Here is a 107,989-nt window from a genome sequence, read left to right on the forward strand (position 1 = left end):
AAAAGTAAGTATCATTAAATGTACATGAAAAACAGAATGTATCATAAAAACAAACTAGAAACAAGGTCAAGGTCAGATCAATCTTGTCAGACGAATATGCATATTTTACAGATATTCTGTTCACCTGATAAACTTGGTCAATTGTTGACGGTATCTAAGATAGGGGACTACTCGCGTTACCTTGACATTGAATAGGAAGCAATGAATTAAGGTCACGGTCATATTTTTCTCTTTGACGAAGATTTAAACTTTGGAAGTATTCTGTATATAAAATGTATGTGTCCTATCATAAAAACAAATGAACGAGAGTAAAAAGCTGATGATAAAATCAGCGCCTGAACAAGTAAAGTGGGATAAAACACAATGGAGTATGATAAATAGAATTGTAAGAAAACAAGTCATTTATATACAAGATAAATGTATCAAGGATCTTCTGAAATACAAATTTTGCAACTAGTACCTTGTACAAATGTATAAAGGTTATCTTTTGAAAATTGTTTTTTGGAATTGCGCCACAAAACGTTAAAAATTGACATCGTATACTAAGTTTAGAGCCTGTTTCGGTCCATTCCTTTACACAACTCCGGATTTTAATTACTTATCTGCTGTGCAAAGTTACATTTCAGTGAATGTTAAAGATAAATAAATACAAAAAAAAACCACAGTTTACTTGACGTAACGAAAAGGTTTTTTGTGGTAAATATTTTGTATACATTCGTATATTTTAAAACATGACAACCCACACAAATCTCACTGTAGCAGGTTAATCGGTGTTTTATATATATGTTATGATTTGCTTGGGTGGTTTTTAAAAAAATCTGTAGAATAAAGTAAATGTTACGTCCTGTTAAAGTCATACATGTACATAATATCATTGATGAGAAATATGAAATGAATTTGATTTATTTAAAGGTTAGTGATTTTTATTATCAATTTTATATTTTATGTCAAAAAATGCGAAAAAGATTAAATGATGGTCTATGGACAATTAAACGGCTGTGTACATTGTAAAATTGAACTGTTACATGTAAGACAGGTTATACGGTATATATTGTTTTTTTATGAATATGTATGAACACCTTGAGGTCAGCCCAATAAGTAAGACCATCCCCCAAAAAGAAAGGATATTGAGTGAAAATGGAAAAACAGCATTTAAGTCAACAATACGAAAAGGGTTAAATGATGGTCTTTAGCCAACTAAACGAAGGCATAAATTACTTTAATTTTGGACTAGTACATGTAACAACAGTTATACGGTATACATTTGTGTTTGATGAATAATTTTGAACACCTTGCAGTAAATCCCAAAATGAGAAAGGATGTGAAGATAAACAAAAAAAAATAATATCATCAACGTCATATGCATGCTAAATTAACTTTGGGAAACTGTGTGACATAAGCGTTTAAAATGCCTTATGTGTTCAAGAACAGGAAGAGGATTAAGTAAGCGCTTAAATCATACCAGCTATTGTTACATATATTATACCAGTTAAAAAATGAGACAAATATAAACAAGATCTCCCAAGTAAAAAAATAAGGGGGAAAATTGCTGTGTTTAAGAACTATGTACATGTAAAACACACACCATTATATACATGTACATACATGTAGGACAGCATTTGCTTTAAGAAGCTATCTTGTATTCTGGTCAATACGTCCGTCTGTTAATTTTCGTTGGTTTTTCCCGTATCACGTTAAATATAAAAAAGAAGATGTGGTATGATTGCCAATGAGACAACTATCCACAAAATACCAAAATGACACAGACATTAACAACTATAGGTCACCGTACGGCCTTCAACAATGAACAAAGCCTATACCACATAGTCAGCTATAAAGGCCCCGATAAGACAATGTAAAACAATTCAAACGAGAAAACTAACGGCCTTATTTATGTAAAAAAAAATGAACGAAAATCAAATATGTAACACATAAACAAACGACAACCACTGAATTACAGGCTCCTGACTTGGGACAGGAACATATATAAATAATATGGCGGGGTTAAACATGTTAGCGGGATCCCAACCCTCCCTCTAACCTGAGACAGTGGTATACATGTAACAGTACAACATAAGAACTATAAAAATCAGTTGAAAAAGGCTTAACTCATCAAGTTCATTCGATAGAAATTACGACGTAATGGTAAAATTAACTTGAGTAAAACCCATATCGCATAATCAGCGAAGTTCATTTTCTTTTCCAGAAGGTAAAATACTTTTATATACGTATTTGTTATAAATTGCAACTTTATATATCTTCACGTATAAATATATTAATCGAGGTTTTTAAAGGTGTTACAGTAATGTTTTCTCAAGCTCATTTGTATGCATATATACCTTTACGATTTCCAACAAAGATTTTAATATGTAACATTGATGTGATAATGTCACTTGACATTTAAAGGTTCTAGTTAGTGTAAATTTACTGTTCATATGAAATTAGTCCAAAATATTTTAATTCGTGTTACGGTTATATTATACGAAAGGATGTTTTATAATTTTATACTAATATAATGTGCATGTTGGGAATTTTGTCAAATTATTCATTAAATTTGTAGCTTGACTAAGAGAATACAATCTCGTAGATAATATAAATATTTAAAAAATCGTTCAAATTTGCTGTTGCTACTTTATGGAACAGCCTTACAAACCATTTCAGGACTGAAATAGTTTTTCATCATTTTAAAAGTAATTTTTAGTCCTATAACGGACTGGAATGTCGCTGTCGCTGTTCTGCTTGCAGATCATTCTTGAGCTGCTTTTATTTTATGTTGCTTTTGGTTGCTTTGGTCTAGCATGTTTTACTTTAATCTAAAATTGTTGCATATTTGTATTGCATGTTATGTATATGAGTTTCAACTTTGTATTACAGGTTGTTTTGAATGTCAAATTGGATTGTTTTTATGTTGTTTTATATATGTTTTTATATTGATCTATATTCGGTCAAAAGCTCCTTAGAGCTTGTGTTGTATATTTGTATAGTATGCCGAATCAAAATAAAGTTTTCTGATCTTATCTTATCTTATCTTATATACACCCGTTCATCAATGAATTATGTTTTGAGGTACTGTTGATCAATCAAACTGTGCATGTATTGGTTGATTTTACGTCCACTGGGAAATATTATAAATTCACAATAAATAATAGGTAAACTCTTCTTCACTTTTTGTGAGACAGGAATATGCTTTACCGACTTTAATTAAATGTTAACACACGGAAGAGTATTAGATTAGTATGTTTGTATATATTTTGGCGACAGTTCAAGCAGTTTTTATTTTGTTGTTGAATTTTGAAATTCATAGCTCATTGGTATTCTGTACTGATCGCCCATTTTTTTTTTTTTTTTGGAATAATTTTTTACCCTTTGACGTATTGAGTAATAACCTAGACTTATGTTGGTGCCTAGAGATATGGAGATAATTGCAGGTACATTTGTCCATACTTATGTCTCATGACTTAGTAAACAGATCAAATTATTATATCATTTTTTGTTATCAATATTTGTCATGAACATTTATAAGAATGAGGCAGTGAAAAAGTTACAGTGCGTATTGCTGTGTGCCTTTTTCACATTGACTAAAAGTAAAGGGGGCGGTTTGAGATCTTACAAAACATGGTTAACCCCGCCGCACGTTTTGCACCTGTCCAAAGTCAGTAACCTTTGGCATTTGTTGCATGGTCTTTTGTGTCTTTCTTAATTTATTCATTTACTAGAATACAACCGCGAAATCGCGGGCATATACAGCTGGTAAACAGTTGTAGGATGAATTTTTGTAATAGATATTATGTCTGGAGAATTTTATATAAGTTATCAAAAGCCCTCTCCCTTTTTTCCAAAGACCGTTATTTGTTTCCTTCAGTCTGTTAAATTCAATTATTTTCGTTTTTCTGGCCTTATTCCACAATTATTCTTCCCCTTTGGTACAGTGCATTTTTTGGTAAAAGTCAAATTAAATTAAAAATTTGCACCGCTTCAAACATGAAATAAATGAAACTGGTTGTAGACCATTATTATTCTAATAAAACATACATCTAGGGCAATCCATCCGTGCTTTTTCTTTTGAGAGCCCTATTAACATGCCAATGGTAGGATTTGAATCTTGTATAAATGCAATCTAATCAAAATATAATCTCTGATTACGTTATACTGGTAGTTACATATGAGTATAACGTAATCAGAGATCAATATTTTAATTAGATTGTTATAAATGACTAAGGTGATCGGAGGGGCCCTGATCCGGAATCCTGGGCTTAAAAACTTTAAATTTCGAGGTGCGTATTTTAACGAAATTCATATCCCGACATCCCAAAATTTGAAAAAAATATTCCCGGATCCCGTAAGGATCAATCCCGAAATCCCGAGCTTAAAAACACCCGATCCCGACGTCCCGAAAAAGTCCTACCTCCCTCTAATCTTTATCCTACATTCATTTTGGCCAAATCACTACTTTTACTTTCAACAATAAGTGTTTATGCCCCATTTATGGGCATAATGTTTTCTAGTCTGTGCGTCCGTTCGTTCGTTTGTCCGTCCGTCTGTCCCACTTCAGGTTAAAGTTTTTGTCGAGGTAGTTTTTGATGAAGTTGAAGTCCAAACAACTCGAAACTTAATTAGTAAATATGTTTCATATGATATGATTTTTCTAATTTTAATGCCAAATTAGAGATTTTACCCCATTTCACGGTCCACTGAACATAGAAAATGATAGTGCCGTTGTGGCATCCGTATACTATGAAAATCCGCATTCTTGTTTCCACATGTTTTACTTATTTCAATATATATGCAACTGGTATGACCCCTTAGATAGTAAATATTTCAAAGAAAACAGTAGACAAAATACAAACAGTCTCTATATATTATAGTGATATAGTCGTAGTTTACATGACGTGGATAAACGCGAAAAATAATTGTCTCTAAGGAGATATAATAGTTGTGGTTCTTGCGATCTAAAAACCATGATATGGAGAACGCTCTGATTGGCTTATTTATTTTTCATTTTTGTAATCTGTCATACGATTGGTTATTCTTGTTGGCTTGTTTAAAACCGGAGGTCTTATCTATGACTAAAATTCAGTCTGATGACGGAAACAATATCCGGACACCTATTTTATCGTTTTTCTCCCAAATTAACTCAATCTGAATAATCATAAGAATGGATGACAAATGCGACTATGCATGTTACTGTTAGAACACAGAGATATGATGATTAATTTATTGTGGAAGGAAGAGAAGCGACACACAAAATAAGGTCTTCTCGTTTAATAGTATAGATATGTTTCGAAGTTTAGTGAGACGTCCATTTTCACTGAACAAGTATATATTTTTAATAGAGCCCACCTCCACGTGCAGGATTTCTCGCTGTGGGGAACACCGATTAGTAGACTTCGGCTGTATTCTGCCCTTTGGTCGGGTTGTTCTATCTTTCACTCGTTCTCCGTTTCCATTCTCAATTTGATTGATAATTAAACCAAATGCCCTCTAATTGTATGATGAAAATATCTACATGTTGATGTAATTACTATTCTAACTTACACATACTTTTAAACTATAGAGAAATATATAAAAGTACATAATAGTCATGACTGTTACAATAACAAACTCCGCATGCGACTATAAGTCGTGTGATACGGCAAACATTATACATGGAGTTATTTTATGACAAAATGAAAATACATAATTGTTTTATCTAACTAGCAATCATTATGATAACCCGTTCTGGATACAGAAATTTTGAAAACTTGGGACTGGGAACCACAAAGAAGTGACCGTTTGGAATAAGACATGTAAATTGTATATGCATTAACTATATCTGCAGCCCAATAAGGGGGTCCTTGTTCCATACCCCTCTAAATCCGTCTCTTATTATCAAAACCACGCCAAAAGGATGACGTTATTCTAATGATAAAATGTGTTCGGTTGATAACATGGAGTGGAAGCATGTTAGGGGAGTTCTGGTAAATGTTTTACTGCTAACTAACTTGTTTTAACTATTGGTTAGGATAATAAAGAAGCCGACTAGATTAAATTTGTAGACTATGTGATGCAATTTTATAGATATCAGAAGAGGTGATATGAGTGACAAAATTATACAACTCTCCATCCAAGTCACAATTTGTAAAAGTAAACCATTATAGGTCAAAGTACGGTCTTCAAAACGGAGCTTTGGCGTATGCTTTTATTTTGAGTTGTTGACTTCTTTGCTTTCCTTTTACAAAATTATTATTCGGGTAGGAACAAAAAAATAAAACGAACTTAATTGAAGCATTTTAAAATTTTAAGAAGTCTGTGTGGGATGTTTGAATGTTGCCATTTTATGCATTTTGAATTGTTCACTTCATAGCTTGAATTTCAGGTTTGAACAGATCTTTATCGAGTGGGAAGAATAAATTAAAAGAATTTAAAGCTAAATTAAATGTTCAAATTTTAAATATTCTACGTGGGACATTTAAGATCGGATACATATTTTAGCGTTATGTCCATTTCAAGAGCAATATGATCATTTCACAATTCGTTTTAAAATAGTTACATTGAATGAATACCCAAATTAGAGCACCAATTTTCATTAAAATATCAAGAATCATCTTTTAACTTCAGGTTTAACGAAAGGCTTTAAACATGTCACTGTTATGAATTTTAATGTCATTTTCTCTTCATCACCACAATCCACTATCCTTGTTAGATATATTTACAGATTCCTTTGTTACATTTTATGTAGTTTAAAGTAAAAACGAAGTATATATCCGTGTTACACCCATAAATAAATTCAGTCATTATATTGTTTACTGCTTATTTTAAATATATTTGATTCATTCTTGTTGTGTTGATTTATTTAAAGTTTTAATAGTAACAATGTTACAAATCTCCCCTTGTAACATGTGTAATAAGACTCCTTGTTTACAGACACATAATTTTCACATGTTTTTTTTACTTAAGTGTTTTCTTATGTTTACAATATTTATATACTCTGACTTCCTGATTTGTATACCCCTCTGATTTACACTTTGTACTGTATACAGTTTGCGTTCAAATATTTTTTATCATACAGATTAATATGTTTGATACTTTGAAAGGTTTATTATCTTTAAACATGTTTAATTAATGTCATTAAAAAGATAATACACCATACTATTTTGTTGTAAATTTCAAATGTGAGTGAACCTAGCTCGCATTTATGAAATTAGATTGTCTGGCGCTTACTATTTTGAACTAGTACTTTATATCTTTATGTCACGATTCTATCAGTCAAGTTCTATAACTGTGTCAGATTTTATCAATATTTGTCTTGCTGTTTAGGAAGATTTTCGCTAAGGAGACACAGACAGACAGACAGACAGATGTTTTAAAGATAAAACAAGTACTAATTGTTGAAACGATTATGGTGATATGATTTACGTTTGAACTTCCAGTGGCAAATATCACATGCATATTATGATGACTACAGTCATAGGACAATAGTGAGTTCCCACTCCTAAAATGTCCTTTCATTTCAACTAAAATCTAAATTTTCCCCAAGTACCATTAGATGTAGAAATGTTTAAAGTTTTATTGTATATTTGGCCTTGATATTGTGTATGCTTATTTTAATTATCTGACAAGGTGAACACAAAGAAAGGTATTTGTTGAAAAATTTGCTGTGTATTGTAACCAAATCAAAATCGTAAAAAATTTCCATTTGTGTTCAACCCATTAAATACTGAAAACAAACCTCATAAATATTATGGCCAAATAAACAATAAAACTCCAGACTTTTCTTCATCTCATGGCTTCTATTTAATAAAAATCGCTTATTTAGTTTATTTGGTAATTATTTTTATTGAAAAATATCGATTGTAGTTGAAATGAAATGGGAACTCACTTTTGTCATATGACTGTAGTTAATGTAACATGATAATATAAACGTTTCTCCTTACGAGATCGCCCTAAACATACATGAAATATTTGCCACTGGACGTTTAGCAACCGACAATCAATCAACCTGTGCGAGAAGACAGGATTCACTGGATTTTTAAGTTCTCCCATGCAAATGATTTTTACAGTTCGCGTATCACCCTAATTAGAAGTCAATTTATTTGATCACATCCGTAGTGGAAGTAATAAGTTGTCTGTAAAAATTAACCGACCGTGCACGTAGGTGACACCCAGGGCCGGGTAGTTAAGGTCAAAACTATCCACATAGTAGATTAAAATAACAACGGAGTTTAATAGATATTAACCATTATTATTCCACTGCATGTTGAAATAGGAATTTTTCTTCAGTGAACAAATCTTCATATCTCCCTCAGGCACGGGAAAATAAATGATTAGTATCTATAACTGCGAAGTGTACAACTAATCATATTTCAATTTTTTAAAATAAATATTTAAAAGATGTTGAAAAGAAATATTCCATAAGTAAATATAATTATTTAGACAGTAATAGTCAAATAACGATAAGTTCAACACTTCCTTGTTTTACACTGACCAGGAACTGATAGATATACAATGGAAAGTAAGACATACATCAGTGAACTTTGATACGACGCAAATTATTTCTCAGCGGATTTCAACTACTGTTGTTAGAGAATAAGGAATAATTACTCAACTTTCTGAAGCTTCAAAGTTCAAACCCGTTTGAGTGAGGTTCGTATTGATTAATCTTCAGTTACATATTAAGGCAGCAACCATTTGATTTTCTGGGGGGGAGGGGGCTATGGGTTTTTTTTCTGGACAAGTCGAAAACAATTTTTTCTTTCAATTTTAGCATTACATATAGTGGCAGCTGAGGGTAATACAAACAATTTTTTTTTTCTCAGAATCAAAAACAAATTATTTTTTTCTCCATAAAAAACCATAGCCCCCCCCCCCCCCCCCCCCCAGAAAATCAAATGGTTGCTGCCTAAGCATGCCTTTGTGTTGTTTGTTGTTTGTTGTGTGTTTTTATTTTGGACATGGTGTTATACGCATTTTTGTGACTTGTCGGTATTTTGCGACTTTTTAGAGACACTTGACTGTTGTTATGTTTTGAGTTTCAGTGAACATAAAATAATATGTATTTCTGGAGAATCAATTCTTCCATTAGGTGTTATTGGCTTTGAACTGGTTGTTAGTAACTGCGAGTACTCGTCTATGTGTATTTGTTAGATGCATTTCTGTTTCTATCATCTGATGACTTAAGCTTTTTTCAACTGTATACTTTATTTTTATGTTGTACTGTTACACCATTTTCCCAGGTTAGGACGAAGGTTTGGTGCCTATAAAATAGTTTTACCCCGCCAAGTTTTGCATGTGCTTGTCCAAAGCCAGGAGCCTATAATAGTTCAGTGGTTGTGGTTTGTTGCTACGTGGAATGGGTTTTGCTCATTGTTGAAGGTTATGAGGTGACATATAGTTGTTAATGTCTGTCTCATTTGGTCTATTGTGTAGAGTTGTCTAATTGGCAATCATACCACATCTTCTTATATATATATATATATAAAATTGAGAAAGGAAATGGGGAATGTGTCAAAGCGACACCAACCCGACCATAATGCAGACAACAGCCGAAGGCCACCAATGGGTCTTCAATGTAGCGAGAATTCCCGCACCCGTAGGTGTCCTTCGGCTGGCCCCTAAAATATGTAAACTAGTACAGTGATAATGGACGCCAAACTAAACTCCGAATTATACACAAGAAACTAAAATTAAAAATCATACAAGACTAACAAAGGCCAGAGGCTCCTGACTTGGGACAGGCGCAAAATTGCGGCGGGGTTAAACATGTTTATGAGATCTCAACCCTCCCCTTATACCTCTAACCAATGTAGAAAAGTAAACGCATAACAATATATATATTTAAACGTAAAAAATGCCATTTGTCATTTGCCATTCGCCATTATTTTTTAAATTATAATTTATAGAAAACGAATTGTTTTGTACCAAGGCTTTTACAGTATTTTAAACAGTCATTTAAAGATACGTGTGCATAAAGTGTACAACAAAACTCGTAAGGTGTCAAATACTTTAGGAAGAAAATGGATGCATGTCAAGTAATCGGTGCAATGTGGGTAGTGTTACGTGTTGCTAAACGTTGTGAAAACGTTAACCGTGCATACATTTTTGGAATTAAGCGATTCTGCACTTCATACAAAACGTACTTAGGTCAACGCTTTTACACCCAAATGAAGTTACAAAAAAGCATGAAATTGTTAAATAAAAATAGAAGTCAATTTCAAATTCATTGAACGTTCCATAGCCAGTGTTGTCACGAAATGTAGACATTCATTATTTTTTTTAATATTTACATTATGGTTGCACTATAGTTTTTGTTAACGTATAGAAAGTATATCAACAACTAGATGGTACAAAATAAATAGAATTTAAAATTGAAAATGTCTATGATTTGAATTTAAAAGAGGCGTTATTAGTGTTGTACATTCACCAAAGACTTATGAAGAACGTTTCATTATTATTTGTAAGCTCTTTATAATGCGATTGGGTATTCCTTTAAATACGGTTAGACTTCCTTACATACTATTTCATTACAATCGAAAATTCAGTTCACTATTTGTCATCTTTTAAATATTGTTGATATATAATAATTATGAGGGTCAAGATGGGGTCTTCCGTTTCTTTACTGTCTAATTTATTTGGACGTTTTTTCACGATTTTTTTTTATTTACGGTGGCACCCAACACATTGACTAAAACAAATTTGGCTCGTTTAATTTTTACAAAATTTTGACAAAATATTAACTTTGACCCTTTGACAAAAATGTAATCATTTAATAAAAATTGAACCAAACACAAATTTCATTGGATATATTATATAGAACTTTGTCAAACACTACTTTTGATTATAGAGAAGCATAATATTTATAAAACCAATAGACCGTAATTAAAACGTTCAGCTGGTGTTAGAGAGTTATCTCCCTGAAGTGATATGTACCACCTTAATTTGTCAATTATTCTCTATTCTTTTTATTATAGCACCACAAAATGAATTCTCGATGCTGGATTAATTTTTTGCCTATTTGTCAATATTCTTTATTATTTCTGTCCTTAATACTGCACATTTGACAATTATTCGCTACTCTGTAAACCCCACTCAGACCCTCGTGTAAATGAAACGGTCTAAGTGATACATTCGTTAGATTATGATTTCGTTTTTGGAAATTCTATGCACGTAAAATGTAAGTAATTTATAATACTTTGGAAAATTTTACAATTAAAAGTAAATGTAAACTGTATCTACAATTTATACTTTGATGTAAAAAAAAAAAGGAACCAATAAATAATCGGCAATAAATAAAATCGAACGATATGTTATATCCGTAGATATTAGTTTTGTCTTAAATACAATTCTGTGAAACTAATTTCAAAAAAGTTTCACCATAGTGATAAAAATGCATTGTACAATGTACGCACAATTTCTACTTTGAGGGACAAATAGAAAATAACACTTGCCATTTGTTAAATCGAATGATTCACGTGTATATTTCAGAGAATATTCTAGATATTTGTAATGTTATACTTTTTGTCTCGGTCGATTCATATCTTTTAACTGTAAGTACTTTTTGTAATTCAACAAAAGGAAATATATACATGATAACTGGAAAAAAAAATCCTTTTAAGCGAAATCTGTAGTTAAATCTTAACAAAATTACCTTTCACAAATTTGCATTTTTGTACCTTGCAAGATCATTAAAATCATCTCCTGTTAGAAAACAAAATTCATAATCGAAATCATAAATCAAAAGTATGAATATTAAAAACCACATTTTATCCCAGTTGATGTTCTTTAAATAATTAATAACCCCGTCGCATCTGTATGTCCGAATACTGCAATGTAGTGGTTGTCGTTTGAAGCTGTGTTACACATTTGTTTTTCGTTTATTATTTTGTACATTATAGATTAGATCGTAAGTTTTTCTCGTTTTACATTCGTCATTTCAGGGCCTTTTTTTGCCCACTATGCTGTATGGGCTATGCTTGTTGATGAAGGCAGTACGGTGACCTATAGGTGTTAGTTGGTCTCTTGTGGAGAGTAGTCTCATTTGCAATCATACCACATCTTCTTTTTATGTATATATTAACCTGTTGTAGAAACATAATGCATTCATTTCGTTGTATTTCAGAAACTCCACTGAACACTCAGCATTGCACTATTTGACTAGTGTTCAGTTTTTTACATGACCAAAGCAAACCGATATTTAAAAAAAAAAAAATCATAATGATTTTTTTGGTTCTACTGACGTGCATTATTGGAATAAACTCTCGGGTAGATGCTGAAGACAACATAGATGGCAACAAGTTGGCTCAGGAACTTAGAAAGATAAAAGAAGACATTGGCGTCAATCATATGCAGGTAATTTATATAGGTGGCAATAAGTTGGCACAGGAACGTAGAAAGATTAAGGGGCACGAAAACTTAGAAAGATAAAGAAAGATATTTGCGCCAATTATATGCAGGTAATTTATATAGGTGGCAATAAGTTGGCTCATGAACTTCGAAAGACTAAGGAAGATATTGGCGTCAATCATATGCAGGTAATTTATATAGGTGGCAATAAGTTGGCACAGGAACTTAGAAAGATTAAGGAAGCTATTGGAGTCAATTATATGAAGGTAATTTATATAGGTGGCAGTAAGTTGGCACAGGAACTTAGAAAGATTAAGGAAGCTATTGGAGTAAATTATATGCAGGTAATTTATATAGGTGGCAATAAGTTGGCAAAGGAACTTAGAAAGATTAAGGAAGCTATTGGAGTCAATTATATGCAGGTAATTTATATAGGTGGCAATAAGTTGGCACAAGAACTTAGAAAAATGTTGGTGCTAATTGTATGCAGGTAATCTGCATAGGTGGCATGCACAAGGTTAGCACAGGATCTTAGAAAGATAAAGCAAATTATCTTTTTATGCAGGTAATATATATTTGCATAGTGACTATAGCATACAATTTTAAATATGTTTTCTTCCTGTTAAGTTAACGTAAAATAAATAAAAAAACTGTCAAAATGTAACACTCTAAAAGTCAATTCAGAAATAACAAATATATGTATATTAAATCTGTAACAAGATACTGTTTTTTTTTTGTAAAGTTGTTTTAATTTGCAAACTAAATATGCTGGTGTTAGTTTACGTTAAATTATCACAAGTTTGTGAAGTGTAGGAAAAGTTTAGTTTAAACATATTTATTTATAGTGGATTGGGAAACAAGTTTTGCAACTTATATTAATCCCTTTCCACTTTGCGAAAGTGAGGCCCACAGTTGTTAACACGAACTTATGTTTCAAATAAAAGTAAATACGATTGCACTTTATATAAAAAAAAATATGTTCGAAGCGCTTTTTTGTATTTACTTTTATCGGGATGACTGAAGAAAAAAGCTAACGAAAAGCAAAGTCGCGATATACATATGTATACAAATAGTTGTGTTCATGTCACATGATAATTTTGTCACGATTATCAAAGTATTATTTAAGCTGTATAAAAACCCAACAAATATATCTACATGTGTGGCTTATACTTTTGTCTACAAACTACCCATCAGTTACACCCGAATGAAAAAGGAATTAAAAAGGTATAATAAAGAATCACAATTTGATTGTTTTTATTTTTTATTTCAGGAACAGTTCAATAATTTCCCCTATGAGATTAAGTCGGATACAGGGAACCAGTTGTTAGAAAGGGTAAGATTCGTTTTTTGTTTGTTTAATGTCCAGTGGCAAACATTTCACTCAATTTTAGGAATCGAAAATCAATACTTTAACAATAAGTAAGTACTGCATTGTAGGTTGACCGAAATAAATAGACCGGCGCTGAAAAAAAATAGTCTTCTCGAAAGGGATAGAACATTTGTCTTGCAATTTTCCACCTTCTGCGCTATCACACCGTTGGTGTAATACATTGTAGTTATGATTTTTATTGGACATGACTACACATAAATATATACATCCGACACCGCCAAACAGAAATAGGCAATAATTTTAACAGCCTTACGAGAAACCCTTGAGGATCATATTCACATACCTAATAAACCTTCAAGGGGTAGGAATAATCAGATCATTTAACAAAGTTATGCAGTGCAGTACAAACACAATTAAAAACGACCATGGTAAACCATATTGGAAAACAATATTTATCTAGACGAGCAATATATATGCTTGTGTGATGTACAATACTTAAACTTGAGAATTCGTTTCTTATCAATCCATAGTGCATAATTTGTTAATACGAACTACCAATGATGCATGTGATTCAAAAAGTAATAAGAAAAAAATACCAACCGCCGACGAAAATTCAAATTGGAAAGTCTCTAGTCAAAATTAATGATAAAATCAAAATCCCAGGCGCATCAAATGAATGAATAACAACTGTCATTTTCCTGACTTGGTACTTGCATTTATTATGTAAAAAAATGTGGATTAAACCAGGTTTATAGCTAGATCACTAACTCTTGTTAAATACCAAAAAGGATACAGAATCCTGCTAAGAATTTAGCAGTTTAGTAATCAGTACGTAATCAATTGATTACTTAAAAGTTGTTTCCCACTCAAACTTGTCAATATAAACTGTATCCTATAAAAGAGGGACGAAAGATACCAAAAGGGACAGTCAAACTCATAAATCTAAAACAAACTGACAACGCCATGGCTACAAATGAAAAAGACAAACAAACAACAGCACACACGACACAACATAGAAAACTAAAGAATAAACAACACGAACCCCACCAAAAAACTAGGGGTGATCTCAGGTGCTCCGGAAGGGTAAGCAGATCCTGCTCCACATGCGGCACCCGTCGTGTTGCTTATGTGATAACAAATCCGGTAAATAGTCTAATTCGGTAGGTCACATTTATGAAAGGGAAGGGGATTGTAGTTACGACGTAAGGAACATATCCGATATCATTTGTGAAACGGTTATTCCATAACGGTCAACCAACTCGTGATGGCGTCCGTAAAATTTACGAAGGGATGATTTCAACTTCACCATTTGGAACTCTTGGTTTAATAGCTTACGTGTGAGCAACTCTCTATCAAGAAAATCATGATAGGAAATGCAAGCACGGGAATATCGTATCAATTGGGAGATATATACCCCGTATGCAGGTGCTGCTGGAATGTTGCTACTTAGAAATGGAAAGTTCACAATTGGAAAGCTGAAATCATCTTTTTTGTCGTAAAGTTTTGTTTTCAACCGACCCTCATTGTCAATTTCTAGATGTAAGTCAAGATATGAGGCCGACTTAACTGTATATGTAGTATCCTTTATCTCTAGCTCGATTGGATAGATGCGTTCCACATAGTCACCAAATTTTGAATTATTTAGTGAAAGAACATCATCTATATAGCGAAAAATAGAGTTAAAGGATATTGCTAACTTCTTATCTTTCTTCCCAAGAAGTTCCTGCATGAAGTCAGCCTCATAATAATAAAGAAACAAGTCGGCAAGTAGAGGGGCACAATTCGATCCCATTGGAATGCCGACAGTCTGTTGAAAAACACGTCCTCCGAACGTAACAAATATGTTGCCAATCAAGAAATCAAGCATCTTGATAATATCAGTTTCAGAGAATTTTTTTGTTTGAATCAAAGTGATCCTTTACAAAGTAGGATTTATCCCTCCCTAAGACAAGATACTTGTATCTACGTTGCATTTTTAATTCTTTTTGTTTCATTTACTATTTTTATACATGTAGATTCAACTAAGTTTAGACACGTCACTAAATGACTTGAATCGAGTCATAAACGATGTATATACCAAAATTGTAACTGTGCATTCAAGTAACCCAGATTCTACGTCAACAAGTTTTGATCGATGCTGCGATTTACAGGATAGTGCCTTGACCTACTTACCAGAGTTTCAATCAAAAGTAAGTTATTTTTCATAATCCGTTCCTTACAAAACCCCAGGAACCCTTGTACATGTATACACATTTTAAAACATAATTTTATGGTGACTCCCATTACTGTAGGAAGAAAATACCAACAGGTACTACGTATTATCAGAGCGCGATAAACTGATTTTTGAAACATTGATTTCAATCTGTTTCCTCGATTTTATTGATTAAATTGGACGATTTAGATTTTGAATTATTCTATAGACAACTCTCTATTGTAAAAAATCATATGCTAACCTCTAGATTTTTTTGGTTTTTGTCATTGAGTTGCTGCCTCATACTTGTATACTAAGAATTTAAATTGTATCATACTCACCTCTCGATAAATTCACACAGATTCAAAATGAAGTATTGTATCTATTCTTTTATTTTTACATCTAAACTCAAATGAACATTTTTATCAATGAAATTTAGTTCAGCACAAGAAAACCTATGCCTTATGGACGGCCTCAATCATATCAGACAAAGACAAAAAAGTTAAATAAATAAATTTATCATTGATACTAGACGAGCGTTTTATCTGCAACAGACTCACTAATGATGAAATGGAAATCAAAAAGTATAAAGGTCAAATAAATTACAAAGTTGAAGAGTAACAAATTTGTATAAAATATGTATATTATATTTTTTTTTATCAATTGGTTTTCTATTACCATTTTTAGGTTGACCTGAATAAAGCATGTGTTACGACATCACCTATAGCTGTAAACAATTTAAAATACCCGACAGAACAAATCGGTGCAACAATGAAAACCAACTATGAGTACAACAAAAACGTTTTATGGCAGCACTACAGCACAACAGAAGGCGTGTCTGTCATCTACCCAGCCACAAAGTGGCACAATTGTCAGAACTTTGATCCTAGATTTAAGTAAGACAAATTGTAGAAAATTAATGTTTATGTTTGCGTAAGCATATAGTTGTAGGTGCATTAATGTGTTTTCATTTGTAATATCAAAGTATTGTTAACATGTCAATATAAAAGAGGGACGAAAGATACCAAAGGGACAGTCAAACTCATAAATCTAAAACAAACTGACAACGCCATACGTCATTATAAAGTAGAACTAAAGAGAACCGAAAAATTCAAAAGGATATTATAACTCATAAGTTGAAAGCAAAGTGGTAATTCATGGCCAAAGAATACACATTGTCAACATAGAAAAATAAAGACTGAGCGACACAAACCATACAAAAAACCGAGGTGGTCTAATGTGGTCCGGAATGGTATGCCGTTTATTCTCCATATGTTGCACTCAAGACGAGATTTTACATAATCTTCCAAATCTGTCAATTTGTTTTATTCTAATAAAACCTTCCGTGCACATATATATATATATGTACTAACTTTGTCTGGAGACCACGGGATCGCATTAATTCAATATTTTATGCGCTTAATTTACACGCGGAACCGTCTTAAATTACTAGACGTCTATATATAATTATTTTATACACGCATGCATAGTTAAATTGACTGCCAAAGAGACACTCCTCCGGGTGCGGGAATTTCTCGCTACATTGAAGACCTGTTGGTGACCTTCTGTTGTTGTTTTTTTCTATGGTCGGGTTGTTGTCTCTTTGGCACATTCCCCATTTCCATTCTCAATTTTACTAATAATTAAAGAAACATTGATCATGCTTGAGCGGCATGATGAAGTTAACGAAAATAACATTATAAAGGTCGTATGCATCCAAAGATTACCCGGATTAACCTTCACTCGGAACATTCAAACACAACAACAACAAAAGGGTGCTCTATGGTCACAATAATAAACCATCAGCAGCGGTATCGACCCATAGAAGAAATACCACTATACCAAAGACAGTTTACTTATCTAATTCTTGTTGTACAGTTTAAATGTTTCTGTGTAATAAAAACCTTTTATTGTCATTTTCTGCTCGTCGTCGTGTACATTGTCATCTACCTTTAGTCGTTTTATTATCCCTCAGTTGTCTTTTTATGTTTCCACCCTAAGTGTGACTGGGAAAAAGTCACGTTGACCTTCTCCCAACCAGAAATAAAACCTCGTTATAATATGGCGTGTGTTTCGTAAGTACGCAGCCACGTCCAGTCAGAATGGAGACGTTAAATACAATGTAATTTTTAGTTTAGAGAGAGTGCTACGCGCTCTTTACGATAAGAACCCATGCATAACTTTTTGAGGGAACAAACCTATTATTAAGTGTACATTTCCTCTCTTTCTCAACATGCATGAAATGAAATGTCAAAAGATTTTAAGCAACCAAAAAAATCAAGGTTAGTTTTTCCAAATCAATAATTGTTCCTCTCTTTTTTCTCTTCCTTCGTTAGATCGTCATACGCAGCAGCTGCTTCGCCTACAGATAAAGATGTTGTTATAGTGATTGATACAAGTTCTTCTATGAGACAACCGTCTGGAGTAATAGACAAAACCAAAATTGTAATAGCCAAAGAAGCAGCTAATAATGTCTTACAAACACTCAAACCAAATGATAGGGTAGGTCATTTTGTTTTAAAATTATTATGACCAGTTTTGTCGTTTTTACTTCTGGCTGCAACTTTTCCATGCATAAACGGAATGATAATATGAAAAAGAGCTTGGAATATACAAAGTATTTGTATTCTGTAAGACATGTCCACCCTAGCCTCTGGGTCAACATTAATTGCTCTTAGTACCCTTGAATGCAAATGGTGGAAAATAACACATATCAATGTAAGTGTCTTAGGTTTTTAACTGACTGCAGACCGAACCACAGACATCTAGAACTCATGTTTACAACGAATGAATTCAATATTAAATCAAAAAGTGTAAATAAATTTAAGAAACTATCCTGATAAAATAACTATCTATACAATATAATATTTAAGGACGACATCACAAGTTCAATGAAGGATAAAAAACTTAATTCACATAGTTTTTCACTGACCCCACACCCCCCTCTTAACTTAATTTGGGGAAAATTGATTGGCCAATTGGGATATATGTAAAATCGATTTTAGATTAACAAAACTTACAGCAATGTTGACCCCCCCCCCCCCCCCCCCCCCCCCCCCCACCCCAAACTATTTGATTTAAGTTTTTTTTTATCCTGCATCGATCTTTTGATGTCGTCCCTTAGGTCCCTGTCGAATATGTTTCACTCTTTTTCAGCGAATATATTTTAGGTGGCATGAACACATAGACAAACAAATATTTGGAGCAATATTTAATAATAAAGAGTCGAAAGATGCGAAAGGGACATCAAAACTTACAAGTCAAAAATAAAATGACAACACTGTGACTAAAAAAGAAAAAGACAAACAGACAAACAACAGTACACACAACATAATATACTAGTAGAAAATTATAGTCTGAGAAAAAAAAATTTCAATTGGGGGTGATCTCATCAGACTTTTCATTTTATAGGTAGGGATTGTTCGATTCGATAAAAATTCATATACCCCTGCAGGAGATAACTACCATTCGTGTTATGAAAACCAACTTGCATTTGCAACAAAAGAAAATACGGACAAACTAAAGCAGTATGTGTTTTCAATCGTGTCAGGTGATTTTGAATCTAACTTTGAAAATGCTCTAGTATCTGCATTCCAATACTTTAATTCCACGGATGAAGATGTTCAAGTTGAAAATAGAGGTACGTTTGTTTATTGTTAACTTTGTTTGCATGCACTAATAAATACTTTTTTTACACAACGACTATTTTGATCTAAACATCAACTGAAAACAAAAATGCAACGTCACACCAATTATAATTCATATTTCGTTTCATACATTTAAATGGTGTTATCATTACAATTTAGACAGTTCTGACATTTAGCCTACAGTCAATCCAACACATGGCTTTTCAGACACTCAATTGAATAAAATTGAGAAAGGAAATGGTGAATATGTCAAAGCGACAACCACCCGACCATAGAGCAAACAACAGCCGAAGGCAACCAATGGGTCTTCAATGTAGCGAGAATTCCCGCACCCGTAGGTGTCCTTCGGCTGGCCCCTAAAATATGCATAATAGTACAGTGATATGTTTTTGAAATGTACAAGTACATATTACATATGGTGTATTACCAATGTTATTTCAACTGATCTGGCGGAGCTTACATTTTAATAGCATAAGGACCGTCTATTTGGAGATGTGTGTGCTAAGGTTGATCGCCGTTATAATTAATATTGATTTCTAATCACCTATCAGTGTTATTAAAGGAATTTACAAAAGAATGATTGGACACTTCATTGATGAGTTTATCCTAAAACACCTATCTATGGATGGATTGGTCATTTATAAGCGAACCGGTTAAACCCCTCCAAGTCAAGTACAATAAATAGAGTAATACATATGTAGCATTCTGCTTTCTTTGGTTGTAACGATAAGATGATTAAAAAGATATCACATTTACCTAAATATAAAATTAAGGAGACGTGGTATGACTGCAAATGAGATAGCTATCCACCAAAGGTCTTATGGAGTGGAATTAAGCAGTTACAGGCATTTGTACAGTCTTCAATGAAAGAACAATCAGTACTTGATAGTCAAATGTAAAAGACACCAACATGAAACATGTGAAATACTTTATAGGATAAAACTAACGGCCCAATTCTTTTTCGAAAACAAATATAACAGACATAAACAAACGACAACCATCGAACTATAGGCTGCAGGCTTGGGATAAGCACATAAAGAATGTGGCAAGGTTAAACAACTCTTTCATATCCTAGGACAACGTTGTAACAGGACAACATAAGAAAAACATATTTAATTGTATTTGTGTTAGAAGTGTAACATCGATTTGTGAGTATTAACAGAGCAAAATGAACCAACTCAATTATGTAGTTAATTCAGCTGGATTCATTAAAGACGGCAGCCTTAACTATCTATTACACCTTGTAATGAACGTTATAGTTACATATCTTGTTAACTAGAGAATAATTATGCATTAGTAAACCATTAATGTCATACTATACAACGTTCAACACACCTCCCGTCCAGATATATACAACACAAACCAACAGAGCGACTTAACAATTGCATAAATTAATATTTTCAGAACAAATCATTCTTTTCATCAGTGATGGATTGTCCTCATCTGGGAAAAACCCGGTTCAAGTAATCAGCGACGAGAATTTGAAATATAACAACAGAATTGCAATATTTACTTATCTGATTGGACAAGGTAACTTAAATATTACTATTTTTTAACATTGTTTAAATACATGCTTGTCCTCCCGATATTTTAAAATCACATAAATAGTATGTGATTATTTTAGAGACATGTGGTTAGAAAAAATGTATAGCTTTCGCTTTTTGGGATGTAAGTATACAAATTGTATAAACATGCTAAAATATAGGATTGTCAATAATGGGTATGTAAGACAGGAACTAATCAATACACAGATAACGACATGTATACGATAAAACATCACAACAAAATAATCTTAATCGCGAAGCTGTATACAAACGCTCTTTTTGCGATGATTTAATAAAAAGAAACTTACATATAATTGTATAAACGAGATTCATAATTTGTTCTCACAGAAGAACATTTTCACTCGAACTTCATCAGTTTAAAACCGTCATTGTGTTTTAAAGGTTGATAGTTATCGCAAATAAATATCGTTTTTCATACTTACTTTGTAACAAGGTAATTCGTGCATGCATATTGGCAGCAGATTTTTTGTTGTTGCACGGGATGTATAGATACGCAGCTACGTTCGATTGAAACTGGCAGTACATTCATTTGGATTTGAGCGTCACTGATGAGTCTTTTGTAGACGAAACGCGCGTCTGGCGTATATACAAAAATTAGTCCTGGTATCTATGATGAGTGTGAATTCACATTACTATAAGACGTGTCAAGGTACTTATCTATCCCCAATTCATGTATTTGGTTTCGATGTTATATTTGTTATTCTCATAGGATTTTGTCTAATACTTAGTCCGTTTCTGTGTGTGTGTGTGTGTGTGTGTGTTACATTTTAATGGTGTGTCGTTGTTCTCCTCTTATATTTAATGCGTTTCCCTCAGTTTTAGTTTGTTACCCCGATTTCATTTTTTGTCCATGGATTTGTGAGTTTTGAACAGCGGTATACTACTGTTGCCTTTATTTATTTCCAGGACCCTAGTTTAAAAGTATTTTTTTTAGAAATAAGATATTCATCCAAGTATACTTCATTGGATTCCTGAATCCGAATTTTCAATTAAAACAATGTTATTTTCAACTTTAATTATAACATTGTAGTATGATTGAAAAGTTGTAAAGAAACATATTCTTGTAAGATCAATTCACGTTGTTGGTTTGTTATTACGATGATTGTGTCTAGTCTAGAAAGTATATCTTATATTTGTTGTGTGTGCGCCTTTTTTTTTTTTTTTTTTTAACTTTAGATAAAGTATATAAATTAAAAGCTTATACATTTTTATATATTTACAATTGAATTATTAACTCTCTTGTTATGTTTACAGAATCAAGTGCAAAGTTACAGTTACAAAGTATGGCAAATCAGGATCTTATCAATCTATCTGTTGGACCTAAACAAGTAGGTATTTAAATTTCCACACATTTTGGAATATTTCTGTAACAGATGATGTATATGTAGGATGTATTACAATGTAGAAGCTATTTTTAGCAAATTTGCTATTTAGCTGGCTCTGCTTAAATTAGTATATATTGCTATACTGTGTGTGCTGTTGTCTGTTTGTCCTTTTCATTTTTAGCCATGGCGTTGATAGTTTGTTTTAGATTTATGAGTTTGACTGTCTCTTTGGTATCTTTCATCCCTCCTTTACTTGAATTAAAATGTAAAAATAATAATAAAATATCAAAATGTTATACTTAAAAACTTTTGTTACTACTACTGATATAAATCCTTAAACTTGAACTATCGAATTAAATATATTCTGAAAATTAAACTCTCCTTTAGAAAAAAAACCCATCACTAACAACGCCATGGCTAAAAATGAAAAAAGATAGACAAACAATAGTACACATAACACAACATAGAAAACTAAAGAATAGACAACACAAACCCCACCAAAAAACTAGGGGTGATCCCAGATTCCTTATATTAGACTGGTTTGTTGGAAGCGATTAAGTAAAAAAAGCTGTTAACAACACCATTAAAATAACAGAGGAACAAGTCGAAGCAAGACCTGAACTTTTACAACCTCTAGTTTGGACTCAATTGTAAACATTGATTTAATAAAACAAGTATTGTCAAAAACATGTTTGGGAAGCTATTTAGAGCGTATATAAAGAGAAGAAAATGAACCCTTTCTACATATGTAACATATATGCACACATGACGCAGATTCAAAGGAAGCCAGTGTAATGTGTAGTTCCTGTCTGGAGTGGCAACATATATCTTGTTCTAGACTAAAATAACTTCCAAAGGCAAAGAATTGGGTTTGTAACGATTGCAAATGTTAAATCTTGTGTCCATTTGAAATTCATAGAAAACAACTTTTATTGTCTGTCATGTCTGTTTTATAATGTAGTTTTGCATAACACTATTTTACTCACAAGGCAGGATATTTAAAACATAGATTTTACACAGTATTTATTGGGATTCATATTGCTCTCTTTTATTGTTCTGAGATCACCCACAGTATTTATTGGGATTCATATTGCTCTCTTTTATTGTTCTGGGATCACCCACAGTATTTATTGGGATTCATATTTCTCTCTTTTATTGTTCTGAGATCACCTACGATAGTAGAGGGCCATTATGTTTTCTGGTCTGTGGTTCCGCTCGTCCGTCCAGGTTAAAGTTTTTGGTCAAGGTATTGAATTTTAGTACACTTGTTGCTTATGAGATAATCTTTCTAATTTTTCAGCCAAATAAGACTTTTGACCCCAATTTCACGGTCCACTGAACATAGAAAATGAAAGTGGGAGTTTCAGGTTAAAGATTTTGGTCAAGGTAGTTTTTGATGAAGCTGAAGTCCAATCAACTTGAAACTTAATACACATGTTCCCCATGATATGGTCTTTCTAATTTTAATGCCAAATTAGATAATTACCCAATTTCACGGTCCATGGAACATGGAAAAAGATAGTGCGAGTGGGGCATCCGTGTACTTTGGACACATTTTTGTTTGTCATGATATTGTCGTGTTTTTTTAACTGAGGAGTTTGAATACCCCTTTGGTTTCTTTTACCTACAATTTCAAATAGAAGGAAAAAAATACAGGTATATAATAGTATTTTATACTTCAAACATATTTCATACTAGAAGTACACATGAAGTTTTCATGAATAACATAAGCATTTGTTATGAAATGTGTTTCAAAATTGCAATATACAGCATGACAAGATTAAACTTGCCTGAGAATGACAGAATCAAAGAACATATCTATAGTATACATTTTTAACAATGACAATGATCAGTCATCAATATATTTTTATTTGAAACATTTGAACTTTTAGATTGGTCATTTTGAATATTTTGACCAAACCAACCAGCAATATCTTTCTACTAGATTGGCTACGTTTTATGAACATTTGTCTACAGGAAGTCAATCAGGCGAATCCACATTCACGGTACCATATGTAGATCCTTTCTCAGGAGTGGGTATGTATATTGAAATAAAAAAAGAAAACACTAGACTATATATGTTATTTTGTCACTATCTCAAGAAATGTTATAAAGTAAATTCGTATCTTATTTTAGCAATATGATCGCCAAATACTACCATAAGAAGTACATGTAGATATCAATTTTTGAAAATTATTGTATTTGTATTTTTTTTTTTCGTATTTTTTTTTCGTATTGTCGAAATGATATGGTTTCGTTTCTATAAACTGCTCTTTTAGACATAGTTTGCTTCGTATAAAAAAGATAAGTGTGTGAATATCTACAAAGACCAATGAAACGATTTCAAATAAAACCTTTGCGTCTGTATAGAAAAATAAACGAAATTGTTGAAAAAAGATAGGTTGATCGCACATGTATTTTCTTCAGGATTGATCACATCGTTATGTCGACGTGTTCATGTGTCGTCTGGTTTCCATGGAGTTATGTGCACAGACGTGAAAATAAGTAAACTATTAACCGAAATAGAGTACTTCTCCGAAGACGAGTTTACCTACGCTTTTCTGATAGATGGCACTGGAAGAGCACTTATGCATCCTTTGTTACCAAATGCAGCTTTTGTCAAATCTACAGAAGATCCTGTTTTATTAGATATTAGTGTATTAGAAAGAGAACAAAATGCAAAACCAGTCATTGAATCGATGAAAAGGTAACAACTGTTGAAAAATGATACCTCACTCAATCAGTGGTCCCATTTCATACCACCTTGCGAGTCCATTCTATATATTTCCTTCAACACTTTCTCAGGTACAACTGAACAAGTTTTATGTCAAACTGGAACTTCCCGTCCATTGTTAAAACTGATATGTGCGGACTGTATAAATACGCAGCCGCGGTAGGTCGAAAAGCTTCATATATCATGTATATGGAGAAAATGCCATACTCTCATAACATGGCCTGCTGTTTGATTCCCCCCCCCCTCATTACAACGCCCTTTTCCGTCGCTCTCAACGTTCACCAGTAGACCGTTTTGAAGAAACAATTTAATGCTCTGTTGTGTGATATTTGTTTACTTTGATATGCATGAAATATGTCGCGCTTGCGACGTAATAAACAACAATCTTACTAGCCAGACATTCACATTTAAACATATTATCAAATCAACATGGCAATTTCTGCATCACAAAGATATAATGTAAATTGTTTATACACATATTTATATTTTCCAGAGGAGGAACTGGTTCCAAATCGTTTGCCAAATTTTTCACCAAACCACGTGGAACACTGGTAAATGATGGTAGTAGTGATATCAGTCGACAAGCTCATTTCTTTTGGGGACCAGTACGTATATTTTAACATTTGTGTATACTATTTAGTGTAATTTCACCCTAAATAGATGTATTAATACATGTAATTTTATGTAGTATTAATTCCAGTGGAAATAATTTTTCCAGAATATTGTTTCTATTTGGAATTTTATAATGAAGGACCTCTATTTTTGTGACACCGTTAGCGTGTTTCTCAATGTTGAATACTGTATATTAACATATTGTTGATAACCCATTCAATTTGGTCTCTGCTAGATAATTGTTTCATATTGATCAATCATATTACATCTTCCAAGTTCACTGTTCAATGATTGAATTGTAGATTCCAAACAGCAACTTTTCCGTGTGTGTTGTCCTTGTGAACGAATCTTATGCCGAAATGACAGAATCTCAGTTTCCACTTAATGACGCAGATTTTGACAACGTTTTTATGAACCACGATCGGAGTTTGCTCACTGATTCATTTTCTAATTGTAAATTCTACAAGAGAAGGGTAACACTGGGTAGGTACTAGATCGTTATAACTAGCCAACTAACATTAAAATTTCATATACACGAATTACATATTCTGGTACATGCATATAACAAATCAGATATTTTTTGTTCAATTTAGATGCTTATCTTTCAACAAGTACATAAGTACAGACTAGAAATGCAAAGTTTGCATAACATACATAAATAAAAAAAAGCCTTGTTATGGTTATAGAAATGAATAATCCAGAGATACAAAAATAATATGCTCATTAAGCAGTCATTGAGATTAAACGTATTTGTACAAGTTTTTTTGTACAAACAAATGTTTGAAAAGAATATGGGGAAAAACAAATAAAATACCGTATTCCAAGGTATATTAGCTATAGGGTGTGTCCATAAAACATGACAACATAGAACCCTAGACTCAAAACAAATAACTTAATGAATAGATAAAAAACTGTCATATTCTTTACTTGGAACACGCACATTCCAGACAATTGTGGATTAAACCAGGTTTTTTATAGTTAGGTGGACTTCCTTCCACCGTGTATGACAGTTAGTTATTTTGAGGACAAACTTATTATCGCAACCCAAACAGACATTATTGGTTAATTTAACAAAATATATGATCCAAATAATAATAAATGCCATATGACTCATTTACCATTTCAGATCGAAGTTGTGTCAAATTTTCACAAGCTGCATTTGAAAACCCTTTTCAATATTTGGACCGTGACGAAACATCGGTGGATATTAGTAAATACAAAGATTTTCTAACAAAAACGAGCGTTACTAATCCCGGATTTCACGTAAATATCATATTTTGTCAATATATTATATTAAAAAACAAAAACCACTTCATAGAAAGCTTAAGGAGGCTCGAGGGTATAAAAATTTCAGAAAAAAAATAAACATTTGTTTTTTATTTCAAATTTTATTCGTTACCTTTTGTAGTTGTTACTTATCATATGGTACAAAAATCATTCAAAACAAACAATTCGTGTTGGCCCCAGATGACTCTTGAAATGTATACATCATTGAAAAAGTTCCAAATTATCTCCCTTTGGTGGAAAAATGCCATGTTTTGGCTTTATAATTGAAATATTCATCGGTGACCTACATTTTTTAATATAATTTCCATATAAGCTGTACTTAAACTAAATTATTGTAAAATTTGAGCGATTTCTGTTATAAATTTCTTTCTTTTTTTTTCGATAAATATCGATTTTTATATTTTAATATTACCTTTATTTCTCCTATTACTTCAACAGAAAAAACCCAACTTTACAAAAATGTATGCTTTTTTCGAAGGCAGATTGTGGGCGCAAATGAACGGTGACCCCACTTTTTTATTTTATTTTCTGTTAACTATAAGATAAAGTTCATTTATAGAAAAATATAGAGAATTCCTATATAAATGATTTAGACCTGCGAACCCCCTTAAGACTAAAATACGGAATGGCATACTGCTGATTAGTATTAAGCATAACAAATACAATTTCACTTAACAATAAAGATTGGTTTTTATCATGTGATTTATCGAAATATATAGCACTTTTTAAAATATATTAACTATGTTCTTATAGTCAACACTACGGGCATCGGTTTGGGCATCATACAAAGCTGAACAATTTTGGAAGAATCATTCGGCAACGTACGTGGCCTGGCGATACATAGCAACAAAAGCAGGACTTATCAGGGTATACCCCGGAGTTTTGTTACTAAAATCATATGACCATGAGAAACGCGCTTGGTAAGCATCACAAAACATTGATATACAGTTAGTTAATAATAAGTAGATCTTACATACTGTTCAGAAATATTTGCGATGTCTTTGTTTATTTTCTTTTAATTGCAAACAAACATCGTCCAAAACGAGACACGAGTTTTTAGGAATCTCTCAAATTGATAAGACAACTTCTGAATCACTTATAAATGTGAAAGCTTTATACTTAAAATTGACTGTTATCTTAAATGAAACAACTGTTTTCAATACAAACGACAATATAAAAAGTGCAATTCTAGATGTCAAATATGCTTTTAAAATTAAACACAAAGCTTAAAGAAGAGCAAAAGTCGAAACTTCAACTACTAATCACAAGTCTATCAATGTCTGTCAAAATGGACAATAATAATTGTCATTGTATTTACAACAAGATGTCATTAAATTAGGTTGGATATCCTCCATGTATCATGCATTATCATAAAATTAATTTTATTTCCCAATGACCATCTCCTTATTGTTAATTCTTGAAATGTATTTAGTTATCCTCTATTACAATATATCGATATAAATTAAATACAAGCAATCGTATATGTAATCTGACTATATAGATCTCGTCGTGATCTTTTCCAGGTGGCGACAGACAATGGCACATCCAGGCACCATGTTTTTAACAACGCCATATGTTGATGCCTGGGGATCGGGCATAGTACTTTCTTTTGTACATACTATACATAAAAAAGGGTAATTACCATTTAAAGAGCTATAAGTAAATGTTGCGGAAACATCAAAACTAACGACAATATAAAATGACGGAAAAAAAGGGTGAACTATATTGTATAAAAAAGAAGATGTGGTGTTATTGCCAATGAGACAACTCTCAAGGAGAGACCAACATTGAACAGAAAGTAACAACTATACATGGAGGTCACCGTACGGCTTTCAACAATGAGCAAATAATATATTAAAAACTCATAAGTCGAAAATAAACTGACAGAAAAACCAAGAACGGTCTGATAACAACCAATTCACGAACACTACATTGAAAACAAAAGACTGCGCAACAAGTATCATTCAAAATTTGGTGACTATGTGGAACGCATCTATCCAATCGAGCTAGAGATAAAGGATACTACAGATACAGTTAAGTCGGCCTCATATCTTGACTTACATCTAGAAATTTACAATGAGGGTCGGTTGAAAACAAAACAGATGATTTCAGCTTTCCAATTGTGAACTTTCCATTTCTAAGGAGCAACATTCCAGCAACACCTGCATACGGGGTATATATCTCCCAATTGATACGATATTCCCGTGCTTGCATTTCCTATCATGATTTTCTTGATAGAGGGTTGCTGCTCACAAGGAAGCTATTAAACCAAGAGTTCCAAATGGTGAAGTTAAAATCATCCCTTCGTAAATTTTACGGACGCCATCACGAGTTGGTTGACCGTTATGGAATAACCGTTTCACAAATGATATCGGATATGTTCCTTACGTCGTAACTACAATCCCTTTCCCTTTCATGAATGTGACCTACCGAATTAGACTATTTACCGGATTTGTTATCACATAAGCAACACGACAGGTGCCGCATGTGTTTCAGGATCTGCTTACCCTTCCGGAGCACCTGAGATCACCCCTAGTTTTTTGATGGGGTTCGTGTTGTTTATTCTTTAGTTTTCTATGTTGTGTTGTGTGTGCTGTTGTTTGTTTGTCTTTTTCATTTTTAGCCATGGCGTTGTCAGTTTGTTTTAGATTTATGAGTTTGACTGTCCCTTTGGTATCTTTCGTCCCTCTTTTGTAATGCTGGCCAGTTAAATATATCTGATAACTGTTGGCACTCATCATGGTGCTCACTGAAAGTATAAAGGGAGTTGTTATAGTATCATGTTTATACATTTTGTAGATGTTACTAACGTTTTGCGCTTAGTAGAAATGATAGTATATATAACAGCAATATGATATAAACAAGCCGCGAAAACCCCGTGTACTGTGTTACCTAATTAAGATCGAGGGACACAAGATTCAATTTGGTAACTCAATCAGGCAGGGAGTTTGGCAGACGTCGTGGCATCTTCACACGTTGTTAAATGTGTTCACCTGCCTTAAACAACTAGTGACTATGATACAGAAATAACAGGATCTACCCAACATATTTGACAAACCATAACAACCACTATCATCATTCTTGTTGATGCTATATGTTTGCATTTTAAAAGCTTGACCGAATGTCATATGTAGTTTTTACACAATTCAATATAAAAAACATGATTGGTTCTTTTCTGCATGTAACAAGTAATTTTCTCTTATACCCGACCTTGACCAGCTATAATCATTTTTGAATGAAATTAACTTGCATGTTTGGATAGGTATTGTAGATCTGGATTCAATTATTGTATATTTTCATTTAACACTATTTAAGATTTTTGTTTTGGTTAAAATTTAGGAACTTAAAGTTCTAGTTCGATACTTATTTATGATTGTAGATCCAATATTGTTACTGCTGCAGCTGGTGCAGATTTCCCATTGGAGTACTTCAATTGGTTCATTACAAGTGTCTATCCATCATGTGCTGATAACAGGTAAAAAATGAAAACCTAAGTATTTAATTTTAAAAAGTTCAGAAAATGGCGAAACGAATTTGAGAAAATATAATAACAATAAACTCCTGAAATCAGTAAACAAAGAAATATTGTGAGTGTAAATATTTTCAATACTTGTGTATCTGATTCTTACTGCATTTATAGTTCATACACAATATATCCATATTTTATTATTTAGTGGGTACAAATGCATTATCGTTGATGACAGCGGATTTGTAGTTATGCATCCACGACTGAAAGAGACTACTGAAGAATCTGCATTTAAGGCACCAAAACATATAACAGTAGAGGTAAGATTACCCTTCCGGGCACCTGAGATCACCCCAGTTTTTGGTGGGATTTGTGTTGCTTAGTCTTTAGTTTTCTATGTTAAGACTTGTGTATTATTATTTGTCTGTTTGTCTTTTTCTTTTTAGGCATATTGTTGTCAGTTTATTTTCGATCTATAAGTTTGACAGTCCCTCTGGTATTTTGCGCCCCTCTTTTACTTTTACCTTGCCATACTAACTGCAAATTGCTAAAATCTTAAAGGAATTTGAGAAAATGTATAACTATTAGTTTTAATTGTAAATTTAAATGTCCATTATTTAGAGTACAGTGTACTTTTTATTAAATTATGGTAGTGAGGGGTTGATATTACTATAAGTTCTAAGGTATTAAAACAATGAAAAAATATTCGACAGCCGCAGTAGGTTAGTAAAGTAGTTAAATGCATTCAATTTCAGGAACCCGGTATTGCAAATATACTGAAAAGAGAAGGCGTGTTAAACTCAAAAGACTGTCAAGATTATTCGACGAATAAAGATCTTTGGTCCTATAGAGTGAGTATGTTTATTTAGTCCGAAAAAGGTCACAACCTATTTACAAAGGGCTTTGTGGAAAACTGTTACTGGATACATAATGTTTAACATGTCAGATATATGTATATATTAATGCACTTCGATCACAAAACTATGAACACATTGAAAAAAGCAACGTACATTTTACGAATATTTGTTCCAATATTCCGTAAGAAGACCAATTAGTACCTAGCATGGACTACATACAGATAAACAAGACGTTATGCATAACTACTTGATTACCTTATCTGTATCAAGGATTTGTATATTAGATTACCTTAGCCGTATTTGACACAACTTTTTTGAATTTTTGATCCTCAATGCTCTTTAACTTTGTACTTGTTTGGCTTTATAAATATTTTAATATGAGTCTAATATAGACGAAACGCACGTCTGGCGTACAAAATTATAATCTAGGAACCTTTGACATGTTTGATAACTATTACCATACATAGCCTTGTCTGTATCACTAGTTTGAAGCAATAAAATACTAACAGGCAGTTTCGAATAATATTTTTGAAATTAATCTGGCTTTCTTTGTGCATTTATTTTTTTCTTTGTCCCGACTCATACTAGGTTTACATGTAACTTTATTTTGTCACCGTTTTGAGTGAGTTCAGTTGATCAAAATACGAAATTCAGTTTAATTTCTGTACTTTTCCAAAAGGTGACTGTACCAACCGGGAAATCTAGTGGACTAAATTTCGCAGACACAGATAATACGTTTGAAATACGACCTATTACTGATACCAATCTGTTCATTATTAGAAGCCGGTCAACGCCAGCTTCGTCAACGTGTACTTGTGTAAGTTATATATAAGCAACAGTAGTATATTTCTGATCAATTACAATCAATCAATTAAGCAAATACAAATCTGGGTCACTAACTAAAACTTTAGAAAACACCTTAAAGAGGAAAACAACGGAACAACAGAAACACTGATTACAACAAACGCCAATATAAATAAAACGGACTTTTTGGTAACAACAACACTTTGGTACAGGACATTTTAATATCAATTGGTGGTTGTATGGTTAGCAAAACCTCCCGCTTATATTGCAATGTTAAAAATAGCGCTTAAATGACAACTTTGCGTGACAGGAAACAGCACAAATAAACATACATGACTTAAAAATACACAAATGAATGAATATATTAAAATCAAACATTGGAATGAATATGTTGTTTTATTATTTAAAACACCATTAGTATATCATTTATGTGTAACCAGTTGTATTATTCTCTTTAAGCCGTCTTTTTTTATAATAAGACACGTTGGTATATAAAACATATCTGCTATTGAAAAATAAATAACAATTAAATATCCAGCATACAGATATTTAACCAATTTCATATACTTTTAGGCGGCGTTTCTTTTAAATAGGATTAGCATACTTTAGTCATCACTGAAGAGACATGTATTGTCGAAATGCGCATCTGGTGCAGAAATATTGTTACCGTTAATGTTATTACTACCACTGGGTCGATGCCTCTGCTTTTGGACTGTTAGTTCCCGAGGGTATCACCAGCCCAGTAACCAGTACTTCGGTACTACGAAGTACTTAAGTACTGGCATGAAAATACTGATTTGTTTGCTGTTACAAAATGTTTGAAACTATTATAAATTAAGGAATGTATCTCCCTAATGCAACGCTCTGAATCCTTTCACGGATTTGGCTATACTTTTTGGACCTTTGGATAATAGCTCTTCATCTTTTATAAAAGCTTTGGATTTCAAATATTTTGGCCACGAGCATCACTGAAGAGACATGTATTATCGAAATGCGCATCTGGTGCAGAAAAATTGGTACCGTTAATGTTATTAGTGGGTATAGTCATCCAATTAAGTTGGTTTAAAATTTCAGAGTTTTAGTTTATCCATTCAAAGTTAAGGAATGTATATGATATTGTAATGAAATCATAGTCTCTTCTTACTTTTATTATAGAGTAGTTTTATCATATGTTCTGATATCTTAAAAAATTATAGGACGGGTCGAAGTCACCAGATGTTGTAGAATGTAAGACCAACTGTAACTGTCTGTGTCATAGACAAATCATCTACGATGTTTGTACCAACAAGTATAGTACAGAGTAAGTATAAATCGCAGTAACCTAGTTATTTATGAGTTTGACTGTCCCTTTGGTATCTTTCGCCCCTCTTCCAATGTTTGATGCTGTTTTGACTTTATTGAAGTTTGTCAAACATAGATTCAAGCTTGTTTTAGAATAATCAAAAACTCAAAGAAGATTTAGAGTTTAAGAGAGACTACACAAAAACACAACAGAGCATGCAGAGCAAAACTAAAGACGGAGCAACAAACATCTCACGAAAATCTGAGTTGTAAAGTGGAAACGACTACTTTTTCCGATTTTATCCAAAATGGATTTAGGAGTAATCGTTGATTAGACTCAACCGAACGATTTGAACAAAAATCAGTCTAGCATATGATTGTCACGAAAGTCAAGCGTTGATTCATATATAATGTTAAGTCATAAAAGAACCAAGAAGCTTTTTATTTACATATCACACTGACTGTGATATTTTTTCATTAACACCATGTTCCGTGAAATATTTATAAATATTTATAAAAGCATAAGAAAATAATGAATACTAATATTTCCGTTCTATGATATACACAGGGAGGTATAACCCAAGTAAAAACAGTAGTATCTTCTCTTTTTCGAAAAGGAATATTTTACAATTGAGTTCACCGTAAAGCAGACAGCTATATATACTGATGTTTTTTCATGTCATATTTGATCAATTATTTTTGATAAATTGTAATCGCAGCAATATTTATCGCCTTTTTTCATTTAGGTCTGCTACTTTACCATGTAGTGCGAGACTCCCTGATACATCAGGAGTAAGTGAACCTGACATTACAGATGGACTGATAGCATGCAATGATCCAACATGTCATCTCCAGTCAACAAAACAGTAGGTTGGCTTACGTTATGACACAAACTTAAACCATGACAAACGTTACAATTCAAGCTTTTGTCAACTGCCTGTCCCCCAGTGGTTATATAATCTCTGTTGACGTTTGAATATTTTAGATGACTATGCGTGTGGATACTATCTTTATACTGGCTTCTTTAATAAAGCTATTCCCCTCTAAAATGACTATGCGTGTGGATACTCACATAATACTCACATTATACGGGCTTCTTTGGCAAGGCTATTCCCCTCTTTTAAATATACCTATGCGTATAGATACACGGTCTTCTTTAATACGGTCATTCCCCTCTTAAATGACTATGCGTGTGAATACTCTCATAATACGGGCTTAGTTTAACAAGGTTATTATCCTATTAAATGTCTATGCGTATGAATACTCACATTATATGGACTTTTTTAGTAAGGCTATTGCCCTGACGCAAAACAAAAACAACAGCCGATCCATTTCTTTATAAGAGAAAGAACATCATTTTATAATATAGAAGATGTGGTATGATTCAATTCTCCACAAGAGACCAAATCAGACCACATGGCAGAGAAATTAACAGCGTAATGTATATTGCATGGTCTTTAATATTGTACTTTAAAACTACAACCCATTTACATACCAAAAACTCATTAAAGAAACAGACACTCCAAAGATCACATGAAAATGGCCGTTTTTAATCGAAGTAAGCCGATGTCTTATTAACAAAGTGTACATTTATTCTGGTCTATCAGCAATTAAAAGGAATCCATGGTACTGAATTCGTCATTGTATTTGTGCTATTTTAGAGATTGTTTTAGCCAGTCAGAATGTAGCTGGTGTGAGTACACGGACATAGGTCAACAAATAGCAACACCATGCTGTAGACTAAAGGAGGAATGTACATTCGGTAAAACAAAGTCTACAAAAAGAGATACGTGTGGTATGTTGTAACAAATAAATCATAGATGACCGACAATAAAATATGGTGTCAGATTTATAAAAATTCAAAACTTGTTTCCAATTCTTATATTTGACTTCCATATGTACTTGTACTTTTCTGTTGCTGTTTTTAAGATTAGGAACTTTCCGTTCTGAATTTTCAGCGGAGTTCAGTATTTTTTGTGATTTAACTTTTAAAAATGTTAAATGCTGTAATGACTCACAAACACAAATGTAATTTGAAATTAAAAATATAATTCCCGATGAAAACACAAATAAGGTAAATAGAAATAGACGTCAAGATATCAACACAATCAACTCAAATTTCCGAAAATAATTAATTTATTTATATATCATTTGTACAACTATGTTGCAAATTCCTAACTACCATTATTTTGTTAAACTTAATAAGGATTTTATTAGACAATTTTATTTTAAATTCGTGTGTGCTAGTTTTGTATTGTTTTATAATCACATATTTGCAAGTTTATTTGAAACCTTTATTCGTTGCTTATTAACTGTTAGATGTCTGAAACACTGATCCATATATGCAATTGTCACGTGTGCTGCTGTTAGAGTTTTGTCAGACAGTTATCAGTAACTTTTACATAAGCTTCCTATTAACTAGATGTATATCATAGATGATACATCGTGATATTTATTGCAAGGTTTCTATGTCATGTATGTGCATGATCAATTGCTTTATTTGTTTTGCATACGTTAAAAAAATCGGTAAAATCAAAATAGAGTTTATGTGAAAATGCATATGCATATTAAACCGCATTCAATTAAAGATTTCAATTTTTCAAATGAAGATCTCAAATGAAGATTTTCAATAAAGATATCAATTGAAGATTTCAAATAAAGAGTCAATTCAATATCCCTATAATTGTTTTTTAATATATTTTTAGTTTATATCACATGTCCTCTGTAGAGAAAAAAATTTGATTTCATAAATAATTTTTTAAACTATCTTAAGGATATGTTTCGTTGTGGAGTGATGATTATCATATAAACTTGTCTTTAAGACAGTCCTTTTTATAACGCTGTGTATTACATGAAATGTAGATGCTCAATAATGCAACCCCTGCAGATTTTTTTTAATTGGATGAAATAAATGAATTCAATTAAAACAGAATATGCATGTAATACCATTTTGGCACTTTACCGTTTTTCTTTACTACATGTATAAACATCATATATTTATTTAAAGAAACAATTGTCATTTGAAATCAAAAGTTAAGTCATTGTATGTTATTATTTTATTTAACATTTCTATATATATATATGATATATAACGATATATATTGGCATTTTAAATCATTTTATTCTTTTAAAGCACCGGTGACGACAACATCAACAACAACTAAACCCCCACCAATCACAGAATCTAGTAAAATGGCAGCAATAGTTGGTGGATCTATAGCTGCTGGAGTATTGCTCGTTCTCCTTGTATATGGAATCAGAAGATATTGTCTTTATTATCAGAAAACCCATGACAATGTTGACCCATATTTAAATGCTATTCCTGATAATCCGAATGAACTTCATCAATTTTCAGAGAAGGATGAATTTAGTGGCAAAGATCGATATCCGCCTCCATATCAGCCTGGACATAATCCAAACTTTTATGTCGATAATACAGGATTCACCAGTGAAAATGCTATATGATCCCTAAGCAAACAGAGAATACAAATCGTCGAAACTTTTACAGCAGCCGATTGCATTGAGTGTGCGGGTAAAGATAATATCGTTAGTTAGATTGTTTGCTAGATGAACCATGAAGTCATTATTAGGTTAGGTAAATTATCCTCCTGGTCCGAGACCACAATTGTCGTCCCTTGATTTTCGTTGTTCACAAATATAGTCCCTAGTGTTGACAGTGGGTTACTTGCCATTAATTTTTATACCCCTTCTCCATGTTTAATGCCTCAAATTGCAAGTAGGGGGGTGAAAAAAATTGGGTCCAGAATTTTATAGGAAAGTAGTGATTTGGTCCAGCTGAAAAAGGTTGAAAATTAGCACTTCGGAAGCTGTTAAAAGATTTCAAGACGCCCTAAACATAAAATTGTCCATATTTTGAGTTAGAGCCGATAAAGTTTTCTATAATTTTGATATAATTTGTCCCAAAAGTAGTACAACACACTGTAAAAGTTTCTTTGAGAAAGCGCAGGTGGGATTTTTTTTATTCTCGGACCTCCTTTAAGAATAGACGTATCCGACAGATAGCCAATACATCTGTCTATATGACTAGGCTTCTTCGAAAGAAGGGTATTATACGTATTGCTAATAATGACTTCAGGCAAGCAAGCTAACCAAAGATATTATCTTTACCTACACACTCAATGCAATCGTCTTTAATGAATTTGTATTGTTTTTCTATAAATATATCTTAGTTATATACTCATAAATTAACATTATATTCATTATTTCATACATAGATATGTAATTTTACTAAAGTCAATTTTATTTCAGATATATAATGTAGATTCTCTTAATATTCTCTTTATATAAGCATGTAAACACACTATTGTAGATATTAATTTTAATGTCAGCATTAGCTATTCATTTTTAAGTTCACTTTGTTTTCAATTTGCAATTGCCTGATTACAGCGCTTAGTATCTCTTCATTTGCATATTTGGAAACATGGAATGTTGTGGTACATTGATTGGTCAGAACGAGATTTTTTTCACTATTATCAATGTCTCTTCCGTTTCGTCATTTTTTAGAATGAAAATGAAATTTAAATTTCATTTGTATCTGATTGCAAAACTTGTATATGATTATCAATACATGTCTATAGATGTGGATCAAAACTGATAAATGGAATACAAAATTTCATGCATATAATAAATGGCTACTACATAACATTTATCAATGCAAAGTGTTGTTTTTTCTCCTTATGATCATTTCAATTCTGAAGTTCTCTTCGTATTTGCACGAGACGTCAGGCTAGTATCTTCGCCATGTTTTGGTACTTGGTGATTGTCTACTCTTTGTTTGTTTGTATGTATGTTATTTTTATTTTTTTCGAGGAGTGGGTTTTTCGTGGTTAATCTTTGGTAAATGTCTGAGCCAAGTCAGGAATATGTAGTTGTTTTTCACTTGTTCTGTTGAATTTTATACTGTCCAATTTCATTGTTAATTCTTGTTTTACCTTTTTTTGTATTTCTTATTTATGTTATATTGTGTAACAATGTTAATTAAAAACAATATTGTAGTCTCGTTATATCTATTTATATACATGTATGTCTGTCTTTTTTAGTGTTTTTATCTACTATGAGTTGTTTTTATATTTACATATCATTCTTTCCTTTTCTTATTAAATAAGTTGTGCTAATTTATAAAAATAATAAATGTCTCCTTTATTACACTTCTTGAATTTATGGTAGTACCGTTAGTGCCAAATACAAATTTGCATAATGCAATAAGATAACGGTATAACATCTTAAAAGGGAGATAATCGAACTAACTAATTCTTCCCTATACGAGTAGTATTGCGGGGTAGATATATCCTGGTGTGAATTCATTCACAGATCTATCTTCTTTATGCCCCACCTACGATAGAGGGGCATTATGTTTTCTGTTCTGTGCGTCCGTTCGTTCGTTCGTTCGTCCGTTGGTCAAGGTAGTTTTTGATGAACTTGAAGTCCAATCAACTTGAAACTTTGTACACATGTTCCCCACGATATTATCTTTCTAATTTTAATGCCAAATTAAAGTTTTGACCCAAATTTCACGGTCCACTGAACAAAGAAGAAGATAGTGCAAAGCTAAGGTTAAAGTTTTAGTTAAAGTTTTTGGTCAAGGTAGTTTTTGATGAAGTTGAAGTCCAATCAACTTGAAACTTAGTACACATGTTCCCGATGATATGATCCTTCTAACTGATATGCCAAATTTAAGTATTGACCCCAATTTCACGGTCCACTGAACATGTAAAATGATAGTGCGAGTGGGGCATCCGTGTACTATGGACACATTTTTTTTTTATCTCAATTTGATAAAAAGAAAAGTATTCATTTTTCCGTCAAATTTTAGTCATATATAATCAATTTATACTTATATTACCTGCTCAATGTAAACTTACCTTTTTATGTATATATGTATTAATGTGATAATGTATATTCTAAGTTTTATGATATATTTTATTTCGTCATGTTTGGATTAATAAGTGATTGACTTTTAAAATGTACATCCTGTTTGATATGTATTCAACTTTAATTGTTAGATATTGCTTTATAAAGTTTATTTTCATAAAATATTAGAAAATAATGTTGTTGTTTTTTTTTTTTCAAACAGCCATAAAAAAGAGGCGAAAGATACCAAAGGGACATTCAAACTCATAAGTCGAAAATAATCTGGCAATGAATGCCACGGCTAAAAAAGAAAATGAACAACAGAGAAAAAAATGTTACACAACACACAACATAGAAAACTAAAGACTGATCATGAGTAACACGAACCCCAATAAAACGGGGGGTGATCTCAGGTGTTCCGGAAGGGTAGGCAGATCTTGCTCCACATGTGACAACCGTCGTGTTGTTCATTAATATCTTTCATATCCAAGTAAGGCACCGACCATTCATTGATCTTTATGAGGATTTGGGAGTTTTGTATAAGTTATAAGTTTTTTGACACACAACTTTTTGCACCAGGTGATGCAGGTTTATCTTCTAAAATGTACTAGTTCAATGTTTAAAATTCAAATTAATATATTTCAACCTAACATTTAGTGCTTTTCTCCTTGTCCTGAAATTGGAAATGTTGATGTACATTGTTTGATAACGTTCATTAAGGAATGATATCATAAAATTACTCTAAAATTCCATGAATAATGATTTCACTTATATAAAAAGTAAACATCTTAGTCTTAGATACATGATTTTTGTATAAGTTGGTATTGACTTTGAACTAGAAGCCAATAACTGCGAGTACTCTCAAATCTTTGCATAGTGTCTTTTTTGTTGTGGGATGTATAAATACACTGGCAAGATAGTTCTGTGTTTTCGTACGATGTTTTCTGATCTGTATCGATCTGATGAGTTCAGCCCTTTTCATAAGATTTTTGATAGTTTGTTCTTATGGTGAACTGTTACACCACAGTCCCAGGTCAGGGGAAGGTTTGGCGCTAGCAAACTAATTGAATCCCGCCACATTCTCTATGCGCCTGTCCCAAAAAATTCAGTGGTTGATGTTGTTGAATTTGAACTTTGGTGGAAAGTTGTCTAATTGGCAACCATTCCACATCTCCTGATTTTTATCAAATGACAAGATATCTAAAAATGTCTGCAATGCACATCAACAAGCAAAAGTGGAAATTACAGTAATGATGTCGAAATGGTGACATAATTTTGCACTTTAACGCTGGAAATATGTTTTTGATTATTGTTTTTTGCTAAATTTTGCTAGTTTTTTTGGGGGGTCTAGCTGACCGTCAGTTGCACCTTTTAAATTGAAAATAAGTGTTGTATATGATATAACAAAGTTAGATTAAAAGGATAAAATTTAGGCCTATCTGGTAGTATATTTTTTTCTTTCCGAAAAGTTCTTGTTGAAAATAAGTTAAATGTTCTCGAAAGAAAAACAACATATTGAAATGTATAAATAAAAAAAAAAAACAAGTATAAAAAGCACGCGGTAATAAAAATGAAAAAAAGAAATTGTGATGATTGTCAAATATGACGTGGACGTATGCAAATATAGAGGTCACCAACAAAGTTCGCCCACATCGTGTTTTAGGCTACCATTGATCACAAAACAAGATGTAAAACAATGTAACTAAAAGGCAACATGATGTCGCGGAGTTTGATCTTTAAATTAAAAAAAAAATAATACGTCTGACGGTCCTGTCCTATTCCCGATTGTGATATTTTAACTGAGTGTGGGTTTGTATGGCTATTGGTGCATACATAGCAGGATCGAGACACTAATCCTGTCGACGCATCTAGAATGGTTCCCTGTCCTTTGTCTGTTTGGCTCTGACAGATACTTGACAACAAAGGTATCTGCGATACCCGTATGTTGCAAGGCAGAGGACCCTCCAGTCTCGTTCTTTATCGTACATGCGATTTTCTCAGTTTTTATACAATTAGGAAGATGTGGTATGATTGAAAAAATGAGATACTATTCGCCAAAGACCAAATGACGTAGATGTAAGCAACAATAGGGCACAGTACGGCCCTCAATAATGAGGAAAACCAAAACCGTTATGTTAGCTATAATAGGCTCCAAAATGTCAAGTTATATAGAAATTCAAACGAAAAATTCAAAAGTTTAATTATGTTCAAAACAATTAACAAGAACTATTATAATAGACATGCAGCGATTAACGACGACACCAATAGCAAAATTAAAGGCTTCTACTTGGGACAAGGACATGCAAAATGTACACTGCGGTGTTGAACAGTATAATACCCAACTCTAGACGTTCTTCTCGCCTGTGCAAGTAATAACAGCACAACATAAAACAAACTATAAAAATCAGTTGAAAAAGGCTCGGCTCATCAGATAGACACAAAGCACAGCAATAATAACACAAGGACAAGTGTTTTATATTGCATGAATTGATTACCCAAAATAGTTGAAAATCAATCACGGCCAAGTAAAAGCTGCAGTGTCTTTGTGCGATATAAAGTTTAAAATGTGTATAATATCGATCATAGCCTCACTTTATCCAGAAATCGTCCTTTCAAGTATTATTATCAACCCTGACAATATCGTCAAATTCACTGATTTTTTTTTATAGTCAAATCCTCTATTCTATGCTTTCTAACTATAGCCAATTCAATATTATTTGCCACTTTAATCTTATTTATCTTCAACTACCTTACACTATAAATGATATGTTCGTACAAAGAACAGGTGCTTTGGTTGTTGACGCACGTTTGAATTGAGCAAATTGACCAATAATATGCATACATATATCAAAATGGAATCAGTACCAACCAATTTTTTCCAACAAAAGGGGGGACGAGCCTCCTTGGCACCCCCCCCCCCCTAAATCCGCCTCTTCTAAACATGTATCTTTACACATTGTTTTCTCCATTCCTACGATTGATTGTTGTACATTCGTTCTAACGGTAATACACGTTATTTCTCAGATTATTTTTACCTTTACATTTTTTAACCATCAAAGACCAAACCAGTACACGAAATTGGTCTTCTTGTAGACTTCCATAGTTCCACATTTTCAGCTGCCAGTTGTGTTAATGGATACTGAACAGTCCTCATGCTAAGAACATGCGCTATCAATCTCCAGATGATCTTGTACTACAGGTCAGAAGCAGACGGATCCACATGAGTTGAAAATAATGTCGAGCTTATTTTGACAAAATTAAATAAACTAATATAGCGAATTATTATTCTACATTTCATTTCTTTAAAAAAAAACCCATAAAAACGTTTATTCTCTGAACTTAATTGTCAAAATCATAAACAAATTAGAAAATAAGTCATGTGATCTAAATGAGTAAGCAACTTCCTTTGATCCTGGTGACTTGGTCCATTGTACTCGTCACATCACACCATTACAGGTAAGTATTTGGTAGTTAGTCGCATTTTCGACGAAATGACAGCACTCATTTTGCGCAAATTGCTATTTCTAAGATACATGTACATCTTTTGCACCAAAAACTTTTTTTTAAATAGATATTTCTTGTACCAATTTCAAAATTTATTTGCGCCAATTAACCTGTACTAATATTTGTCTTTGATGAATTTTAATAAATGATGGTATCACAAGAAGAATTATCAATGGAATTATGGTCTTTTGTTGCAACATATGCCAAAATGATAAGAAAGTAGAAGCTTTGCTGATAATGTGTTATTTCCATATGTTGTCGATCGTGCTTTGTTTCCGCGATCCACATTTCAGCCTTTAACAGGATTTTTTTTTCTGCTTGTAAATAAATGCATAGTTATTACTTAAAATGAAAATGGTGCAATCGTAATACTAGACTTGATTTTCGGCTTAAATGATACTAAGTTAGCATATTAAAAACTAGTGGCGCAAACATAACATTGGCGCAAGTGAGTTATAGCGCAAAAATGTGCTTTTTTGGCACAAACGGATTTCTCCTCATGAGGCTGCAGTCCTCTTACGCCAATTTCTATTTTCAAGATGTATCATCTGCGCCAATTACTATGCTACAAAGGTATTAATTGTACCAATGTACGGAATTTATTTGCCTGTAAATAGTTTCATGTTTTTTTGTTCAATATGGGGAAACTGTCATAACTTTCTATTAGATAGTTTACTAAAACTGCTAAAAAGGTCCGCAATTATTATTATTATTATTATTATTATTATTATTATTATTATTATTATTATTATTATTATTATTATTATTATTATTATTATTATTATTATTATTATTATTATTATTATTATTATTATTATTATTATTATTATTATTATTATTATTATTATTATTATTATTATTATTATTATTATTATTATTATTATTATTATTATTATTATTATTATTATTATCATCATTATGCATACTCAAACAAAATAAATTGGCGCCATCGTATTTTTCGCTTAAATGATACCAGGTATTTTGAAAACTTATGTCCGCAAACGTAGCATTGGTGGAAATGAGTTATGGCGCAAAAGGACGCATTTTTGGCCCAGACTGATTTCTCCCGATGAAAAGATCACGGAATTGACAGATGGCACATACCCGTAGTGATCTTTGACATGGTTGTTCGACAATGTTTATATTTTATTATTTTCTATTTTTGTCAGGAAATGGATTTTTTATTTCATTGTTTACAAAATAAGTGTAAAGTATATCCTTACATCAAAGAAAAACGGCCTGATACGAAAAGGAAAAAAGAAATTGTATTTTTTCCAAATATAAAAATGAAATATATGAAGTGCTCATTTCCGTAAATACAAAGATAGATCATAGTCTGCAAGTACATATGTATATGCGGGTCTGAAAAAGTACATCTTGATCTTTGTATTCTTCAAATTATAGTCTATTTTTCTCTATTCTTTTGTTATTTTTGACCCATTATTTTGTATTCTTTATATTATAGAACCTAATTTTTCACTACTAGTATTCTTTTTTTTTTACCCATTTTCATTTTGTCTTTGTTTAGGCCAATCTTCCTCTATCCTGTAAACCCCATCCAGACCTTCATATTGTATTTCAATGATCATAATTAATGTTTCAGTTCATTCATTTCATATGATTTTTCCTGATTAAAGGTGAGTATTCTTTTATAGACTCGGACGATTTAGATCATGACAAATTGACTGTTAGGACGCCAGTCTTTTGTTTATGACAGTATGTTACCACTATGTGTTATTATTTTTTTTTGTCGGATTACTGTCACATGCAAGTATGCACCATATTTCCCTTGGTCCATATCGTGTGAAATTAAATAAGAGAATACACGAACTTCGGAGAACGTTTGCATAACAAGAGAAATGGATTCTAAAAGATAAAGCAACGTATGTTCATCTTTTGTGGAGGAGGGTTGGAAACATTGATTTTTTTCTAGGACGAACATTTTTTTTCTACTTTCATTTGTATTCGATAGTATACAGAAATAATGTTATCTAAAATTCATTATTCATTTCATCCATCCCCTTGATTTTTATATTTCCCTTTGTCCATATTGTGCACAGAAAAAGAATATATTTTTGAAATCTTTTGGGTTACAAGAGAAATGAATTTTAACAGATATTAAAAGCACCGACCGTTCGTGTTTTGTTCGGAAAGTGGGGTATCGTTTTTTTCTTCTCTGTAGACATATGTCTTTTTCGACTTTATTCATAAATCATTTTTCGATAAATTACAGAAACAATTACGACATGTTTTTTTTGTTTTGTTTACCTCAATGTCGTATTTATCCCCCTCTTATTTGAAATTGTAACACAACATATTTTTCACTTCTGTTCTCATTAGACAGGCACATACATAAAGGGATAATAAATAGATAAGAAGCTGTCGAGACCACGAAGACGTTAACAACTGTAGATCACCGTACTGCCTTCAACAATGAACATCCCTTTACCGCATACTGCTATAAAAAGTCTCAACATGACAAAATCGAAACAATTCAAAGGAAAAATCGAATGTATATCTAGATGTATGTACACGACAATAAACGAGAAACAAATTTGATAAACAGCAACAAACGACAACCACTGTATTATAGGCCCCAGGCCCGGACTGTGTTTGTGAAAATAATTACCAACATGACACCGAGAGGGCAACATACAGTAACAAAAAGGGTGTGTTGTGTTTTTCAATGAGACATGTTGTGTTTTTCAATGAGAATGAGGCATGCTGTGTTTTTCCATGAGAATAAGACATGTTGTGTTTTTCCATGAAAATGAGGCATGTTGTCAATCAATCAATGAGAATGACGCATTTTGTGTTTTTCAATGAGAATTAGGCATGTTGTGTTTTTCAATGAGAATGAGGCATGTTGTGTTTTTCCATGAGAATGAGGCATGTTATGTTTTTCCATGAGAATTAGGCATGTTGTGTTTTTCCATGAAAATGAGGCATGTTATGTTTTTCCATGAGAATTAGGCATGTTGTGTTTTTCCATGAGAATGAGGCATGTTGTCAATCAATCACTGAGAATGAGGAATGTGTTTTCCATGAGAATGAGGCATGTTGTCAATCAATCAATGAGAATGAGGCATGTTGTGTTTTTCCATGAGAATGAGGCATGTTATGTTTTTCTATGAGAATTAGGCATGTTGTGTTTTTCCTTGAGAATGAGGTATGTTGTCAATCAATGAATGAGAATGAGGCATGTTGTGTTTTTCCATGAGAATGAGGCATGTTGTCATCCAATCAATGAGAATGAGGCATGCTGTGTTTTTCCATGAGAATGAGGCATGTTATGTTTTTTCCATGAGAATTAGGCATGTTGTGGTTTTCCATGAGAATGAGGCATGTTGTCAATCAATAAATGAGAATGAGGCATGTTGTGTTTTTCCATGAGAATGAGGCATGTTGTCAATCAATCAATGAGAATGAGGCATGTTGTTTTTTCAATGAAAATGAGGCATGTTGTGTTTTTTCATGAGAATTAGGCATGTTGTGTTTTTTTCATGAGAATGAGGCATGTTGTCAATCAATCAATGAGAATGAGGCATGTTTTTTTTTTCCATGAGAATGAGGCATGTTGTCAATCAATCAATGAGAATGAGGCATGTTGTGTTTTTCAATGAGAATGAGGCATGTAATGTTTTTCCATGAGAATAAGCCATGTTGTTTTTTTCAATGAGAATAAAGCATGTTGTGTTTTTCAATGAGACATTTTCTATTTTTCAATGAGACATGTTCTGTTGTTCAATGAGACTTCAATGAGAATGAGGCATGTTGTGTTGTTCAGACAACTATACACTCTAACCCTAACTCTAGCTATCAATCAGAATCCAAATGACGTGGATATTCGCAACTACAATGTATATGAGGGTGGTAAAGGGTTATTTTCGTGCAACGTATTTTGCCAGTTTTATTTCACGCGCAGCCGTGAAAAAGGTTCGTTATTCACCGTGTTTCGTTAAATCGGTAAAAAGATCAACGAGCAAGAAATTTTTAATTGTTCGTTCATCCTGAAATGGCAATTTTATTTCGCGTTCTTCCGTGCAGATACCCCCTCTTACGCTCTTCTGTGAACTCGCACGGCGGGTGATTTATGCATAGCAGGAGACGTTTATCCTGTCGACGTACCTGGATTAGCTCTTATTTGGGTTCATGCGATTCCCTCGGTGTTTGATTTGTCTGTAAATATATATGTGGTTTAAAAACGACGTACTATCATGACACTAATTTTGCAACTGACAGAATGCAAATGTATGCCTTTTAAAATCTTTTGGATTGATTGATTATTGGTTGTTTAACGTCCAATGGCAAATATTTCGTAACTGTTCAGGACAAAAACGGTTTGAGATGTTTTAAATGTTTGAACCTTGTTAGTTCTTGTTTTAATTTATTCTTTTCGAACTTCTGTTTCATGTGTACCTGATGAACGCTATGACTGATATACCTAGATAAGTCATTCCAAACTCTCTCTCTCTTCCAAATAAAGTTTACATTTTAATTAATTGATAAATACACATCTTGTGGTAAATTGTGAAATGTTTGTATTTATATACATGTATACAGGTGCACAATAGTTGCACATATCAAAACAACATGTATTTACATGAATTGATATATAAACGTTGTTTTTGGTCATGCTTGGTGACTATTTTGGTTAATCGTAAATAAAACATTACTGATGATCACGGGATTTTAACACAAGACAACATTTTGTAAATCTCCAAAATTGATGAAATTCATCAAACATGTCACACATCTAAATATCTGAATATTTATATCTATATTTTTATCAGTACCAATAATCGCAGTTTTAACTGTATGGGGAATAACCTAAGCCTTGTTTACTTATCTTTTAAAGTACATTTGTCACAGTCCATAGAATTTCATCAAGTAAATTAAATTTCTATATACATAAATATATACTTTTGTGTGACTGTACCTGTTTGAACGGAGTGTTGTTGTCACAAAAGAATGACAATCGTATTAACACATCTGGTAAGTTTTATAGTGTATTTTAAAGCGTAAAAATAGTGTATTTTATACATTTGTATGTATTCTTGCATTGTTTGTAGTCATAGGTTAGAGATTAAGTCAACATCATAGGTTAGAGATTAAGTCAAAATCATAGGTTAGAGATGAAATGGTAATCAACTACGTACGGTGAATGAATTAATTTAAAACCTTGTATTAATGCAAGGCTCAAATATTTGTCATTTTATGTAATATACTATTGAATAAATGTAAACCTATTTGCAAAAGATAACATTGTAGTGTATCTTGTATGGAAGTTCAAACTATATACATATGTGACCAAACAAAAACTGCTTGTAGCAAGGGAACAATACAATAATGGTATACAAAAAAAAACGACCATTAAACTCTGCCAATAAAAATGTTAAGGTCTTGAAAAAGTGTCAAGGCTTTTCGCTGCAAAAACCTACGTGATGCAATGTTGCGTGGAAAGAAAATTTCAGAATGGGGGAAAAAAACCAGCACAGACCTTCCCATTCAAATGTAAGAAGTCGTTCCCTATAAGTAAGCAATGATATAAAAAATAGTGTTCATTGTTTTTTTTCTTCAAATAAGTACAAATCTTAGTTGTTATTGATCTAATGAAGAATTCAGTAACTGCAATATTTTCAAAATACTATTGGTAGTCTTGTCTATAAAATAAAAGCCAGCCACACGGCTTTGAAGTCAAAAATGGTATTTACACCTCGGAATAAGCTAATTACTAGAGGTTGTATAACGTTAAAGTGTGTGATAGTCTTGAACATGCATGAAATATTTGCCATTGGACATTAAACAAGCAGCAACTAATCATTTTAAGGGACGAAACAACGTCCTGCTTTAACATTTGACCGTACCCGTGATAGTCTCTATATGCGTGTTTTCGAACATGTCTTTTATACTGACTTTCTACATGAATGTAGCATTATATTTTCTGGAAAAGATATTCCAGCCTTTCTTGTTTTTATATTTCACATTAAGGATGTACTTAGGTCTGTGTCAAATGTTCGGACTCCTTGGTGTTTTTCAATACAATACAATGTAAAATATTTTGCCCCATAACACCCATTTATTTTTTCACATAAGACTTAATAGCTCATGAAAGGTCATTTATCAAAATTTTAGAAGATTCTTGACCTTCTTTCTTTTGTTTTGAGATCCAATAATAACAATGCAAATATAAGGTAAAAGTCCGAGTCTGCCTTTTCCCGCCATATTTTAAATCTCAAATATCTCGAAAAGGAGGTCCATGACCTATAAATATTTTTTGCTTATTTTTATCCTTAAATGATGCTCTACCAGCTTATAGTATCAATTTTAAATTCTTAATTTATTAATTTTCACCTAACCTCACCTAAGTACATCCTTAACTTAACAATAACGATATTTGATTAGTAAAAAAAATGTAAATTTTCTAAGTAATTTGTTGTTTCTATATATAATGGGTTTTTACGATAGGTTAGCGAAGCTACATTCATGTCACAAATAACAGCTTGGGGCAGTTAACATTAAACATCTAGTACAGTGAGATAACATATAATTGTACGAGTTGTAGCCTCGCTAACCTATCGTAAAAATGGTGACCTTTATAGTTGAAAATAACGAAAAAGGTGTAAAACGTAAAATAGACAGCCATCTACATCACGCCTAAAAGATGTCTATTTTTTTTGTATTTCGAATTTTTTTTTAAGTTTCGTAATCGGTAAGCATTATTCTTATTAGAAATTCACACTATCTGTTCCTCTATGTTACAAGTCAGTACTCTAACTGCGACCAAGCTTAAGTACTTCCTTTGCTCAGAAAACCGCTTACGACTGGCTTTAGCTTAGTATCTACAGTAACTTATAAAAAGAAGCAACCCTGTCACAGTTTTGTTGCTTGATGTATTTGACTTTACCCTCTAGTGTCCCTTCTGTTTATTTGTACATATACGTTGATGACTTTTGTCACACATTCGGAATATACTCTAGTTTTATCCATGTAATGCCAATAATAACATTTGGCGCCAACCCCTACTTTTCTTTTCTTAATTCATTACATCTAGTTTTAAAAGACATTTTTGATAATCTGAAGAAATCCATTATTATTTTTTAATAGTTGTTAAATGAAAAAAAGGGGTCAGTACTAAATGTGTGAAAAGTCTAGATAAAAAAAATCCCGCCAAATTTCCAATTGAATATATCTCAAAACCAAAGACACGGAGCTACTTGTGGATATGTTAACATTTTTAAAAACTAATCCGTAAAGGAAACACAGCTAGCTGTGTGTGCTCCAACACTGGAGGGATTTAAATAAAGAAGAAGAAGAAGAAGAAGAAGCTACAATTTTTCTTCTGCTTTTTAAGAACCGTAATTCATTAACTATTAATTCATGACTGTCTTTTTACAAAGCTTGTTATTTTAAAACAGAGGAGCGAACATACTTAATATGTACGGTCATTCAATCTATACTAAATTAATTTTAGATGCTACAGTGTCATAATGAACCACAGTTTTTGTTACAGTTTGTACTGGAAGGTGACCAGTGCAAGCGCATGCGTGTATGAATGGCATTTTATAAATAATGCAAGGTACTAACGTGCACTACATGTACGACATCAAAGTTATCAGTCAGGGGCATTACTTAAACAAGTAACATTAAAAATTACCTAAACAAGTAATGTTGAAAATGAGGCTATTTTAAATATTACATATATAAGTAACTTTTCTTAATATTATTTTTTATAGGTGTTCAACTATACAGATTTTACTAGCTTTGACAATTTTCACGGTCATCTGGTTATTTTTCCCATGAAATATAAAATCTAATCTTTCTGAAACACTAATTGCCTTTCTGACGCACTTATCTTTCATATCGACGCTTTTGGGTCAAAGATTGGTCTCTTGGGACTTTTATAATATCGTTTTTTTCTCAAAAATCTTGAAGGTATAGACAGAAATAAATAGATAGAAACTTGTGAAGTAATTAAGACTTGAAGTTATTTATAACTTGTAACCCAAAACAATTACATAATTATGTTCCTAAAATAAGTGTTATAACTAAGTCTTTCAAAAATGTCTAAAATAACTTATTCAAGTAATATTTTTGTCAGTATTTTTAAAGTAACCCTTTATCTCTATACTCCTCTAAAATCTAATAAATTCTTCATTTTATGATATAAAATGATGTAAAAATTCATGAAAACTACATTTAAAATAACGCTATTGAGTAATTTTTTGATATTTTAAAACAAAAATTACCTATATATAAGTAACTAAAAAAAATAATTGTTTAAGTAATGCCCCTCACTGGTTATTAGGGTCTTGTTGCGGTTTAAGAGTTGCAAAAGAATAAAAAAAAACTGTGAAAAATTCACGAATTAGGCAATAAAATACTGATTATAAAAATGAACCATATATAGAATAAAAAAATCATGTAATAACAGATAACAAAGTAAAACGGTTGTAATGAGAATTTTACAGGATAATCGCTATATATATCTTAAGATTTAGAAAAAGCCACAAAATTCAGAATACAGAATGAAAGGATATCCCCATCCATATCCTCATGATCATATATTGAGATTGGATGGCTGGTTGTAGACAAAATAGGAGACGCCATATCTTATTTAATTTTTTCTTAATTTCAGTTTACACTAATTTGACAATATATCAAAATAATCGATTTAAACTACCATTTTAGTTTTTATATTAAAAAAATGCATTCTATAGATTCATCCACGGGGAAAATCTACGCATTTTGGGATGTACTTGAAGTTGTTCGCAAAGGAGACAGCAAGACAATCATAAAGGAAATTTATGTAATAAGCTCTTTATTTGAACTTGTTTCTTATACTACAAATGTATCATATTGAATGCAGTTTGTATGTGTTACTACGACTTTCTTTAGATAAAAGTGTTTACGACATTTTCGAGAGTACACCTTGTCTTACCTCGTAAACCGTGTTGATATTTTTAAATCGTAGAGTCAATTGTTGAAAAAAAATTAACATGTGATGACCAGCTTAACCTATGTACTTGCAATAGCAACACGACGGGTGCCAAATTTTAAAGTAGGGGACGAACAGATGTTCGTTCCCAGTTTTGTTCGTCCCCAGTTTTCCATTTGGTTTGGTTTGCTCAGTCTTACGTTTTCTATGTTGTGGTTTATAAGGCTGTTGTTTGTCTTTGGTCGTATTTCGTTGCATGGGTTGTTTTTTTTGCGATGACGTTGTCAGTTTGACTTGGACTTATGAGTTTGATTTCCCTTTGACGTCTTCCGCCTCTCTTCTGATGTATTTTATTACTTTTCAGTAAGTTATGTTTTCTGTTGTGTAAAGGCTTTTTACGAATACATTTTTTTATAAAATGCAAGATCCGTGATCTATAATCTAAATCTACTTCCTTTTAAAAAGCTTTGAATCAGATGTTAAACTAATGAGAAGTTATTTAGCTACAGAAAACCCGCTAAAATATAATCATCACGTAAATTATGCCAATTTAAGGGACTTTAAACTATGGGGGTTGGTAATAACATCGCGCCAACGGCTCCGTTAAAGCCCGAATCCCACGTATTCTGAGGCCGGATCTCATTTATTCGGACTTCGGATCCCTATCAGTGCATGGAGCCTAGAACATGAAGCGCATAGTCAAAAAAGTCCGGAGTTCATTATTTGGAACCTGGATCCCAAGAGAAAAAGTAAGGATGTAGCCCGGAATCCTGCAATTCGGTGTTACACGTTTCCCCATATTTGAAAGAGCTACGGGTGTTAAAATAAGATTTATTCTTAAACCAGCGATTTTTTTACTGACAAAATTTAAATACATGTAAAATTATTCTTTGATCATAAGAAGTACAATTTTATTTCAGATCCGCCTCTGAATATATAACATCAAACTAAGTTGTTTAGCATTTCATTACTAGTCTTACTTACTTAATCGATTCGACAAACAATTAGTTTAAAAGACTCACGGATATTTAAAGTACACAACATAACTATACATTATAATTATGCCAAGTGTATTTACCAATACACAATATTTCTTTCAAAATCTGATGACGGGTGGAATATTTTTTGAAGTCATTCGTTTTACAACTACATACATTTAAATAATTATGAAGTTAAATCAATAATATATAGTAAACGAGCTACATGTACATAAACACGAAAATGTTTACTCCGAAAAGGTAAGATTTGCTTAATTAATAAAAACATAGATTACTAACTGGTGGTTATTAAATTTAAAATAAAGCTCTCATCAATTTTTATGCTTACATGTACATGTATGTACGTCCATTAGAAAATTTCTCATTAGGTTATATTTTTATCTATTAATTCCTTTTTCACCAAGTGATCCTCATATCAGGCGATGTACATTATCTTTTATCATCAAATGATGACGTTTATTTCAGACGCTATATTTTAGTTCATTTATATCGATTAATATGAGTAGGATAGTGTGTTTCTATTGAACCAAATGTTAAAGTACAAAACATATTTACGCGGTTGGCCATCTTTTACAGTTCACAGGTTCGGATATCCGTAATTTGTTTGATATTTTTCTTCGTATCAACATAAAAATGTACACGAAATACATTTGTTTACTTGTGGTGTACAACACACGTTGTACAAAATATATAACAGGAAACAAAACCAACACAGGTGGACATTTGACAATGAAAATGGATGGCACTTTATTTTTGAACAGTTATATATTCAGGTACTGTTATATTCTCTCATTTTATTGAAAAGAATGTCGACTTTTGGCCTTATTTTAGTCTAATTTTTAACAATTTAAACCCCTCCCTCCCTCTTTTTTTTTACTGCGAAATGAAAAATGTAAAAACTCTATCTATACTTTATTATTTTGTTTGTAATTGACACCAAAGCTATTTTCTGAGACAAGTCCTCTTCATTTTTAATCTACATTTTGAGCATTTTTGGAACCTAATGAGAGTCTGTATTGGCTTTTTAGAACAGAGAACAATGGATAAAAAGCGTAGTTTATAAACAAAAAATAAGCTAAGAAAAGATAAAGAGAATGCCAAACTAATAGAGAAAAGAGAATATTGGGATGCTAAAATATTCCAAAAATACCGAGTAAAGTAGATAAAGATTAGTTTGGTGCTTAAATATAGACAATAGTGGATAATATGCCAAATAAATATAGAAAAGGGAGTACTGTGGTCCTGAAATATAGACCATAGTCAATAACAGACAATTAAAAAATAAAGGACCTCCACCCAGACCAACATTTATACTTTCTTGGTTAGGATTTTGTGTCTGTGGTTATATGAAGTGTTGGTAAACTATACTCTCTCGTGTAGTGTTTAGATTCTGTGGTTTTAAAAAGATAAGGAATCAATACTTTCTCAGCTAGTCTTTTTGAGTCTGTGATATTAAAAGGATACTCTCCCGGCTAGTATGTTTGTGTCTGTAATAAAATACAATAAAGGAATGAGTGCACTGTTTCTGTGATGGTATACTAGTACCCAACAGGTATACAAACTTGGCTAGTCTCTTTGTGTCTGTGCAATTATGCACTAAAGGAATACACTCTCATCAAGTATCTTTGTGTCTTTGCTATTATCCACTAAAGCAATGCTCTCCTAGCCAGTATTGCCTGTGTCTGTGATAATTTAACCTTCAGGAATATGCTCTCAGCTAGTTTCTTAGTATTTGTGCTATTATCCATTTCATGATTATATTATGTGTTAGTCTCTTTAATCCACTACATTGATACTCTCAGTCTCTCCTCGCTAGTTGTGTCTGTGTCGGTGATCATTTACCCTCCACGAATATACTGTCTGCTAGTCTCTTTGTGCCAGTGCTATTTTCCACCACAGGCATACGATCGTGGCTAGCACAGTCTTTAAGTGTCTGCGATATAATACTCTTAAGGATTACCTTCCAGGCTATAGACTATATTTGTCTGTCATACTTAATACAACATCATTACAACGGCCAAGGGTGAATTTCATATTTCTGGCGTTGATTAACCATTGTATCAACTGAAATCAAAAGTCAACAATTGTTTCTTTATTGTTTTTTTTTAATCCTTCTCCAATTTTCTAGTATTTGCTCAAAATACTTTTAAAACTGCTCCTTGTTTCATACTATTAGTAAACTAGAACACACCCGTGATATCGCGGGTCCGCGACTGAATTAAAGTATTTAACTATGCGTAAGCCTTGGAACTTATCAAATATTGGGGAAACAAAAGATCCTGGAATGGAGTATTTTTTAATCAACAGCATTGTCCTATATTAGTTATAAATAAAGTTGAATTCTTTGATTCGCTGTTTCACGTCATGCCCGCTAACATATTGAAAACTGTACCTATGCGCCTTATTTTAAGTCCAGATTTTTAGTATTCGTATTGTTATCTTAGAAAGTCTTACTGATTAAAATACTACAATAGGGAACAATTTTACAATGATTGAATTTATTAGTGTCAACCCTGTGATTATCATCGGATCCGTGTACATGTATATAGCAAAATCCTAAATACACCGTTTGGTGGTGCGCCTGTCAGATGCCGAACGTACAGATAAGGTAATAGGTAACAGGTGAATATGCTATTGGTATCGGTATCGGATTCGACCCTGAACTTGTTAACTATTGGCAATATTAATTATGTGGAAAACAAAAGGGGCTGGAGTGGTGTAATATTTAATCTACACCATTGTCCTATATAAGCTATATATAAAGATGGAATTCTTTGATTAGTCGTTTTTACCGCATGACGGCTGACAAATTGGACCTCGTTATTTTAGTATTATAGATGTATCATATGCTTTTGCAGTTGCTAAATTTCTTAGTTTACGTATTCAATAAAGTTTGCAAAAAAAAAGAAGAAGAAGAAGAGAAAAAATACACCGACAAGAAGAAGAAATTAAGCTTTTTTCGTAAAGCATATTTAGCAAAAAAAGGAGTCATTAATATGATTGTTTTCCTATCATTTATTATAATTTTGTTGCATTTCACAGGAAGTTAACAAAAATATTATCTTCTTGTTATATAAAATATCAATTTTAGATGAACGATCATCCTAAAATATAAAGATTAATTTTAAACAACTCAAATATTGTTCTGAATTTAAATGCCATTTGAATAGAATTACTGTGCTATAATGAACATTTTAATTGTTGTTCTAGGTGTACACATTCTTTAATTAACACTATCACATATTACCGATATTGAAAAAAAGGATAAACCAGCAAACCACACGAAGTTAATAAATTGATTGTTCTTTGTATTACCTAATTTCAGTTATAGTTATCCCACGAGGACGCGGTGTGTCAGTGTCCGAATGGGATAACTATTTTACATTCCGGCTGTTTTAGATTAGACGAAAAACATTTACAATTAATAAAATATAGTTTATAACGCCACATAACCATTATAATATACGTTATATATTACTATATAATGTATGCCCTTTATGACCCCCGAACACGATGAGTAGATATGAAACAATGTCAACTCGCCCCACTGGCTACTTTATAGAAAATTCGCCCCACTCTTGTTTATCGACTCGCCCCACTGTTGAAAAAGTGTAAAATCAAATTTAACTATCAGATTGACAACTCACTTATTTACGAAAAGGCTTTAAACCCTACTGAATAAAGGCCTGCCAACTCGCCCCACTTACAACATAATTATCTAACTTCCTTTAAGTATATTAAATAAAGGCAACAGTAGTATACCGCTATTCAAAACTCATAAATCCATTAAAAAAAACAAAATCGGGGTAACAAACTAAAACTGAGGGAAACTCATTAAATATAAGAGGAGAACAACGACACAACATTAAAATGTAACATACACAGAAACGGACTAAGCATTAGACAAAATCCTATGAGAATAACAAATATAACATCAAAACCAAATACATGAATTTGAGATGGATAAGTACCGTGACACGTCTTATAGTAATGTGAATTCACACTCAAAAATAAGAGAAAACAAACGACACAACGAAAACACAACGTTAAAATGCAACACACACACAGAAACGAACTATAATATAACAATGGCCATATTCCTGACATGGTACAGGACATTTTTAAAAGGAAAAAATGGTGGGTTGAACCTGGTTTTGTGGCATGCCAAACCTCCCTCTTTTATGGCCATGTGAAATATAACATTAAAATGACAACATAACATTACAGGACTACAATTTAAATAAATAGGAGAACACAATTGACAAAGAAACACACGAATAATAGTGTTAACAAAAGGCAACACGTTTAAAATTTCAATACGTCAGAAGTGCATTTTGTCCACACAGGACTTACCAGTGATGCCCAGATACAGAAGTTTGAAAGCCGAAACAAGTACAAAGTTGAACAGCATCGAGGACCAAAAGTTAAAAAAAGCTGTGCCAAAAACGGCCAGGGTTTTCTGTTAGGTACCAGATAATCCCTATTATTTAGAATAATTTATACGTTTGCAAACAGTAAATTTCATAAAATGACTATACAAAAGATATATGATAAAACTGAAGTATTAACTAATTACAGGAAACAACCGAAATACATGACATAACCCGACAAAATGTACAAAAAATAGACACACTCGAATAAGTTAAAACCCCAACGCTAAGTGACGTCGTATTTGAAATTGTAAAAAATGACAAAAAAATGGCGTCACATTTGAATTTGTAAAACAGATCATCAAAAAAATGAAAAATGACGTCACATTTGAATGAATAAGATAGAATTAAAATTGATTTAAGATTAAATTACTGATAGTTCAACTTGATATCCAGACGTCCTGGTGTAGTGGTACGAAATGTATGTGTCGTGGGTTGATATGTCATAGGTCTTGAGTCCGAATCCCAACAGACACTGGATTTTTTCTACGTAAATTTTGAAAAATAGTCTTTTCTGTATGATTAATTATAAGTTTTATAGTGGATTTGACATTCCAGCCAAAATAATACAGAACAAAGGGAAGCATGCAAAACAAAGACACTCAAACTGGAGTGATCTGGTAGGGGTGATCCGGCTCAGATCACCCCTGTTACAACAAAGAAGCTGGGATGTGAGCACTATTGGCTATCTAATTGTGGTCAGTTTTTATTGCCGAAGGAAGCCAACTTACTCGGAGAGAACCACCGACCTTTGGTAGAAACATGACAATCCTGGTTACTTTAGATCGGGGTTGCACGCACCTGTTATGTTTGATATTCGAGCTTCTAACCTCTCTGTTAATAGGCTAGTAATATAATTAGTTTAACTCAGCAATGTAATCCCGCACGTGTAAGGTGTGCTCGACTCCAATCTTAATTGACTAGGATTCTTAGTTACCGATCAAATGTTGATGGTTCTCTTCGGACGCTCCGACTACCTTCACCAATAAAACTTACCTCAACAAAATAGACAATTGTGCTGAAAGTGGCGTTAAACATCAATCAATCCATCAATCATTTGAAGTAATCAAAACTCCGTTTAATAGTTGTCATTCGCGAAGAGTAAGATATCTTTTGATGACTTCCGCTGCTTTAGCGTATTAAGTTCAATAAATCTTTTTTTTCTTATTTCTCAAACAGGTTGAACCATGACAGCAAACATATGTGTAATGTACTGGATGTCACAATGAAAATAATAATTGTCCTGGCACTATCCTGTTATGCATATGGAGTTATTGCTCAAGATTTAGACGCCCGTCTACTTTCAAATAGACTCAAGGAAATAAAACAGAGTATTGGGATTGATTACTTGCAAGTAGGTTGTTTTAAGTTAATTTTTGTCTTTGGCAAGTTTTATTCCACTATCCCCTCTAAAACAAAATTAAATTAAATGAAATAAATACTTCATTCAAAAGTAGTATTATACCTGCCATAAGAAAAGGTTAAAAGAAAAGGTTTAAAAAAAGGCGTTATTTTCCCCCGTTTATATGAGAGTAAAACAGGCCTTTATGTAAAGTATCACTAGAAAATCGCTCCTATTGCTTCCATAAAAACAATGATCAATGAATTAAAACAATTGCTAAGACAGCACTATGGCAAAAAAAAAGAAAACAAAAAACAAAAAAAAGTCCACAAAACACTAAACAGTTGACCAAACTTTAACTGCAAAATTATTCTTATTCTTAGGTTTACTAAGTCCTAATTTAGACAAGTTCACAAGTCCGTTATAGTGACGTAATTCATTGTCATTGAGATTTCTTTATTTCTTTTCCCTAACTTTGGAATCAGAAAGAGCACTCTGTATTAACCAATATATGTTTCAAATAGTGAACATGTGTCAATACTCGAAGTTCCCGCACACGGATTTGTAATCGCCATGACTGAGTTGCCATTTTCAGACCTTTTCGGTAACCAATATGTTTTCTTCATAATTACACACAATCAACAGTTTGTCAACATAACTTCAAGTAATGATTACTGTATTATTATTGACATTTATTGTTTTACAGGAGGAGTTTAACAAACTACCATTTACTACAAAAACCGGAAATGGAACGAAACTTTTAGCTGATGTAAGTTCTTTATATTAGATAGACAAACGTTATTTTGTTTGTGATTGTGGACATAACGTAACATATAATAATAACAATGAACACATTTACAACATAAGATAATACATTTTATATATTATATTAAATTTCAGATTTTAAATGCTCAGTGCAACGATAGTATTTCATCTTCAATTTTCCGACGACAATTCTGACACAACACGCACGATAAATAATTTGATTAAGAAATAGATGCAAACATTTTTGTAGTATTTTTTTTCTTCAATAAATGTTATCATAATACAAACACGTAGCACTAACATGCTTATAGTCTAGGTAATTTGTGCATATTTTTTTGAAAATTGTTGGTTTGATGATACAAACATGAAACATTGTACAATTCTAGATTTATAGATTACATGTAGTACCGGTAGTCAATTTTAGCTATTCTTAAAAAACCCACATGTATATGGCAGCCATTTTCAAGATGGCTGCTAATCAGTCAAAATTTCACCACTTCGCATAACTTAAAGCAAATTAAATCAAATCTTTAATCAGCATATGGAATGTAATTCATTACTTTTATATCCATTCAATAACTTAGCTATATTTTTATAAAACAAATACATGTAGTAGGATTATGAGTCACCGGCAGTATAGTAATCAGTTGGCGGTGACTATTTGATATGGCCTCACTGTTGGTAGCCTAAAAAGGATTAACTCAGATAAGCAATCTAACTAAAATATAGCTTTCTGATGTCGTAATACTCATGTAAGCCTATATATACGAGCACGAGAGATAATATGGATCAGGATTTTAATCAGATTGCTCAGATAAGCATCAATTACTCTTCCTCACTATGACCATTTGAACCTCCCCTATTAAGGATTCATGATAGCAGTTATAATATAAATGTTGTTTGAGTGGAATAAAACTAGTTGATAATTTTTAGATCCAAGACAAATTAGCAGCATCCCTTGTGGGATTTACGAATGTTCTAGACGCTGTTAAAGACGAAGTATTTCAGAATGAAAACAAATTCACCACTCAGGCGACGCTTCCAAAATGTTGTGATAAAACTGGAACATACGTGTACGATCCAAAATTCAGAAAAGAGGTATTACATAGTAATTTCAAAGTCAAGGAAATTATTAATAGAATGAAATTATAAATGACACATCAAGCCTCGTAAAAGAAATCATTTAGTAATTGATCAAACCGTGATAATTGACAATAAAGCAGTCCAATACCAAGTCAGGAATATGACAGTTCTTGTCCATTCGTTTTTGATGCGTTTTGTTATTTGATTTTGCCATATGATTATAGACTTTCCCAATTGATCTTCCTCTAAGTTCAGTATTTTTGTGATTTTACTTTTTTTTATAAAGATTACGACGGGAAGTGACCACTTTTGGAAATCGTATCTGTGCCAGTTTACTGTCTGGTACCCAGTTGAGAAATTTTACAGTTATGAAAAGAAGAAAAAGGGAAACATTTATGCTGTGTACAGTGTTTCAAATATAAAAGGAAAAAAAATGAAGTGTTAAAATCCACAAATTAAAGTAAAACTTTTATGAACTATAAGATGTAACAATTTACCGCATCGGTGATACGTTCAACACATTTACAATCAATTCCGAGGAAATTCATTTTGTATCGAATTTTATTTCAATGGAAATTTCAATGACATCCAAACAGATACATATGTATGTTACGAATATATATTCTAGTTCAATGATTAAATATGAATGTACATGTATGAACGACTCTGTTAAAATAAATAATATTGAACGTTTTCTTCTCAAGGTTGATTTTTCTACAGCCTGTGTTACAATATCTCCTAGTTCTACCTCTGACGCCAAATATCCACACAACACCATAAGTGACATCATGAAGACGCAGTACAATCAAAACAAGAACGTTTTGTGGCAGCACTATGGTACCTTGGAGGGCGTGTCCATCATATACCCATCAACCTATTGGAATGACTGTTACAACTATGACCCACGCTTTAGGTAATAAAAACACATTATGGTCGGTTGTTTGTATATCTAATATATTCCTGCAATGGCTCGCAAAAAATAAAATTAATGAGGACTAAGAGACTTATAAAGAAAAAAAGAAATACCAAACACTTCACAAATAAATAAGGACAAAGCAACAAGAACGAAAAACAAACTGACAGAGGTCACAGGGACACCTGAAATGTAGCAGATTATGTTCTACTGGTGGCATCCGTCGTGTTGTCCATATAAGAACAGTAAAATTTGTCGACTAAATAAAAAGAAAGTATTTCGATATCAGCAAAATTTCAGTGACAGCTAACAAATTTAAGATAAAACAAGCAAAAAATCTATTGTTTCAAATTCTACTAGTATTGCACTCTACATAATAATTTAAAAAATATGTAAATAGTTCCATTTTGATATTCTTAAAAAGTCCAATGCAATGAAAATTCAATCAATTATATGGCATTATTTAAGGTCAGCCTTCGCCGCCACAGCATCACCAAAAGATAAAGATGTCGTGATTCTTATAGATTCAAGTTCATCAATGAAACAGACTTCTGGCGTTACAAGTAAATCAAAGATGAGCATAGCTAAGGAGGCTGCTCGTACAGTTATAGAGACTCTTAATCCAAACGACAGAGTAAGTCTCTATATTCATATTACTTTGAGTCACTGGATCACTTTTAAAAAAACAAACTTCAAATGTGACGTTAATTTTTTTTTAATTTATTGTTTTAAAACGTCAGAAGGTTGTTCGCAACTAAATCTAGGACCGTTGGGGAGGACATTCACCATTGTGGATAACATTTTAAGTCAGTTAGAAATCAGTTATTCGAAGAAAAATACATTGATTGCATTTGGAAAGTATTTGTATGTGTTGCTGTCAAGTGTACATAGTGGGTCTTACTGGGGTCTAAGCGTGATGCGGGATTTGACGATTTTTCGTTAGCGTTAGACGTGAAAATCAAATTATATTGCGTGAAAACGAGTAACGAAGTCTGTCAGGACACGTGAATTACAAACGCTATAATTACAGGGATAATGATAGCGGGATACGGGATGTTGACAAAACATTAAGCGAGATCCGGGATCAGACCCCTTATTAAGATACCCAAATACAATCTCAAGTGTTGTATGGTTGTGAATACTAACCAATAATGTCTGAACATGCCAGTTAAAATTGAAAAACAAATATTGCATGTGTCTTTCCAGTTTTGCTACTCTCCATACTTAAATACTATGCTTACACTTCTAGAGAACATAAGATGGCCGCTAGTTTTTAGCTCACCTGGCCCAAAGGGCCAAGTGAGCTTTTCTCATCACTTGGCGTCCGGCGTCCGTCGTCGTCCGTCGTCGTCGTCGTCGTCGTCGTCCGTCGTCGTCCTGCGTTAACTTTTACAAAAATCTTCTCCTCTGAAACTACTGGGCCAAATTTAACCAAACTTGGCCACAATCATCATTGGGGTATCTAGTTTAAAAAATGTGTCCGGTGACCCGGCAAACCAACCAAGATGGCCGCAATGGCTAAAAATAGAACATAGGGGTAAAATGCAGTTTTTGGCTTATAACTCAAAAACCAAAGCATTTAGAGCAAATCTGATGTGGGGTAATATTGTTCAACAGGTCAAGATCTATCTGCCCTGAAATTTTCAGTTGAATCGGATAATCGGTTGTTAGGTTGCTGCCCCTGAATTGGTAATTTTGAGGAAATTTTGCTGTTTTTTTGTTATTATCTTGAATGTTATTATAGATAGAGATAAACTGTAAATAGCAATAATGTACAGCAAAGTAAGAACTTAAAATAAGTCAGTATGACCAAAATAGTCAATTGACCCCCTAAGGAGTTATTGCCCTACATAGTCAATTTTTAACAATTTTCTTAAAATTTGAAGATTTTCAATAACATTTTCCACAGAAAGTACTGTTATAGATAGAGATAATTGTAAGCAGCAAGAATGTTTAGTAAAGTAAGATCTACAAACACATCACCATCACCAAAACACAATTTTGTCATGAATCCATCTGTGTCCATTGTTTAATATTCACATAGACCAAGGTGAGCGACACAGGCTCTTTAGAGCCTCTAGTTGTTGGGGTTTGTGTTGCTCAGTCTTTGGTTTTCTGTGTTGTGTATTGTGTACTATTATTTGTCTGTTGGCCTTTTTTAAATCATGGCGTTGTCAGTTTATTTTCGACTAATGCGTTTGAATGTCCCTCTTTCGACTTGCTTTTACACCACATATGTCTTTTCAGGTTGCTGTGGTATCATTTAGCTCAGGAGTTACTGTTCCTACCGGAGACTCAAATCATGACTGTTATAAGGACACACTATCATTTGCCTCCAAAACAAACATTGATAAGTTACAGGAATTTGTCAGTTTATATATTCAAGAATCTAACACTGGAAATTCAAACTTCGAAAACGTGCTCGTCAAGGCTTTCTCTTACTTAGGATCAACAAACAACAACGTAGATGTTTCAACTAGAGGTAAATATAAGGCTATCATAGTACAAAAATCTGATACAACAAATGTTGTGACGTGGGTATTGCAGGATAATACCGTACAGGTTGGGAAAGAAGCGTAATAAATATGAGACTTTCAGCAATATCAGATATTGGAATTGATCCGTAAGTTCGACCAACCCTTCAATATATAATTCTATTCAACATTTTTTTACTGACTTTCTGATTAATAGGTTTTTTTCCATTTCTTTCTGTAATTTAAGTTACCCATCCGTTTGTTGAAGCTGTATTACTATTCTTTACTTTTCATAATATTCGTTCGAGAATTTGCTATTTATTGAACCATGAAAGTAAAAAAAACCATTACTTATAATGAATATATCATTTGCCTATCTTTTAAATAAACAAATTGAACAGAGCCTATTGTAATACACATCTATACATAACATTGAAAATTGATCTAAAATTTAACATTTAAACATCGCATTTAAAAGCTAAACATAATAGTGTTGTTCTATTTTACTATAAGTATAAACGTATAATAAATTTTATTTATAAATCTATTAACCTCTTTTCACATTATAAGATGTCACTGTATTACATGTAAGTGTCTTGTACTTAATGAACCATCATTGTTTGTTAAATAGATGACATACAGGTAAAAATAGAGTAAGGTCAATGTATCTTGATTTTATTTCGTACAAACGGAACATTAAAAAATCTTCTTATCTTTAGAATTTCTATAGGGGAGCTAGGAGGGGGTTTCACCTCGAATTTCCGAAAAATTAAACGCAGAATCTTGAATTCTCTATAACCATATATATAATAATACGTGGCAGGGTTAAACATGTTTGAAGGCACAAACCCTCTTCTAAAATCATAAGAGAAATACCAAATCGTGTGAAATATGAGATTTATCTACTGTCGACAGATAAATTTAATTATTATTTTTAACGCCGCTCAGTATTATTTCAATTCCATTTATTTTATTTTTATTTTGGAAAAAGTTGCAAATAAAGTATTCATTTGACCATGGTATTTATCTTCGAGTACTGCAAATATCGTCTTTGAATCAAACCATTTGTGACGGAAAGGGACGGGGTCGAGAAATTTATTCAAATCAAATTCAGCAATATTACAAAGTAATAAAATTATGAAATGTAAAAAGAGATGGATTTTTCATTTAAAATGTATAGTTTATTAAATAGGAAGTTATATGCATCATGTGCATTCAAAACAAAAAGTAAAGATTCAACAAAAATATAATTTAAATATCTTTTTGAATATCCGCCTTTCGAGTATTTTCTTTACATTCGGCACAACTCGACAGTTGTTTAATCAAAATAAAATTTGGTTCAAGGTACTGTATATGCCGCGCTTTTCCGATGGATTTAAATTTTGAATAATTAAAAAAAGACAACTAAGAAAAAGTATCTTCGACCATTTCCTACTTTAAATGTGTCGAATCATCATTTAAGCAACAAATAAAATAAGATGTAAAGTATACATATACCTGAATGGGACAGCAACCACACTATTCATATACCGATTTTTTTCTCTTTCAAGATCAGGTTATACTTTTACTTACTGATGGCGGATCAAATGAAGGGCGAGATCCAAGGGAGGTAATCAGCGACGAAAATGCCAAATTACTAAATAGGGTGATCGTGTTTACCTACCTGCTCGGTCCTGGTAAGTATAAACAATATGGTATGAATAAAGCTATGATTGGTAAATTATGATGGAGTAATCTCTCTTCCCATGTATAGATTACCTTAGCCGTATTTGGCATAACTTTTTGGAATTTTGGTTTTCAATGCTCTGTAACTTTGTACTTCTTTGGCTTTTTAACTATTTTGATCTGAGGATCACTGATGAGTCTTATGTAGGCGAAACGCACGTCTGGCGTATTAAAGCCTGGTACCTTTGATAACTATTTTCAATTCAGGATGGCAAAGCAAGGTGTTCGTAAGCTTTCGATAAGACTTCTTACGTTTTAACAAGTGTGTCATGCACTTAAATTGATTTTGACTTTTTAGTCTTCTTGTAACTCTCAAAATCATATTTGATTTTTTTTAATTAGTGTAATCTTAGTCTTAAATGCTATGAATTCGGTATCCATTTCAGTGACATTGTGAATGTCATGAGAAGCACGTGCTGTAATGCTTGTTTCATTTAATGGAGAAATAAAATCTCATTTCGGAATGCCTTGTGGCAATTGTCAACCAATTAAAATTTGGGATTATTATGAAACACACATAAATAAACTCATCATCGATACCAGGATTAATTTATGTATTTACTCCAGACGCGCGTTTCGTTTACAAAAGACTAATCAGTGACGCTGGAATCCCCCCACCCTAAAAAAAAAAGAACGAAGTTGAAGAGCACTGAGGACCAAAATGCCTAAAAGTTTTGCCAGACACAGCTAAGGTAATCTATTCCTGAGGTAGAAAAGCCTTAGTATTTCAAAAATTCAAAAGTTTTGTAAACAGTTAGTTTATAAAAGAGTGACGAAAGATACCAAAGGGACAGTCAAACTCATAAATCTAAAACAAACTGACAACGCCATGGCTAAAAATGAAAAAGACAAACAGAAAAACAATAGTTCACATGACACAACATAGAAAACTAAAGAATAAACAACACGAACCCCACCAAAAACTAGGGGTGATCTCAGGTGCTCCGGAAGGGTAAGCAGATCCTGCTCCACATGTGGCACTCGTCGTGTTGCTTATGTGATTACAAATCTGGTAAATAGTCTAATTCGGTAGGTCACATTCATGAAAGGGAAGGGGATTGTAGTTACGACGTAAGGAACACATCCGATATCATATGACCATATCAATGATAATTCATGCCAGCACAAAACATTTATATATTATCAATTATGCAATTGGGGCTTGTAAGACCTGATTCATAAATATCCAATATTAGGTCAATGTCAGGAAAATATCAACCTTGTTTGTTCGAGGCTTAGAAACTGGGTCAAGGCGAGGTTCTATCGAGCCCTTCCCCAGTTTTGTGACGAGAACAAAAATGTTTTTTTTTATTTTTATGATATTGACCTAATATTGTTATTCTACTGCAACTTAAATTAATACATTGATAGCTTTTTGAACCGTAACGGAAATGTCAAACTTATTTGCATGCCTTAATGGACCCCTGATTGTGGAGAAAGTGTTCCATGATGAAATTTACATTATACAAAATATAGCTATGTTACTATATTTAGGAGACATATAAATACAACTAGTTGCAGTATAAATCCTTACATTTTGCAGTTTTATGCATCGTGAAGGTATTATAACAAATTCCAAGACATTTTTATATATATATATTTCAATTATGCAATTCGGGCGTGTAAGACAAAATTCATAAACTGCTTTGAAATACCATGCACACTCATCTTAAAATGTTTACAGGAGCAACGAACGAGATGAAACAACAATTACGAGAGATGGCAACTCAAGTGAAGTCAAATTCATCTTACGGAAACATCCGGGTATTTACCTTCACATTTTATTTAAACAAACAAAAACACATTTTACGCGGAAAAAATACTGCATTATTTCAATTATAAAAAGAAAGACCTAATATGATAGACTGAGCGTCAAACTGACATTCAAATGACTTTTTCAACGTGATGCTAATAGTTATCAAATGTACCAGGCTTATAATTTAATACGCCAGACGAGCGTTTCGTCTACATACAATGTAAGACTTATCAGTGATGCTCAGATTAAAATTGTTATAAAGCCAAAGAAGTACAAAGTTGAAGAGCATTGAGGACTCAAAATTCCCAAAAAAATATGCTAAATACGGCAAAAGTAATCTATGCCTGGGATAAGAAAATCCTTATTAATTCGAAAAAATCTAAATTTTGTAAACAAGAAATTTATAAAAATGACCGTAACACTGATATTCATGTCAACACCGAAGTGCTGACTACTGGGCTGGTGTTACCCTCGGGGACGAAACGTTCATCAGCAGTGGCATCGACCCAGGAAAATTGTTTTAAAAAGTGTGTTGAAACGGACGATATAGTCCAGTAGTAACGAGTGCAATGAATCTATATACGTTCTCAAGTTGCATCTGTTCAAAGAAAAATATAATATATGACATTGATAATTGAAACGGGAACACTTCTATTCAATGAAAAATTTAATATATAACATTGTGAATTGAAACTGGAACACTTCTATTCAAGGACAAATATTATTTATTTTATTGAGAATGGAAACGGGAAAAGCAATGAATAATATAATCAATGCAATATTTATTGTAGGAAGGACTTTTTACTTACGTTGATCAGAATCAGCATGCGAGTTTATCAATGGAAATGGCTACGTTTTACGTCAAACTACGATCTGGTCAAATAAATACTAACCCGGTTTACAGTATTCCATACGTCGATCCGTTTTCTGAAAGAGGCAGGTACATTATATTTATCAGAGGATGTACGACGAATCACATGCTGAGTGTCACCTATATTCAGCTACAATTTCCAATGTTAATTGTATAGCTATAGTATCATAAACGTTGTTTGTAAAAACAAAATCTTGATAGAACACTCGTCAGAGTTATTCTGTTTATAAAATATGAAGTTATCGCCAAATCTTTGGTATACAAAAACAGGTTCCATCGATTACTGTTTACCATTTCACTTAAGCATGATTTGTTTAGGTACACCATTATCGGAACCAACAATACTAAACACGAAAGAATTGACAGAAATATTAAGAAAACTATTTATAAAACTTTATATCCATAATAGAAACATGAAAGATAATTCGGAAAAAAACTAAATACACTGTTTACATGGAAATGGATAAAGAAAAATGGAGAAATAAAGAATGCACCTTAAATAATGATATTTAGAAAAAAAAATGAAAAAATTGAACGAATGTACGGCAAAAAAATTAAACAAGAACTAAAATATTTTTTGTCACAATTTAAATATCTGACTTTTTGTATTTGTATCACAGGGCTAATAACGTCAATGTGTAAAACCGTCTACGGCACATCGGGAAATATGCAAGGTGTATCATGTACTGATGTTAAACTTAGCGAGCTTTTAAAGGAAGTCGAATATTTTGAGGAGGGGAATTCATCATACGGCTTTATGATTGACAATACTGGGAGAGCTTTAATTCATCCCTTACTCCCAGAGCCTGCCTTTGTAGAAATTAATGAAGACCCCGTTCTTGTGGATATAACTAGTTTAGAAAGAACATCCGGGACAGCAGACATAATTCATTCCATGAAAAGGTACATACTGTAAACCAACTTATTTTCGCGGATACTTTATTTCGCGTTTAGCCCTTTCGAGTCCATTTCGCTGCAATTTAATTTCGCGGTTTTCTAATTAACTTGATGTTAAATACTGAATGATCCAAGTTTTACATATTCGCGACGATTTAACTTCGCGATATTTTTCTACACGCGAAAGTCGCGAAAATAAATCGCTCGCGAAAATTAGTTGGTTTACAGTAGTTATACTAAGACAATATGACAACGATAAATGAAAAGTTCAAACTACTAAAAGAAAGAAAAAAGATTTCTAAGGAATATTCATACTCATAAAGACAAAAACAAAATGACACTATCATGGCAAAACTGCCAATCGATGAAAATACAAAAACAGTATACAAAACTGGACATGGTAAAATAAACACTTGGCAATACGAAACAAACAAAACCATGAGGTTGCTGCAGGTGCCCAGAAAGGGTAATCATATCCTGTGTCACATGTGACAGCCGATATGTTGCCCATGTAAGTACAAACAGGATGATAAGTCTTATTTGGAAGGTCACGTCATAAGAGAAAGGAACGTGATTATGTTTACGGCCATGCATTGTTACATATATCTTGTCATCCGTAAAACAGATATTCCATAACTGTAAACCAACTCATGATGTCGATTTTAATGTCTAAAGGGATGGTTTTAACATCACCACTGATAATTCTTAGTTTAATAGTTTCATCGTAAGCATCAGCCCTGTATCAAAGAAGAGTTGATAAGAGATACAAAGCATGAAGATAGTACATAAAACTGATTTTGCTCCCTTTTTACGAGGATTGAATTGTTTATACTTTAACATTTTCAGTAGTTTGTGCTTGAGGCTAATGCATTTTAAATGCAACTAAGGTTTTATCTTAGTTTTTCAAATACTTTTTTTCTACACAGGGGTGAATCGGATAAGAAGACTTTACCAAACGTGTATTTCACTTTGCCTAGAGGACGTCTTGTAAATGAAGGAAGTCGATATTTGTATTTACAAGCAACATATTTTTGGGGACCTGTATGTATTTGACTAAATGCAATACTCAATATGAAAAAAAGAAAATACTAATGTATACTCATACTATTATACTTCAAAGTATGCCTGCATCAACACTAATAAAAGAAATATACAATATAAGGTCAATGTTAGAAAAATATAAAAATTTTTGTATGAGGCTGAGACACTGGGGAAGGGCGAGGTTCTATCAAGCCCGTCACCGGTTTTGTGCCAAAGAAGAAAAGGTTTGTATTTTTATGACATTGACCTAATATTGTTTTTATACTGCAACTTAAATTAATACATTCATAGTTATTTAAATTGGAACACACATTTCAAACTTATTTTCATCCCTTTATGAACCCCTGACTGTGGAAATAGTGCTCCATGATGAAATTGACATTGCACAAAATATAGCTATGTTACTATATTAAGGAAATAAACACAACTAGTTGCAGTATAAGAAGGAGTAATTGAAAATTATCAGTCCGTACAGTAATACACAGAAAAACAAAGAAATGAGCAACTTTTTTTACTAGGCTTTTAACTATCATGAGTTCAAGTGTTGGTGATACATACCGTGATACCAGCTCCAACTTAACATAACCCGTAATGACAGGTCAAAATCGGTAATAAGTGATACATTAGGATGTTGAAGACACCCTTTCTTCAATTTATTTTACAAGAATATATGGAGGTATTTTGCAGTCACTGTATCCGTGCCTATTTATTTGCTATTGCAATTTGCTGTCATATTTTGAAGTATGTTCAAATACTTAACTATTTAGTCTTATATTTTTCCAGTACTCTTGGACTAAAAGGCTTTTAATGTGGGGATCAGCTTGACAGTTGTAATGTGTGACCTTTTTTCTTTTCTTTTACTTTCTGTTACCGAATATTTGTGAATATGATTTGTAATATGCTTCGCACAACACGTTCATTACACTTTCTTTCGACATATGTCATTGGTTTTACCTAGAAACATGTATCGTATGTTCCAAAATGGTATTTTTGTTTAAAAAAGAACTTATTAGGATGGTTGTGTCTTTTATGAATAGGAATGTAAAAATACGCAAATGTTCCTGATCTGTCAAATAACTTTGACTTTGAAAGAGTGCTACTGCCTATATACTGTTACGGTTATTTTCCACAATCAGTGATGAATTCGTAGACACATCGACTTTCTGTTTGAAAAGTTTTGATTATTTTAGTAAGACTTCTCTATTTTAATTCTATCTTTTTTAGGTGCAAAACACAAAATTTTACTTATGTATTGTTTTGGGCGAGGAAACGCATACTGTCATCTCGGAAGCGGATTTTGATATTTCAAATTCAGAGCTTGAGAATGTTTTCTTATATCATAATCGAAGTCTTGCATCTGACGGTCAGCCAAATTGTAGATTTAATTATAGAAAAGTAACGTTAGGTATGTTTATATGTATATGTTTTGCCTTTACATAACGGTTTGTTGAAAATCCTTCTATAATAAGGGATATACCGTATAGCGGGCTATTTTCGCGGTGTGTATATTTTCGCTGATTTTCGCGGATAGAACAAAATCGCCAAAATAAATTCAGACAATTTAATAGTGTACATGCAAATGTATTTAAAAAAAAAGATTTGAATCCGCCAAAATAATAACCGCCAAAGACCATTTTAAAATAGAGTTAGGAAAGTCGGAGAAAATGGACAACATCATGACAAAACATGTGTACATTGTATCTATTTAAGCCTCACAGTGACGCTCAAATCAAAAAGGGTAGAATGGCCAAGTAAAAAAAACCGTAAAAACGAAGTTAAACAGCACTAAAGACCCAAAACGTCAGGCCAAATACTACTGACCTACCAAGAGTGCTTCATCGTAAACTCATCTAATCACAAACTTTAACATTTTGCGTTTCAAAGACAATATACCGACCGTAACTGAGCAGTGGCAACATTAGGATGTGTCACTGCTATTACAACTGCATATCAATATCCTATCATACAGTTCATAATTTACATATGGCGCCAGCTGTCAAAAGTGAAGCATCATAATATTGTAACTAAAAATTAAAAATACCATTGCGATATATTGTCATAGAAACAAGTATTGTTATGTAAAAGAGAGAGGCATAAGATACAAGAGTTACACTCAAACTCATAGATTAATTTTAAAATAAAGCAAACATTTGTGTATCAATCAAAGAGTTCATTTGTTTTATAAAATTCATCATTTTTTTTAGCACAGTCGGCTATAAAATTTACACCTTCAGCATTTTCAAATCCGTTTCAATATATTGATGAAACCGAAACAGCACAGGATGTGAGAGAATATACAGATTATTTAACTAGGAAAAGTTTTCAAAACCCTGGGTTTAATGTAAGATATTAAAATGCAGACAAATAATAGTACAATGACACAACATAGAAAACTAAAGTCCAAGCAACACGAACCCCATCAAAAACAGGGATGATCTCGGGTACTCCTTATCATTTATACAATTCGTCTTTTAAATGATTTAAAATTTAGCAATACATATTTGGTAATAACTATGACATAGCAAAAGCCCCAAACGAAAAGACTTAATGAAATAATGTATTTAATCGCAATAAAATAACAATTTTTCATTGGTTAAAGATATGGTGACATATTACACTAGCACAGTGCTCAGTAGATAACTTTTAAAACAAATCATCATTTTCAAAGCAATAAATAGTTACAAGATATTATGATTAAAACTCAGTGCACTATATTAAATAGCACATAGCTAAATGGATGATAAGGCATATTGTTACACCTTGTCATAGCATTGTAAACCTTGGAGAATCAGGGTTTCAATAAAACTGTAGATTCATCAATACAAATACAAAGGCGAAATATACCAAACGGACTTTTGAAAGTCGAAGACAAACTGCCAAATTTAATATCATTGAAACATGAATTACCGTGAAACGACAAACAGTGTTATCTTGTGTTTGAAGGAAACAAAAGCTGATAGCAGTGTTACCGGTTGAATTCATCTAGTAAATATACATAGACATTCGGTGAATTTATCTATCGGTTGCCTGTTTTTATCAAAAACCGTTCGACCTTTTGTCGGTGACAATGCATGATTCTTTTGTGATGTTTTATATGCTGTTTTGTTTTGTTCTACGTGGTGTTCGTTTTTATTCTGTGGTTAGTCACCACTTCGGTGTTGACATTAACATCAATTATATGGTATTTTTTTTTTTATAAATTTACTGTTTGCAAAAGTTAGATTATTCTAAATACGAAGGACTTTCTTATCCCAGGCATAGACAACCTTAGCCGTATTTGGGACATTTTTTTTTATAATTGTGGGTCATCAAATTGAATGCTCTTCAATTTTTTACTTGTTTGGCTTTCTTTACTATTTTGATCTGAGAGTCACTGCTGAGTTTTAAGTAGACAAAACGCTAGTATGATGTATTAAATCATAAGCCTGGTACCTTTGATAGTTATTAGCATGTCGAAATGTCCCATTGCAATGTTAATGTGTGTATTACTATGTTCTGAATGTTCTTGCATTTATTTGTACTGTAGTCCTGTCATGTAATGTTGTCATTTTTGCGTTATAATTGCCATCAAAGCGCGAGGTTTGGCTAGCCGTAAAATGATATAAGTATCACTTATCACTGTTTGGAATATTACTCTAATATTTCATCAAAGCGCGATGTTTGGCTAGCCGCAAAACAAGGTTCAACACACCATGTTTTCTCTCAAAATGTCCTGTACCAAGTCAGGAAAATGGCAATTGTTATCTTATAGTTTGTTTTTGTGTGTGTGTTGCACTGTCGTCTTGGTTTTTTTTTTGCACTTCATTGTTTCTGTTGTTTCGTTGTTTTCTTCTTATAGTTGATGTTTTAACCTCCGTTTTAGTTTTTACTCCGATTTTTTTACTCTGAATCGATTTATGACTTTTGAACAGCGGTATACTACTGTTGCCTTTATTGACCTAATATTTTAGAAATGCTAGTTTTGTATAGCATATTACTTTCATTTTTGTATGATTAACTTCTTTTTGAATTAAGTTACAATCTTTATGTCGTCTACTATAGGATGATGTCAGAGCCACAGTTTGGGCTACACATAAAGCTGAAATGTTTTGGAAACAGCAGTTTGAAAGTCAACTGGCTTGGAAATATATTGGAACCAAAGCCGGAGTAATTCGAGTGTATCCAGCAGTTTCGTTGACTAAGTCTTATGATCATGAGAAAAGAACATGGTAAACTTGATCTAAAAATAGTTACATTGGTTACATTTTTTAGTTTGTTATTAAATTGAGGTTTTCGTGGAAACGCTGTGTTACAACAGTAAAGTTTTAGGTCAGATAATTATTTTATTTTTCCATTCACCAGCATATGTCCCAAGGGAATGCGTTTGTATATGTGTTTGGTTATTTTATAATATAACATTATTTCAAATTTTATCCTTTTTGCAAAAATTATGCAATAAACCGAGTGTCAATAATTGGACAGGATCATTTTATAAACAGTTTGTGTATTGATTTTCTTTCTATTTAATTTAAAAGGTGGAGGGAAACGACATCTCATCCTGGAATGATTTATATTACCTCACCATATCGGGACGCTTGGGGTTCAGGAATCCTGCTGACATTGGCTCACACTATTTACAAGAGAGAGTATGTATAATTATTTTTCGTAAACACAAATCAATAGAAGCAATATTTTCTTCAAAGAAAGAAGATTAGTTATTATCAACACTTACACACACCAAATGGGTTGGAATGCAGTCATTTGATTGCTAACATTTGATTTTTATGCCCCACCTTCGATAGTAGAGGGGCATTATGATTTCTTGTATGTTCGTCCGTTCGATCGTTCGTCCGTCCGTTCGTTGGTTCGTTCGTCCGTCCGTACGTCCGTCCGTCTGTCGTGCTTTAGGTTACAGTTTTTGGTCTAGGTAGTTTTTGGATGAAGTTTAAGTCCAATCAATTATTTGATACTACGAACATTTTCCCTATGATATAATCTTTCTATTTTGAATGCCAAATTAGAGTTTTATCCAAATTTCACGGTCCACTAAATATAAAAATAATAGTGCGAGTAAGGCATCCATGTAGTAAACTAGAAATACATTGTTACTATTTTTTTTTAATGTACCTTCCACTAAAATAATTTCTTCATGCAACTTGTATATGAGTTTGACTCTCCCTCTGGTATCTTTCGTCCCTCTTTTGTATAATTATAGTCTCCTTAATCAAATATGAACTAAATTAGTAACAAATATTTAGGACATATATTTGTAGTTATACCATTGTTAGGACTAACATTTAATGGGTCCTTTTTTCAGTAGATGCGCATTTTGACAATGAAAGACTTTTTGATAATGCCCAAACAGAATATTTGTGAGAGATTGAAAAATATGTTTTCATAAACATGAACTAGAAATGCGCCGAAAGAAGCATCAACCAGAGAAGGCATATTGATAATCATATGATGTTTTTTTGGTATATTTCATCATGATAACATATATCTTTTACAAAAGTTCCAACTTAAAGGTAAACGAAATCGACACGCTCATGGCCTTTCTTTCATTACCTCTTCATTTTGAGCCATTTATTCTACACATTTCCTTATTCATTCTCTATAAACCCCATCCAAACCCATTACATTTATATACCGTAGAGACAGATCTATTTAAAATTTATTATTTGAGTAATACATATTGTTCTTATTTTATAGTTCAAACCAAGTGACAGCAGTAGTTGGTACAGATTTTCCCCTACAGTATTTTAGTTACTTTATTGACAACATATATCCTGTTTGTACGACAAAGGACTTCAAGTAAGTTTTGTAAAATATATAAATGTTAAGCCGAGCACGCATTAAAAATAAAGACCAAAAGTTATATACAAGGCATATATAATCACAAATTTGAAATGAGATAATTTACTTGTCAATAATGATATATTGACTGTAAAAGGCTGACAGGTCAGTCTTTAATAATAAAACACAAAATATTTTTATATTTGATTTTAATTATAACATATTTGAAAATATAAAAGAGGGGCGAAAGGATCCCACAGGGACAGTAAAAGTCGAAAGATCGAAAATAAACTGACATCGTCATGGCTTAAAAGAAAATAGACAAAGACAAACAGACAAATAATAGTACACACGACCTAACATAAATAAACTAAAGACTAAGCAACACAAAGAGGAGCTTGGACATATTTTATAATTGAAATGTGTACAAATAACAATTTATACTGTTTTACGAGACAACTAATTCTCTGTTTTAAAACGTAATCCTTCATTAATGCTGGACAGTATACACATACTATGTTTTTCTTAAAATATCGTAGACCTTCAATTATGATGCTTGACAGTACATGTGAGTCGCCTACCTTTGAATCATAGATACATATTTTTTTTAAAGATGTATGATTATAGACGACAGTGGATTTCTTGTCATACACCAAGCATTCAAGGAAACTACTGACCCAGAGTATTTTGATGATCCTAAGCACATCACTATTTTAGTGAGTATTCTGTAGAGAAGTTTATTGACTTCAGTGGAAGTCGCGAGTTTTAATTCAATACGTTAGAGCAAAACCAACCAGCTATATTTGGTTGGGTGATATAAACGGTTGGGGGTAATACATGTATCTGTTTTTATTGTAATGGAAAAACAAAGGATATGGGGAAGTTTATAATTGCTCAAAATCAGTATGTGTCCTGTAATGTTTGATGATATTCTACAAGTCATCATATTTTCATTTGACGGTTTCATTATCTAATGTTAGTTACATAATACCTAATGTGTTTTATTTTTTCATAGGAACCCTCCATAGCAGACGCAATGAAACAGTATGGTGTATTCAATTCACTAACTTGTGAAGATTTGTCAACAAAAAAGGAACTTAAATCGTTCAGGGTATGTTCTGATGTGCAATATGTATTATAGATTGGTATATGTATTAATTTAAGAATGGATATGGCAGTGTCATAAAAAAAGATCCACCACTTTGAATTAGTACAAGGAATCAGCTAGTTAAATTGAAAATAAACAACAATTTTCTCATCTGTAAGATCACTTTGTCTTTTTGCTCTACTTTGATTGTCAATTCATTGGTTGATATAATCTTTCTATACACTAATCGCAAGTACGTGTACTACTAAAATTTTAAAAAACTAAGTGCCCATGTTCATGGCTTCATTGATTTCTATGTTGTAATTAGCAACTTCTAGCATGCATGTCCACTTTTTCATAATTAAGATACAATGACAGTAAATGCATATTAAATGTATACCCTAGCCTGGCCTTATTCTGAATATTTAGACATACATTTAGATGCAGTTAGGCCAACATTAATAATATCTTTGTTTCCCCTCTCCCGACTGAGGTTGTTAGGGTATGGTTAGGTAGGTAGGCAAATTATTTTATTTTATTCCTTGATATGGTTTTCTATATTGAATTTGTATGAAATTCAACAGGTAAGGCTCAAGTCAAAAAAAGTGGGGTATTCCCTGTATTCTAATTCAGTGTACACCCCAGTTTTCTGGTGTTAAAAAAGAACAGTATACAGGAACCTCCTTTTTTCCTATTCATGTAATGTAATGAAATCTGCAAAAGCGCACATTCTACTTGTGATAAAAATGCTTAATGATAGCAAGTGTTTTTTTAGTTTTTTTAGTTAAAAAATCAAGTTTATTTCAAGTCTAATTTGATGCATAACTCACAACAAAAATATTCCTTTGTTCACCAATTCATACCTTGATCATCAATTATGAGATGACAAAAAGATACATGTATGGTTAATCACATGGGAATTAAAACTCAATGAATAAAATTTTTCAATAGAAGTGAACATAATTGAGTTATGTTCAGTTACACCTGGATCATGCAGCTTGGTCAATTGATTCCTAAACAAAGATTTGTATGTTTTTTCGAGTTCTAGAAGAGACAAGGCTTCACTTTATATTAATGTTTTGTATTTCCTAAGGCCACACCAATTTAATTTCTTGTTCTACGGATTTTTGGACTCCAAAATTTGGGGCGAGCGAGCGATTTGAAAATTTTAATAAAAAAATATTTAATTTGCAAATTTTTGAGGCGAAGCATGAAAAGTAAAGGCGAGCGATTATAATTTTTTTTTGTAAACATAAAATAATAGGTTTTGACAATATTAAAACTTGATTTATCAATTGTACTTTGACATTTCTTTAATTTCTGAAGTATTTTTTCCCTGTTCACCAAGAAATAATTAAATTTGGTCTATGTATGTGCGACTGACAATGAGACAATTCTCCATCCAAATCATAATCAGTTTGAGGGCAACCCCTTAATGTTATAAATATCCCTTTTACATGTTTTATGAGGGATCAATATAAGTTATAATATATTTGTTTGTACAAAAGGGCTCATATTTTCTCATAGAACTATATATCTATCTGGTATTAAATGGTCAAAACGTGTCCAAGAATTTAGTAATATTCCTGGACTTTAACCATGTTAACACATTTACTTTAACAGTATATTATTCAAAATAAGTGGACCCCTCTTTTAGAAAAATTTGTTTAAAATATGATGTAACTCTCCTCTTTTTGAGTACAACATTCTAAGTGTTCAAAGGTTTTGTATAGAAGAGCTATACAAATCCTTGGTATTTTTATTTTATTTTCTACATCAGTAAAATGACCCCTTGTCTGAGGGAGGGTTGTTCTCAACCTGATAATAATAAACACAGGTCAAAGTACGGCCTTTTTCACAGGGCTTTGATACAGACCAAACAGCAAGCTATAAAGGACCCCAAAATTATTAGCGTACACAATTCGAACAGGAAAACCAACGATCTAATTTATATATCCAAACGGGAAAATACCAATGAACAACATCAACAAACGATAACTGCTGAACGACATGCTCCTCTTCTTCTTCTTCTTCTTCTTTAGTTTCAGAAAACCATCAACATACTGATGTTTACTTTCTGGCGCATGCCTGGTAAAATTTTTCAAATTTATGTGTTTATAAATATAGTTTAACATAGATGTATTCCATATTTTTGTATATATATTTGTTATATTATTAATTTTTTACAATTTTTCTTTGTTTTTAGATTTTTCGTTTTTATTTAGATTTTTTAAATATTACATTTTTTATTTTTTATTTTTAATTTAAGATAAAAACATGATTGCCTGATTACTTCAGATGTGGATATGTATCAAGGAGCACATCGTGCGTGAGTGCATCCTTGAAGGTTTCTGTAGTAGTGTATTTGTTATGACTGAGGATAATTTGTTCCAGTCTTTAATTGTTTGACAAAAGAAAGAAAATTTGAATCAATCAGGACAGGTGCATAAACATGCAGCGGCTATGGATAGTTTTGTTTCGCCAGCATACAATATAATTGCAGTTGAAGGCAAATCCTTCAGAAGTTCTTTGTACTTTCCTCTAACAACGAACATTTTTTATAGGGAATATAAGTAAGGGGGAAAGAAACCAATTTTTTGTTCTTCACGGAAATACCCGCTGTTATAACTTTTTATCGGAGCACTCCAGGTTTCATGCTGAAACAAATACAGATATTTACACAGTGTGGTGGGGTGATTTTATGTTTAAAATCGTTATATACAGGTTAGACTGTGATTTAACAAATGTTGATATCTTTTTATAATATTTACAAAAAAAACGGTGCGGGAAATGGACATGATTACAATTCCGGATGCGGGAAGCGGGAATATAAAAAAAATAAAAAAAATAAAAAAATCTGTTTTGAAAAAAATAGGTGCGGGCGGGTCCGTCGAACAAGGGATCAAATTGGTGTGGCCTAAAATACTTTTAAAAGTATTTACGCATTCTACTGATGCAGTTATAACGTGCCCTTTTGTAATTTTCATGCCATCAATTAAAAAAGGAAACCCCATTTAAACTGGGTATGTTTTACACCAGAAAACAGGGACGTTCCCTGAAAGCAGGGAATACATGTATCCAACATTTCCGGACTTGTGCCCAACCTGTTCAAAGACAAAGTAGATAGATTTTAAAGCATGAGTCTGGCCATTTTAACACGAAGTCTTTTAGATTTTATCCTTTAAACAGGAACAGAGGTTAGCCACAAAGCAAATCGAGATGCAATCAGCGGGTTGAAAGATGCTTCAGTTTTTTTTTTATTTTCAAAAAAGATCACCCTTGCACACAAACAAATCGTGTGGCAAAGCATTTTGTTTGTTTTTCTTGATTCCGAATCATGTAGATGCTTCAATACAAAAATACTTTGATTTAAAACGCTCGTTGACAGTATCGGAAAGGTATCACCAAAACCCAACGCTCGTTGACTACAGCATCGGAAAGATATCACCAATAACCAACATAGCAACAAAAAAAATAGTGGACAAGAATTGGCAATAAAAATTTTCGGGTCGCAGTGATTTTACTGGGTCGGTCGGGTGAAGGGAAACAAATAATATTTTATTTTTGGCATTAGAAGCATACTGGTTCCCATGACTACACAAACATTACTTCAAATCCGAAAAACAGTAAACACAACATACTGAATTTCATTTTTGAACTACTCGTTTATTATTAAAAAATATACAACATGGCTTCATCGATTCCATGTCCTAAAACTATATAAAATACTATAGTTCCGAATAATTGTACACATTTTTAAAATAGCAGAATTGCGTAAGAGCAAGCGAAAGTATCTAAGTTTCTGATAAGTTCTTCGTGACTTGTCGTAATTTAGGGTTCTATATCTGTACATAATTTAGTATACTTCAAATAATGATTTGAAACATATGACGGATTATCGGATACACCGAAAAACGAGTTGAGTATTCTTAATACGACAAGCTCAAGAATGCATTTTTGTTAATCTTAATGGGAAAAACAGCTGTCAGGTATGTAAACAGACACAGTAAATATTCAAGAACATGTTATATGTGCTTCACAGGTCACATTACCAGCTGGTAGATCTACAGGACTCAGTTTTGACCAAACCGATGATAAGTTTGAGTTGAGACCAGTTATGGACACAAACATCTTTATTCTGAGAATAGCGAAAGGATCAATACTTGATGGCACAACATCATCAGCATGCACATGTGTAAGACTTAATACATATTTATAAATAGTTTGAAAAAAAGTTTTATCGCTATTTCAGTCTTTAAGGTAGATAGGGTGTCTTCCTCCATCTTGGATTTGGAAATACCAGAAAACACGGTCTAGATCTTTAATAGAATGTGCAAATTTTTAGAGTAGTAGGTAATTCATGTGTAAGAACTTTCACTTTAATATAGAAAATGATCTACTTTTCATGTTTATGGTTGTATTTTACAAAACACAGAAAACATTTGTGTGATCAATTTTTTCTCAATTTTGCAACACAAGGAGATGCAAATCAAATGCAAGGACAGATAATTCTGATTAAGGTATTTTTACAACAGAATGTGTTAGGAATTTACCTATTTTATAATATAGCAAGAAAACGGATACGTTGACCAATTTTTGCTTTTTCTTAACTGGAAGCATACTATTACAGCTATCTTCTCATATATTATCTCAAAATTGTATGGTGTAGTTTACGTTGTATTGCAGACAATTTGGTTTTCCATGCATAATCTATACAAAATTTGTCAATTTTGAACACCGTGTTGCGTGAAAATAAGCCCCGTGACCCATCCTTATTAAAAAAAAAAATTAAAAAGCACTATATAAACTACATTTTGACAAAGTATTAAAAAATTCCATGGATAATAATTTAGACACCCCATCTACCTTAAGATGGATAACGGTAACATGGTGATACGAAACAGATAAGAGAGAAAAAGTACATGACAATGTGTCGTACAATGTCGTATCGTGTGATCAGACATCTTAAACCATTTGTGTAGAATAATAAAGACTACAAACTTTTTTTGAATACGAACCATGGAAAACAATAAATGAAAAAAAATACTTAAAAAAAACATGGGCATCATAACTTATGTAACAATAAAAAGCAATAGGTCAGTATATCTATTTTCTAATGTTTCAGTCTGTTGTTATTTTAGTCAAATAATGTTAAATATACGCATACAATTGACCTAAAATATATTAAAATCAGGAGATATTGTATGATTGCCAATACGACAATTATTCATCAGAGACAAAAGGATGTCTATATATATGATATATATATATATACTAAAAATTTAACTCTGTGTCCACACTAGTAGAAATATAAATAAAATTAAATTTCAAAATGCTCTTAAAGTCCTTTTATTCTCTACATTTTTCTCCAACCGGTTTCACATCTTTGTGATAATCATGGATGAATGTAACTAACGGTAACGTAACGTCACGATAATAAGTCTGTAACAATGCATTAAAGGGACGTAACCCTTACAAAAGTAACGTCTTATCTGTTTAGGCTTGGTTTGTACTTTTGTATAAACATATTTTCTTTATTAATACTCATTTCGTCGGTGAATTGGTCGTCACATTGGTAAAATGGGAAAACATTGTATTTGGGTGATTTGGTACTAGCGCATGAATCCAGGTGTTCACTTACGTTAATCGATTATCAGAAAGATGTGAAAGCGGTTGGAGAAAACTGTAGAGAATTATATATATATATATAATGGAAAAAAATCATTTTTATGGAATGAATTGATATTTCGTATTCATCAATTGTTCTTGGTTGGGAAAATTAAAGATGTATTATATGCCGAGACAATATTGGTCACTAAACTTTTTACATCACATTGTATTGCGCTGAACTGTCGGAAATTGTTCGCTTTTTATTACCATGTGCGGAAGCAACAATGGTTAATTTTCTTTTTTATATTCAGTTTAAAGAAATTTCAAAATGTATTAAGGCAAATGTCATATATCTAATTTTTCTAACGGTTTTCGTTATTTTGAGAATTAATTATATACCTTTGTTATTTTGTAATACCGTTTATAGACTTTAGATGTATAAAGTGTGGCACTCTCTAATGTCTGTTTATAGACTCTAGATGTATAAAGTGTGGCACTCTCTAATGTCTGTTTATAGACTCTAGATGTATAAAGTGTGGCACTCTCTAATGTCTGTTTATAGACTCTAGATGTATAAAGTGTGGCACTCTCTAATGTCTGTTTATAGACTCTAGATGTATAAAGTGTGGCACTCTCTAATGTCTGTTTATAGACTCTAGATGTATTAAGTGTGGCACTCTCTAATGTCTGTTTATAGACTCTAGATGTATAAAGTGTGGCACTCTCTAATGTCTGTTTATAGACTCTAGATGTATAAAGTGTGGCACTCTCTAATGTCTGTTTATAGACTCTAATTGTATAAAGTGTGGCACTCTCTAATGTCAGTTTATAGACTCTAGAGGTATAAAGTGTGGCACTCTCTAATGTCTGTTTATAGACTAGATGTATAAAGTGTGGCACTCTCTAATGTCTGTTTATAGACTCTAGATGTATAAAGTGTGGCACTCTCTAATGTCTGTTTATAGACTCTAGATGTATAAAGTGTGGCACTCTCTAATGTCTGTTTATAGACTCTAGATGTATAAAGTGTGGCACTCTCTAATGTCTGTTTATAGACTCTAGATGTATAAAGTGTGGCACTCTCTAATGTCTGTTTATAGACTCTAGATGTATAAAGTGTGGCACTCTCTAATGTCTGTTTATAGACTCTAGATGTATAAAGTGTGGCACTCTCTAATGTCTGTTTATAGACTAGATGTATAAAGTGTGGCACTCTCTAATGTCTGTTTATAGACTCTAGATGTATAAAGTGTGGCACTCTCTAATGTCTGTTTATAGACTCTAGATGTATAAAGTGTGGCACTCTCTAATGTCTGTTTATAGACTCTAGATGTATAAAGTGTGGCACTCTCTAATGTCTGTTTATAGACTCTAGATGTATAAAGTGTGGCACTCTCTAATGTCTGTTTATAGACTCTAGATGTATAAAGTGTGGCACTCTCTAATGTCTGTTTATAGACTCTAGATGTATAAAGTGTGGCACTCTCTAATGTCTGTTTATAGACTAGATGTATAAAGTGTGGCACTCTCTAATGTCTGTTTATAGACTCTAGATGTATAAAGTGTGGCACTCTCTAATGTCATCTGTTTGTTGATTGAATACTGTTTGCCCTCTTGATGTTTTTTGTTGTTAATTTTTGTCGATCGAGTGCTATCTTTATTTTAGTTTACTCGTCATCTGTTCAATTGTTTTACATTTTTAAATATTCTTATTCTTTTTTGTTCCATTTCAGGATAGTAACGTTCAACCAGATTTTAGAGAGTGTAATAACAATTGTAACTGCATCTGTTATACACCTATAGTATACAATGTATGTACGAACGTATACACCACAACTATAGCGTATGTATAAAACTATGCTTACAATAATATTATACGCCCTCTTTGGAGAGTTTAATTGAGTGTTGGTTGCTTAACGTCCAGTTGCAAATATGTCATGCGTGTTCAGAATAGTTTAAGAGCTCAAATATTATAATAACATGACATCTACATAACATATTAAGCTGGTTAGATTTACTATGTAGTGCTTGAATTTGGATACAAAGGAAGATCATCTACATGTATTTGAACCCATCTATAATAAGTTGAAACTTAGTATTATTATTTGGCAAGTGAAAAAATATACAATCGTTTGTTGAGAGTCATTTAAATGCACTTCCATTTTTTAGTTCAATATCAAAAGTTATAATCTAGTATGAATGGAGAACATGTGGTATGAGGACCAATTAACAACTCTCCATCCAAGTCCTAATGTACAAATACTAGAAGTAAACAATTATAGGTCAAAGTACGGCATTCAGCATTCAGTATAGGAACACATCGAACAGCAGACTATAAAAGACAACAAAATGACTGGTTTAAAACAATTCAAACAGGAAAACTAACAATTATATCTATATAAAGACACGAGAGACTCTCATTTCACTTAACAACAGGCTCCTACCTGAGGAATGCTTCATTTTTAACTGTCACTGCAATGTTAATGAATAATTAACACTTATACATTCCAATTTTCCATTATCTTAGAGACTCCAGTTTGCCATGCAGTGCTCGATTACTAGATAAATCCGGAATAAGTGTAAATGAAGATTTGACAGGACTCCAATCATGCTTTGATCCAAAATGTAACGAGAAAAAGTCTAAAAAGTAAGAAAACATTTTATATTATAATAAGGCATTCAATTCAATACATCATATTTTTTTTTATTTTTATCATATGCCGTTTACGTCTACTTATTTCAAAATTAATTACTTTCTATCAGCTGATTTTTGTTTTTATTAAACATCAATATCAAATACTTTATTTGCATTAGGTATTAGGTTTTTATCTGCAAATAGGTCTATTGTGATAATAGCGGGGATTTGTTATGTCACAACAATAGATGATGTAAGTGGTTTGGTTAAACAAAATTACCTACACACGTCATATTTTGCCACCCCCCCTCCTTTCCGAATTTTGAATCGTCTTTGCTATCTTTTTGTATATTCAGACTATTTTGTTTGAAAATCTTTTTAAGAACCATGAATTGTGTTGTTTGTCTTTGAAAAGGTTAATATGACGAAAGCTACGTCATGAGAGTCAGCCAATAGTGTTTGACAGTTAGTACGAACCATTTCAACTAACCAGATAAACAAAAAATGTGAATCGCGAACACCATATGAAAACATATGCAAGAAAAACAACTACGAACTATCTTGTTCCCTTGGTTCCTCTACTATCGAGCAGTGAGCCAGGATTCGAGACTAGTGGTTAATAAACTCTTCGTAGATACCAAGATTAACAGTTTGTACGCCACATCCGGGTCTCGACTTATTGATTGATTGACTACTGTTTTGCGCAGAGTCAGCAAATAAAGGCTATATCGTAGTGTATAATCTGTAACCAAAGCATGTACATTTGATCTAAATTGAATTAATTAGGCAATGGTAGTTTAACTATGTTCGATTTTTATAAATCGATCGAGAAGAAAAGCCAAGGTAAGATTCAAAAGTTGAGGGAGGGACATGAACTTTAGTAAAATGCAGTTTTTAATGATTGATATAATAAAACTGATATCAAAAGAAAGGCGAAAGATACAAGAGGGACATTTAAACTTATTGATCGAAAATAAACTGACAACGTCATGGTTTTAATGAGGATAAAGATAACAGATGCAAATAATAGTACACAAGACACAACATAGAAACCTAAAGACTAAGATACACAAAACCAACCAAAAACTGGTGTCAACATGGAAGTATACATACTTGTATGAAATTAATTATCTAATCAAATACAAACATGACAAAGTGAGGCAAACAATATATTATACGATAAAGCTTAAAAGGGAAAGTATAAATACCGGAAATCAATCGAACACACATGACAAGGAAAATCCGAACACACAAATACCGGGAAAATTTGCAATACCTTTTTCAACACAAAATACCGGGAAAATTTGCAATACCTTTTTCAACCTAAATTAAGTATGGTGTACTTTTTTCTATCTATAAGAGATTGCTACAGTGAGTTCCAATGTAGTTGGTGTGAGTTTACATTTAGAGGAGACATTATTCCAGAACCTTGCTGTAGAATTAAAGGAGAATGCTCTTTTGGAAAGACCAAAGACTCAAACTCTGATATTTGTGATGGTATGTTTAAATTATGATGTGAAACCTTTTTTTTTGGCAATAAAAAGTTAAATCTGGAAATACTAAAAGTCTTTTGGAGAAATATACATTTTCATGTTACTTTACCATTTTGTGTCCATTCTGCTTTCTTTTAAAACAATGTAGAATGAAAGATATATCACTATAAAACACTATGACGTGTGTAGATATTGATTAGTTATTGTTTCCAGAGCATCCAGTGAAATGTATGTCGGGGTGATTCAGGACGAGTACACATTAACAGTTAATCAAAGTATTACGTTCTGAAAAGTAAGCCATCCAGGAAGAAAGGCAAACAATGAGCATTACCAAAAAATCGGACTTCATTTTGTTAATATGTTCGTAAAAATACACACCCTTTCAAACTAACTTATAATAGCATTATATTTATAAGTGTTTTTTTGCAATGTGAAATGACAAAATATGAAAATTATATCTGCAATATGATGTTACAAACATAAATATTTTTTATATGTCCGTCATAGACATAATTTTCCTAAGCTACATATAATAACAGTAGAGTAACTTTAGTAGTGTTTCCCTTTGTGCGCCTACTCTTACCATTTAAATATGCCAATGCACATTTGACATAGATTTTAATTCTTTTATATTTATTTCATAAAAGTAATATAAATAAAAGCAGGTGTACATCCATGTGAATAATTATTATTAGAAAGTTAAATCACAAAAATACTGAACTCCGAGGAAAAATCAAGAAGAAGTCCTTTCTCAAATGGCAGAATCGAAAGCTTAAACTCACCAAACGAAAGAATAACAACTGTCATATTCCTGAATTAGTACATGCATTTTTTAAAGTAGAAAATGGTGAATAGAACCTTGTGTTATAGCTAGCTAAACGTCTTACTGGAATGACAGTCACATCAAGTTCACAATAGGTAAAAATGTCAAAAAAAAGGGGTACAGCAGACAACATTGTGTTGTCATCTTAATCACTGTAAAACAAACAAATGTAACAAAGAAGCACAAAAGGCAAATACCAAATTAGTTTTCTTTATTAATGGTGTGTGGACGTAATTGTACTAATGTCTTTCAATAGCTTCACAAAATGACGTCCTACCAAAAGAAGCAGAAGGACCAAGTACCGGTGCAATAGTCGGAGGAACAATAGGTGGACTATTAGCTGTTATTCTCATAGTTGGTGGAGTCATTTTTCTTTTGAGATATTTACACATAAACGATAATTGTGATAAAGAAGACCCGTACTTAGATGCTATACCTGACCATCTTGACTTGCACAGTGCACAAAATTACGGGTTTGAATCTAATGGTCACTTTAATCCGTCATCCACAACAAGTAACTTTTCTTCTGGGAGTCTTTCAAATGGAGGAGGATTAAGACATAGTTCCATTTCAGTTGTAAGTGACGAATCACGGTATGATAAACCTACTGAATAAGAAAATAGAAGAGGACGATAAAATACCGGAATGTTTAATAGTGGATTCTGAAGGCTTTATTACAGAGTGTTTGTTTCACTGCTCAGGATTTAATAAATTACATGTATCAGCCGTTTGAGATAACACTTGTTAAACTTTAATACATCATGGATATTAAAAGTTTAACAGAGCTAAGATAGACATACATTTGTACTTGTATGGTGTACTCTTGATACTGCTAATTGTTTTTTCCTACTGGTACTCTAAATGCATAAAGATCAGGAAACAATCACACGGACTGAATAGTAACACCCAAATGTGTTGCTTCATGTACATGTGATGGATGTTGTGCAATATGTCAATTTAGTAGAATAAACTGTATCACATTAATGCGAATCACTATACGTGTTATATCATACGTTTTATATACATTTTGTCAATAATTAAATCATATATTTACATTTCACTTGTAATCTTGATATATATGTTTTGAATGTAAATGCACATCTTTCACCCTTGTATTCGAGACTAATATTTCTATTATTATGTAAAACTGTTACAGTGCACTTGCTGATATTAAGAGTTAATGTAACATTCATATTGTAGTTTGTAATACGGATTTGCTTTCTCTCAATAGATTTATGAATTTTGAATAGCAGTTTAATGCTGTTGCCTTTATGTAATATCACATTTATTATGATAATGTTTTCATCGTCTGTGAAATACTGTTATGCCTGCCCAACCTATGATAGTAGAGGGGCATAAGGTTTTCTTGTGTGTGCATGCGTTTGTCCGTCCGTTCGTCGTCCGTCTGTCCGGCTTCAGGTTAAAGTTTTAGATGAAGTTGATGTCTAATCAACAAGAAATTTAGGACACGTATCCCCTATCATATGATCTTTCTTATTTAAATGCAAAATTAAAATTTCACGGTCCACTGAACATAGACAATGCTAGTGCGACTGGGGCGTCCGTGTATAATGATCACATTCTTGTTTTATTATCTTAATACTTTATTAAGGCACAAATTACAGCCATAAGAGGGTCAAAGGCATGACAATTACATATAATAACAACAATATAATGATGACATTAAAATTTATATAAAAAATAAAAATAAACTAAAACATTAAAAACAACAAATGATCTCAAATGCCCCCTGTCCTCAGTTCCATATAAGATGTCACTTGCTGATTAGTGGTTGGATTTCATATATATTTCATTTAATTATCAGAAAAATATTTGTATTGAGTTTTTAAATCATTAAAAAAGACATGTCTTAAATCATCATTATTTTACATAGTAAAAAGAAATGGGATTCATCATTCAGAACTTTACATTTATTTTTGTATACAAAGTCTTTGAGGGCGTGGAATATGTGTATATCTTCCAGTTTCAATAGCTAGGGAATGATCACTTATTACATTATATATTTGCGTATACGTTTTCTTGTATCAAGATTAGGGTATGTCAAATAAAATTCTTGTTTATAAATCGATTGTGATAAATGTTGTTACAGAAGGTTTATTTCACGATGAGACACAATTTCCATTAGGAAAAAAATAGGATGTAAACAAATGCAAGCTAATGTACAGCCTCAAAAAATGAGCACATATGATAGTTTTAAAATTCCCCTTTATAACAATTACCAAAACATTTAACAAAAAAAAATCGTACTTAGTTTTTAATGTCATTTTTCTCTATTCTTTATAAATTTGCTCAGTATCTTCTATTCTTTATATTTTAGCACCCCACTATTCTCTGTTTTGTACGGTTTGAGTCCAGTGTTCTGTTTTCATTTTTTACTTAGCCCTTCTATATTAAATACCCCAAATCCAGATCCTCGTGAGTTGACCTCATATCATGAAATACTACATCATACCTTAATTTTGCAATTACAAGTACATGTTCCATTTTAGTATTGAATTTAATGTATGTATATGCTAACGTTCTTTTCCTTTTCGAGACAATAAACTGTTTTTGATATTCCTACAGATTCAGAATTCGCTAATGAAAATTTTGGCATATTAAAAGAAAGATTTATTTTATAAAAAGTAAAATCACAAAAATACTGAACTCCGGGGACAATTCAAAACGGAAAGTACCTAATCAAATGGAAAATCAAATGATAAAACACATCAAACGAATGGACAACAACTGTCATATTCCTGACTTTGTACAGACATTTTCAAAAGTAGAAAATGGTGGATTGAACCTGGTTTTATAGCGCTAAACTTCTCACTTATATGACAGTCTCATCAAATTCCATTATATTTAGAACGATGCGTGAACAAAACAGACATAATAATATGGGCTTTGCTCATTGTTGAAGGCCGTACGGTGACCTATAGTTGTTAATGGCTGTGTCATTTTGGTCTTTTGTGGATAGTTGTCTCATTGGCAATCATACCACATCTTCTTTTTTATATAATAGGTAAAATAGTCACAATATGGGCATGATGGGTACAACAGTCATCACTGTGTCACAATCTCAAAACAAACACAATCACATTGACAGATCACTTAAAAATAATATAATTTGTGTTCAGCAGCAAATATTACATATATATTTGTATGCATCAGCTATGTGTTTCCGTCGGTGCGTCCGTTAATCCGTTCGTCCGTTCGTCCATTTGTCCTGATCCCGGGTAAAGTTTTGGTTAAGGTTGTTTTTCATGAAGTTAAAATCCAATCAACTAGGAACTTAGTACTCATGTTAATCGTGATAAAAGAGGGACGAAAGATACCAAAGGGACAGTCAAACTCATAAATCTAAAACAAACTGACAACGCCATGGCTAAAAATGAAAAAGACAAACAAACAACAGCACACACGACACAACATAGAAAACTAAAGAATAAACAACACGAACCCCACCAAAAAACTAGGGGTGATCTCAGGTGCTCCGGAAGAGTAAGCAGATCCTGATCCACATGCGGCACCCGTCGTGTTGCTTATGTGATAACAAATCCGATAAATTGTCTAATTCGGTAGGTCACATTCATGAAAGGGAAGAAGGGGATTGTAGTTACGATGTAAGGAACATATCCGATGTCATTTGTGAAACGGTTATTCCATAACGGTCAACCAACTCGTGATGGCGTCCGTAAAATTTACGAAGGGATGATTTCAACTTCACCATTTGGAACTCTTGGTTCAATAGCTTCCTTGTGAGCAGCAACCCTCTATCAAGAAAATCATGATAGGAAATGCAAGCACGGGAATATCGTATCAATTGGGAGATATATACCCCGTATGCAGGTGCTGCTGGAATGTTGCTACTTAGAAATGGAAAGTTCACAATTGGAAAGCTGAAATTATCTCTTTTGTCGTAAAGGTTTGTTTTCAACCGACCCTCATTGTCAATTTCTAGATGTAAGTCAAGATATGAGGCCGACTTAGCTGTATCTGTAGTATCCTTTATCTGTAGCTCGATTTGATAGATGCGTTCCACATAGTCACCAAATTTTGAATTATTTAGTGAAAGAACATGATCTATATAGCGAAAAGTAGAGTTAAAGGATATTGCTAACTTCTTATCTTTCTTCCTAAGAAGTTCCTGCATGAAGTCAGCTCCATAATAATAAAGAAACAAGTCGGCAAGTAGAGGGGCACAGTTTGTTCCCATTGGAATGCCGACAGTCTGTTGAAAAACACGTCCTCCGAACGTAACAAATATGTTGTCAATCAAGAATCAAGCATCTTGATAATATCAGTTTCAGAGAATTTTTAGTTCGAATCAGAGTGATCCTTTACAAAGTAGGATTTATCCCTCCCTAAGACAAGATACTTGTATCTACGTTGGCCATTCTTTTTTACGAAGCAAAGCAAAAAGAATACCAACTCTTTCAATTTGTCTTTTAATTTGGAATGTGGAATACTAGTGTACAGAGTAGAAAAGTCAAATGTTTTAATACTGTTACAAGATGAAAGAGAGTTAGATTGTATGTACTCTAAAAGATTTTTGGAATTTTTAAGTATCCACATCTGATTCACGCCCCCTCTAGAATAGACAGTTTCACAATAACTTTGATATTTCTAATATTGCTGCCACATTAGAGTTTTGAATCTCAATTTCACGGTCCACTGACATAGAAAATGATATTGCGAATGGGGCATCAGTGTACTATTGACACATTCTTTTCGATGATGACACGTTAATGTGGTACACGGATTTGTCAATAACCTCTGAGTTAAATTATTAACACATCATTTTTATGCCCCACCTACGATAGTAGAGGGGAATTATGTTTTCTGATCTGTCCGTTCGTTCGTTCGTCCGTCTGTTCGTTCGTTTATCTGTCTGACGGTCCTGCTTCATGTTAAAGTTTTTGGTCAAGGTAGTTTTTGATGAAGTTGAAGTCCAACCAATTTGAAACTTAGTACACATGTTTCCTATCATTTGATCTTTCTCATTTTTATGCCAAATTAGAGTTTTCACCTCAGTTTTACAATCCACTGAACATAGACAATGATTGTGCGGATGATTGAGGATAACGTGCACTGTGGAAACATTATTCGAAATTCTTTTAACTCTATATCTAAGCTACCTTTTTAACAAAATTGCATAATGCATCTCTGTTAAATTTTGTAAAAACATTTGAGTCTGATTTTTTTATAAATATAAACACAGGAGGCAACATACCCATTACCCAAAGAAGTGTGATTTATACAACTGCATGTCAATACACGATCTTCAATAATGATGCAGATAATACTGTAAGGAACCTTTAATTTAGAATAGTCCTAAATCGCGAACAACTTTAAAGTTTTGCCCAATGACCCCCCATTTTTCTTTTTGGAAATCTGCTACATGTATAATGATACAACATCTGTAAAAGTCTTATAAAATTTAATTATTTTTTAATAGTTTTTCAAAACTTAAAATTGGCAATGATAAAGCTATTAAAAGTCAAGAGAGAACATTTTCCCGCCAAAATTGCAAGGGCTAGCCTAGCCTAATATCTCGAAATCAAACACAATGACAAAAATATGTTTTGCTCTTTTTAAGTCTTTATCAATACTAGTACATGGATTATGAAAATAGTATTATTTTGAAACTAAAAAGCGAACTCCCTTAAATTATTTTGGTCAATACAATTCTCTTCAAATATATGTGTTTTACAGACTTAACTGTTCGAATATGTGCATACCGGTTAAAGTGTTTAATACAGTGTTTGTTAAACCTATTTGCCAATGATATTGTTTCAATTTTTCTAATTTGTTGATTTTTATCCCGCATCAGTGATCAGTTTTGAACAGCTAAATTTAGGTGTAAACAGTAAGCAAAACAAATTACAGTTTTACATTGTCTTATCGGGGCCTTTTATAGCTGACTATGCGGTATGGGTTTTGCTCATTTTTGAAGGCCGTACGGTGACCTATAGTTGTTAATTTCTGTGTCATTTTGGTCTTTTGTAGATAGTTGTTTCATTGGCAATCATACCACATCTTCTTTTTTATATACAGTTCACAAATACCAACCTACTTATTATTATTGGTTTGATTTCTGTTCTTTGCCCTCTGACTCTCGACAGACGAACTTCATTTGTGAGAGCTCTTTACATGTTGTGAAACTAGCTTTGAGCAATACCTACGATGATCTATGGCATTGCTGTCACTGTAAAGGCAGGCCGGGAGTAGTTGCCGATGTATAGACAGGCCGGGATCGACTGACACCTATAATGTTTAAAATTCAAACTGTTTAATAGAATAAATAAAAACAAAAATAATACGTAACAGTTACAAATAACAATAAAATAAAAAAAAAATGTTTTCAATTATTTCCCTAACAGGAATCAATAAATATTTTGATAACACTTTATTTAAGAAAACTAATAATTATCTTTATTTTAGTTAAACTTGTTTAAAAATATTTTACTTTAAATCTTAATACTTTTAACTTTTTTCATGACTTACCTATAAGTTTCAAAATTCTAACTTTCACGTCTCAAAGCAGAATTTCTAATTATATAGCAATCATTTAATTGATGTTTTGTCAACGTGGCTTTTTTTGTCACGATTTAATTAGAAATTACACATATGTTTAATTCATAGTCAGAAATAAGGTCAAAATGTTGTATAAGTAAATGTCCCATATATAATAGAGAGGACACTTTGACGTTGGTGATAATAAAAAAAAAATGGATTAGACTGTTGGTTTTTTCGTTTGAATGGTTTTACACTAGTAATATTGGGGCTCTTTCTAGCTTGTTCGGTGTGAGCCAATGCTCCGTGTTGAAGGCCGTACATTGATCTATAATGGTTTACTTTTATAAATTGTTATTTGTATGGAGAGTTGTCTCATTGGCACTCACACCACATCTATCTTCTTATATCTATTTAAATGGCCGGATAACTGTTTGCATTATCCCACGGTATACATAGTGATTAACAAAATAATTACTTTTCTTATTTAAATAAAATCTAATTGATAATTGTAACGTCATTTATGTCCAAAATGTATGTCAAATATCTGTCTCAATAAATATATTCAGAAACTTTTACGGATTGTCATAATTGATTAACAAGATTTATCCTTCGTAAGATTATTTTTTAAATAGAACATTTGTAGCATCTACGTATACATAAATGATAGGTGATACATACATACACGTTATACCTCAATAAGACAGACGACATAAATGATAGGTGATACATACATACACGTTATACCTCAATAAGACAGACGACATAAATGATAGGTGATACATACATACACGTTATACCTCAATAAGACAGACGACATAAATGATAGGTGATACATACATACACGTTATACCTCAATAAGACAGACGACATAAATGATAGGTGATATATACATACACGTTATACCTCAATAAGACAGACGACATAAATGATAGGTGATACATACATACACGTTATACCTCAATAAGACAGACGACATAAATGATAGGTGATACATACATACACGTTATACCTCAATAAGACAGACGACATAAATGATAGGTGATACATACACGTTATACCTCAATAAGACAGACGACATAAATGATAGGTGATACATACACGTTATACCTCAATAAGACAGACGACATAAATGATAGGTGATATATACATACACGTTATACCTCAATAAGACAGACGACATAAATGATAGGTGATACATACATACACGTTATACCTCAATAAGACAGACGACATAAATGATAGGTGATACATACACGTTATACCTCAATAAGACAGACGACATAAATGATAGGTGATACATACATACACGTTATACCTCAATAAGACAGACGACATAAATGATAGGTGATACATACATACACGTTATACCTCAATAAGACAGACGACATAAATGATAGGTGATATATACATACACGTTATACCTCAATAAGACAGACGACATAAATGATAGGTGATACATACATACACGTTATACCTCAATAAGACAGACGACATAAATGATAGGTGATACATACATACACGTTATACCTCAATAAGACAGACAACATAAATGATAGGTGATACATACATACACGTTATACCTCAATAAGACAGACGACATAAATGATAGGTGATATATACACGTTATACCTCAATAAGACAGACGACATAAATGATAGGTGATACATACATACACGTTATACCTCAATAAGACAGACGACATAAACCATCTTCCTTTTCAATTTTTATTATTCAAAAAGTAATTTATTTTCTTTGAAACTGACCGAAGCGATTATCTTATAAATTTATGTTTATTTCATTTACCCTCGTTTGACGTTCTTGATGGGGGTTCTTCCAATCTAATTAGAATATAGAGCTCTAATAATTTCGGTAAACTCGTATAAAGTATAACGAAATCAGAGTTCTATATCTTAATTGTTTTTGGGGTACTTCTTTTCTAAAGTCTTTCGATTTTTAGGCCATTTTTTCTCTCTTTTCTTTTGGTGAAACACCACCAAGACATTGATGTCACATCCAGTTGTATACGAAAATAATTCGCAAAACTTATTCCCTTGAATTTGACAGTTGTATGTGATTAATCCTACATTTTAGTGCAATAAAAACATTTCTGGGTCTAAACATATGTCATGGGTATTTCAAAGGACCATTATTTTTTTTAATTTTGGGTTTCTTTAGAATATTTTGGAAACTTGAAGTTACATGGTTCTTAAAGCTTATACACAGGTTAAATAAGGGGTGATTTGATTGGTTAACTTACAGGGATGGTTATTTTCTTCTATGCAATGAAATGTTATATGATATTTTTTTTTTAATACTGGACAAAATAAAACTTTACTCACGCCAAGTATTTCTTTATTTGAAACAAAGATAAATTCTGCACATTTTTTTTGAAAAGGGAAAATTTAACAGAGACTTGTAGGGGGAAATTAATGGTGGTATTACACCTTTAAACTTTTCGCCCATGAAATTGCCACACGTTTTTTTTAGTCTGTTTATGTTGTCAATATTGGTCAAGTAAGATAACTGATGAGTCATGATTACTGTTTTTTCTAAAGAAGACAAGTTTTAGTTGTGCAGGTTTTTGTAGTCCATACAGTTGATTAGCACAAGTCTACCAACTTGTAGTCCAGGAACTATTTCGGTCAGTTTTTCAGGTAATGGTGAGCAATAACTTTTTCATAGGTACTGGTGAGCACTGAGACTTTTAATTAATCACTTTATCATATGTACTGATGAGCACTGAGACTTTATAATCAATCACTTTATCACAGGTACGTACCGGTACTGGTGAGCACTGAGACTTTATAATTAATCACTTTATCATATGTACTGGTGAGCACTGAAACTTTATAATTAATCACTTTTCAGACAAACGAATGAGTATTTGAAGATTGTGTGACATGCATAGTACGTAATGATAAAAGTATCACAATTTAATTTACATAATTATAAAGGTTGTGAATGGGGGTTTACAGAATTGAAAAAGGTATAAAGAAAAGTGAGTGTTTTAGTTTTAGTTTGATCTATGTGTTTTGGAGTTTAGTGTGGCGTCCCGTTTTGTAAACTTGTACATTATTTTGTTTAAAGGCCAGCTTAAGTCCACCTCCGGATGCATTTTTTTTTGTCTCTCCGTTGAAGATCCATTGGTTGCTTAGATCGTTCTGCTTATTTGTCGGGTTGATGTCCCTCTATCGCTTTCTCCGTTTTCATTTTCGATTTTGAGTATTTAAAAATTCCATGACTTTCATCACCACGTGACAAAAATGTATGGATAGAAATTTCTAACACATGTTGAGCAAACGGGTGAAAAAGTTTTATCTTATACTGCAAAACATAATTGGGAAATTAAAATCTAAAAGGATTTTTGTACATTCCCTAAGGCATACCCTACAGAATGACGATTATAAAAGTGCTGCAAACTTTACAGTAGGGATACAGGCGAGCCTTCGATCTGGTAAATGACGTCATAAAGGCGTGCGAAATTCACATTTTTTTTTCGGTGAAAGACATGATTCCAGAAATTACCTAACAGTCATGAGGGTCTGAATGATGTTTACAGAATATTCAATCATGGGCCAAATAACAGAAATATAAATACCAAACAAATAGAGAATAAAGTAAAACAGGGCCAAAAAAAAGGGATAATAAAGGGTTGTATAAATATATAAAACACCAGAGACATTCAACAATGACAATTGATTTTAAAATGTCCTAAAAAATGAAAGAATACAGAAATGAAGGACCCGCATCTATAATGGTAAATACAAATGTACAACATGTTGTACGGTTAAGATACTACCTAACACAAGATGGAGATAACTCTGTAAAATCAGTTTAACGTTTTAATCACGTTATCATTAGTTTCAGAATACTTTTATTAACGATTATATAAAGCTCCTGAGAATTTTTTTCCTAAGCAGCTAGAAAGTGCTATAGTAGTTTGAGGGTTTATTAAAGCACACTCCTTTAAGAACTGGTTTCATGTAATTTTCTCTCCATTTAGAAGGATATATACCAGTAAAAGGAATTAAGTAAAATTATTTAACTGAGTTATAGCACTTTCTAGCTGCATATGAAACTTTTAAATTCTAGTGTTAGCTCAATATTACTGTATTGTATAAGGGTTAATGGAGATGTGTCCTTTACAATATTATCCCACCACCAGAACAATCCCCACCCAATACTGCCCAAGGGAGCGTGTAGGACACCGGGAAGTATGTTATTATGGTGGAGGAAGCCGAAGTACTCGGAGAGAACCACCGGGCCACTCGGTGGAAACAGACAAACCAGAGAGATATCAGAAGATTGATCTCCAGGTCAAAGTAGGGGACAACTTTGACCAACTGAGGCCCCCAAAGTACTCATTCTAGTTTAAACTCCGGTCTGGGTACCAGAGATGTGTGTGAGAGGGTGAAAATTACCCTACTGATGTACTGATATTTTTAACACCCCGAGTGAGAATCGAACTCGGGACCATCAGCACTGTAGCCATCGGTCTTAACCACTAAACCACAAACTCACATTTTATTTTGCATTATATAATATTTTCATCGGGACCAACTTGACTTAATTTATCCTTCTCTCATATACGTGTTATACGATACGTCGATTCGGACACGCCAGCAAATACTTGATTTATGCAAATTCTCTATTAGATCATTTGCATTATTCACGTACCTGGATACGTGCACGGATCGACGTATACGTATCGGACAAATTTGATACAATAATGATTTAACCCCGATCTCAATTAGAATTCAATGTATTATAAAATATTTTCATCGGGACCAACTTGATTTAATTTACCCTTTCCTCATATACGTGTTATACAGGTTGAAGATAGGTCCGCTGCTGTATGCCCTGAGGTAATCGGTCCCCTCAGGTAATCGTGGTAATAGTGCCCATACGCGAAGTAGATAACATGATCTAAAAATAGAATAAACTAAAAATACATTATTCTACTTTCTATTTAGACTGACAATACACAAGATTGGTTTATACGTCTATTATGGTTAAATCAGGTAATCTGTTGTGTTATGGAATCTGGTTCAATAAAGTCCACACGAAACTTATGTATGAAGGATGCTTTAATAAAAGTGATTTGATATTAAACATTTTATTTATTAAGATAGGAAAAGGATCGAGCAACAATCACATTATATAAAAAAGCTCTCTCCATATTATATGAACAAGATATAATTCAATTACCAACAACTGTATTTAAAATAATGTAATATAATGAAACATGCATGCTACTTATGAGCACACACGAGCAAAAATGATGTGTTTACAGTGTTACTTACTAAACGTAAAGTATATTTAAATATATATGCAATTACTCATCATTGATTCAAGTACCTTGAAACATGCAAGTAGCCTTTAAAGGTCATTATGAATTAATGTTGAAGTGGAGCAGAGAATAAAAATGAATAAATAAAAATAAGTAAATTTCAAAACGTTAAGTGTCTCTGATGAATTTCTGAACAGATTTGAAAATAGCAATATTTATGTTAAAAATCTGTTTCCAAAAAGTACTAATTCAATATTTATGTCAACATTATCAGCAATAGAGTACATGTAAATGGAATCAAATAGGATCTGTAATACACCATTGTATTTAGGGCAAATAGATAAGATATGTTGGTTGTCTTCAACAGGGTGATTACAATTTGTACAAAAAATATTGTCGGATAAGAACTGATAAAACAAATGAGATTTTAGTATCTTATAGTGGAAGGAATGCAACTATTAAAAAAGACCTATTTCTAGCAAGATGCGGGTGAAAAGCGTACTTTTTATTCCTCATAGTATTTGGGGTTTGTCTGGGAAGATATGACTTGACTAACTGATATAAATATGCAGGTGGCATCCCATTTAATATTTTATAGAATAGTATAAGCTTATGTGTATTACGTCTATTACTGGTTGAATGAAAGGGAAATCACGTAACCTGGAGTGTATGAAGACTGTTTTAATAAAGCCTTTATGTAATATGTTGTGCATATACAATTGGTTTAATAAAGATATCAGGTACTTATAACCAGTCTTCAAACACAATATGTAGTATTTTGAGATTCGTTTTATGCAGGTAACCTCAGGTAATATGTCTATGAAGACTCTTTTTTTATAAAGGTGACCTCAGGTAATCTGTTGTGTATGAAGACTCTTTTAATAAAGGAGACTTCCGGAAATCTGTGGTATATTGAGTTTTGTTTAATAAAGGTGTCCTCAGGTTATCTGTCTATAAAGACCAAAGTATTTAAGGTGATCAAAGGTATTCTATCTATAAGGGCCGGATTAATACAAATGACCTCAGGTTATCTGTGTATGAAGACTGTTTTAATAAAGGTTTCATCAGGAAATCTGTTGTGTTTAAATACTGATTTATAAAGGTGACCTCAGGTAATCTGTCTAAAAAGACCGGTTTAATAGAGGTGACCTCAGGTAATCTGTCTAAAAAGACCGGTTTAATAGAGGTGACCTCAAGTAATCTGTCCTTAAAGATCAGATTGATAAAGGTGACCTCGGGTAATCTGTATATAAAGACCAGAATAATAAAGGTGACATCAGGTAATCTGTGTACGAAGACTGGTTTAATAAAGTTGACATCGGGTAATCGGTAGTGGTTTGAGATTTGTTTAATAATGGTGACCTCAGGTAGTCTGTTGTGTAAGAAGGCTTGTTAATTCAAAGCGACCTCTGGAAATCTGTTGTATTTGAAGACTGGTTAACTAAGGTGACCTCAGGTAATCTGTATTGTATTGAGATTATTTTAATAATAATAACCTCGGATAGTCTGCTATGCAAGTAGAATGGTTCAATAAAGGTGACCACAGGTAATCTGTAGCGTATGGAGATTGTTTAATTAAGAAAAGGTGACCACAATAAACCTGTAATGTTGGGAAAGTGGTTTAATAAGTTTGACCTCATATTGAAGGGGAAATCAGGTAATCTATAGTGTATGAAGACTGGTTTAATAAAGTTCTTATGTAATCTGTTTTGAATGAAAACTCGTTTGATAAAGTCCTCATGTAATCTGTAGTGTATTGAGATTTGTTTTATTAAGGTGACCTTAGATAATCTGTCTATGAAGAGTGGTTTATTAAAAGTAACCTCAGGTAATCTTTGTATTCAGACTGATTTAATAAAGGTGACCTCAGGTAATCTGTTGTGAATGAAAACTGGTTTAATAAAGGTGACCTCAGGTAATCTGTATTGTATTGAGATTATTTTAATAATAATAACCTCGGATAGTCTGCTATGCAAGTAGAATGGTTCAATAAAGGTGACCACAGGTAATCTGTAGCGTATGGAGATTGTTTAATTAAGAAAAGGTGACCACAATAAACCTGTAATGTTGGGAAAGTGGTTTAATAAGTTTGACCTCATATTGAAGGGGAAATCAGGTAATCTATAGTGTATGAAGACTGGTTTAATAAAGTTCTTATGTAATCTGTTTTGAATGAAAACTCGTTTGATAAAGTCCTCATGTAATCTGTAGTGTATTGAGATTTGTTTTATTAAGGTGACCTTAGATAATCTGTCTATGAAGAGTGGTTTATTAAAAGTAACCTCAGGTAATCTTTGTATTCAGACTGATTTAATAAAGGTGACCCCAGGTAATCTGTTGTGAATGAAAACTGGTTTAATAAAGGTGACCTCAGGTAATCTGTATTGTATTGAGATTATTTTAATAATAATAACCTCGGATAGTCTGCTATGCAAGTAGAGTGGTTCAATAAAGGTGACCACAGGTAATCTGTAGCGTATGGAGATTGTTTAATTAAGAAAAGGTGACCACAATAAACCTGTAATGTTGGGAAAGTGGTTTAATAAGTTTGACCTCATATTGAAGGGGAAATCAGGTAATCTATAGTGTATGAAGACTGGTTTAATAAAGTTCTTATGTAATCTGTTTTGAATGAAAACTCGTTTGATAAAGTCCTCATGTAATCTGTAGTGTATTGAGATTTGTTTTATTAAGGTGACCTTAGATAATCTGTCTATGAAGAGTGGTTTATTAAAAGTAACCTCAGGTAATCTTTGTATTCAGACTGATTTAATAAAGGTGACCTCAGGTAATCTGTTGTGAATGAAAACTGGTTTAATAAAGGTGACCTCAGGTAATTTGTTGTGAATGAAAACTGGTTTAATAAAGGTGACCTCAGGTAATCTGTAGTGTATTGCGATTTGTTTTATGAAGGTGACCTCAGGTAATCAGTCTATGAAGACTACTAGTATTTAAATAAAGGTGACCTCAGGTAATGTGTTGTGAATGTATGTTGGTTTAATAAAGTTGACCTCAGGTAATCTGTGTACGCAGACTGGTTAATAAAGAGTAGCAAGTATGTTAAAAATTATGTTATTTTAATTAATTATAAATAAAGTGTAAAACAAGGGGATAGTACATTAACTGAAAATCAACCTTTTAAGGATATACCTTTACCAACGAAATCTTTTCAATTCAAGTTGAACGTATATCAAAAGTATTCAGTATATTTGATTTCGATTTTAATTAACAAAAGATAAACTCGTATTAACAATTATGACCTAATGAATTGAAATTGACTTATTTTTCAAAGTTAAGACTTTTCGAATATACTTGAACTCTCCCTTAAAATTAAATTTTCTAAAAAGTGGAAATTTTGTTTGATTGCAGATTATGTAAACATCAAAGAATACAAACTGTGCTTGTTCCTTACTGACATTGGTTATTTGCTCCATAAATGTGCTGGAATTTCTCGCTTCATTGAAGACCTGTTGGTGACCTTCTGCTGTTGTTTTTTTCTATGGTCGGGTTGTTGTCTCTTTGGCACATTCCCCATTTCCATTCTCAATTTTAGTATCAAATATGTGACGTTTTTCAGGACACGAATAAACAACACTTCATCAATTGAATAAGAACTACAAAGTGTTAGACGAGGTAAAATGGTATAACGAATGACAATTCCCCTAGTAGATTGTATACCTGAATAAAGATGCAAGTATCATGTTAATAATATTAAAGTCAAACAGACCGTTACAGGTATTTAAGCTGTAACTGCTTGGTATGAAATTCCTTCTATGGTTGACGATTGTAAGACAAAGATGGGAAATAAATAGACAATACAATCAAAAACTTAAATATGTCTCTCTTTTAATATTTTTTCCTGATGATTGTAGTTGGTACTCTTAAACAGTGCTTTAATCAACCGAAAAACTGTGTTTGACAAATAATTCCATGTTCAACTTCATGTTGTATCCATAAAATTCCTAACTTTGATTCTGGGAGTAGTGTGTCTAATTATCCATACATTGTGTATGGGTTAACATTAAATGAATATATACCATTGTATTAAAAGACGACTCTGTTTTAACAACTTCAGGGCTTAATATGTAATTAGATATATCAGACCCAACTACGAACATACTAATGATATGTTATGCAATTGTCGGGGATTTGTGTCCTTCATTTTTTAGACCAGATAGAACCATTGAAAAGAGTCCGACATCAACAATCAAAATACAGATGTAGTAGAATATATTTTCACAAATGATATCTGAATTGAACTTTGTTTATGGTACAACTGAATTTTATAGTTGCGAATATTTTATCATTTCATACTGATAATAATGGATCTAATAAGTACATCATGAACACACTTCACGATATTGTTCTGATGATGTCTATTGAGATAATGATTATATTGACACATGTATTCTTAATAAGTCATGCAATAGAAGTTTAAACAATGGTCCTTCTATAAGAGTTATAATTAATATATGGTATTAACATGATATGGTTCGATGATTATTCTTCTGATGCACAGATATCCCAAATAAGTCTGTGTCTTTGTTAATGTTAGACAATGCTACACAAATAAAATAAGTATTTGACAGTTTATTTAAAGTTTACAATACAGTACAACCAAATAGCTAATCTCATTAAAATAATCTTTGTATCAAACGATTTATGAGGTTATCTTTTATGCATGTTTCAATCGTTTGATGAACTCTTATACATAACTCATAACAAACACCACGGCCGACACTCGGCTAACCGAGAGATTGGTCGGTTAATCTATATTGAGTATGCGGCTATATCGGCGGTTGGTCTGTTAATCGGGTTGGCTAAAGTCTGTTAATCAGGTGTTATCGAGAAAATCATTGAAAGTTCAGCATGTTTCATTGTATAACTTTCTAAAAATACTTTCATCATAAAAAGTATTCATGTCTAACAAAACAATTCAATGTACTGAATTTAGTGGTGTAATTATTATTTTTCTAGCTTCGATGTACGATCTATAAAATGAAAAGGCGGGTTACTCATCATTAAATTTATACACATTTTACACACATAATATGTACACAAAATGACACATTGGTTAAATTTACTTGCATTCAATATTTTTAACATCGAAAAAAGAAAGGCATTATGTTTGTTAACCATATTGATATCATTGTGTGAAAAATCTACACGAAAATCTGTATTTTTGTGACATAAATCAATCTTTATTTAAAACCTGGTCTGTTAATGGGTCGGATGTATAAAACCCGGTCTGTTAATTGGTCTGTTAAGAGTTATGAATGGCAATAAAAGTATAATTTTATTGCTATATGGGGTGTTATCTGATCAAATGAGTAGGCTCAAGACGAGCGGCTAAAATATACGAAAACAACACATGAGCAATGAAACATAACATATACGGAAACAACACATGAAATTGAAAATTGATAAAAATGGTTTCAAAAAGTGTAATATTAAAGTAATATTAATTTCATCCAAGAATGATCGCATATATCATGTTGATTCTGTTTAATTGTCATGAATGACACAAATTTTTCATCTACGTTGGTAACCAGTATTAAATCAGAGATAGTAACTAAACATCAGTAAGTAAAATATATTGGGATGACAAAATATGAAAAATAAAGAAAGAATAATGAGTAAGATAAATAAGATGTAGAAAAAAATGACACAACAATTTAAAGAATACAGAAATAAACAATACCCCCAATCCGTACCTTCATGGTATACACAAGAATCCGGATGGAAACGCTGAATAAAGACAGAAAAAGAGTGATACATTGCTAAAACCGAGAGAAAAATAATACTTGTTTAAGAATACAAACATGAAAACCCGATGGCTGTTGAAACAGTAACGGATTGCGATGTACTTATATTGGTGACAAATTCTAGAAGTTTACATGCGGACAACTATGGTGGCAGGTTAATGCCATTTTGCGTTTTAGCGCTTTAGCGTTTTCGCCTTACATATACTATATCATGAACGAAAATGCGAAAACGCGAAACCGATTTCTCGTTTTCGACTTCGCGTTTTCGCGTTTTCGCGATTTCGCGTTATAGAATATGAAAGGGGAAATCGCGAAATGGACTTCACCGGCCAACACAGACAACTGTATTTCTCCCCTGCACTTATGTAGAAAGGAACTAAACCGAATAAAATGAATTGAAACTTAAAAAACCAAATGTAGCTGCATTCGCCCCTTTCCGTTTACTTCTTTAGAGTGATTTGTAAACAACATATGATTAAGTAATAGAAGAAAAGAACCAATTGGATGATGCTGACGAATTAGGGTTTAACGTCCAGTGACAAATATCATGCTCATATGTGAACGAGAACACGTTATATGTACCCTGTGTTGTATTAGAAAGACACTTTCAGTTGGAATTGAGAACGTGCTACTTCGAACAGACACAAAAATTAAGGCTAATTGAAAACGTCAATAAAAAATTCATGCATATTCCTGAGGCCAATACATATCACGCTATATTGAAGTGACACACCCTTCAATAAAATGCAAAGAAAGTCAAAATAAAAATGCTCTTTCTAGGATACTGGGCACCCTATTGTCATTTTTGTTTACTCAGGAACATCTCATTCTTAAATTTTTCAAGGGGAAAATATAAAGGTAGCAAAATTATTGTCGTGGCTAAATAACTCTTAACTGACACAATTTCAATTGTCCAACCCATTAACAGACTTTATTCCCATAATTTTCACTAAAACGTGGTATTATTCACGTTATTTTACAATTATGAAATATTTACTAATGTCAATTTATTTTTTAGAACCACAGTACTATTTTTTGTCCTTTAAATGATATCTAAATTTGTTCGTTTCGCCTTTTATTAAAAAAATTGTTATGCGTATAAGCATAAATACTACATACTTGCGCGACGCCTTTTAGTTTTACTGAAAACTGCGCAGACTAAGAAATGTTTTTACAAGTGCAAAATGTTCTATGATAGATATCATTTTGTCAGACACTTTTCTTTTTTTGATTTGGTTCTTATAACATGCCAAAAATCTGTATATTTAATAGAGTTTGACATTAAATTAAGCGTTTTACTCTGAACAGACGTATAACCAACCCGATTAACAGACCAATCGCCCATATAGCCGCATACTCAATATAGATTAACCGACCAATCTCTCGGTTAGCCGAGTGTCGGCCGTGAACACGGGTAGAACATATTTGTCTTCATTTAATGCTGAACACTTTTAAATCTCGACCGTTAAAATTATACCGTTATATCAATCAAATGACAAATACAATTACATACAAACATATTCAAATGTGTAAAATTCTCAGACATTGTAATTTTGATTCAAATTTCAATCTACATTTATACCATAAAGAGACGTAAATAAAATTGAGAATGGCAATGAGGAATATGCCAAAGAGACAACAACCCGACCATAGAAAAACACAACAGCAGGAGGTCAGCAACAGGTCTTCAATGTTGCGAGAAATTCCCGCACCCGGAGGCGTCCTTCAGCTGGCCCCTAAACAAATATATTCTAGTTCAGTGATAATGAACGCCATACTAATTTCCAAATTGTACACAAGAAACTAAAATTTAAATAATACGAGACTAACAAAGGCCAGAGGCTCCTGACTTGGGACAGGCGCAAAAATACGGCGGGGTTAAACATGTTTGTGAGATATCAACCCTCCCCCTATACCTCTAGCCAATGTAGAAAAGTAAACGTCTCTGCCAGAGTTCCGTGTTACATTATGAGTACATCACGAGATATGATAATTATCCTGATATTTCTGTTTTAGACTATTTATACAACAAATGCTTGAATTGTAAAGAAATAAAGAATGAAACAACAGTGGTGAATGAACTCAGAACGTAAAAGAAATTTTGAAAAGAGCCTTTAAGCATATACGTTTTAATCAAAAGGATCTAAAAAGAAATAAGATATCAAAAAGTATCTAACATATGCATTATTACTGGTGTTTTTTTTTTTTGCCACTAACGGTTCTTCCGCAGAAAAAAACAAAAAATCAACCTTCTACGAAAATAATTCGTCATACGGTATTTATTTGACCTACAGAGAGCTATGGTTTAATATATAAGCTCCCTAAGACAGGCGTTTTTGTTTCAACTACTTTTGATTATTATAATTGATTTTTTATTAGTATTTTATCGATTAATATAACATACATAACGCGAGTACCTTCGGTTAATCTATGCACTTTTTTATTTTACGTTTTATTCTGTATACCGTTCTTTTTTTACTGATACCACGCACACAATTTATCTGCAAGTTCAGTTTGTTATCAAAATAGTATTTCTATTGCGTAAGGAAGGTTTCGGTTTGTGCAATGTTTTGCAAATAAGTATGTTTGTTTATATTTGTTTCACTAGATACTCAGCAACTCAATATGAGCTTGAGACTTTCTGGTAAAAACTAGCTCTGATTTATCATATCATTTCTGGTTACTTAGGATGCATGCTTCAAAGGAGCTAAAAGAACATGGTTGCAAAGCTGACATGATGTATTTAGTCGTAAATATGTTCTCTAAAGACCGACTCTTAATGTCAACTTATAGTTGCTAGTCTATATACAAGTCAGACTTGACTGTGTCTAATATACTAGTCAACAAAAGTCACGATACACAATTCTTAACTCCAGTGTATCAAAAAAATGTAATAAAAAGGAAAAACTGTTAAATTATATAACGAGAAACATTCGTTTGCAAAGCAAATGTATCTGATTAAAAGAA

At 32.5% G+C, this 107,989-nt stretch overlaps 2 protein-coding genes across 7 annotated transcripts; both read left to right on the forward strand.

Moving 5' to 3' along the window:
• The first annotated feature begins 8,402 nt into the window (after positions 1–8,402).
• On the forward strand, positions 8,403–37,023 carry LOC139526888 (VWFA and cache domain-containing protein 1-like). 2 transcript variants are annotated; one of them, XM_071322034.1, is made up of 24 exons: positions 8,403–8,622; positions 12,063–12,324; positions 13,589–13,651; positions 15,664–15,837; positions 16,527–16,735; positions 18,176–18,341; positions 19,251–19,479; positions 20,891–21,016; positions 22,306–22,379; positions 24,269–24,413; positions 24,804–25,083; positions 25,604–25,715; positions 26,025–26,205; positions 26,849–26,985; positions 27,763–27,929; positions 28,533–28,643; positions 30,389–30,484; positions 30,684–30,795; positions 31,231–31,326; positions 32,012–32,149; positions 33,333–33,436; positions 34,164–34,283; positions 35,079–35,212; positions 36,551–37,023. In XM_071322034.1, the coding sequence occupies exons 2-24, from the start codon at positions 12,190–12,192 to the stop codon at positions 36,880–36,882; spliced, it is 3,441 nt and encodes a 1,146-aa protein (XP_071178135.1). In that variant the 5' UTR covers positions 8,403–8,622; positions 12,063–12,189; the 3' UTR covers positions 36,883–37,023. The 2 variants fall into 2 exon arrangements, with proteins under 2 accessions (XP_071178135.1, XP_071178136.1); XM_071322035.1 differs by lacking the exons at positions 8,403–8,622; positions 12,063–12,324 and adding an exon at positions 12,408–12,506.
• A 10,494-nt stretch (positions 37,024–47,517) lies between these two features.
• On the forward strand, positions 47,518–88,557 carry LOC139526911 (VWFA and cache domain-containing protein 1-like). Of its 5 annotated transcripts, none has more exons than XR_011665222.1 (25): positions 47,518–47,787; positions 58,338–58,512; positions 59,207–59,269; positions 60,199–60,363; positions 61,053–61,261; positions 61,730–61,895; positions 63,509–63,743; positions 65,286–65,411; positions 67,145–67,224; positions 68,008–68,152; positions 68,708–68,990; positions 69,911–70,025; positions 71,250–71,430; positions 72,230–72,366; positions 74,067–74,233; positions 74,540–74,650; positions 75,714–75,815; positions 76,411–76,513; positions 76,813–76,908; positions 80,927–81,079; positions 84,228–84,337; positions 85,022–85,141; positions 86,490–86,626; positions 87,702–88,283; positions 88,322–88,557. XR_011665222.1 is itself a non-coding variant. In XM_071322064.1 (24 exons), exons 2-24 carry the CDS (start codon positions 58,360–58,362, stop codon positions 88,058–88,060), a joined length of 3,516 nt encoding a protein of 1,171 aa, XP_071178165.1. In that variant the 5' UTR covers positions 47,518–47,787; positions 58,338–58,359; the 3' UTR covers positions 88,061–88,557. The 5 variants fall into 5 exon arrangements, 3 of the variants coding, with proteins under 3 accessions (XP_071178165.1, XP_071178164.1, XP_071178163.1); XR_011665221.1 differs by lacking the exon at positions 47,518–47,787 and adding an exon at positions 53,341–53,501; XM_071322064.1 differs by having other exon boundaries at positions 87,702–88,557.
• Positions 88,558–107,989: the final 19,432 nt, after the last annotated feature.

Source organism: Mytilus edulis, chromosome 6 (genome assembly GCF_963676685.1).
Source record: "Mytilus edulis chromosome 6, xbMytEdul2.2, whole genome shotgun sequence".
NCBI lineage: Eukaryota > Metazoa > Mollusca > Bivalvia > Mytilida > Mytilidae > Mytilus > Mytilus edulis.

What these genes read in the sequence shown, in the direction of transcription:
- LOC139526911 (XM_071322062.1), top strand. Translation starts at nt 53,362, where the DNA reads ATGTACACGAAATACATTTGTTTACTTGTGGTGTACAACACACGTTGT. An exon ending in CAACATATTTTTGGGGACCT is followed by an intron (nt 70,026 to 71,249) that starts GTATGTATTTGA and finishes TATCTTTTTTAG; the next exon opens with GTGCAAAACACAAAATTTTA. An exon ending in CATCATCAGCATGCACATGT is followed by an intron (nt 81,080 to 84,227) that starts GTAAGACTTAAT and finishes GTTCCATTTCAG; the next exon opens with GATAGTAACGTTCAACCAGA.
- LOC139526888 (XM_071322034.1), top strand. Translation starts at nt 12,190, where the DNA reads ATGATTTTTTTGGTTCTACTGACGTGCATTATTGGAATAAACTCTCGG. An exon ending in TGTTCAAGTTGAAAATAGAG is followed by an intron (nt 19,480 to 20,890) that starts GTACGTTTGTTT and finishes TAATATTTTCAG; the next exon opens with AACAAATCATTCTTTTCATC. An exon ending in CAAAACATATAACAGTAGAG is followed by an intron (nt 30,796 to 31,230) that starts GTAAGATTACCC and finishes ATTCAATTTCAG; the next exon opens with GAACCCGGTATTGCAAATAT.